Source organism: Thermobia domestica, chromosome 1, assembly GCF_964235325.1.
Source record: "Thermobia domestica chromosome 1, izTheDome1.hap1.1, whole genome shotgun sequence".
In the NCBI taxonomy this organism is placed as follows: Eukaryota; Metazoa; Arthropoda; class Insecta; order Zygentoma; family Lepismatidae; genus Thermobia; species Thermobia domestica.
In genome coordinates this window covers 301,683,595-301,790,553 of record NC_137454.1, presented here as the reverse complement: position 1 = coordinate 301,790,553, position 106,959 = coordinate 301,683,595, and the positions used below count along the sequence as shown (strand labels likewise).

The 106,959-nt window shown below is 35.0% G+C and overlaps 1 protein-coding gene across 1 annotated transcript; it reads right to left on the bottom strand.

Moving 5' to 3' along the window:
- Window positions 1-7,370: 7,370 nt before the first annotated feature.
- On the bottom strand, window positions 7,371-101,728 carry Sap-r (prosaposin). Its single transcript, XM_081727024.1, has 18 exons — window positions 101,547-101,728; window positions 81,121-81,220; window positions 72,034-72,181; window positions 68,514-68,714; window positions 64,657-64,788; window positions 59,392-59,541; window positions 57,478-57,666; window positions 55,254-55,370; window positions 47,424-47,679; window positions 45,261-45,418; window positions 41,834-41,968; window positions 38,694-38,828; window positions 34,842-35,028; window positions 29,674-29,858; window positions 23,372-23,549; window positions 20,051-20,187; window positions 15,916-16,110; window positions 7,371-8,204 (listed from the first exon to the last, which is right to left on the bottom strand). The coding sequence occupies exons 1-18, from the start codon at window positions 101,584-101,586 to the stop codon at window positions 8,136-8,138; spliced, it is 2,712 nt and encodes a 903-aa protein (XP_081583150.1). The 5' UTR covers window positions 101,587-101,728; the 3' UTR covers window positions 7,371-8,135.
- Between the last annotated feature and the right edge of the window lie 5,231 nt (window positions 101,729-106,959).

Here is a 106,959-nt window from a genome sequence, read left to right as displayed (position 1 = left end):
TTGCTTTTTTACATTATATATAGAGACTTTGAAATTTGTAAGTTATGACGTGGAAAGGTCAAGGGATTCGTGCTTTTTAAGTAGCCAGTCAGGTAGAAAACTAAACATAACGTGAACAGTCCAGAAACAGATGTTGATGCTGTCTAGCTCCACGAACGCATACAATGGTGGATCGTCCCCACGAAGTAGAAATCCACGTGTTAAGTGCTATGTGAAGTCAAGTTAGAATTCGTTCCCCCTGTAAGATCTTGAGCTGCTCCAGATATCAAGTTTAGATCTGAGTACATGTAATTTATTCTTTACAGCCTGGTTCCATTCGAGCAGCCAGCGCTGATTGAGTTGAGCAGTGAATAGCTTTCGCTGCTGGATATGGGGCCACAAAGTTCCCTTCTTTCATGGGCAGCAACTTTCGCTGCACTATTTACCTTTTCATTAGTAGCTATGCCAACATGGTTCGGAACGCAACAGAGATGTATCTCACATCCTGTGCTAATATGGCAGAAGAATTTTTTTGGACGAAGGGATGTTTACCTTGCGCATCAAGGTGGTTACTCAGAGGACTTTGAATCACAGCAGATTAAAGTCCAGTGTATATGACGTGCAGAGGCAGCGTAAAGTTTATAAAACTGCAACCAGCTCAGCTCAGCAGTGAAGGCTGAAGAAAATGCGTGTAATTTAAAATCGTAAGTGCCCGTAGAAGTAAAAGAGGCACAGCCAACATCGATTTAAAAAAAGACATCCAATAGCATCAGCATCCTTGGAGCTGTCACAGAAATAAAAAAATTAAATTAAATTAAATTAAAAAAAAAAAAAAAAAAAAAACTACTGTCTTGAAACTGGTGTACGAGTGAGCAGAACTTGCTGATATTCGTAAAGGTTGGTACTTTGTTTCTTATATCATGCCAGATGGAAAGAAATAATTGGACGAAGTATCTTCCATGGAGGTGTAGGTAGAAAACCCAACTGATATAAAAGAGGAACTTTGACGGCAAGGTCATCCAAAGTCCCAGAGCATGAATTCAGATAAATCTGGTAGCGCTGAGTCGTGCCTGAAACGTTGGTAGCACTCTCCAGCTTCTAGGGCAAAAGATGAAAAATGTTGAGGCATATATTTTGGATGTGCAAAATAGCAAATATCAGCCGATGACGACATTGAGTTAAAAGATAGATCGCTTCAACAAACAGACTGTGAATGGAATTAGTACGGAATGAATCGGTCGCCAAGAGTATGTAAAAACGATGGGTTGTGTTCAGTTGATTTAACGTGACAAGTGTGGCGGATCCATAGATTAGGTTACGATACAGTCGGAGATGGGCATTGCCACCAACAACCCCAGAGTACGGAACAATACTTTTAGAATATTGATTTAATTTTCAGTTTAGCATCCGTTTTCAGCAATGTGGCTATGAGACGTGGACTTACAGGTTAATGTAGGATCCGAACTACATGAGCTCCCATCGGGAATCGAATCAGGGTCTCCCATACCAAAGGAGCCTACGCTAACCGCTTCGCCACGAGTGAGCTCTTTCAGAAGATTGAGTGCTAGTAAACAACTATTTGAGCTCTCGTAAATGGATTGTTCAAGCCGGTGATCAAACTGTAGGCTCATAAATTGGATGTCAACAAGACAAGTATGTAATGGAATACATCAAGATCTGGATGATATGCGTAGTTACGTAAGCAACAAAAGTGGACACAGTCTTGTCGATGGAAAAAGTATATTCAGTCGACTAGAGTAGAATCTTGTTCAGAATGTATTGTAAACGGCAACACGAAAATCAGAGGAGCGGCAGTCAGGTCGTCCACAGATAACATTCTATGAACGGGAGCTATAGCAGGGCCAACAAAAGATGGTCTCTGAAGTTTCTTACTATATGCGGAGGGAAAATGCAGCCCCGACATATATATACACGGTGTTTCAAAACAACACCGACAACGTTTGGGAGGTGATTCCTGACACCAAGATACGACAAAAATTACAGACAAACCTGGGTGAACAAATGCTTCCTTTCGGAGTTAAAGGCTGCCGAAAACATGAATTTTAAACGCCCATAGCTCCGAAACTATGGGACCTACCGTAGTCCGGTCAAGACTTAACTTAGGAACTAGTATGTGCCCTGTCCAAATATCAAAGTTTCAGAATCATGCGATACTTCTGCAACAATTTTATAAAGGTAGTTGGTGAGTACTTCAAATTAATGCCCTAAGTACCTAAGGATTCGGAAACATGAATTTTTGGATAGCATACATATTAGTTCCTACGGAAGTCTTGACCCTGGGACTACGGTAGCTCCCATAGTTTTGGGGCTATGGACTTTTAAAGTTCATTTTTTCATATTTTCTGCAACCTTTAACTCCGAAAGGAAGCATTTGTGCTTCCAGGTAGATCTATAATTTTTGTCTTATCTCGGTGTCAGGAATCACCTCCCAAACGTTGTCGATGTTGTTTTGAAAGACCCTATATATATATATATATATATATATATATATATATATATATATATATATATAGTATATACGACTCAATTTATTTTCGGAAAAACAAGTATTCTTTACGTATTCAGTACTCTGGTGACATACTCAATTGATTTGAATATCCTATGGAAAAGTAGTGAAAACACATTAATAGCAAATTTTAAGTGTCACATAGATCGAACTATAGCTGACGCATTACACCATTACCTATTTTCTATATACCTCCGACCTTGTCGTGTCACGCAACAGCATGGCATGGTCCCAGGGAGATATATAGAGAGTACAGTCCTGGGTAATATATAAATTTTTAAGTGTACAGGGCTAAACTTCGATTAAAATGTGAAAACAATTCTTACAAAACTGTTTTTATACTAAAAACCTCGTCCTATATTCAAAACAAGTATTTCTTCGGAAACTTGAATCACATGCAGGTTTAAAACGTAGTTTGTTTCATTTAAAAATAGGCAATTGGTAAGTACAAGGATATTTCTATAGATTACAAGTTACTACTCTTACAAAATGCATTAACAACTAGCCGTGCCATGTGTACAACACGTGAAGGAGTTTGGTTTGTATGAAGTGACATTAACTCAATATTGAAACCGGAAGTGGCAGCAATTTCTACCATTTCCGGTTTTAGTAGATATATTACAATAAGAACGGAATATATTCTTGGGAGGCTTAATTGACTGCAGAAAATCGCTTTTCAGTGACTATTATCGTTTTTACTTACAGCAATTGATGTTAAAAACCTGACTTCTGAAAGTGGTTAAATTCAGCCACTTACGGTTTGAATAGTGTGTCACGGCGGAAGATGGTACCTATTCTTAAAACGCTAAATTGATTCCAATAAACCATTTCTCACTATCTCTGATCGTTTTTGCTCTATGTAGAACAGTATTGAAACCTGAAATGGTAGTAATTTCTACCATTTCCGGTTTTTAGTAGAGATATTACAATGGACTGGAATATATTCTTGGGACATTTAATCGATTGCAGTTTCTTGCTATCAGTTCGGTTTTTGCTCTATGGCGATCAATATAAAAGCCAAAAATGGTTGATTTCTACTCCTTTTGGTTTGAATATTACCTCCAGAACCGAACTAGATTCCTAACTTTTCACCTTCTACACCCTGGGCAAGATTGATGATGATCTATTAATTCTTGAGATATTATCTTGAAGCTTTGCTGGCGTCTACTATTAATCCAATGTTCTAGGGATTGCTGCCAGAGTGGGTATACGGACAAAATCTCGCGGCCGAAACATCGCCGCCCAAAACCTCGCGGGACAAAATCTCGCCGCCCCAAACCTCGCGTGGCCAAAACCTCGCCGCCCAAATCCTCGCGTGGCCAAAACCTCGCCGCCCAAAACCTCGCGGGACAAAATCTCGCCGGGCCAAAACCTCGCCGCCCAAAATCTCGCCGGGCCGAAACCTCGCCGCGAATGAAACTTTTCTTTAGAGTTTACCCAATGTGTTTCCTAATATGCAATTCCACATTACAAATAATAATAATAATAATAATAATAATAATAATAATAATAATAATAATAATAATAATAATAATAATAATAATAATAATAATAATAAGAAGAAGAAGAAGAAGAAGAAGAAGAAGAAGAAGATACAAAACATCGTGTGCGTGGGCTTTCTCGGGTTATTCCCGTTTCCTCCCACTTTCTTTATTCGATCATTTCCTTCATCCTGGTCATCTACGTCTTCTTTCACCTACAGGACATAATCAAGGGACGTCGTAAAAACTCATTATTTCATACTTTCATAAATATTATTAGATATTTGTTAAAATTTTAAGTTTTTTGATGTTCCAAAGTTCACGAAACTAACTTCGTTAGTTGTCATTACTTTCCTTATGCAGACTTTCTTTCCCTATAACCAGTTTAAAAACATCCTGTCGCCCTACCTTCACATTGAAATCCTCTAATACAGAAATAGAATTTTCATGTGGTATCGCGGGACTTGGTCAAACACCCGTGATACTTCTTCTGAAACAGCGTCTTTTATACCGTCATCCTTATCATCTGTTGGAACATTTACATTTTGGTCAGGCAAGATTTTGGGTATGGCGATATTTTGGGGCGCGAGGTTTTGGGTGGCGAGGTTTTGGCCAGGCGACGTTTTGGCCCCGCGAGATTTTGGCCCGCGACGTTTTGGGCGGCGAGGTTTTGGCCAGGCGGGGTTTTGGCCCGGCGAGATTTTGTCCCGCGAGGTTTTGGGCGGCGAGGTTTCGGCCTGGCGAGATTTTGGGCCGCGAGGTTTTGGCCAGGCGAGGTTTTGGTCCGCGAGGTTGTCGCCGCGAGGTTTTGTACCCAAACCGCCCGAGTGAGTGTTGCTGTGCTGAGCTTTCGTTACCATACAGCGGCAACACCTTCAGAGCTATGTGTTGGAGTGTGCTGATCGTACAATTTATATTGTAGTCTTTAGGAATTGCTGTGTTTCTATTGGTTGTTTTTGTTGGCCAATGGCGTGCTCTGATTTTGCTGGTGGAAACTGCTCTCTGATTGGCTGATGGTTCTTTTCGTACTGAGAAGCTGGATCCAGATGTCAGATAGATGATAACCTTCGTCTCTGTTGATGGATGGCTTGTATGTACAGATGAATAGAGATTCATGTATTTTCCTGTCCCAGAACTGTTTGCTTTTCTTTAGTACTTCAATTTGGTCCCACGTGGTCGTATGATTGTATTGTATGCAGTGTTCGGCTATTGCAGATTTTTCACGTTGTTTAAGTGGTGTGTCGCTGGTGTTCTTTCATTCTGTCTTCAATGTTCCTTCCCGTTTCACCTACAGTGATGGCAAAAAGTCCTGAACACACTCATTTTTTTGCCTAATTTTTGTGTTTGACTTCATTTTTCGTTATGAAATTATCGCACTTTCTTAAATATTGTTATTGATTTTAATGTATTTTTTCATGCTGATTTCAAATCTACGACTAGTTTTTTAATATCTAAAATATTTTTTGTAGTAAAGCTGCCTGAACACAATAATGTGAAATATGTGCAGAATAAAACAATATAGAGTAACATAATATGAATAGAAGAATAACACGAACATTGACAAATACGGTACATTTAATACGCATTTTGAAAATTACATTGTTGTCACATGTTAGAACATCAATATTTTATGGGCCAGCCGTTTGCTTTAATTACGGCTCTACATCTTTTTGGCATGGAATGCACTAATTTCAAAAGAAGTTCTTTCGTGACAATATGGTTGAAGGAAAATATTAAAGCTTCAATTAACTCACGTTTATTTGAAGGTTTTTTCTTTGAAATGTCATAACCAATTTTAAACCATAAGTTCTCTATCGGATTAAGGTCGGGAGACTGTCCTGGCCAGTTCAATCTATTCACAGTATGGTCCTTGAACCATTTCTGGACTACCTTTACACGGTGACAAGGGGCGTTATCGTCCTGAAAAATCCATGACTGATTCCCAAAAAGATCTCTTGCAGTTGGTAACAATTTATTTTGTAGTATTTCAATGTAATCCATGGCTTTCACTGTTCCGCTAACGATGTGAAGTCTTCCAACACCACGAGAAGACATGCAACCCCATACCATCACTTTTGTCGGGTACTTTACTGTGGGCTTCAGACACTGAGGGCTGAATTCCTCATGAGTGCGTCGTCTTACTTAAGCACTAATTTGATTACCAGAAATACAAAACTGACTCTCGTCACTAAATATGACTTTTCCCAGTCTTTAATAGTCCATAATGAATGTTCCCTTGCCCACGCCAATCACCTCTTGCGTTGAAATTCAGTCCGTAATGGTTTTGGGCGCGCTTTACAGACTCGTAACCCAATTTCCAGCAGTCTTCCTCTAACAGTTCTTGGGCACACACTCACATTTGATGTCAAAGTCCATTGTTTCAAAATTTGCGTTGAATTAAGCTTTCTGTTTAAAGTGAAATCCTGTGCAATAACCGGTCTTCACGTAAAGACGTTTTTCTTGGTCGTCCTGATCGCCCCCTGTCCGCAATAGAATTTGTTTCAGAAAATCTTTTCAAAGTTCTCACGACAGTAGAAAGGCCACATGGTACTTTAGCAGCAATTTGGCGCATAGAATAACCTTCTTCCTTCAAATGTATTATTTTGTACCTTTTATTCTGAGGCAGATATGAAAACTTAGCCATAATGCCAATATTTTTCACAAATGTACTTCAAATTGCTTTTAATACACTATTCAATACACTACTAAACCACGTTTCACCTTCTCCTTTCAACCCTTTATCGCTACTGCTCTCTGATTGGTTGAAATAACGGAGCATTTCATTAGTTGAGAACACACTCTTTCTTACGGTGACCTTGTGCTTTCTTGTCAAGGTTTTTTCACCGTATCAATGAAACTATTTATTTTAGATGAAATCTACAGATAGATTTGAAATCAGCATGAAAAAATACATTAAAATCAATAACAATATTTAAGATAGTGCAATAATTTTCATAACGAAAAATGAAGTCAAACACAAAAATTAGGCAAAAAAATGAGTGTGTTCAGGTCTTTTTGTCACCACTGTAAGTGGCGTTACATTCACAGGTGATCCTATAGATGCCTGGTGCCTTTAATCCCAATGAGTCTTTTGCAGTTGGTAGTAAACTCCTGATCTTCGGTGGAGGGCAGTGTACAGTCTTGGAACAAAGTAAGCATAGAAGTTTTGGTACACCAAACTCTTTTAAAAAAAGTATCTGCTGTAATAAAAGTTCACTCCATTCATACTACTGAAAGCCATTTGAACATCTATACAAACAACTGGAACTCAGGTTAAGCACCAAGTGTGTTTTTAACGAAAAAGAAATCAGTTACGTGTTCGATAGTTCTAGTCTTCTACTTGCTATAAAATAAAAGAAACTGCATGAAAGAAAACGAGTACATTATCATTAAATTTTTTTTATTCAAATGTCTCGAAAAGCACAACATGCGAAGGCAAACTACAAAACAAAATTGCTCGATAGAGAACTCACCGTCTCATCTTTCTTTACCTTCTGCTTAAACTACAATTTCAAGATCTTTGCCAAAAATGTTCCAGTACAAACGTGTGCTACTATCAACGCTACATAAATATATCTATTGAGAACATTACAAATGCAGAAAGAAATAAACATCTACACAATGTGCAACAGAATCAAGTATGATTCAAATACACAAGTTTACGAAATTTTGCTTTCTATAGCAGTTAAATCCAATACAACAAAGATTATGAGATTTAGAAAAGAAAATATTATTCTAATATACACGAAAATCAAAAACAGAAAGAAAAAAGCAGTCTTACGCCGACAATTTTACATCGTTACAGATTACTCAATTACAAATAAAAGTCATGGACAGAGTGTAATTAGGAGATTTGCAAATGTGAATCAGAAATATATAATTCTTATCACAGATTTCAGGTCTACACTATCACTACAGATCATTAACAAGATCAAAATACGATCACGTTTCATTTTTACTTTTATTATCTACAAATACTATACAAGTATTGGACACCATACACAGAACGGTGCTCATTAAATATTTTACAAAAGTAGTATAGTATAGTATACAAAAATTTAGCATGTAGACAATATAAACGCAAAACAATGTTTAAATTTATATACACAGTTTTAGTTTAGCCGTGTATCTAATCGGCATTCTTACCTCTATTCTATCTTTATTTTGGAATTTTCTGTCGATTTATTCCATACTTTGTCTTCGCAATGTTTTGTAGCCTGAAAGATAAAATATATCCATATTACTTACTTTGCTGATGATGTACTAGGCAATTAATTAATTCTGAAAAATTTTTCCTATAACTTATTTTCAATAATGGGCTACTTAACTGAGAAATAACTGTATCGTGAGGGACGTGCTAGAGGTGATAGGGAAGGAAGGGGGCGAAGGAGGGTATGGTTGATGGACGGTATCAAAATGGAAAAATCGTACGTGAAGACGAAGAGGTTAGCGGAAGACCGCGGAGCATTGAAGCGTTTCAGTTCTGGAATGAGACCTGCCAATAATGGTGGAATGCCTACGACATATCATTTCCAACCTTGAGATGACAATACGCGAAGTACGTTTAACCTTCTGAAACTGCGGTAGACTTACAAACTGCGTGAATTCTATACTGAAACCGTATCAGCAGATGTAGAACTTTCAGCTGCAATAGAAGGTAAAGTGAGATATGTCACCTGTTGTTCGCACAGGTATATAAAACGATAATCATGCCTGTTCTGTATGGCTGCGAAACATGGTTGCTTACTCCGAGGGAAGAACATAGACTGAAAGTATCTGAGAACAAGATCCTGAGACGAATATTCGGACCCAAAAGGAACGGGAATGGGGAATAGTGAAAATTTCATAACGAGAAACTACATAATTTATACGGTTTACCAAACATTAGTAGATCATCAAGTCTAGGAGACTTAAATGGGCAGGCCATGTAGCCAGGATGGAAGAAAATAGGAACACTTTTAAAGTATTACTTGGAAGTCCAATCGGAAAACGACCATTAGAAGACCTAGGCATAGATGGGAGGACAATATTAAGATAGATCCCGCAGAAATGTCTAGGGTTTCAAACTAGACTTTATTTGCTTATAGAACGTAAGGAACACATTATAGTCTATTTAATATTCCTTAGCAGACAATTATTAAAAATACCTACTATTTACCATTTAACGCAAACACACTGTTCTTATTCCGAGTTGCTATAGAGATTATTCAACGATATCCAGATTGTTTTCTATTCAAATATAAATAAATGATTACGAAGTTTACATATTTTCCATTTTACAAGCTTTGCTTTTATCCGACTTAAATCTGATTTAACTTACTCGCTGGTCCGAGGAACAGGCTCTATCTTTGATCTTATTACTTTATTGCAACTAGTGCTTATAGACGCGCTATTTCAAGTTTGAATATTGAATTCACATAGTTTGGAAATCTTAATTTCACACTGTAAAACGATGCGCAATTGAAAGATAAAATAAAAACCTGAAGATACTAGTTAAAAAACAGGATACGTATAAGGGATTAACGAATGTAAGAAAGGCTATAATTTCACGCTGATATATTAAAGAAAGCCGACGGAATAATTATCACTGATACAGACAGCATTTTGAAAGATGAAAAGATTTCTTTAGTAATTTGCTTGACACGAATCTAAAAACTAATGTTTGTGAAGAAAGACAAATGCGCATAGCAAAACCGTATATTCCACGGCCTACCGAACAGAAACACAAATTACTATAAAGAAATTAAAGAAACACAAATCTCCGGGTATCGAAATTCCGATTGAGCTAATTTTACCTGGAGAGGAAAAATTGTGGAACAAGATACACGAACTTATTTTCCTTATCTGAAACAAGAAGGAATTGCAAAAAGAGTGCAAAGAATCATTGTTTCAATTTACAAGAAAGACGACAAAACTGATTATACTAATTAATCAAGACATTCCCCTTCTGTCAACATTCTATAAAATCCTCTCAAACATTTTGTTAGCAAGATTGACCCCATACGCAGATAAAATTATTCCAAGTTATCACAATTAATTTAGGCGAAATCGATCAACTATCGACCAGATATTTACCATTCGACAAATACTTGAAAAGAAATGGGAATACAATGCCCCGGACCACTAATTATTTATTTTAGAAAGGTCTACGACTCGGTTAGGAAGGTAAATATGAGAAGGGAATCTTAGCGAATTTGGAACACGGAAAAGCTAGTTCGATATGTTGAAATAAGCCCCAAAGTAAAGTCCGAGTAGGGAAATACTTGTCCACGAGCTTTCACGTCGAGATTGGTCTGAAACAAGGAGATACGTTGCCACCATTATTAGTCAATTTTGTTCTGGAGTATAGTATAAGGAAAATCTAGAATCAATATTAACAGACCAAAACCATATCCAAGAAGAAATTAAACGTCGACTGAAAGCAGAGAATTCGCGTTCTTATTCGGTTCAAAATCATTTCTCTTCCTGAATTCTGTTGAGGAATTTGAAACTTAAAATATATAGAGATGCAAAAAAGCCGGCTTTTTTGAATCGATGGTTTTTTTCACATAAAAAGCCGGCTTTTTTGGGAAAAAAAACGAGAATTTTGGAAATTTTGGCTTTTTTCATTTTCATGATTTTTCTATCTAAATAGCTTTCTTATAGTATATTCTATACTTAGATAAGAATTCCATGACCTAAATGCCATATTTCGCTCTAAAATTCACCATCAAGATGGATGGAGCACATATTTTACGAATTAAAGCTAACATGAAGAATGTAGTATTTGAGGGCAAGTTTAGAGGCTATTTAACTTTATTTTAATTTTTGAGTTATCGACATTTTTTCTTCTCGATATCATTTCAGTTTGTCGTCTGTTTCATTTCTAAGAGCTTAGTACTCTAGCTTCTAACGCAGAAGTTAAACTTACGTTTTTCTATATATCCGTCAAAGCGTACGTTTTTCAATATATCCGTCTAACCGTACTTCCACATTTCTGTTATACTGTAGCTGTGCAACGATTTAGCAATAATTTTCCGGATACAACCTTGAATACTAATTTATACAAACAATCAGTAGCGGATTTAGAAACGTACTTTGGGACGGGTTTCTCTGATTGTTTCATTTTCTAAAATCTCCTAATTTTATTTGGGAGGAGCTTGAAGTTTATGAGTACAGGCATAACTAATACTGTATTTCGTTTCGTTTATATATTTAGAGATAATCTTCCGATACAACCTTGAAGATCATTTTATACTGAGAATCAGTGGCGGATTTAGAAAAGTGTTTTGGGAGGGTTTTTTTCTTACTAATGTTTAGTTTTTCTAAACATTCGTAATTTTTATTTGACGGCAGCTTAAAGTTTATGAGTAAAGGTATAACTAATAGATATTTCGTTTGTTTTAGACATTCCGTAATTTTGGGGAACAGGCTTCAGTCCGAAAGACCGCCCCCCTAACCCTCGCAAAACCGTCACTGCTGGTAATTAGTAGTAATAACGATTTAAAAACAATAAGAAATGAAGTCAGCCAACTCACAGTACACGCACTATTTCTACTTCATAGATGGAATGAAGAAAAGTTTTGTCAGAATGGTCGAATGCTGAGTTGAATTCCGGACTTCTCGATAGAAGCGCAAAAGCTCGTCAATCATGTTTGTTGTGCAGTTGTATTTATCTTAACTTAAATATATTCCGTAGTCCTTTTTTTGTGTGTGCGTTGGTGGGGTGGGGAGAGTTCCATAATGATATGAAGGGTGTGAGCCAAGAACATGGTAACTAACAAATTTTCAATTGCTGAGTTACGGAGCATCATATAGGCAGCAACGCATACCGCTTCGTTTAATCCCTCATGTATAGACTTATGTGAAAAATCAGCTTTCCGACTTTCAAAATGGATTGTGCAGCAGAAAATTTCTAATTTCTTAAAATAGTAAAATTATGGGTTACCATGTTCTTATCTCACACCCTTCATGTTCAATCCCTCTTGTTAAAAATACAGAAAACTTGAGGACTGAATAAACTGTGATGGTGCTTATATAAAACTGTAGAATTTCAAGAATATACAAAACCAAAAGCTCTAGGTGTGCAGCCTTTAAATGTATCATATAAATCTAAGTATTTTTCTTATGTTTTATTTTAATTTTAATTTGTTCCAAAAAGAGGATATGGAATATTTTGAAGTAAAAATACTACATAGAATTTTGCTACTTATTTGAGTATTTTTTTAAAAGAAGTATTTACTTTTAGGGTTGGCTGGTTTACACCAGCTGTTTTTCTTCTTTTTTTAAAAAATAAACAACTGGTTTAAACCGAAAAAAAATAAAAGGTACGAAAAATGCGAATCGTGTGAACTTCATGGTGACGTTTCCATACATCAAACCATCTGCATTAGTTTTATTTCCTTTTCACCTTTTAATCAAGGTGTCCCATGTTCAATTCTCGGTCGAACCACAACCCTTCTTTCATGCGTAAACAAAGTAGCGGTTCGGATGTCACTTTAAGCGAAAGTCTTCTCCTTGATAACCTCGGTATTACGTAAGGATGTTAAGCCTGAACATACGAAACGAAACTAAATTGTATATTTTGCATGCCTGAATGCCTGTTTTATAAAGAAGCCAAGGTTGCTTAAATATATTGATAGAAATTGACAAAGTTTATCGATTGCCTACGTAGCTTCTAACATTAGCTTGGATTGTACTTTCAATGATATGTACGCACTAAATTTGTATTTTAATACCTCAGTTTTAGCGTACTGATTATGATACGTTGACCTTTAAATTTTACATGCAAAGCAATAACAGGATTTTTTCCGTTATTGTTGTACATTTAGAGTAATGACGGGATTTTCCCGATGGCTAGGGCGGGAGTTTCTCAATTTAAGAAATTTACTGACCGGACTTCTTTAAGCTTATGTGACCTCTTCCAGCATAACCCCGTTGTTGCATAATAACACCAAGGCGAAACAAACTTATTTCTGTCAATATGTAATATAAATACATAAAGCAAAATATCTATATATATATAAAAAAAAAAAAAAGTTTAAACCAAAAAAGCCTAGTTTAAACTCCCACCAAAAAACGGGTTTTTGGCATTTTCAAAAACAACCATGGCTCTTGCCAACCCTGCTTACTTTTGTATGTAGGAGGTTAAAAAAAATCTTATTATATACATTAGTTAATCCTTTGGAATTCATAATGTAAATATGTTGAGAAGTAAAACTGAAATATCTTTTCGAAATTCATGGTTTATTTTCGAGGTTTTATATTATTATCGGCATCAACCACTAATTAAATGACTTTTTGTGTTGTAGAGAAGCGAAACAAAATTTGGTTTATCAATTTAAAGCAGAATTTTCAAAAAAGCCCAAAATTTCCCAAGCAAAAAAGCGAAGCAGAAAAAACCGAGTTTTTTTTTTCCAAAAAAGCCGGTTTTTTTCCGAGCCCTTGCATCTCTAAAAATATATAAAACGATAATCATGGATGTTGTGCTATATAGTCGCTTACTCTGAGGGAAGAACGCAGACAAGTATTTGAGAATAGAATCCTGAGGCGAATATTCGGACTCAGGAGGAACGAAAATGGGGAATGGCAGAAAATTCTTAATGAGGAACTGCATAATATGTACCGTTTATCAAACATTGTTAGGGTCATCAAGTCTAGAAGGCTCACGTGGGCAAGTCATGTAGCCAGAATGAAAAAGTAGGAATGCTTTCAAAATTTTAACTGGAAATCCAATCGGAAAATGACCATTAGGAAGATCTGTGCGCAGATAGGAGGACAATATTAAGATGTACCTAGCAGAAATAGGAATACAAAGTAGAAACTGGATCCAGTTGGCTAAGCTTTCCATTGAACTAAGGACAGAAGTCAAGGGAGAGCTTTAGTGGAATGCGGCATTGAACGCCCGAGCTCCATAGACCATAGAGTTAGTTAATCTTTCTATTCAGCTTAATGACCCTAATTGATCACAAGACTTACTTTTTCGGACTTTTTACCAAGATATGGGATTGAAATCCTCAAGAATACGAATCGGCACTACAAAATATTAACAGGTAAATTAAATTTAACTAGAGAAACGCCGATGAACTTCTTATATACAAGATGCGATTTAAACAAAAAATGTTAATTGTTATTAATCTGTTCATGATATCGTTTTTGAACTAATATCTTATGACTATAAATACTTCATTCTAATTACCTTTTCCTTCAATAAAGCATTTACAGCATATAAACCTATGACGTTTAGCACAGTCGCATCCGAAGTCTTGAATGAAAATACAGCATACGTGGACTTTTAAACAACTTTTATAGTCTTAAATCTGTCGATAGGCTTGAACTTTGGGAGCTCATGATATTTTACCATTTCTTCCATGTTCTGCAATTGTGCTGTATGTTATAAAAAAAGATGCTGCATCTAATATCGAAGAAGATATTTTTGTACAAGGATAAGTCGTAAGTAGTGCAATATTCTGGTACACAGCATACCTATACTTATTACAATACAATGAAAGCAGGTTACTATACAAAGTACAGCTCCTCGTGTTGAAGCGTCTGCAGCCACAGCTGTCAGTTCCTCGATTCCACGTCGATATCATGTCTTGCCTTTAAGGGCAAAGAAGTCAGTCATTGGTGTTTCCACCTCCTACTGGGTGCAGAAGTATCTTATTTCAGGAAGTGTGCCATGAACCGAAACAGGTAGTAATCCGAAGTGGCAAGATCAAGACTTATATGCCGGGTGTGGCATCAATTCCATGTCAAGTTCCTGAAGTTTTTGTTGAGGTTTTCGAGCCAAGCATGATTTTGCGTTATCCTGTTGCAGCAGGCGGGCTTTCGGCTCAACAATGCACGACATTCTTGGCGTAGTGCAGCATACATCCGTCCTAACTGTTCGGAATAAAGCTCAGCACTCATGGTACGACGTTAGGAACGAACTCGAAGTAAATTACCCCTCATAATTCCACCGCACACAGAGCATGACTCAAAACGGCCCGGTTTTACAACCGATTCTGGAAGTTGGCCCTTTCTCAACCACTGCTTTTTTCACACTTGGATTTAGGGAAACATCCACTTTTCGTCGCATGTGACAATCCGTTTCAGGAAACGCACATTTACCAGCAGCTGTCGGCACATTCACTCTCCTCTGGGCCTGAACTGGGATCAGCTTATGCTGCATAATGCAGCTGCTCATGGATTCCCCGATGAAAGTGATACACTACAGTCAATTTGAACATGCAAAGTTCGGTTGACAATCGCCGAGTGCTGATGGATAGATTTTCCTCAATAATCCCAGAATCTATTAGTCTGGGGTGGCCGGACCTTGGCTGATCTTCGACACTTTTAGAATCTGCACGAAATTTCTGGAACCAACGAGTTGCTGTGCTATGGTTCACTGCGCCTTCTCCCTTCGCATGACAAATGTTTTAGGTTGCTGCCGCAGCGTTATGCGTAGTTCGAAATCATATAGTAACAGTTCACGTATCAAACGTTGAGCACTCACTGTCACTGCCACTAAAAACTGATTGAAGATACTGATTGAAAATATTGATTGAGTAGTACAAGGCAGTACGCTAGCTGCTTAGCCACTAGGGAGCTCTAAACCTATACAGGTGTATTGAATAAAAATTTAATTTCACATCTTTGTCTCGTTCGCTTTTGAAAAATTCAAGTATTGCAATGAAATATTTTAGGTTTACAGTATTTAACCTTTTTGATGTTTGTTTTCCTTTGAATGTGAAGGGCGTACACTGGTGAAATTAAAAAAAAAAAAAAAAAAACTTTACATTTAATTTACGATCAACATTTCTCTAACATAAATCAATTTATATTGACTCTGAACTTCTCGTCTATAATAGATTTTACTGAATTATGTACGGCGACGCCATAGCTCGAAGAGACTACTAAAACAATCTTATATAAGTGTAATATATATATATATTTTTATCATGTTACCTTGCATGCTTTAGCATGGAATTTGGTCTGGCACCAGTATGATGGTCCCCAGGTACACTTCTTTCCGCCGAGTAGGTGAACCTTTCCTGTATGTTTGGGGCACAATGAAAATTCCGCACAAACTTCATTTGCATCGGCCACCTCAGCAACAATTGTCATCAACGCTGGACCATATTGCTCTACCATTTCATCACACTGGAATTCAAAATTTTATGTTTACGTCTTAAAATTAGGGAACTTGATAATGCAGAACTTCTAAACTAATTACTCAATGCGATATATACCTCTGTCTACTTATGCTTGATTTGGTTACTAAAGTACATTACTCCGGTTATCAAAAGAAAAAGTTTTAAGTGTTTCCATCTGCGTTGTATTTAATTTTATATCAATTCCTTGACTTTTTCAAAACTGCTCTAATTTTGCGGGACATCGCCCATTCCGGCGTTGTTCTGCGAAATTAGAACAGTTTAGGAAGTGTCAGGGAATGGGTGTAAAATAAAATGAAACAAATAGAAAAAATCCTGATACATATTTAACTCCACCAAAAATTTACAAAATACAGGATGTCTGTGAAGTCTTTATCCAATATCAAAGAGTTTTAGATTGAGAACGGCTAACCGTGTTTGAATGAAACTCCTACAGTTCGGGATAGGGAGTATTCCAATTTCATTCGGTTGGCTGATGTAATGTGCAGGAGTGTTGCACACATGGTATGTGACATCTGCCGCCAACCATAAGTCAATTCGATAACTCCCATCAGTGTTCAAGGTATGGGAACGATTACAGACTTTTTGTATGCCGCGTGCTCGGCGGAAACTACAATGAATATTTGTAATTAAAATCTTGATAAACCTACAACTACTTTGCATTTTGTAACAAATCTGAACTGCTTTTCCAAAGCGAGTACAGCACTTGAAATCGGATGGTAAGTGTATGACTCTGAACACTGTCTCCTTCGAAATGTAGACGTTTCTTTCAAATATAATTAGTCGTTTCCAAGATATAACACTTTAAGGGAACTTTTCGAGACACCAGCATATACCTTCTCGTTAATATACGTGGGGGTACCCAAAAGAAACCGGAATAGCATTGTGGTGGGCGGAGCTTCTGTAGTACGCATTTATGCTTCTAGGAGTGTATAGCGCAACTCATTGCTAATTCAGTGCCATCTGTGTTGTCGAACTGGCTTGTGTTCATCTGTAGTGAGTGTTTTTGCTAGCGCTGTTGTGTTCTTGTTTCGCTTCTTCTGATTCAGAGTTTGTTCCGCCAGGTCAGACAGTCAATCAAACCTTTTATTTGGAAGTGTTAAGAAGATTGCGCAATAGTGTTCGTCAAAAACGACTCGAGTTGTGGCAGACAGGAGACTGGTTCTTTCATCACGACAATGCACCCGCACACACACACACACAGTCATCTCTGGTTGCCAGTTTTTGGCTAAGAATAACATGGTTCCGCTGCCCCACGCACCTTACTCGCCTGATCTGGCTCCGTGCGACTTTTTATTTCCACGCATGAAAAGAGGCATGAAAAGACACCGATTTGACAACACTGAAGAGGTCAAGAAAGAAAAAAAAAAAAAACGAGGGAGGAGCTGTCAGCCATTTCAAGATGACTACAAACAATGTTTCAAACAGTGAAAGCACCGGTGGGAGAAATGTATTAGTTGTAATGGAGAGTATTTTGAAGGGGGATAAGGTTGTTCTGTAAAAAGTTTGAAAAATACAGCTTTAATACAAAATAATTGCGGTTTCTTTTGGGTACCCCCTCGTGTATATATATTAAAGACGTGACTAAAAAATGATTTGAAGCTGTTTCTTCAGTTACTGGTACAACTTGTAACAACTCAACGGCAACATTGCTATCTAGCTAATCGTTTGGCAGAAATGGCAGCCAGCAACCAGATATCTACCATTGATTCCTACTAAAAACTCCAATATGGTAGACCCTGTCTACTGTATGCTTGCGCATTTGATGCTGATCTCTGTAGCTATAGTATGTGTTTAAAACTGAGGCTGATCAGTTACCAGTCAAACAACTTGCGGATAGCGACATCTGTCAAACCGTGTTTTACACAGTAACAAAAGTAGACACACATTTTTTACATTTCATCTGTTATATAACAGAGTGAATGAAGATGATGTAGTAGGCAGAATTCCGCCTAAAAAGTTTGCTATAAAGAGTGCATCATTGCTCTTCCCATGCAAACTCTCGCATTTTCCGAACAGTAAAACAGAGTCGTAACAATGGCTTTGTGGTGGACGGACTATTATAGTGTTATAATTAAACGTTAAACACACAACTTCCTTCCACAAATGAAATCCAATCCAAAAAGGGCGTCAGTGAAACTCACAAGATCTGTGATAAGTAACATCCCGGACATGGCGGCCTGTGAAAATCTATTACCACAGGATGCAATGGCCGAATGATTACGTGTGGCCCAATCAATGGCGAATCATGCACTCCAAATCACCAATTAAGGCTGCAAACTGTCTCCAATGCCAGACTGCATGTATTAACATCACGGCATACCGAGGAGCGAAAGGCTGTACAAGTGCCACCTAGCTGGAAACCGCTTTAAACTTATTATGATAATGGAGAGAGCGTGAATCTACTTAAGTCACTTGCAAAGTACATGTCCTCACCAACAGCAGAGTACATGAAAAAGATCAATGTAACTGTGTGTGAATGCAAAGAAGTTACTCAGATGTTTTATGGTATTACTAGTTTTCTTACAGAGGAAAGCTTAAGTTTCGTAAGACCGAAAAAAAAAAAAAATATATATATATCAAAATCAATTATGTTTATAACCAAGAACGTGTCCAATGTCAGGTTATATAGACGAAATATCATTATATGCCGAAGACAACCATCGCTGGCCTTCTACAGATGCATAGAAGCTGCAACTGGTATCCATAATATTCCAAATGAGGATATTCCTGTGAAGTGCTGATGGTAGTCTCATGGATATGTGCTTTCTGACTTCTCAAGTGGCGTCTTTCATTACGTCGGGTTTTTACAGCAAATTGCCTGTGAAAAGTCTGCAAAGCAAGAGTAGGAGAAGGTAGACAATATACCCTTGTGAAACAAAGTCTGCTGCAATGGAAACTGCGATGTCGTGTAATGGTCCATACCGGTCACCATTATATCGAGCACAATCGATGGTGGTGAGGTGAAATATATTAAAGGTAAGCAATAAAAGGGCCTATCCGGTTGCAATGATATGAACAGACTTTGGGGGAGATGGTTGAAATTCAGCTCAAATGTAGAAGACTACGTAGATTATATATTCCAAAAGCAAATTGTCCTGAAATGATTGGAACATAATCAAAAAAGCACGCAACATTAATGTCAATGAAAAATCAATGAAAAACAAATAATTCCTCCACTTGTGTCAAAAACGAAAAGAGGGAGATGGCTGAAAATCAGCTTAAATATAGAACAGACTATGCAGATTTTCCATTCAAAAAAGAAATCCTAAAATGGATGTAACATAATAATTTTAAAAAAGCACGAAACATGAACGTTAAAGTCAATGGAAAATCAGTGAAAAAGAACGTCGTCCAAATGTCTCAAAAATTATAAGGAGATGGCTAATTGAAAGTTTATTGCAAAGACAATGAAGAACTTAAAAACGTTATATAGCACGTAGGATATATATGGATAGAACAGCGTCAAAAGTCAAGTTGTTTGAGTAAAATCAATAATAATGATAAAGTATATGCATCTTCGAATTACCCAGGGCGCCCCCATGCGGAGGTTATGTACTTGAAATATATCACATCTTGATTTGGAATCTCCAAACTCGATTTGGCACGCAACGTGAATTTGACCTGATCACATGACAGTCTGGTGCTTGTGGCAAACCGGATAGGCCCATAAATTTAATTTGTTCGAATGAAAACTGACCAGCCTCTGACTCACTACATGTTCACATTGTACCACATGGACATAACACAAACATTCAACTATGCCTGGTGGAGCTGTCGAAAAATTTTCGGAGGTCACCGATTCGAAGTCGAATACTCCTGATTATAAAGCAAGAACGCTAACCATTAACATACATAATCGATTCGGTTTTCACTTACAATTTAAATAAGAATATTACCTCTTATTAAACTATAAATAAGAATTTTACCTCTTTTCTAAGAGACGATGGTAAAAGTGAGCACACTTTCTCTAGAACTTTGTCAACATCGTCTTCATTTTTGGTATCTTTGAGCAGTTTATCGATGGCATTTACTACTGTCTCACAAATAGTACACTTTTCGGACCCTATTAACAAAGAAAGAACAGGTTACTTTGCTGCTTTATTCGTGCGCAAAAGTTTCTTTTTCTCTAATGCTATTGTTACAAACAAGAAAATACAAGGTAAACGTAACACATTCTAGATAAGAACTATTTCACACATTGTATTCTAATAAGCTATACAAACAGAACTATTTCACACACTGTATTCTAATAAGTTATACAAACATCTATCAGGTTGTGAATACGTAAAGTATTACGTAGTTCTGAGTATATAAGTAACTTTATGCCTAATATGTGATTATTTATTAATTTTTAAAGTCATGCCGCGATTAGACGGCCACGAAATACTAACAGCGCAATGAACATACGCAGTTTTATGTTTTTCAAATATTTTAAGAAAATTTAAATTTGCGAGGAAGCCAATACAGTCTATCACATACTGTAAATTTATATAAAGTATTCACAAACAAAAGCATACATGTACATAAAATTGTAGAGGAAGTATTTTCCTAACTAAATAAAGAAGATTTTTAAATGTTTGGATGAAAACTATGCATACAAATATTTCAGTGTAGTTTACTTGTAACTAAATACATTCTTTTTGATGAGCTATCGATGCTAGGTTGTCAAAATTCGGGAAAGTCTGGTAAGTGGTATTTCATTTTTTGAACATTAATTAGCCATTCTGAAGAGAATATCAAAAATACATATGTATTTTTCACCACTGAGAAATCAGGTGTGTAGTTTTAAAATTAATAAGTCCGAAGGATAATTTCCTTGCAATAAAAGTTGTACAGCCTTGGGACAGAAAAGAAAGCTGAACAGCGTATGTATAATGAAGGATGGACTACCTGTTTAGAGCCACTACTTCACAGTGACATTGCACGTTCATATATTTACGAATTTGACAATAGTTCTGTCAAAGTATTTAAAGATAATTAATTAAAAGCAGTAAATAGTATCAAAACCAGACATGAAAAGGTAACACTATCACTGCATATTAAGAGTTGAGAAAGTTGAAACCTAGTTTCTTTTCCTTTATGTACTATGATTTGAATCTTTACACATACTATTTGCATATTCTAGAGTTGTGTTATAACAAGGAATACCTTGCATAAAGAAATGTTGACCAATTAACCCCGTTTTTATTATTACATATACACGGTGTTTCAAAACAACACCGACAACGTTTGGGAGGTGATTCCTAAAACCAAGATAAAACAAAGTGCAGACCAACCTGGGTGCACAAATGCTTCCTTTCGGAGTTATAGGTTGCTGAAAACATGAAAAAATGAACTTTAAAGGTCCATAGCTCCAAAACTATGGGACCTACCGTAGACGGGTCAAGACTTCACTAAGAAACTAATACGTGGACTATCCAAAAATACATGTTTCAGAATCCTAAGGTACTCACGAAGCAGTTTTTATAGAGGGAGTATAGGTACGGGCATATAATTTGAAGTACTCTCCAACTACCCTCATAAAAATTGTTGCGGAAGTACCGCAGGATTCTGAAACTTGGATATTTGGATAGGGTACATACTAGTTCCCTAGTGAACTTTTGAACCGACCACGGTAGGTCCCATAGTTTTGGAGCTATGGACCTTTAAAGCTCATTTTTTTCAGGTTTTAGGCAGGTTTAGGCAGGTTTCAGGTTTAGAATTGTTTTAAATTCATGTTCGAGAAAGAACCGTCTTGCTAGTGCTAGGGAAATTCCCGTAATTGAACGCGCAAAGTATCGGAAGTGAACTTCAACAATAAAACCATTTATTTTACGCTGGAAAATATTTGCCATATAATATATTTTGAAACATTTATTTTATAATACATGAATCTGTTTTAAATTAATATATTTGGTATTCATACTGTATTTGGCGAACGTTACTGATGATCCTGGAATGATTTGATCTACATTTGTTCGTTTGTCTGCCTGTACGACTTTCGGTCTTTTAAGTTTAAATTTTCAGGGTACAAGCACGAGCCACACTAAATTTCCTGCATAAACTTTTGGCGGCATACCAATATAAAATTTCAAAATGGCGGATTTTTTTTTTTTTTTCAAAATATCAGGTATCCACGCTACATAGCGCAATTTTCGGTCTTTTTAAAACAAATTTTCAGGACAGAAGCACGAGACACTCTAAATTAGCTGCTTATGTATTTTGGCGGCGGTCCAACAATTTCAAAATGGCGGCCATCTTTCAAATTACAGGGTGCAAATTTCGAACCTTAAAGTTCAAATTTTGAGGGTAGAAGCAAGAGACGTTTTAAATCTGCTGTATAGATTTTCTCGGCGATTCAATATAAATTTTCAAAATGGCGGTCATTTTGTCAAAACAATAGTGAACAAAAATTGTTGCAAGTTGCCACAATGACAATCTTGAAATATAAATCACATTTTAACACTTTTACCCCAAAGTCCTTGAAATATTTAAATAAACTCAATTAAACCCGAAAAAACCAATAAAATCCGAAAATAACCCCAAAAAAACATATGGGCTCAGGTGGGTTGGTTTTTCAAAAACACCCGGGTTTTTTTCAAACCCTGTCTACCACTGAGTTACCGCGAACCCCTCATATGAATGTGGTGGTTTCCCCTGTTTTCTCCCACACTTTCCTTCTGACATTCCTTTTATATTCTAAAGGTAACCAAGGAAGTTCTGTCGCTTTCTGTGGACTTCCAGAATGTTGGCAGAAGGTCGTCGATGCTGATGGGGACTATTTTTGATCTTCCAGGTATGTCTTAGGTGACATATCGATGTTAGAAGGTGGTGGGTGAAAAAGCGACAGAACTTCCTTAGTTACCTTTATAAATCACTTTCATTGATAAATTGTTTCCTTTAAGCTACAGGGCATAAACGTAAGACGTAAAACTGAAATATTTCCTTTTTCATTTACAACTGAAGAAATATTTTAGTATTGTTTGTTTTACACCTTTTAAATGTTTAAAACAATTTTGGGTATGTTATTTAGTTTATAAAAGTACTTTTCTTGAGTTCGAAACTTGTCTATTGCCCTACCTTTGATGAAAAAAAAATCAATTTCAATCTATGAACAGACCTCAAACAACGTGGTTCTGCACAGTACGGGTGTTTTATGGATCCAATTGACCGTATTATGCAAGGTATTCCTGTGTCTAAAATTTGACACTATTCAAAAATTATATCGAAAACAAAGAAAAACACGGCGTAAAACTAACATTACATACCGTTGGATTTTCCACTAGCGCAAAGATGTAATGTGGCACATACTTCTTTTGGATCCATAGCTTCAATAAGCAATTGGATGACTGCTTCACCGTATTCAGTTACGAACTTATTACAATCCTTGGACACAGTGTGAGGCAACCAGTTGCATACAGAGTGTACTGCATTAATAATTTCCTCCTGCAGAAACAAATTTATTCGACATGAATCATAAATCACATAACAAACTTTGAAATTAAAGACTGCTATATTCCTCCTTTCTTTCAACTCTCACCGTATTCGCTCTATAATGTCCGCATTCGTACTTTCGAGGTTAAATAAATAAATAAATAAATAATAAACTTACCCGCATCCTAATCCCATAATCCGCATCCGCACCCTAAAATTAAGAGGTTCCATTTGCTTGAAAATATAAGTTACGGGTGTTTGTACTTTTTATTCTTATGTGACGTAACTTTTATTCCTTTCTAGTCAGGATCAAGGGTGATCTCCATTCAATTAATTACCTGTATTACATTGGACGTTCGAAGTATATAAGGGTACAATGAGAGTTTCATGAACGAACCTCGTATTTTGATGTTGCAATTTTAGTACAAAAAGTGCGAACATTACGTGTGCGTAAACGGTATGTTTTAATTAACAAATGTAACTCAAAATTTAAGGTGTCTGGATTACTCCATACTTCAGAAAAGGAAATAAATTCGAAAATTACAGTGTTATTGTCATCGTCTGTCTGATTACAGACAGGAAAGTACCGTGGCCAAGGACACCTTAAGTATAAATTAGCAAGAATATATACACTCATCACATACACTCAGTTTTGTACAATATTTCACTAACATTTTCTCTCTTAAATAATTACAACTTTAATTCAATGAAATATGACAATTTCGACAAACATTTCCTTCTGAATGATAGCTACTTACTCGATCCACTATTGCCAGAAGTTGATGGTTGGGTCTTTCCTCTTTCCGTAGTCCACCATTACAGGTATCAATAACCCTGACATGCTGTACGAGTGGTTGTCCCAGTTGGAATAGGAAGTACCCAACTTTATTACACAACAAGACGGTATCTTAACCATTGACAACACGTACATTATTACCTTAAACAATATCTTCCGTAACTCTAAATTGGGAGCGCTGGGCTGCACAATATACCACATAGGGACTCAGTCCCCAAGGTCACGTGATCTATCTCCGTGTGATATTTTTTTCTCTTTTGGGAGTATAAGAAGACTAAGGTGTTCGTAGCCAGCCCCTCTCGCACAAAACTAAAGATAGTTACACCAGCCGATACCAGAAGCAATTCAATCCATTGATAATACTATGCTATTTGGGTATGATACGAACTTTTTCATCGTTTAGACATCTGCCGTGTAGTCTAGGAGCCATACTACTGATGACTATTGCACGGAGGTGTATAGAGATTATCTCTGCAAAATTTGTTCCTTATATGTCTAAGGATAATTTTTAACTTGGGTATACGTTTCTAGTACGGGGAGGTTTCTCCCAAAATGGCCGCCAGCTAATGTTTAATTTTGGTGAAAAATAACCCATATCTACGAAACTATTGCTTTTAGCTCAAAATTCCAAAGGACTAACATTAATCAGTACTTATTTTTGGATACTGTGCAAACAGTTTTAAAAGGAAAAACTATTTTTGAAGATCATAAAAAAGCTTTATTAATGAAAACACTGCATTCTTTGCAACTTTACTAAGATAAAATGAAGGGTAAGGGGAAAAAAAACAAGGAATGTCCATGAATGTGTTTTATCGAGTGCTTTGTCCTATCTGTTTGTGACTCTTGGTACTATTTGACCGTATATGCCATGTATGCGTAAATGTAGAAATGTCCATTTAAAAGACTAGACTAACACAATTGTTTCTTACATGTTTTTCAATATTAAAACGCAGTTTTCTCGAAAATGCAGTTTTGTGACATTCCTTGTTTTTTTTCCCTTACCCTTCAAATATACATTTTGATAACTTAAACAATCTTAGACGTAGGAGTGATTATAATTATTAAAAAGTAAAAGCAGTAAATGGTTATTAGTTTGGTCTAATCTCTATATATAATATAGTAGAGGATAATTCCTATCATTGTGGCACTTCGAAACTTCACAAGTACAGAATCTGGAACAGGAAATGAAAACAATGAAATCTTCAAGTTTTACGTATGACGATTATGCCGGCTAGGCTAAAGATGATGATGATGATGAGAAATGAATGAAACAGTGGAATGAATAAAGTGGGAGAACCCCGAGAAAATCCATCCACACAGTGTGTCCACCACAAAGCTCACTTAGCGCGAGCTGAGATCGAGCCAAGGACCCCTTGCACCAGAAGTGCGTGCTCCACCACTGAGGCAGAATCTGGAACAGGCTATTACATGCTTCGTACATATACAAGTGTTTGGCTGTGCACAAGTCTTGACAAGTAAAAGTGTGAGGGAAGTCAGGAGGAAGTTGCTCTGCGGTAATTTGAGGATTCCACCTTCTTTCAAGTCCTACACATCCATATTCACTAAGATTACGTATAAATTACGTATATCTTGTAGATCTGTTAACAGACTACACCATCAGTTAGCTTGTAAATATGCCCTCTTGATATTTAGTGCCGTATTAAATGATGTTGGTGGAAGCTTTCTAAATTCTAAAGTTTCATTCGATGGTATTTCATGATTCTTAAGTTATCCATTTTCCGAAAGTCTTTAGACAACATCCTTGAGAAAAACTCTTCAAAAACTTTTCAGCATTTTTGGTTATTGAGCCTGACAGTTCATCTTTTCCGAAGTCTTTAATCAAGTATGAATAGTCTTCTGCCAGCTTTAAAGCTGCTGCTTTTGTACCAAATTTGCTGGTAGTATCACATCCATTTGGAGAATAAATCGCTGAAAGTACTTCAATAACTCGTATTGAACAATCTGACGTACATCGTTGGAGTATATCTTGTAGATTGTCCTTCCCAGAAAAGGTCCAAAATTCGTTTACATCATTCGGTTGAAACACTCTATGAAAATAATAAACAGGACAAACACATCTGTGTCTAATAATGCTATTAACGCACTCTCAACGGTACTTACAGAGAGATTTGTGTGAAGAAATATTTTCATCGGCTTCTTCAAGGGCACTCAACTGTTGAAATTGTATTTTGTTTTGAACTAAAGTCCAAAATGCTTCCATGTCTTTAGGCAAAGGTGTAACACTGCTTGAGATTGTGATGTTAATTGGGTTCTTTTCAGTTCGTCTCAATCTTTTTGCAGCTTTTATACTATCATCTTTGTAAATATTAAAGACAATATCAACCCTTTTGGCTGATGAGAGGTAAATTATCCTCTTTAGCATATTCTCAAGGAAACTGCCAAAGATTTTCAAAGAATTTACAGCAATAGCAGCTATGGTAGGAGCATGAAGCATAAAATCAAATACTACGCAGCGTATGTTTGAATGACATTAGGATGTCTTTTTATTTTTATTTCAAGCTCCTTTACTAATTCTGAGCTCAAATGCTAAAAGTTTATTGAGTAGCTACTGTATCTTGAAATTTCAAGTTCTCTCAGTATTAGATGTTTCCAATTTCACATCAATAATTTTTGGCTTTTCTTTACTCTGGTGGCCTCTTCTTAACGAAAGTGGATCTATGGTGATGTAGATCATATTCATAATTTTTTTACAATTCCACAGATTCGTCTATGAAGCATACTTATTGAGTACGTGTCATGCTTTATCATGTCTTGTAATGCTACAGCCTCTTTCCTGCGGATCATTCCTATAATACCACAACACTGCTCTTTAGCTGGTTGACTGTAGAACATCTCCAAGCCCTGATTCATACCTACACTGCTGAACCTTCGTTTCTCCATGCTGAACAACAAATTCGCCGCTTTTTGAAGACTTCTACTATATCAGGAAGTTTCGAATAGTCTTCATAGTAAACTGAGCCCCATCTTGCATAATTGACTTTACCAAAGGTAAAAAACAAGGGCAAGGCTCCGCCGAATGCACATAAATAGACATCCCAATTTCCTTCTCTATCAGCTCTAATGATGTCTCTCAATATAGGGAATAACGTGTTTAGAAAAGAACATTGCATCAACGAAAAGTTTGGACTTCTATTCGTTCTGTTTGATAATGGTAAGAAAGTCAGCATGGAAGCCTTGTAGAAGACCACTCACATCTTCAGTTTTCTTCTTCACATTATAATATGATCCTTGTCCTTGCACAAAGTTTTCAGAATTCTGAATTGATTAAAGAGTGCTGATACTTCTCAATTTCAGATTTCATGAAACTGTTGAAATGATTCCATGTACAGTTTCTGCTATTATGTTCATGCTACGAACTCCTCTACAGTGATGCACTTTCGACCTCTTTAGGGCCAAATATTTCAGTCTCTCCTAATGCTTCAGATTTCACCATCTTTGAGATATAGCCCAAGACAGTTTATTATGATTTTACTTGTATGAAATGAACCCAGTGCAAAAAGAGATATTTTCAAACTTATCAGGGAGCTGCAACTGTAGTTTCTTGGCTAAATAGTATACTCCTTCGTTATTCCACAGAGTTCCACACTCTTGATTTACCTTTATCAAAAAGTTCTTAAAATTTACCATGGTTGTGTATGTGTATAGATCTTTGATTGGTGGCTAGACAAGGAAGAATGGGAATAAATGCTGAAATAATTTTTGGAAGCTTCATTTTAGTAATAAAGAGTTAAAAGCGCTCTATGAAGGCAGAGTAATTATCTCAGAAACTGCTAGTAGATAAGTCATAATTTGTTACAAAATCGTGCCATAGATCGTAATCTATTTTTGATGTTGAAACTGATGTTTGCGTGACTGGGCTACTTATTAGACAAATTATGATTAATGTTCTCTCTTACTTTAGGGTTGTTAAATAGTACGAGCTTCTGACAGCTGAAAACATCATTCAATTTTTGTTGTGTTTACCAAATGTAAAGCTATTCAAATCCAACTCTAAATTATTGTATTATGATGATGCATATTCTGAAATAGTACTATGATTGTGACTATCAATGCTGATTTTGTACCCTCCTGATGGTCAGATATCCATAGCTGCTCGAAACGGAATACATCTGGCTAAGTGTGTGGGAAATAGGACACGGTGATCCACAGTTAGTTCCACAGCTCTTACTACAACAGAATGATTCGTTCTTTGAACAGTGTCATAGCTACTGCATAATCCAACGTGATTCAAAGATGTTATTAAAGTTTTAGATTTACGTGTTCCATGAATTGCCTGTGTAGTGGAGACATGAAAAGGGGTCTTATATATAACACATTTCAAAACTGTTGGTTTTCTTCTGTCACTTTGGTACTGGAGCAAGTTGTACTTTTTTTAATGATCTTTATTTGTCATTCTACAGATGCTGCTTTCTAAGATCCTCAAACATAAAACAAATCAAATAATTAATCTCACATACTTAAAGTTTTCTTACCAAGTTTAATTAATGGTTTCAAAAGATAAAGGTTTATATTGACAGTGAATATAATTTATGTAATTCATGTAAAAAAAAAAAAAAAAAATGGTGTATCTAATTTAAAATAATGTGTTGATCAATTTTGGTCCTTTGAAATTAAGTGCTAAAAGCAATAGTTTCGGAGGTATAGGCTATTCTCCACTAACGTTGCACTTTGGCTGGTCGGCCATATTGTAAGAAACCTCCCCAGATCAGAAATGTGTACCCAAGCTAAAAACTATTCTTAGACAGATAGGAAACAAGTTCTGAAGAGAAATTCTCTATACACCTCCGTGCAACAGTTATCAGTGGTATGGTTCCTGAACTACGTGTCACAAAAAGGGATCCACATCGAACATCTTGAGTATCATGATATTTATTATTACGTGGAGTGTCCGTAAAGAAAACTCTGCGAATTTACCTTCTAAGTTATATCGGCACTTTCACAGATTCATTATACTAGTCATAGATAACTTTTCTTTTAGTACCATTTATATTGCATTGTCTTGTATATTACTTTGGAATTTTGAGTTAAAACATTTTTATGTATCTTTTTTTAAAAACGTGGATGAGGTCAGGTTTCAATACCTGATTTAAGTATCAGCTAAGGTTTTGAAAACAATCCGAGAAACTTTACTTATTGAAAAGTTTCCTATTATTTATGTCAACCTATAGATCTTAATGTCTTAATATACTCTACTGTTTTACACTAGTTTCCATTAAGTCCCACTCAAAAGACGCCCAAGGCAACTCCTTCCACTACACAGATAAGATGCTTATATAAGATATGAAGAGGTTTACTACACAAATAAAATTCAATACTTACATCTGTTGCATTGTCCTTCAAAGAGTTATCAAGCTGGGACATCACAAACTCGCATATTACGCACTGAGGAGAATCAGACACACTATTTTTCTTCTTCATTTCGCTTTGAACAATAATTTGAGGCATTAATCTCGATTCTGGAAGCTGCATTGTTTCGGCTGAGAGGGGTGGGATTTCGTTGCTTACTGAAATAAAGATATGCATTGTATAAACTACGTAAATCATGGTGTACAACTAACAGATACTTCCATTGATCCCAAAAAAGCAACTATTAGCATCATCAAGGTCTTTTCAATTTTGTTTCTCACTTCTCATGTTCCAATTTAACGACATACGATTACGCCCTGTTCTGCGAATATTCATGTAAAGCTACAGGAAATTTAGGTTAAAGCACATAATGCGTATCGTCGCTGACTGAAAAACTCCAAGAAAACTCATAGATATGTAACCCACTGTACTCACATGACCTGGATAAAACCAGGAATCTTTCACAACACACATTAACACCCTACTATTGATCCACCATGCCCTCTAAGTTACACGACACTATGATGAATGTAAATAAATAAATAAATAAATTGTAAGCAAACTAGCTGAAAAACCTATTCTTTGCACGAGAAGAATAAGGTTTAGGAAAAATATCTAAAATGTAAACTTGAATCTTCCTCATCCCCCTTTTAGGATATTATTCCCACCTTACAATGATTTTTTTAAATCAAAGTAAATTTATGGAAATTCAACTCGAACCAGGTACTATGTGAAGAAAAACTATTTTAAATGGTTCAATTGTGTTCCTGTGATGATGTAACATCAAATTCAGAGCAACTTTATTTTTATTCAGAGAGATACAAAGAAACTGCCTCTACCCTACCTTCGAAGAATTTTCCAAAATGCTGGATCAAATGTCCTATTATTTTTTAAGGGAAGTTTATATACCGAGTTCCATCCTCCTAACTTAAGAAGTTCGAGTTCAGGGCCGGATTTAGGGTGTGTGTGCAAAGGTGTACGTGAACCCCCCCCCCCTCGTTGGAAATATACACTACCTAAAGTGAGAAGCTAGCAGTGACTTTTGCAAAATCAATAGTTTAAGTCAATTTTCTGAATGTTGAAGGAAAAGAATTCATCGAGAGCAGACACAGCATTTCCAAAGGAATTCCTCATTCACATCATAAATGGGCTAAAGGCATTTTAAAAAATTCAAATTTAATTCAAATGTACTGATAGTTATTGGTGCACTCCCTCTCAGAAAATCCTGGATCCGGCCCTGTTCGTGAGATACTCCATTTTTGGCATAACCTGTTATCCTCCTTTCGTTAGGATACGCATTTCATCAAAATGTCATGATAAAATCCAGTAGTATTATATTTAAAAAAAATCATTTCAAACGGTTCTGCCAATTTTCCGTAACACGGTTTCTACAGATATCTCAATTTTGACTTCAATATAGATCTTCCTTGATTTTTTGTTGATCTTCTCCCCCCTATACCCAACTATACCTCGCCTTTAGTCTTATCTTTTCAGGTCATATTTATATAATATTATAATTTAATGTTTAGTTACGAAGTAAGAATATATATACTTCCCACAAATGTTTATATAATATTTTAATATTCCTATTTCAATTTTTATTGTTTTAATCCCACATACTTCACGGACTATATAACAGTACGCGTAGTTCACGTATACTGATTGCACGAAACTGCAATTGAATGTTCAGTTACATATTACCAACTCGATTGATACAAAATACTTATGAAATTAATAACTTCTAAACTTTCTAATAGTATTTGTTTTTCTTTTTCTTTTCTTTGCTTCCTCTAAGATCTGTAAACACACTCCGACGAGCTGGAGAATCTAGATAAATAGCAGTGGTTTGTATGGTATATTTTTTTCAATTAATATCGAAACCAGAAATGGTGATATATATCTATCACTTCTGGTTTCAGTAAAACGATTATAGAGTGGAGAATATTTTGTTCTGAACTGGAATATATTCTTAGGAAGCTTAATTGACTGCAAAACCCACTTCTCCCAATTTATTAGCGTTTTTACTCTATAACGAACGAAGTTAAAACCGGAAGTAGTATTTGTGTCATTTCTAGTTTGAATAGAGAGTTAAGAGAAACGATGGTACTTATTCTTAAAATGAAAAATCAATTTAAAAAAGAAACGCTTTTTGCTATCACTTTTCGTTTTTGTTTGATGAAGATCAATATTGGAATTGGAAGTTGTTGTGAATTTCTATCATTTCCTGTTTTAGTAGAGTTATTTTAAGAGTACATTTATTTTTGGGATTGTTGAAAACGGCCTCCCGCTATCTAGTATCGTTTTTCCTCTATAGTGATCAACAGTATACCGGAAATGATTCTTTCTACACTTCCGGTTTAAAGATCACCTCTAGATTTCTAACTTTTGACCTTCTGTATCCTGCTCAAACCTGGTAATGATCCTTCAAGTAGATTGACAGGGTGTCTACTAAAATTCCAAAATAAAATTTCGTGACTTTTCCAAACCACAAAATTTAGTAACATTCTCAAGAGCGATTTGGGTGCGAATTGGGCCAAATTTTCATGCATGCGATAGAAGAGTGCTTCGCTTGTGATTTGGTACCGTCTAAAGCAGACCATAGACATTTTTGGTGGTAAATTTTGACGTTTTATAGAACAAAATTTCCCAGTCTATACTTATATATGTACAGATAAAAATCTTGACCCAAAAGCTAAATTTCGTGACTTTTTGATGACTTTCGTGACCGATAGACACCCTGTTTGAGATATTTTTGCATCCCGGACGGTTAAGCAGGGTACAAGGTGTGATCAAAAAATACGGTGAATAATTTTATTAGAAACAAAGTAATATTCTTACATGGAGTTTGATCAAGTCTCCTTCAGAGTACAGTCCTTGAGTAACAATACACTTATCCCAACGTTGAATCCTGACTGGAAGCATTTCTGGGAGGCTTTTTTTGGAAGGGCGCTTAGCTACTCTGTCGTGGCCCTCTCAATGTAAGGAATGGTGTCAAAACGTTTTCTTTTAAGCACGGTTTTAATTTTTGGGAAGAGCCAGAAGTGGCATGGTGCTATATCTGGAAAGCACAGTGAACGTGGACAGACATGAATAATTTTTCGGACAAAAACTCGCGGATCAAAAGCAAGAAATAGCGCATTTTCGTGGTGAAGAAGGAAGCCATTTGCCCATTTAATCGGCGGTTAAAATGCTTTCCACGGACTCATACGAGATGTTTAGTTCTTCAGAAAGCTCTCGAACAGTCATTCGCCTGTTTGAACAAATCATTTGTGCCACTTTTCGCACGTTTTCATCTGTTTCTGACGTCGAAGGACGTCTCTATCGTTGCTCGTTTTCAACAGACTCCTTTCCGCTTCTGCACCGCTCACACCACCTGTAAATAGTCTTCAATGCCACCGCTTCATCAACATAAACTGATTTTGACATTTCGTGAGCTTCTTTGGCACTTTTCTGCAGCTTAGAACAGATGTTGGCGCGCGACAGACAGTCTTAACACGTCCTCACTCTTCTGCCTCGAACATATCACAATTGGTTCAAACTCGACACTGTACCAAAGGCTTAGGCTTACTAGTTGAAATAGATACAACATCGATAAATGGCACTGTTCAACTACATTCACCGAACTTTTTGATCACACTTCGTAAATATATAAAGGGGTTTTAGTAAACCAAACTCAGCTTAGACTAATCAAGCATTTCTTGGCCGACTCATCTTCAGATTCCCTTACAAATTCTCCTAGTTCATTTAGAAACTAAGTATACATTTGGCCCATCCATGGACACTTGCGATAGTTTATCAGTAGACAATGATCCAACCCCTTAAAGAATGTTTTCGAGCAAAATATTTGCGGAAGCAACACAAAGAAACACACTGTTAAAATATTTAGATGATATCCCGTTATTTTTAGGATCCCAAAACCTTACAATGCGATATATTTGTCCTTGTTGAGCCATCTTGTTTAAAAACATATCACAAACTTTTTACACTTTTCTAGACGACTGAGTAATTGCTCTTGAAAATATGGAGCTACTACACCTTAACAAACGAAACAGGCAACTTAGTCTTGTTGTAAGTCCACTGGTTATTTGACTGTCCAAGAATAGGAGTTTAAAGATTTCACCAACGTTACTACAAGAATTATTGAACATTTTCTGTTTTACTACTTGTAATGACCAAAGAATCTCAGCTTTGGTTATTTGATCTTTACACAACAAACTAGTTTCAGTTGTTCATATGTTGTCATATGTTCATCTACAATTTTCATTTGAACTTCTTGATTAGTGGATTGGAAGTCTGACATTTGAGTGAGCTACAGGCCAGTACATCTAAATTTATCTAGTAATTAAAATATACAGTATTATTATCTTTATACAGTATTATTAAATAAAATATACAGTATTATTATAAGGATGCGAAGCATGCCGCGGACGTTATGAGGGCAAAGTGAGGCATCCTTTGGGGAATCCCTTGCGCTCGCCTTGTACACATCTAATCTTAGCATCTTTGGATAGTCCATGTTGAGAGTCTGTGTGGGCCACCTAACACCGCCCTTCTATCTCTTGTCGTTTTGCCAGAATTAGCCTTCAAAGTTCATTTTCTCACCCTTTTGGACGTCCGTAACTCGGTTAGGAGGCCTAGATGGACATTGTGTTACATAGACATTTTTACGTGTTTTTTCATCTGTAGAATCACCTCCCAAGCGTTGTAAACAATCTTTCTTTACACCCTACATATATATATATATATATATATATATATATATATATATATATATATACACCTACTAGCAACCTGCTGCAGCCTTCTTTATTTGTATATTTTCAGTTTCTTTATTCGTTTATTCGTCATTTCCCTGCTGATTTTCATGGTTTGTAGACACTCTGCATAATGATGTAACAGACACTTCCGTAACGATGTAACATGTAACAACTTAGATGAAAGCCATTCTTATTACGTTAATTATTACTCAAATAGGTATAAAGATTATTATTATTACGACAATGTGTTATGATAAACTATCTTTCATTTAATGTAATTTATTTAAATCAGGTAATCAAACTGAAATACATTTAGGATACTAGAATATGTAGTAAAATCTAGAAGCAAGTAAATAGTACAAATTACTAAATTAAGCAACTTACATATTTCATTTGATCTGGTTGCATTTTCACATAATCTGAGATAAATACAAACTTCCTCTGGGTTTACGTCTTTCAGTAACATATTTATCAGCTGCTGTGAATACTCTTCAACAAAGTCATCACATTCATCGACCAATGACTTGGGCAGTTTGGCACACAACGAGTCAAGAGCATTTCTAATACTTTCCTGTAAACAAAACCATAATTAAACATGAATTTCTAATATGCATATTAGAATTTTACTATTCGATATTAAATAATAACTTACCATCTTGAAACATGTACAGGGGGTGGACACTCTGCCATTTCCCATTGGAAATTAATGTCATTTTTGAGCACCAACGCCATAGACTTACAACAATAATAAAGGCACCAGTCATAATAAAGTACGAATGACTGGAAATTATAAAGTCTCTACTCTGATTTTCATAAATATGCTCACGATTTCAAATCTTCAGCTTAAGTCTACTTATGCTGCGTCTTGTCATAAATGCGACTTATGTCTTACGATCACCCGATTATTTACTTATCTATCTATTTTAGCTTCTAGGCTACATTATCTCAAACTAAATACGCCCGAACAATTAGGAAATTGATATATCACTACGTAACACTTTGATCCAAACTGAATTATGAATTATTTACGTGTAAAGTGCTTTTTATCTGGTAGCACACAATGGTATGCAGTACTGGTACATTTTTATTCAAGATTTTTTAAAATGTGCCAGATAAAATTTTTCTACCCATTTTAAAAATTTATTTTTGTATTTATAAAACTAAGTTCTCAATTTAAATGGATCTGAAAACGAACAAGACTATACTAAAATAGCAGATTAACAGATGACAGCACCTACTAATTTATTCCACTTGTTTGGAGATTCTGACTCTTGCTTTTGCAGCCAATCAGAATACGCAAATTCCTGTAATTGTTACTTTACAGTGCTAAGGAAAATCGTGAACTTTATATCCGCTCTACAACCAATATTTAATTTAGTTAAATATTAGATTTAAGTCTTCATTTAAATTAAATCTTTGCAATCACTAGTCATAATGAATAAAATAAACAGTTGGTTTATACCAATGATTTTTAAAATAAGGCTGAAGCAGCAAGAATTCTTGAACCCATTTCATACGATCCTATAAAACTGAAAACTAACATGGAAAATGCACGTCAAGAAGACCACGAAAAGATCCACGTGAAGGAGATTCTTATAATAACTGGCTCGAATGCTGGAAACTTCTACAAGAAAAACGAGCGGGTGTGTATCAAAAAATAAAATGGGCTGTGAAGTAGATCGTGATGTCGGATGTCTTGACGTTGATAAAAAGATGCGAAAGAGTTTTGGTACAGTGGGCAAATGTTACAGTCAATTATTTTGGAGAATCCAGAAAAAAAGTAATATCAATAGAAAAAAAATTACGACCGTAAAGAAAATGTCGCCTTCAAATGTGTCAGAAAATTTTATATATATATATAAGACGAAGATTTTCCAAATAGTAATCTCCTAATGAAGACATAACAGAAAAAAATGCTTCGAACAGCTTACAAAGTTGTACAGAAAAACCAATTTCGATAATTTTCACATTTCTGTCTCATGATTAGCATTAAAGTTGGTTTCGAAACATATGGACTTTTTTCCTTAATTTTTGATGAATTACCAAAGTAAAACACGCATTTCTTTAATTTCAGGCGCTCAATTAGTTTCAAAAGTTTACTGGCTTACAAAAACACTATGTTTCGCTTAATTTTCACTGTCACGCAATTATATATTTCTATTGCTTCGTTGATTTTCTATACCATGAATAACTCTGCATATAACCGACGTATTTTAAATATAATTTTGTGCTTTCCTTCTAATCGTCATAATTATTCAGACATTATATACTACAGCTTGAGACAGTTGCAACGGAGTGTATGCAGAAAATCTCCTCATATTAATTTATATCTAAGAGCTGATTCTTATCATCCATCACAGAAAAATGCAATATCACACACATTGTTACACAAGACGAAAATACTGTTGTATATGATAAAGATATTTTTTAAGAATACATACTTCATTTATATTAGGTTTTTCTACAAAATAGTTACAATAAATAAAATATCAATAAGGACAATAACAAAATGCTTAGTGTGTACCAAGAAGCAGAATTCAGACGCGACTTCCGAAAAAAGAAAATGGGTATTTGGTACCTTTCACTAAAACTACCTTTAAGAAATAAGTCGTTTATTGAATAAATATGGAACAACAACAATTCACGTGTTCCTTTTACATATGAGACAAATACTATACTTCATAAAAGATCGAAAAATGAAATTAAATTAAATCTTTCTGATTTACATCCCAAGCTTATGCCGGCTAGGCTAAAGGAGACTGTGATAAGAAATGAATGCAATGGTGACGTGAATAAAGTGGGAAGAAATGGGAGAACCCCGAGAAAACCCACGCACACGGCGTTTGTCCATCACAAAGCTCACTTTGTGTGAGCTGGGATCGAACCGGGGACCTCATGCACCAGAAGCGAACGTTCTATCACTGAGCCACCGTGTCCCACATAAAAGATCAAGAACCGTATTTATTCAACCCCATGTGAATGTGGTCTAACATACACTGGATAAACGGGATGTACACTTAAACACCAGATGTGAGGAGCATACAAGATATACGCAATTAGATCAACCACGAAGTCCGCATGAGCACAATATGCACTAGAAGAAACGCATTAAATTTTGTTTAAAAATACATCGGTCATATGCAGATGCACTCATGGATATAAAAAGTTATTAAGGAAAGTAATGGAAATAAAATTACGTGCTAGTGTATTAATACTTCAATTACAATACTGTAAAAAAAAAATTAAAACAACGAAAGCAATAATAATAAATTTATAACAATGGTTAATATTTAAAAAATTCTTCTTCACTTCACCAGGGACTTCACATGTTCAGACATCCCCCCCCCCCTCCAACCTACAATATGACTCAGTACAAGCTGGACTCGTAGCTGCTCGAAGAGCGAAAGAAAAAAGGAATAAATATAGCAATCTACTCGATAACTATTGCTTTGTCGCAATAGCAATTGAGTCTAGCGGTTCTTGGGAAGGAGGAGGCCTCAAATTTATAAAAGAAATCGGCCACCGTCTATCGATTAAATCAGGAGATAATCGAGCAAAAAGTTTCCTGATTCAACGCATAAGCATAGCCATTCAACGTGGGAACGTGTCGGCTATAATGGGAACGTTACCCACTAGTAAAGAGCTAGAAGAAGTCTTTCTTCTGTAATTGAGAAGAAAGGAGGTTAGGAGTAAAAACAGACATCATTGGTGCATCAATTTATGTAGCAACCGAGCAAGGAGTATGGAGAGACAGCTCACAATCCATACGTTTATATGAAAAATTACGGCATGAATGCTGTACCGTACGTCAAGACAGTGACATAACATGACAAGTTGGAGCCTTTGAAAGCAGAAGATTTAGTACTATCTGCCGAATATTATGGGAACAAAGTTCCGAAGAATAGATATTTACTGTTTCATTTTAAATTTTCATTGTAACAGTTTTTTAATAATCATTGTTATTTTAAAAATTTAAAAAAATTGAGTTAAACTGTACACTTAACAATATTTAATTATTACATATTGAAATGTAAAATATGGTAATGCAATAATTAAAATTATACAACAATAATTATATAATTTACCAAAATAGTACAATTCTGATAATAAGCGCATTCATTAAATTTGAAACGTTAGTTAAAATAAATAATACACAGATGAAACATCAAAAGTTCAATTTCTTTAATTATAAAACACTATTAAAAAAAGTGCAAACGTTACTTTCTATTAACTTACCTCTGTTTTATTATCCTTCAACATGTCATCCAACTCTTCGACAGCGTATAAGCACAAAGCACATCCTGGCTTATCACTTATAGCTGATTTCAATTGAATAGTTTTTCCTGGGCACAATCCAAGCTTCGGACAAACCTGGAAATACGATGGATACATAACACATTGAATATGATTTTTAATTTTATATACTATATTTTATATACTGAGGTTTTTATTAATGTTTTTAATCTGGATATGAACAACGTTCTAATTACAAAAACTGAATTTACATATGATTACCACATTGGAAAACAATATTGGCCTGGCTATAGTGTACATACATGGGTTGTTTCCGATCTATGGCGACGAAATTACACACCTTGTGCAGCACCAAGCTGGAAGAAAAGGGAACTGCTCGTCGTATGGGCACCTTGGACCACTGACTGTAAGTGACAGGTGTGGTAAGTGCATATAGGGACAAATGTTGCAGAAAATAAGTGCTTATTAGGAGGGCTACATAACTGCCCTTTCCGACGTGAACTACAGTTCTAGTGCCATTTATCAAACTGTGCAAGGAGTGTGGATTCACTGTGTTCAAAAATGGAATATCACGGATGTTGACAGGGGCAGGTAAGGAGAGGCGTGGGATAATTCATATGAGGCAGAAACAGGCCAACCCCCGGCTGCCACTAGCCGCACAGAATTCGGGAAGTCGGGGGAGAATCCATCCACACAGAAGAGTATCGCGAACCGGACACACACATAACTGAAGACAGTGTTCACCATCATTCACAGCGATTTGAGGTTGGTAAAGCAACGGAAGGGGCGTGTTCATAAGCTCTTGCCAAAACACCCAGGAATGTTGCACCAACTCTCGAAAGCTGTATGATAGCTACCTGGCCCGTGAAAAGTGGAAGTTTGTTGTAACAATGTTTATCTGGATGACTGTCATAAGCCATGTACAACTGTACAATTTTTTTACCGATCGACAGGTGCGAGGGACTTTCAAAGATGGTTCACTGAATGCAAGCAAAGTTTTGGCACTCTTTCATGATCACTGCTGGATACTCGTTCCAGGGCAAGCTGATCACACATCAGAAATACAACACTGAACTGCTGAACAAGACTAATATTCATAAAAATATACACTTTAGTATATATTTTTATGAATAGTACATTCTTGTTCAGCAGTTCAGTGTTTTATTTCTGTTCTTATTTGCAAGACGTGTAGCAATGTTGAGTTGTCTGATCACACATCATGAAACCAAAATTACGAAGGTAAATTCGGAATATCAGGCTGACGTCCTGACACCCGTTTATCGCCATGACATTCCCCATCTCTACGGGAGGGAGAAGAATCGTGTGTGGGTGCATCAAGACAATGCGTCAAGTCACACATCTCGCTCAACCCGCCTCTCCCTGCAACAAATGTCAGCAGAAACTAGAATTCTTGACATTCCATTCACAGACATTTCAGTGAAGTCCTCTGATGCATCACCAATGAACTTTTGCGTCTTTGGCCTTCTGAAACGAGTCTTGTCTTACAGGAGAACCCCGAACGTTGAAGGGCTATGAAAAGCTTGTCAGGAGGAGTGGTTGTACAACGATATTGTATATCTGTGCGATAAGTTACTTCCATTTTCTTGTAGTTATTTTGGACAACGGTGCTTAAAAGCGCACAATTGTTTTGATACGAAGAAGAAGAAATGTAGAATATGTTGTTTATATATTGATAATCATGTAGAGAGTTGTCAAAAAGAAGATAGCTATTTTGCTTGGTTACTATGACAACATAATTTTAATTTTCATCAAAGTTTTGAGAATAAAAAGTTAATGGTGTTCTGCATTTGATGTGTAATTCTCAATGCATCCAATCAGTAGTTTTTACAAGTACAGGTAAATAAAATTAAGGTGTTTAGCCGTGTTGACTTACATTGCAATTCGGACTGTGGGCAACGAAATATAAAATATAAACGTCAATTATCGCTATAGTTGCGGCTTGACATGACTACACTGCGTGCCAATCCCCTACAGTGGGAACTCCGCTGTCCCAGATGCAGGGCCACCACATAGAGCACACTCGATGGTGGCGACATGGTTTCTCTTAAGGTAAGTGCAGTTTGAAATCGTCACCATAGATCGGAAACAAGTACAGTAAATTGACGCAGTCGTCGGTTGATTAGAATTGGGAATTCGATTTCTGAGCTTTCAACAGATATGGCCATTTTAGTCCGTCACATATTAGGGATGACATCCCTCGGCGATCACACTGGGAATTGGAAAGGAAGAACGGAGTATGGAAGGAAGGAAGCAGCATGGAATCATTATGTTAGGTACCATTCTGGAATCTACCCGGTATGAACGAAGAGAACTCAGAAAAACTTCACTCAGGTTGGCTCACCTGAAAAAGCTTTTACACTTTTTCAACCGAGTGTTCCCACTGTCGTCAGTTGAGTGGATAGTATTGTCGCCTTTAAGTAACAAGGATTCTTAAAACTAAAATGCACAGGTTTTGGTAATAGTTAGTGGACCACTTTTAAAAAATGTATCAACATAAATGTTAATAATGTGTTTAAGTTATCATACCTATTAGGGCAGGTAGAAAAACTACAAATAGATAAATGTAGTACTGTGTAATATACCACCGTTGAAATATAAGAACAATGTGAAAACTATAAAAATAACGACTTAAGGCTTGTGATCTTGAGAAGAATGCTCGAACAGTGAATTTGAAATATCGGAGGAAAGAAAAAAACAATTGTAAGGAACATTATTCAGGTTAGTAGATAATATTACAATGTATTCCATATGCTTTATTGCCAATGAATTAACTCGCCTATATGCGTTACATTAATGAACAGAAACCTATCTATGGGCAAAACATTCAAATAACGTTTTTCTGTTCTTGAGAAGAAGTAGTAGATACAAGTTGAATGGTGAAGTGATTCTCCCCCCCCCCCCCCTCCCTTCGAATTTTGTAGTTTTACATATAATCCCTTATTACTTTCAAGCCATACGGTAAAACAAACAAGCCAGAAATAAAAGCGGTTGATGATGTTTAAATATTATGGTTCTTTAACTATTTCCTAACAATATGTGTGTTAATGAGGTTCTTTGCTTTAAAATATGACAACTTATTTTATAATAATACTTCTACTTACTTGTGATGGATCAATTTCCTGGGCCAATAGAGCTACAAATGCGCCTCCATATAAGCTTACAAATTGTTTACATTGTGCACTGATCGAATTGGGCAAGTGATCACACATTTCGTCCACTTTCTCCTCAATTTCTTTCTAGAAAACATTAAAAAAAATATCAAAAGTTAGACCAAAATGAATCGTGTACATTTCTTAAAAACATCATTTAACCACAATGAATTCTCAACTTCAGTAATTCTGAATCCTCAACCTCACACTCTACATTTGCCCTCCTACTTCATTATAAGCAGGAGGTTATAGAAGTTAAGAAAAGGGACTAAGCTTTCACTGCTGCCTATCAAGATATATAAACACACATGAATCACAAATTTCAGACAGATTTAAGAAGAGGTCTGGAAGTGAGAAAGAAAAAAATAGCTTTGTCTCTACTTTCGAATAATTATGGAGATACTTACTGTCTCATTACGATAATAATAATAATAATAATAATAATAATAATAATAATAATAATAATAATAATAATAATAATAATAATAATAATAATAATAGCATCGTTCCTAAGTTGTTACTGATTATATTTGAACAGGAAAAGTCGGACGAATACTATCAGCATGGGACGTTATATGACTGCAGTATATGAGTGAAATCTCTGCAATCAATATTACTGGACAAACTATGAAGAAACTTAAGTTTGGGACACATGTGGAATGTTGGATCACCTAAGTTCTTTAGTTACAGGTGAAGAAAAACATTATTGAACCGTGATTCGACCCTAATCTACGGCTTACCATGCCAATGTCCCAACCATTACGCTACCCAGTCTGCTTCCTGAACAGTCACACATTCTATCCTTCTGAAGTCTGTGCTTCACTAGTCCGACTACATGGACTGCACCATTGCACCACAATTTCCTGTTGTGATTGGACATTACATAATAGAAGACCTTTGAAGGTTGAATTGTATATTATGTATGATAAATGAATGAAATAGCCGATTTAATGTCACGCTAGACGAAGTTGCAAGGCATAAAATCGATTATTTTCTCCATTTGGGGCAAATAAAAGTGGCCCGGACAAGTGGATACGATTGGACGTGAATGTATGCATGGAACCATACCACGTTACACGCACACCACCGGTTGAGATCTTAGTGCGGGCTGTGTCAGTGTGAGCTGAGCTGTGCACAGGTGAAGATGGTACTCACAGTGCAGCAGAGGGTGTTCGTTGTGGAAAGTTACATAAAAACAAATTCGTGGAAAGACTGGTCAGTTGTTTGTTCATGAATTTCATGGTGTCAAAGTGTCAGCAAAGAGTGCAAAGCAACAATTAGTCAGAAAATGGCGTCAGACAGGATCTGATTTGAATTGAACTTGTCTGAACACCTGAAATTGTGGTCATTTTCAATATCTGCTATAAGCAGGTTAGCGAACTATTTCCTTTCCTTTGCTGTGTTTCTTTATACCCTGGAACTTTTCTGCGGGCCACTTTTATTTGCCCCACGCTGTATAATACAGTTCCTTAGTCATTTTGATTGTACAGGAAGACAATGTCGTGATATGTAAAATCTTACGAATCATGACGTACTACATTTCGACTTCGCTGATAGCAATCAGAGGACAAACTGGGATGCATTATTCCAGTCGGAATTCTACATTTTCATTTGTTTTCACTCCTGGTCTGTCAGTTTTCAAATACGCCTTCATACAGAAGTGTAGCTTAAATATATTTCAGAAATTATAAGAAATTGTACAGTATATCAGTTGTAGTTAAAAAGAGAATATTCAACTTACAACTAGGAAATATAAACGAACAAAAGAAACAAAAAGAAAGATGACTAACATCACGGAGAGAAAAACTGCAAGCTAATAGAAGCGCAACACACGGAAATGTTGTAAAGCTTGTAGACGTCTGTAATTTTAGGTGTTATCAGGGAATGCCCAATAGAGTCCACGAGTTGTAAAATTTAACTGAATTTTGTATATTGAGCAAAGACGCAGGTGAAAAACCTCCACCTGGGAATCAAGTAAGGAGGAAGAGTAAAATCACCAATAAGGGAGTACAATGAATTCAATGCACACATGATAACGGCCTCACAAAAAACTGATCCCAAGTTGTTGTCGGGGGTCAGTCCATGAATTAACAACATGGATAGCATAAAGGCTACTCCGATCTGAGACAAGTCTGATAATTGGTGGAAGTCTCAATTTTAAACCAGAGGCAATATGACTTCATAAGTGTACTACTCCTAGTGGTTCGATGTTATACAATTAGTTTCGTAGTCGGCACACTCACATCCTGTAGTAGGGGCATCTCTGCAGAATAACCTATTCGAAGCAACAGCAAAAAGAAGACAATATACGAGGTTAGTCTTAGCTCACAATGTGTTGTTCAGTGAGGCATTATGTGGAATCTTATGGTCATAATTGAAACATACACATACATCATTAAACATAATTAAACATTTTTCAACTACCTTAATTCTTGTATTCTCATTTCATGAACATCCAAACACAAAATAAGCTTAGTCTCAAGGATTTCGGTGTTTGCCGTTCACAACGGAATGTGACGGGAACAATCTTCTCTTATTGGTACAAGTCTTGGATTTCTATTGTTTTCTACGCCACCCAAGTCTGTACTAGTAGGGGAGGGTGAAAATACAATCCCTGTTTCTCTAGAAAACCGTCATGCTCTACACCTCTTTCATGATCCGTTCAATCTCCTCATCGTTAAGGTTATTGAATATGAATGAGATCAACTAGAATGGTAGGGTAAACCATCAATATAACACTAGCTTGAATACTTATGAAGTATTTGCAGAATATATTTGATGACTATGACTAAACAGGATCGTACTGCTGCGTGTCTGGGTTAATGCACTATCAGAACTTAACACAGCACTTACATTTACCCCAATCAACCAAAATTTATATAATATTGTGATCGCATAACATTTGCTAAGTGTGAATATTTTCAGTTATATATCGGTATAGTATCTGACAGAAGAGCAATTTCAACACTGTTTTCGCATTTTACTTTAACTACAGACAATATAAATCAGATAATATATATATATATATATATATATATATATATATATATATATATATATATATATATATACAGATAACTCGTAACTACAGACAATATATATATATTCTGCTTTCGTATTATAAACATGAATTCAGAAAGTAATAATTCTAGCAAGGAAAAATTAATAAGAGATCAATTTGTGATTCAATGTATTGTACGCAATTTTAGAATGACACTTCTTCCCATCTTGAAATTAGAAATGAAGATAGTATCTAGTGAAAAGACATTAAACATTTGTTGAACGTATCACCACAACATACGCACAGGGAAGTCGAACTAAAACTTCTGATTGTGTTTAGCTTGAAATTTCAAATCTCTAGTTTCTGATCTAAACTTACCTCCGTATATGGTGATGTTAATGTCTGCTGCAAGTAATGGAGGAAGTATTCACAGAATTCACACACTTCCTTATTTCCTGCATTAATGACAGTCTGTGGCATCAGACGTTCTATAGGCAATTGAACAGACTCCGGCTTTTGTGTAATAACGCGAACACCTGTAAGTACATAAAGTTAGAGATAAATTAATCAACATCCAACTGCTACCAGGAAGATTTTGTCATGTAGTTAACACTTTAAGCGCCACGTGCATGAGTGACCACTGCTGGCCCCGAAATAAAACACCTGATTTTGGGGCTTGGTGCTTTGTGTGTAAAATATAAATGTCAGTACGCAAAAATTAACTCTCCTGAACTGAATATTATTTGTCATGTCGCTCCGAATTTTGACCCCTGAAACTCGTTACAGCTGTTGGTTCTCCCATGGAGCCTTGTTAACGGAGGATAAACTAGTAATAAAACAAATAAAAACACCAAGGAAATATAAAGAAATGAACTCACCGGGAATAGACCAGTGAACATTCACTCTGTCATATCAATTGCTGCTGTCATCAACTAGCAGTATGACTCGTGAAATAGCTGAGTCAAGTAAAATGTACGTTCGTTTGTAAAGAGAAACTACTAACTCATGTTGGCTTCTTTATTATTATTGTACGAGTACTGAACGTAATTTTATAATTACTGACTCCCATTTCTTATTTAATCAACTCTTATCTATTAAATTTTTCGCATTTTAGAAGAAAAAATGAAATCTTTCAGTTTTACGTACCACGATTATGCCATGTAGGCTAAAGGAGACGATGAGAAATAAATTAAAATGGTGGAATGAAGGAATTGGGAGGAAACGGACCCCCCCCCAAAAAAAGAAACGATAAAACCCATGAACATGGTGTCTGTCCACCACAAAGTTTACCTGGCATAAGCGGGGATCGAACCAGGGACCCCACGCACCAGAGCTGAACGCTCTAACCCACCGCGGCCTCTCATTTTAAAAGATTAAACATTTTCAAAACACAGTATTTGTTTAACTCTGCAACTACCATACATTTTTACACACATATTCTACCATTCGGGTCCAATGGACCCTAATTAAGAATCGAGGATATGGAGTAATTTTACGAGATTTTCACATTGTTTTATTGTATGAAAAAATAAATACAGCGCAATAAATTAACTTTCATGAAGAGAATAAAAATATTGAAAAGTATAATCACGGGTCCAATGGACCCGCTTGGTAGTTCTCGGGTTAACTTTTGGCTTCAGATTTTTAAAAAAATCGCGTGTTCTGTTTCAGCATTTTTCTTTCGTAGTTCTAAATTTCTTCTCGTTATACGAAGCTGAATTTTATTTCATAGACTCCTAATTCTTCATTGAGATTCACATAGTAACTTAAATAGGGTACTGTTTTTGCCCGAAATTTTGGGTGGTCTTAATACTACGCATAAACCATACCTCAAAAAATCTTGCTCAATGCAATTGTCAATCTGGTGACTACAGGTAGTCGAACCCGTTTATGGCATTAATGGTATCGATTTCACGATTGTAGAACCTATATTCCTCTTAACCTGATTATATCAACTTACGAAAATAGATACAAAATATCCATTTACATTACCGATCAATAAATAATCAATCTCTTTCCTTAAATCTGCACTTCACGAGTAACTGCGACAATCGATAAGACAAGGTTATATTCATTGCTCTTCACTGTCATGTTCATTATCAGGCTATGGAACACTGACATGTCGAATTAATCAAAATGTCCGGTAAAATGTAATTGATTCGTACTTTACCACTAAACATCTTATACACTAGTCGTAAAAGTCTGTGTTAATAATTACGATTAACACTACTGTTCAAAAATCCTGGTTAAATGGGTTGTCTACTGAAAATTAAAATACTGTGTGCCTACCATCAGAAATACATTATCAGTTCTAATAACACATTTAAAGAATGATTTCTTAATATGGTTCTGTTTATACAATAACGAATAAATGAAAAACATCCTCAAGCCAAAAACTAATTCTTATTAAATAATAATAACTTCCGAACCACTGGTGCTCGTAAGCATAAACCTGAGAACGCCTGGAATTGATCAACCTTCATTATGCAAAGGCATTAAAAGATTTTAAACCCAGAATAGCGTGTTTAATTTACAACTAACCTAGGCCTTCCTTCTTGACTGATACTCTTCCTAAAGGTTTCTTCTTCAGACTATTGGCTTCGTCGTCTCCAGTTAAGCGTTCAGCGGGTCTCAGTTGAACAAGAGGCTCAGAGGGTAAGATCTTAGTCGCTGCTATCAATCTCTTACCGGCTGCATTTGCAATATCGTCCATTCCAACAGATGCAGCAGGTTTCAAGAGAGTAGCTTCAAGTTTCTTCGTTAATGTTACAGGAACGAGTGGCGCGATAGGTCCTACCTAAATTTAAAATAATAATGTTAATGAAAATAAAATGTACTGACACTTAGCAGACATATTTAAATACAAAGTACTTACAATTTTTTTTTTTTTTTTCATATTGTTACAACTAGTAGAAGAATTACAATTCTGATGTTAGTTAGCACTCAGAGGCTGGACACCCATTTTCTCTTAATTTCCCTGAAAAACACTGTCATAAAAAAGAAATGAAATCAAAGTTTTACGTCCCACGTGTATGCCAGCTACGGTAAAGGAGACTATGATGATGAGAAATGAATGAAATAGTGGAATGCAGAAAGTGGGAGAAAACGGGAGAACTCCGAGAAAACCCACGCACAAGGTGTTAGTCCACCACAAGGCTCACTTGGCACGCTGGGATCGAACCAAGGACCCCATGCATCAGAGGCGAACACTACCACTGAACTACCGCGGTCCACTGTTATAAAGAATGCTTTAACTTATGAATTTATATTAGAAGAAAGAAATATATTCACTATTAATTGAAGGGTAAGGGGAAAAAAGGAGGAATGTCACAAAACTGCATTTTCGAGAAAACGGCGTTTTTATATTTTAAACCGTGTAAAAAAGAATAGGGTACTCAAATCTTTTGCCCCTTTTTACATGGACATTTCGACATCTACGCATGCATGTCATATACTGTCAGATAGTACCAAGAGTCACCAACAGATAGGACAAAGCACCCGATAAAGGACACATATGGACATTCCTTGTTTTTTCCCCTCTACCCTTCAATTTTACTTTATCTTGCTTTCTGCTAAACAGACTAATGATTTGGCCAAGTTATTTTCTAAAAATCATCGCTCTCTATGGAGATAAATAGTGCAACGATCTTCAGTTACATTTATTTATAGACAACTTCTACATCATATAAATTGCTACATAATTTCAAAGAATACACCACTAAGACCTATAAAGCGGGCAGGATATGTGCTCGTTCAATTTAGTTTGAAGTATTACATTAACACTTAAAGGCCGGTGGGGAATTAAATTTCGAAACCGCCCTGTCCGGCAGAAATCAAGGGTTAGTTTAAAATATCATATCTTGTTTCTTTTTTGTAGTTAGTCAAAGAAATTTTGTGAAATGTATGCTAATATACTGATACATCAAGATAAAATTATTCAAGGGTCCCTTCTTTTTTCCTTGTCAATTTGTTGCTGCCTGTACCTATTTGCCTCAATTTTGCAATGTACCCCTTCATTTACCAAAAATTTTGCCCAGCAAGTATGAAAATATATCAAAATGAAGACTTTCCTGCATCATACAAAGGAGTAGGAAATTGACTATTTTTAAAAAGTCTGAAATTAAGTTTATATACCCTTTTTTTCATGTTTAAATGCCAGGACGCTCGTGAGCGTCCAGCGGATTCAACGTTAGTAAAGAGATGGACGCTCAGGATCGTCCATCGGCTTTTAAGTGTTAACAGAAAAACACAAATTTCTTAAAATCAAATCTCACAATCTTTGGAACATGCGGAGTATTTTGTTAATGGTGATTACTCTTTGATTATTAGGATTACACAGTGGGACTTACAACATTATACTGACAGTCCGTCCGTTATTCCACACGATAACTTGAACGAAAGGGAATTTTGGAATTCTGTAATCTTGCAACAGAAAGCTAGAGCAATTATCTCAAACGAATTCGTTAATGGAGATAATCAGTTAATGCTGACTTTACGGTGGTAATCCTTATCCTATACATGGATAATGTAAGTTTCGCGTGATCCTCTTTACTGTCTTCACTGGAGTTTATTATTTTTAAATGTACATTTATCTTGATATAACTTTTGAACTAATAGATATAAAAAACTGCTGAAAGTCTGTCCCATACAAATATCGACAGGAGGCATTCTTTGACATACATTGCAACACAAGCAGATTAACAGTGTTGCCAACCCACAAAGTTGTCTTTTATCAAATGGCCCTACGTCAGGTTATTTACATATCTCAAATCTACTTCTTAAATGAAAAATTTGGCAACGGCACACTTCTTATGCAGTGTTGCAAACTAAGGACGCTATAGTATCACAAACATCGAAAACGATACGATTTTGGAAATTTCTACAACAATAATAACGCAAGTGAGACAGACGGAGCAATATATCCGGAGCAATATATCCGAGCAATATATCACCATTAGCGTCAAATACTACGATCATTATATAACATACTTTAAACAAACAAAAAGAAAGTTACAAGAAATGACAATTTTACTTTCTTCAAAACTTTTTCAGAAAAGTGATGAGATAAGTATCACATTCAATTATGTAGATGGTTTTGAACAGACGAAGATCAGTGTCGTTTACACCAATTTGATATCTCATACCGTTCTTGAGATATGAAATAAATGGTAAAATTTGCTATAGTACTTAAAATGGCGTATTTGTGAGAACTTATTAAAACCATTGTTGCTTTCCTCAGCTTCTATAACATCCCAACAATATTTTCGGCAGCCGTAATTGCAACAAGTTGTCAGAATTACGTAATTTTGAACATGTTGTAAGCTTTGCCATTGTTTGTCGTATCTCCAGAACAATTTGAAATATCAAATTGTTATAAACGACCTTATGATCTTAACATCTATTGAAACACATCCCTGCGATTGGTTAAGGTACTTATCTAAACTGTTTTTTCGAAATAAAAGCTTTTGGAAAACGTTATACATTTTCAATTCCTTAAAATTTTGTTCCTATTCATTCGAAATCTATCATATCATCATAATGTTAGACACAACAGTACTTCAAAAGTGCAATGCCCCGCCCGTCTCACTTGCGTTATTACTGCTGTAGAAGTCACCAAAATATAAATGTGTGATACTGTAGCGGCCTCAGCTTGCAACACTAGGTAATACATGTAATATTTTAAGTTCCAGTTTAACATGTATATTTGAAATGTATAACCTGATGTAGTGCCTTTTGAAAAAATATAATTCTATTGAGTTGACAACACTGTTAACCTGATAGTATCGCAGATTATGTCAATGTCTCCCTGCCGATATCTACATGGTACAAAACTTTTTTTTAATCTATTAGTTTAAAAGTTACAAGGATGTATCACGATAAATGGTCCTACCTGTGTGTGTGTTGCAAATAAAAAAAAAATAAATAAATAAATAAAATAATAATAATAATAATAATAATAATAATAATAATAATAATAATAATAATAATAATAATAATAATAATAATAATAAAGTAAGACACCTTTCGTGCGTTATAACACTATGTATAAAACTGAGCATACTTTTCTGAACTGAAAACAGATAGTATTCAATGAAAATAAGCTAGAAATCTAACAAACATTCAAAACATGAACAGGTTACTGATTACTTCCAGATTCTTGAAACAACTTAACACTGGTTATATTACTGTTGTTATTGGCAAATTTCCTTAGTATCATCTGAATAACAGTGTAGGATACTTCTAGCATTCACAAGCCATAGTATATATCAATATTATATACTGATGGAAACACCTGGAGTTGGAAACACGTGAGAGGTCTGGAGTTTCCAACGTTATCGCCGAGATGTTTATGGCGGTGTGTTAGGGCGAACTCCGTCTATATGAAGAGCAGCAGAACGGCAGTGTGCAGTAAATTAAGCAGATGGTGATGATGAAAAATATGCGACCTCTCTGATTCCAAAAATAGCAAATTGTTGGAAGTTGGTTATGCGGTGTGAGCGTGACTAAAATGACAAATGTATTAGGTGTATAGCGAGCAGCACTGTGATACGACAAAGAAAGGAAGAAAAAAAGAAGCCAAACTGAAACCACATCGACGCAGAACAGTAGTGGGAAGAAAACTCAATGACAAGTCCTGCAGAGAACTAAAGATTGTCACTCAGAACCGTCGTGCGACTAGAGTGCAAGTGACAGAAGAAACTCAAGCAGCATCTTTCACACACTGTTGACAACAGGCCGCTGCCAAGTTACATAAGGACATACGAGGTCGGGTTGCATGAATAAAATCTCTTATAACCTTTAGCGTGACGGTAGCGCCGGTACACCGTGGACCATAACGCTTTAGCACGACGCCAATAATGTTGTTAACATATAACATGGACCGCTGATACGGTCAGATGAGTTGCCGTTCACTTAATTTTGAACTACGGGCCGTGTTCACATGTGGTAGTCGCCCAAAGAAGCGTATGCTTTGCAGTGTCTGTGCCCAGGGACACAATATCCTAGTTTTCAGTAGGTCTTATGCTGATTCTTGTCAGTCATGTCACTGCCGGTGATTATGTCGCTATTTTAGGGGATCATGTGCATTATATGGTCCAGATGTTTCCGGGCAACGAAGTCACATTTCATACGATAGTACGCTCATTTACACAGCTGGAGCTATTGCGGTGTGGTTAGAGAACCAACCGGATAAGTTTAACACCTCCCCTACTCCGCCCAATCCTCCGTAACTGAATATAATTGAACACCGTGGTCCGTTCTGGAGACATGAACCTCCATTCTCATGCAACTGAGTGATACAGTGCACGCGGAATGGTGTAATATTCCAGTTGCTATCATTTACAATCTCTGACTATTCCACATTGCATCAAAACTGTTTTGAGAGCGAAGGGTGGTACAATGCTTTATTAATCTGATGAGTTGCATTTTTATGTATTTCCATTATTCTGATAACCATTTATACCAAACTTTTCGCAATATTCGCTACAACCATTCAAACTTTGCATTTCATTTTGCAGAAATCAAATCTATAATACTTGTGCTCCTTAAACATGGGAGACATCACTTTCTGAAAAGAAAACAACTTAGACCACGCATATTGAAATACAGCCAATTTGGTAGCTGAAGCACCTTGCAATGCTTTTATCAGCACAAGAACAAACCACTACTGTAGTACTCGACAGATGGATACTGTCATAATTATATTAAGTAATGTATGATGAAAATACCAGATACATGCATAGCTGATATCCGTACGGGTCTAATCTAATCAAAATATTTGTCTAGCACGTACAATTTGTAATATAGTTCATATTGACATTTTGACAGCAGAAGTCTGAAGCTGTTCCACATATATCGTATGATGTCCTTGTGCTCAAATAAATAACACATTTACTTACTATGAGTTTAGTCCAGGACAAGATTCCCTGTATGTATAATAGGTTATAGGAGAAATCTATTTGATACTGGCAGATCACTTTTCGTTTGGTAAAGAAGGATGAAAGAGACTAGAGATGCAAGGGCTCAGGAAAAAAAAGAGGTTTATCACTTGGGAAACTTTAGGATTTTTAAATATTTCAAGTTCAGTGGAGGGAACAGGATGTTCCAAACTTTTTCCGATTATTACACGAAAAAACTTTTGATTACTGATTCTGAAAATCCTTTAAAAATTGGTAGATGCATTCCAGTTCAATAGAGCAATTAGTCTAATGTTCAATGACAAAAATGTTTTACTAAAAAATTTAATAGTGTTAGCAATAATGGTTCTGAAAATATACTATACAAAATTAACGTTTAAAATTTGTGAATAAACTAAAACCATATTATTTAGCATTTATTGGGGACACTTAAATTAGAGAGAGAGAACGTTTGAAACGCTCTTCACACATTTCTTACTTCAAAAATTTTGACGATATTAACAGTAAAGAAAAAAGGAATTCTAACGTCAAACAAAAATAGCGGTTTATAACTAATTTTCTAAACTAAACTCTGAAGTACAGAATAAAAGGTTTCCCGAACAGAGTGAGATGTAAACAAATCCAGATTTAATAAATAAATAAATAAATAAAATGTAACTAATTTTACGTTTAAGGTACAGTGAACTCCTATAACCGCTCATCGTCCAAGAAATAAGTCACTTTCGCTATCAGCTATGTTCGGTGCTCCACATTCATACAACAATAATTTAACATAGTACTGTACTTCATCCAGTGTTGTAGGCTCAATCATTTTGTTCAGTTTTGTGTTTTTCTTCAATCAACAACATGCACCGTAAATAAATGTTTGTGTAACAGTGTGTCTAGTGTGCTTCATTCAATGTAAATTATTTCGTTCAACTGAGTGTCACTGGAGCAGCTTGTGGTCGTTTTTTTTTTTTTTTTTTTTTTTTTTTTTAACCTTAGTAAGTTAATTTAATTCAATCATAATACTGTAAGCCTTTTTAAACCATTATAGAGATGCTATATAACTGAGTGGCTATGAAGCTGTGATTTTCGTTTTAGTGACTTCGTTATCCGACTGAGGCTCGTTTCGTGGTGACCGGTTAAGAGGGAGTCTACTGTACTTCTTCCTGTCTGCCAAATTGAATTTAATCAAGAACCAAAACACATATCTAAATGTATAGTTTTCAGGAACTTGATGAGATGCTTAGACAACCAAAACGACAATTGGAATGTGGTAGTTACATAACGTACAGTTGCTAGAAATAAATACAATGCCAGTTTGAAAGCCAATCAAGACAGACAGGCCCGGACTGAACAGGAGTCACAAGCACTGGATATTTTGAGCCCACTTTCTTAATTGTAGAATCTACTACAGGGAAACAAAAGTAGTAACAAAAGTCATAAGAAGTCAAAAGCGAAAACTTGTCCCCCCCCCAAAAAAAAGTGTTTTTTTTTAAAAAAAAAACAAGTATCAAAAAAACTGATTTTTTCGTCTCTAGAAGAGATTGGACATTTCTTGAATAATACCCCAACTAATTTCCCGTTTCATCACTAAATGCACTTTCTAAGTAGCTGATATGCTTTGTTATAGTTGTTCGGGATATATCAAAAGAATCCCGCAGTAAAAGGATCGGAGACAAATCGAAGTAGTTAAGTTATTTGGATCCCACGCCAATCAGTAGGTCTCAACAGCCTCGGTGCTAAAAGGGAACATTAAGATTCACTAACTCCAAAATCGGCACTTTTCAGCAGTTTTAATATCTCAATTATTTTCGCCATATTTTACCAAATTCCAAGGTTTCCGTTCCATGAACTCAGTTACTGAAACAAAAAAGTCGGTATGAACATATTCTTGATCTATTTTATCAGTTAAATTCAACAATATACTCTCTAATTTCTTTAATATCAATCTCACTGAAGTTGTACAGCTTAATGTTAAAATTAGTCAAATACATCCAATTAACAAATACTTTATTTTTTATTTTACCAGTATTTACTATTTTATTCTTCCCCTTTCCTTTTAACATATGATTATGCTGAAATTTTTCTCATCTCTCTTCCGAAAAATATAAATTATATATAGGTGCGGATCCAAGGGGTGGTTATAGGGGCTATAGACCCCCCTGACGCTCAGGAATACACTGGATAAAGCACCCCTCTTGATCATATCCTGGATCAGCCACTAATACATATATATATATATATATATATATATATATATCGGATGTTCTAAAAATTGTGCCCACGCCACGGACTACACCCTGATCAGTTAGGAGAATTCTAACAAATAAAGGCATATATTTATTTTCTTGAAAACTTTTTCGCAATTGTATCAAACATACAGATATTGTATTCTATTTATCTATTAATCAGTCAACTGACAATATTACTAAGGATAACAAATAAAAGATTAGAATGCAAGCGAATTTACCTTCTGTTCTGACTTTGGTTGGCATAATCCCATTGCTATGCATACGTCCTCTGGATTTAGTTCATTCACCAAGAATTCGTAAACCACTGGATAATATTGTTCGACCAAGCTCAAACACTGCAAAAAATGAATACAATGATACAGAATTAAGGAGGAAAACTTACTATTCGCAACAATATTTTCGAGTAATAGATGAAACAAACTAAACTGTTTTAAATACCTAATTTTCTCGATTTCAGGACTGAAGTTTTATGTTAGTCTACGTAGCATCGTGTTAATGTTTTTACACAGTAACCCGAAAAACCAGGATTAAATTCCTTCACTCGGGTTTGACTTCCGGTGGGAGGGCATTAAAAAAAAAAAATGTAAGTCGAGTTGCCGGCATGGGTGCTTACAGAGAACCAATTTTCCTCGTAAGATTTTTGGTATACTTAGCATCACTCACACTAGCGTATTGATCAATGTCATATTGTAAATTTGAGCATAAAATTAGAACATTCTATCTGGTGATGCTGCTGCTTAACATTCGAATACAGCTATTATAAGACTCATCAAATTTAAAGGATCAGTGGAATATACTTAAAATTAAATTTGTATCGAAATTTACTAAAAACTAAACTACCCAAGTAGCAATTTGCACATACAAAATGGTGTATTACTATACATGAGCGATTTAACGGTCAAATACATAAAATCAAGTGGATACTGATGATATTTGCAATTAATACCAGTAAGTATGGAACGATGTTGGAATAGCACAAAAGTCTGTTTACTGGAAGGACAAGGACGAACCTCAATCTTCTGCTTGCTCAAGCGGCTGCTCTACTGCTACAGTTGTAAGCAGTATGATTAACTTTGTGTCTCAATACTGTATTTCTAAAGCTTCAATAAATCAGCTACATTTGCAGAGGCAATCCATTACGGTACATATTTAGACGTCCAGAAATACACAAACTCTAAAATTTACTTTTGCAAGTAACTGCTACCAGAGGCTAGTTAGATGGGATTTGATGAAGAAAGCATCAAAATCGCACAAAGCTGGTTATATTACTAGTAGCTAAATTGGTACAGCAACCGCTTGAAAAAGAGTTTCGAGTTCTTCCCAATCCAACAATCACACTTTTTCCTATTCTATTATTCAAACTAGTACACTGTACTGTTAGTCATTTACCAATATGTGATAAGACTTATTACTAATATGATAATGTGTCCCAAAACATTCTGATATTCTTTTGTAATAACACTTCCTTGATACCATTAAAATGTGTATCTGCGGGGAAAAAAATATGAGGGGCATTTACGAAAAAAATACATAACACAACGATTTTTCATGTTTGCGAAAGTTTTTTTTAAGATTCCAGTGACAAAACAAGCAATCAAAGACGAAAAGTACTGTAAGTCATTTTCCCGTAAGTGACAAGATTCAAACACCATTCGAGAGGGAAAACGTGATCGAAGTGAGTGGTCCAAGACATATTTAGTCAAATTTATTTCCTAATAAGGTTTCATTGATCTCACAAAGATATGTTATCTAAATATGTTTGTATTTTACACCAGTGCCCCATTCAACACTGAATTTTATTTTCGGTAAACAGACTTATGGAAGGTGAAATTCTACAATTTAAAAATCAAGAAGCGTTTGAAATGAGTTAAAATCAATATTGAGACAAGACTGAACCACTCATAGCCTGCAAAGGTAGCAACAATGCTCACTACGCGTCACTGAGTTTATGGGAACTTATATTATATGTTTACAGTATTATAATTTATATTAATACAAATCTCAAACAAGTATGCCGCGGCGTAGCTAGCATTAAATAAAATGTATATAAGCAGTCAAAAAATGTTGAAACCACTAAATTAAAAAATACAAAGTTTTATATTCAATTTAAATGTTTAAAGCTATATAATTACAAGGAAATAAGTAACATCTGTTTATCGAAGCTGCAAAGGTAAAACAGTCAACACAAGCTTTATTTACTGAAAATTTTTAATCCATTGCTAGATGTATTTTATCCTCAAGTAGGATATTGCTATAAATGGTAATATTACTACTAATACTTCTGTAATACTACTAATATAATACTATAAGGTTAAAATGAACTTAAAAATGGATTAACAATTTTCAGCAAATGAAGTGGTATAATCTTACAATATTATGTAACCGAATAACCACATATAAGTTGAAATCAATATATATGATGGATATCAATGGCTACCATACCTCAGCCTGGAATGACTTCGTTTGCTTGCATATGCCCTCAAGTACTTGCTTAAATTCAAGTTCCGTTGTGTTAGCAATCAACATATCTCGCAGATGTAACACTAGCTGCTCACATAAATCACACGGCAGATCATCTTTACTTGGATATACGAAACCAACAGAAGATTCATGAACTATCTCTACTTTTGCCTAAAATGAAGGAAGTAAAACACATTATGTACATTCGTTATAATAAAAATAAGGAAAGATTCGTGAAAAATTGCCCTTATAAACAGTTTTATGAATGTGTATAAAGCTACTCAACACTCAAATCTGGCGTTACAGGTCATATAGCCTATGAACGGCCATGTTGTTACTTGAGTGATGTGTAATCAAGCATATTGGGTCCCACCTTGTCATTTCTTGTTTCCCAGTTTTTTTTTTTTTTTTTTTTTTTTTTTTTTTTTTTTTTTTTTTTTTTTTTTTTTAAATCTGGTGTATACGGTGTTTGACGTATTTAGCGTCAATATTAACAGACCTAAAACATATTTACGAAGAAATTAAATGTCGGCTAAAAGAAGAAATTCGAGTTATTATTCAGTTTAAAACTTTTGTCGTCGCGAATTCTGTCCAGGAATTTGAAGCTTAAAATATAAAACTACAATCATTCATGTTGTTCTGTATGGTTGCGAAACATGATCGCTTAATCTGAGAAAAGGTCGTGGTCTGAAAGTGACAAGGTTTTGAGACGAATATTCGGACCCAAAAGGAACGGTGGAAAGTTCGTAACGAGGAATTACATAATTTATACCGCTTACCAAACATTAGGGTAATCAAATCTAGGAGGCTTAGATGAGCATGTCGTGTAGCCAGAATGGAAGTACGAACGTTTCCAAAGTTTTAACTAGAAGTGCAATCGGAAAACGACCATTAGGAAGACCTAGGCACAGATGGGAAGACAACGTTAAGATGGATCTCACAGAAATAGGAATACACAGTAGAAACTGGATCCAGTTGCTAAGGATAAAAGTCAGTGCACTCTTTTGTGAACGCTGCATTGAACTTCCGCGTTTCATAAGCCATGGAGTTAGTTAGCTAGTTCGGTGTTTACGGGGAAAGACAAATTAATGAAGCTCTTTATGTTCTAATAAATAACATGTGCATGAAAAAACAAATACGTAATGCTCGTAGTAGCTTTGGTGAGTAGTTTTGAGTTTTTCATCATTTCATATGGATCCTATTACTCATTAAATGATTTTACTAAATTACGGAATTGTTTTTCGGGTTCACTATTATATAAAATCTATAAAGAGTTTCTCTAACAGGGTGTCTACTAAAATTCCAAAATTAAATTTTGTGACCGTTTCTTTCACAAACCATAAAATTTAGTAACATTGTCAGTAGCAAATTTGAGTGCGAATTGGGCCGGATTTCCATGCATGCGATAGAAGGGTGCTTTGCTTGCGATTTGGTAGCATCTAAAGCCGATCATAAACATTTTTGGTGGTAATTTTTGACATTTTATAGAACAAAATTTTTCCACTCTATACTTATATTTGTACAAATTAAAAAAAAAAAAGTAACCCAAAAGTTAAATTTCGTTACTTTTTCTTGACTTTCATGGCCGTTTTCTGATTTCGTGACTTCTTCATGACTTTCGTGACCGATAGACACCCTGTCTAAACATTAAAATTAATTGAAAATTTACTACATCGAGCAAAATAATGAAAATGACTACTCTTTCAAACAATTTTGACTAAACTTTTCGTACAATACTATAGAACTCCAATACCTATTCTTTTCTACATCTTCACTAGATAAGCAAACAGCTTTTGCAAAATTCCTTTGCAACAAGCAACCTTTCTATTATAATTACCTACATACATAAAAAGATGAAAACAAATATTTATTCATAAAACCAATTGAAATACTTACAGCATGGTCTACAGGAGATGTGCACACCGCTGTCAACTGACAAACTTCATCAGCCTTGAGATTTTTCTGAAGGTGATCATAAATATTGTCGAAATAACTTATAACGAGAGCTGCACAACCATCTGAAAAACTGTTGAATCGCCCACAAATCTTAAAGGGAAAAAAGAAAGTCATATTAGAAATCTATATTTGAAAATAGTTTGAGTTCTACAGTTCTGTTATAGTAACTACAAAGAAATCTCTATTATGATTACTTACGGGTAAAACAAGTAGCAGTATCACGTGTACAATGCGTGAAGTAGTTTGGTTTGTATGGTGTGATATTTTCTCAATTAATATTGAAACCGGAAGTGACACTAAATTTCTACCATTTTAGTGTTATTTGTGTATTAATTCAACACCAAGAACATCGCCTTCTGAACATATCAGAAATAACCAGTAACTCACTGAAAATTTGCAATGGTTTTTACTGCTTGCTATGAGCAAAGCTTTACGCTGTATATTTGGCATTTATATCAAGTTACGAATAACATTTTCTGTACTCGGTCATGAAAAGGGTTTTGTAAGACCATGAATAGTCTGACAACAGCTACATGAGTAGCAGTGCTGCCATCTGTTTTCTTGTCTGTTATGTTCTAGCATATAAGAACAACGGATGGCAGCACTGCTACTCATGTAACTGTTGTCAAACAATTCATAGGTTTACAAAACTGTTTTCGTTGCCGAGTACAGAAAACAAAACGTTATTCGTTACTTGATAATAAATACCAAATAAACTGCGAAAAGCTTTGGTCATAGCAAACAAAAACCAATGCAAATTCTCACAACCAGTTACTAGTTATTTCTGATATGCTGGGAAGACGACGTCCTTGGTGTTGAAATTACACACAAGTAACAAGCTAAAGTGGTAGTCATTTTGTATTGTTTTAACACCTCATTTTTGCTATATGGGCAGATTAGAGTGCAGTAGAATATATACGCTGCTGAAGTCGTCTGCTGTGAATTTCAATGGGCGCAGCCATATTGGTTACAAACAATCTGTTGCTAAGGCGGTTGTCAAGGCAGTTTCAATGGCGTTGTATGTGGCAGCTGTGAGTGTTGTGAAAGACAAACTTAAAATTATGAATATGAGGCTACATATTTCACGAATAGCAGTGAATATATTTACTTTATACTTATAGAAAAGCTATATTTATCATAATATGAAACAAAATTGCTCTACCTTTTAATTCCTTCAATCGCCAATAACTTGCTGGACAACAAGTGAGAGAATCCCACGCATGTACATGAGCGCCCCTTAATAATAATTTTAGATTGAGTTTAATTGAAAATTGTTGAAAATTGAAAATTGTTATGCTATATACTTCTGTCATATTGTTTGTTTAGCTTCAGTGAAAATGTTTAATATGGAAAAAACTTGATTTTTTTTTATAAAATTAGTGATCAGATATTCAGAACAAAGGAGTACAGCGCTAGAATAACCAATGCATTTTAAAACTACGAATACATAATCTCTGAAACTTAGCATCTTCGTGGAAATAATTTCCTAATTTATTCTTCATCCTTTTGTTAGCGGGTGTTCATTCTTTGCTTGGACTGTTAAAGTTGAAATGGGTCACCAGAAATAATTAAATAATTTAAAAGGCATAACTCTAACTATCCTATATAATGTTCTAATATTATCTGATTTTTTTTTTTTTTTTTTTTTTTTTTTGCGTCTACCACAAACGGCGTACAGACTTCTAACATGCCACCTTACGCTAGGTAGTCACTTCACGTAACACTACATTTATGATGATTAAGGGCAGCTTGAAGCTCAAGCGCATTTATAAGGATGCAACTGTAGGGAGCAGGCGGATCAATGAAGGTGGGTTGGGTGAAGTTGCGTGAAAGAAGGACAGGTACGAAAAGTATACACTAGCTAGGGCTAGTAATCACTACAAGTGGATTTGCATTTCAATTTCTTAGTAATCATGGCACACTTTTAACGCTGTTTCTATGTTCTCCCTCTACATATAATTTTCTTGCACAGAAGTATTTTCGTAGATTAGACAAATTTTACACATAAATATTTTTTTTAAAAAATATGATCCTATATTTTTCATGCGTACTTAGCGTAGATCGATAGGATCGAGCAATTAAATTTTATGTCAAACGGGATGAGACAAAGTAAGAAGTCCGCTTTAAACTTTACTATATTACCTGTACTATACTCTTACCAACATTCATATGCAGTAAGGTAGGGTTAGGTTAGTTTGTGATTGCTTAAATGCGGTTGTCTTACATATATGTGTAACGACGATTTACCAATTTAAAAATCATCCATTGCCTGTAAATCTCAATTGTATCAAGAGTTTGAAATTTTTATACATATATGTAACCACAAAGGTAAAATTGTTATCGAACTTACGCTGGTGAGAATCACACTCCATGCTGGGGCAGACATTGTTCGAAGATTATAGTATGCCTTTAAAGGTGTGATTCAATTATCAGTTTACTAAGAAAGGATTTTACAGTGTTCTGAGTATTAATATATAGTATATTAAACAGCGAAAATAGCCTAAAAATGTCACAAACAAACAAACAAAAAAAGATGGAGCACGGGAGCTTTGGTAAAAATATGTGTATTTTAATTTCTTTCTGGCAGAATGCAAGCAGAGAAAGTGTTCTTCGAAAAGATTGAGATATATCTGTTTGCCCAATAAGTAATTAGTCATTATATCGCTTGTTGTACAGTGTGGCTTTGTTTCTCTTTAATATATTATATACTACAATATTTCTAATTTCATTCTTGGGAAAACAAAAAACATTGCATGTACCTCTTAAACTGTTATGGTTTTATCCGAAAACGAAACAAATCATTTTCATATGCGAGTACCATGTAAACTTCTTCATATAGCCCGCTCGAAACTGGTTTGTTTGTAACCAGCTAGCTGAACAGGAAGCGGAAATGACGTTTACTTCACCAGCGTATTCTTAGGAAGCTTGATTGATTAAAAAAAAAAAAAAAAAACTCGTTATTTCATACCGGTTTTACTCTATATAGGGTAGGGTTGGCTGATTTAAACCAAGGTGGCTTAAACCAAAAAACGAGAAATGTTCGTAAAAGTGTAAGTGCTCGTAAAATCTTGATGGTGGGTTATCACGTTTCACTCCTGTATATTATTCGTATTATATTCAGACCTAAATTCCCCATTCATTACTCAAAGAGATTACACTACAAAAGCAACTTCGGTTTCTTTCGTAAGTTTATGAATATTTCTTTTCTGATTTGTAATAGTTTATTATTGTTATGCAATTGCAATCAAAGATAAATTCCAAGTATTATTTCGTTTTAATGTTTACTATTGATAAAATACATAGAAATGTAATTTTTTTTTGGGGGGGAAGGGGTCATACAACCTCCGCGAGAGACATTTATTGAAATCAGAAGTATCTTTGGTATCTATTTATGTATAAATGGGTCAGAGCCAAAGTGGACTCAAATAATTCGTATCTTGATTTACTTTTCTTACTGATATGCAAATTAAGTCTTTGTATTTCTTTAACTTGGACTAATAAAAGTCGCAGTATACTAACTTGGACTAAATTAGTTCTTCTGTACTCTGTAGTGTTTTGAAATTGTCCATATGTAATTCTGTATAATGGTTTCACTTGTGCATCTTTTTGTTCTGCTATACGTCTGCCGACTTACTCAGGAAGGACCCTGATAAAAATATGTTGTATTGATCTTTACATACTTGTTAATATAATTGTCAAAGAGTAATTTCAGAAGAGCAAAAAGATAAACAGTTTCACAAATGAAACCATTATACAGAATTACATATGGACAATTTCAAAATACTGCACAGTACAAAAGAACTAATTTAGTCCAAGTTAGTTCACTACGACTTTTATTAGTCCAAGTTAAAAAAAAAAAAAAAAAAAAAAAAAGACTTAATTTGCGTATCAGTAAGAAAAGGAATAAAGATATAAATTATTTGAGTCCACTTTGGCTCTGACCTATTTATACATGAATAGATACCAAAGATACTTTTGATTTCCATAAATGCCTCTCATGGGGTTTGTATGACCCTTCCCCCAAAACAGTACGGCATTTCAATGTATTTTGTCAATAGTAAACATAATTAAAACGAAACAATATTTAGATTTCTTTTCTTTGATTGCAGTTGCACCACAATAATAAACTTTATAAAAAAGATCACAAAAGAAATATTCATAAACTCATAAAAAAAATTTTTGCTTGAGTAATGAATGGGGAATTTAGGTCTGCATATAATACGAACAATACACGAGAGTGAAACGTGATAACCACAAATGTGTGTTCATAAAGATTTTACGAACACTTACACTTTTACGAACATTTTTCGTGTTTTGGTTTAAACCAGCCAACCCTGTTGCAGAATATTTTTTTTTTTTTTTCTTTGGCAAAAACTCACGAAACTGGGCTGAAAGGTAATACTTTGTAATAGCCTTATTCTACATTCTCAATTATAATTAGGCTCGTTATATGATTTGTAAATGCCTACGAGTGTTTAAATGCTGAATAATTATGTCGCTATTTAAGCATATTAATCGAAAGCTAATTATACTTCCTTAAGAATAAAGTTAAGCATTCGAAAAAGGCTAAGGTACCTAAAACCCATTATTGGGTACATAATAATTACTCACTAAATTTTAAAGCTCTCCATAACATCTATTAAGATGCATTACCAAGAAAATTAGTTGGTATATTGGTATATATACTTATTAACTAATGATGATGATAATTCAATCTACTTTGTTTTAAATTTAGTAGTCCATATAAAATCTTTTGTATCAACGAAATGCAGGCGGCCGATGATCATATATTTTTTTATATTTGATATCGGAAATGAAGACTTCTTTTTCGATTGATCATAACTAAGAAATGGAATACTTATTTTACAATATATCATTTAATCTCATTATATTTTTTATTATTATTATTATTACTCAAAGAGACGACAGGATGCATATTAACTAGTTAAAAAAAACACTTACTTTCAACCATGAAAGTAAACTTTTTATCCGCACACAGTATCATGCGTGCTTACAGCTTCGTCGGTATATGGTGATCAGTGTAGTTTTTCACACTTGCACTGACGAAGATATAAGCACATATCAAAATAGTATGGATAAATAAAATAAAAAAAACAAATAAATAAATAAAAATACTTGTCAACAAGATAACTGTTCTGTAAACTAATTATTATGACATACATTTTAATATGTTAATATACTAACCTCAAGCATTCTTTCCAAAACTTGTTTCCTAGATTTGGAACGGAAATCGTGCTCCAATACATCAATTACTTTATGGCAACCTTCACAGTCTGGTTGACCAATTGAAGCTGTCTTCGATACAACTGGAGTTTTCTAAAATTATAAAGGAAAGGTTATCCGATTAACTGCCAGAACTCGTAACAATATCAGTTAAGATACTAATCTGTTCTTCTGCATCCTTCACATTGCCACAAAACAATTATCTACGCATAGATCTCTCGAAAATAAGATGAGTTATTCGGCACTGGTAGATAACGTTTGGTCCCAATGTGAAGAAATCTAGACTAGCTTCCAAAACCGAACTGTTAATACCACAAAACTTATATTTTGTCTGTATATAGGACATTTCAGAAAAGGTGCATGTGAATAAAAATGATATAATACAGAGACAAAAAACTGTAATCATGTCGTGATTTGAAAGGAATGTAAGAATTTCACAGTTCTACAAGGTGTGATTCCGCTCTAAATCAGATCAGTATACGCCATGTTCGAGTAACTCATTAAATAACTCAAAAATAAATTTTCTACTATATTAAAAGGCAGGAAACTACGCAATAAAAGTACGAATCTTACTTTTATGTGGTCCAAAAAGATAAGGAATATACAGGGCGTGTCTAAAGTGTTACAGTAGAAAAAAAAAAAATGAATGAAAAGCATATTCGAAAGAGGAACGGTTTACGCTCCGTTTGGTTGGTGGGAGATACATATACTGTGCAAAAGACACGCACATTACTTCTACCGCCAACCATCAGTCAACTCGCCTACTCCCGTCAGTGTTCAAGATATAAGAAGAGTTTGACTACTGATCTGATGTGTGCATGTGGCCGGAGGAGGTCATATTGAACATATATGAACTACAATATTTATGTACCTACAACTAATTTGCATTTTGTAACACAAATTTGTAGTATTGCTTTATGAAAGTTAATACAGCACTCTGAAATCGTATGATATGTGTATGAACTTGAACATTCCCTCTTTCGGACCGTAGACGTTCCATTCAAATAAGATTAGCCGTTTTCAATCTAAAACACCAATTAGATGTAGACTTTAGAAATATCTTAAATATATTGCCATGCTCTCAGCAATTTTTCCATTAACATTTCTTGATTTTATTATTCTATCAGGAAATGGTTTCATATATACCGATATTTCGTCCATTCTTAAGACTTCCTTGAAATATATATGGTTTCTCTTAATCCTCAAAGCTGATGGTCTAACAATCAGTATAAACGAAACTATTTCCTTACAGGATAGCAAAATAACATTTTAATTGATTATCATGGTGCTTCTAAACTAGAAAAGCACTTCCATACCCACCATAAGAATAAAGAACACATGAAGTAGTATATTTTAGTTATGAGTTCCCTCTTTTCTTATCTTTTGTTTTTCTTCATTTATTGCAACTTCAGGCTCGTAATTAATCCATTAAAAAGTAACAATTAAAGTTTGCAGAAGTTAATATTTAGTTGATAATCGATTTAAAAAAAATAGTAAATTAAACTTATGCTACCTTCTCACGAAAGTCACGTGTACATATTCTTACTAGGCATGATTCAGTTAAAGATCTTGGTGTTACGTTTGATTCTAAGTTAACGTTTGACAATCATATTGTAAATATAACAAGTGAAGCACTCAAGCTATTAGGATTCATAATTAGAACGGGAAAAGAACTTAAGACAACATTACAGAAGTTGTACAATGCATATGTTCGCTCAAAGTTAGAGTATGCCTCTACTATTTGGAATCCGACTCACATAAAACATCGCAAGCAATTAGAAAGAATACAAACCATTTTTTTTAAATTTCTAACATATAAAGAAACTCACATTTATCCTACATTTGACAGCTGTAAAAGCATACTTGCTAACTTTAATCTTCCTACACTAGAACAAAGGCGACATATGATTGATTTATTATTCATTCAAAAAGTAACGCAAAATAATTTGGATTGTCCTGATTTAGTTTCTTTATTGAATTTTCATGTCCCCACATTAAAAGTACGTAGAAACACTGGTCTTTATTACTGCAAAAAATCAAGAACTAATATAATGATGAAATCACCAATCTGGAGGACAACAGCTTTGTATAATAGAATGTGTATAAATAACAATGAATTTGATATATGTGATATGTCGCCTAAGAAATATCGGAATACCATTATCATGAGTTATCAAGAGTTGTGAACTCAAGTTATGTTATCAAGAGTTACGAACATGTAATTGCGTAATTTACAACACTGTAATTGGGCTATAGCCTGTTGTGTTGACAATAAATAAATAAATATTCTAAAAAAATGTGTTCCTCACAGAACTAAAAAATACGCGCAAAAAATTGTATGAGAAATACATAATTTTCATTATTTTTTCTCGATTTTATTACTTTTATTTTTATTAATTATTAGTCTCGTTTGGAAATCGTAACTTTCATAATAACCGACTAATTTTCCCATGCCCTTAATTTTATCCACTAAATTTGGTATTAATTTCAATTAAAATCAATTATCATTGCATAACAGTGAAAATTCATTTAATTTTAATAGATTTCTCTTCAAGTGAACTTTAATAGTTACTTTTTTGACACCGGTTTAAAATTAAATCAATTGTTCTCTTTACTCCCTTAAAATTTACTTTTAATCCGCTAAGTTTTTAATTAGCTTTTTCAACTATGATTTCAAGTCGGTGCAAAAAAAGCGAACTTTCAAACTATGGGGAAGTGTTTTTGTAAAGCAATAGAAACAAAGTCATACTTTTCAAAATGTATGTCTTTGAAACAATAAATACTCTTCTCTTTGCCAGTTACCACGTAAAGGAATTGAAAACTATATACGCTGCTATTGTTTTCGACTCTTTACTTATTGTTCTTCGATTCTTCCACATGGCTGAAGTTATTTCAATGAAACGTGATTCCAGACTCAACTGCAGAAGAAGGCACAAAATTTTCGAATGGCACTGACAGTCGATGGGTTGACCATAGTCCTTTGACGAAGTTCAGTTTTATTCTTCTTGGAAGTCCTGTCCAATCCTGAGAGAATGTCGCAGAAAATGAACTTCCATCAAATCTGTCCTACTATTTACGTAACTTTTCAAATATATAACAGGTTAATACTTTGTGCCTCCGTATTTGTTCCTTTAATTATATATTTATTGCCTCGTTGGGATCGCCGTCAGCTTCATCGGATCCTTATTTTTACATCTTCTATTGTAGTTTTAGCTTTCTTATAAAGAACAATTTACACAGAATATTTCGTCGACTTAATTTCGGTTTACAATCACCTCTGTTGCCACTGTATTGAACAATTCGCTCGTTGTTTTTATAAAAATACAATTTTTCAAATTAACAATTCATGTGGAGTTCCACAAAACGTCAATTTTGTTGCTCTAATGTGGTCGCTATTAAACTCACTCTTTGAGCCAGTTGTAAACACTGTTTACCAATTGCAGATTTAACACTCCGCTAGCATTGTTGTGAATTTCAGGATTTTTGTGGCTGAACACTGATTTTGAGTATGTACAGTTATGTCATTAACATTTCTTCTAATCAAGCTGAAGTTCTTCACTTCTTGCCAGTTTCAGGTGTGATGTTATGAATTTTATAAGAAAACTAAAACTACAATAGATGTAAAGGAAGGATTTGGTGACGCAGTAAAAATACTTGCTGACGACGTTCCCGGCAAGGAAGGAAATATACGATTAAAGAAACAATACGGAAGCATAAAGCAAGTCACTTATCTTCTATCAGTCGATATTTTAACAAAGCATTCTTTCTGTAAACCACACAAGCAATCTACTCGAAATACAACAAAGAAAAACACTTACCCCTTGTTTGGCAAGAAGTTTGTCGATCCGCTCGTTATTACAAAGACCTGCGACTGAGCATACGACATCTGGATTCATCTGAGAAGCAAGAGTCTCCACTAACTCTGGGATGAATTCATCAACCAACTTAATACATTCCTTGGCCACTTCTTTAATTGGTATTAATCGGCAGGAACCTTCGAAAACTTGACGGAGTTCCTCCTATATATGCAACAAATTAACAACACAGCGTTGAATATTCATTATGATAATAAAATTAAGTAATAGGTTTCAATAGTACAGATAATAATGGAAAGGAAAGAAAAAAAGATATGCGACATAAACCGAGAGAGCAGAAACAGACCTTCCTTCAAACTCCTAAACACAGCCCACACGAAGAGATGGGAGAACACCTGTCCTTTATCTGAATAAGAGCATCTTATTACATATGATCAGATTTTTTTTTTTTTTTTTTTTTTTTGGGTCTTTTTCCTATACTTGAGATGATGGCCTTGAAAGCTTAAAAATGACTACGTCTTATTTATAATAATTATCGAGAAGTACAGCTTTTTGTTTCCTAATACAGTTAGTTGTCAAATTATGACCATTTACACTTATCATGGTTGGATTACGTGCTTATTATTATTATTATTATTATTATTATTATTATTATCATCGAAGACCTATAATAAGATAATCTTATATCACTAATATAGAAAAGCTACTGTTAGACGCTTATTCACATAATTAGGATGGAAGTAATGTAACGCGTCTATAAATATCAATTACGACCAAACTTTGTACGAATTCTGATCCAGTGTAACTACAGCACAAATCTTTCGGCCGACGATTGATCCACATGACAGTTAAAACTGTACTGTATAGTAGGCTACCATCTAGCCGACTTTCAAACGGGGAATCGTAACTGAAGTAACTGTATAAGGGAACCTTTTTTTTTTTTTTCGTTTGTTTGTTTAACCGCTCTTATAACAATATGAACGTTTTACTTGCCCTCTCAAACTGCAGTCAGCTGAGCAGGACAATTGGGTGCAGCCGTTTGGGCGCAAAGCCGTATATTTAAATTGTTAATGTTCTTAAATCGGTTATAATGCATTTTAACTAAAAAATTTTAAAAAATCAGAAAGATGAAACTTGACCTCGATTTTCTTTAAAAAGCCATCTTCAAAAACTTTTTAAGTTTTCGTTACGTTATAGTATGTCCTGTGGTAAACAGTCACTAAAAGTCTCAGTTGCATCAAATGCTTGGTTTAATTCTTGTAAATTTTTGTATAATGCAGAAAAAAAAATGCGGGTCTAATTTTGTTTCTAGAATAATATAACCTATTTTCAGGAAAATTGGAGGCCATAACCTGCAGAAATTTTTTCACCATGAATCTGTATTGGGCTAAAATAAAATTTACTGTAGGCATCCTATGACACCCAAAAATAAACTTCTGTGAAGTTACCTTTATATCCCCTTGAACGTAAAGGAATAGGCATTTTGGATATTCGTAACTTCACAGCTATTCATAAAATTGCATTACTCTTATGTCTTTATAACAGAAATAATTGAAAAAGAAACAACAGTGAAACAAGTAAACAGTGAAATCTAATACAGATATTGAATCATTTATTTAGTCTTACGTTACATTTACCATGACATTATCATTCCATGACGGAATTATGAGCCAAACCCCGCAAGTATTCTACAATGTCAACAGTTTCAAAATGTGAACAATACGGAGAATTCTTTCATCAGTCTGAAAATACTTTCTTTTCTTGGGTGGTTCTTCTCTCGAAACATTGCATCGTACACAAAGTCCTGTTTTTTTCCCTCGGAAGTGCATCAATAAAGCGCCAAATCAACGGGTGATCCATTTGAAGCTCCAATTGCAGCCCACGATTAGCTGCTTCGGTGTGGTTGTTCGTTCTTGACTGGTCATTGACAATTCTGTCATACAGACTCCATATCCTTATTGGAAATAATGCTATACTTCTCGTACCACTCAATCGTATCGTTCCTTTGCGTTACGTATCTTATAAGGGACAGAAGTTTATTTTGAAGTGTCACAGACTGCCTACAATAAATTTTATTTGGCCCATTCTTCCTATTTCAATGTATTGTTAGTGTCTATAAGTATGTATTTTCATGAAATCTGAAATAGCTCTCTATTAATACAATAGTGTCTCAACTACCCGGCCTAATGGGCAGATCACATAACAAAAGCATTCAATAAATACTCACTTCCTGAACCACCCACAGCATTAAAAACACTATTTTTATTCCGAAACTAGCTCTTATTCGTTTCTTCTGACCACTTGGTACAGACTAGCACTTAATAAACATTTCTTGTGTTTTGCACCATACGTTTTCATAACTTATTATGGAAAAGAAACTGCAAAAATGAAAATATGTACAGTATCGTACACATTTAAGATAAATTTTATGTCTGACTCAGCAAGTCAAGACACAATGAAGTATGAATATATAGTCACATGTTTAAAATAACTAAACATTAACGAAAAACGTACGTATATATATATATATATATATATATATATATATATATATTTACACAAATTACATGACTTTATTACATTCTCATATTTTATGAAAAGGAAATATGCTTTTAACACTAAGCCGCATAGTACGGAGACAGGATAGTAGAAAGTCTGCTACAGTTCCTTCCCATTTCTTTTCAACTGGTAGTCACAAGTTGTGCATGATATGTAGAAATTTTGCTGTGTTCAAGATTTTAATTTTTAGTTTTTGCAAAATTATTTGTGGACATTCTTTGAAATTTCCAGTGCCTATTTTCATATTTTAGGGTCTAAACATCCGGGTTCCAGTTATGAAATACACTACAACATATGTAGGTAGGTAAACTTATTTGGATAAAAGGTTTTGCGCCCAAACAGGAATCATTGCAGCGGCAATACTAGGAATATTATTTTCTGGATCTTCCTCGTATATAATTAATGTGAGTTTAAAGGATTAGGTTAAGGCAGGTGCAGGTCTATGATAATCATAGAATAGTTCCTGTGGAATTCCTAAAATGTGACGAGTTCTTCACCCAGCTAACTCCTTTTAAGATAACGCAACGAACCAATATCGAGGTAAAATAATAATAAAAATCTTTTAGGCATGTTAGAGCTATAAAATGCGTGAAACCGTTGAAATAATCTTAAAAAATATATAACAAGATTTTCTTCTACCATAGTTTAAAGTAAATGCACCTTTGTCAGGTAATAGATTCATACTCCAACCTTATGGGTGAAAAATAGTTTTCTCAATTTGATGCTTACGCCCCTTGGACACGTAAAATGCAGTCCATTAGAAAGGCACAAGGAACTGAGAAAGGATGGAACATATCATTACACAAATTTAATGAAAAATCATATTTAAGACTAATAACACTCGTAAACATTTCGAAATTCTCAAACCACTAACATCTCGTACATACTGAAATTCAATATTAATCTCAAAGTTACTGTACTCACAGATTCGATTCTTTCTCCAAACAAGAAAATATCAACTCACCTGAGTCTCATTACTCTCCAACTGAGCTCTTGCTTGAGCAACCATTTCCTTACAGATCTGACACACATTATCATTGTCAGCAGGAACTGTCATATGCTCCCACACTGTCTTTATACAATGTTTCACAGCTCTGCATTCTTTAGCGGTTCTGAAAAAGAAAACGTTCAGTTAAACTAAAAATTCATATGAATAAATTAATAGTAGGATTATCAATGTTCAAACTAACTTCACAGTTTCAACCGTAGTCCTGAAGGTTTTAAGTTCTAGCTTCTAAGTGTGCGTATTAAGGAGTCTTCAAGAATTTGAATATTAAGAACAGAATGAAATTATAAAGTAAAATATTTAACATTTATTTCAATTGAATTCTCCTCAATACTCAGCAAATAAAAATCTCACCCTTCCAGTTCCTCACCTATTAAAAGCTTATATTTGGACTGATCTACTGTAAGCAGGATGGATAGAAAATACTCCGCACAGGGCCGTGCTGGGATACTAATGAGGGCGGTGGACAAGTCAACTAAAAGGGCGCCCATACAAACGGGAATATATATATATATATATATATATATATATATATATATATATATATATATATATATATATATACTTTAAAAGAAAGTATGGATGCCTTTCTATATCAAAATCACCACCAAATTTGTTTTAGTACTAACATAATTAGATAATTTGTGCCTCCTAGACTTGATGACCCTAACAATGTTTTTGTAAACGGTATAAAATTATGCAGTTCATCGTTATGGAGTTTCCGCCATTCCCGTTCCTCTTGGAGTTCGAATATTGGTTTAAGAAACTTTTTTCAAATACTATCACTTTGCGATTTTCTCTCAGAGTCAGTGACAATGTTTCGCAACCATAGAGCACAACAGTCATGATTATCGTTTTATATTTTAAGCTACAAATTCCTCAACAGAATTCGCGACAACAAAAGATTTTTAACTGAATAATAACAGGAAATCCCTACTTTAAGTGGCCATAAATTTTTTTGTGATTATGGTTTTGGTCTGTTAATAATGATTCTAGATATTTGAAAGTATCCACTTTGTCGAAAGAAAATATTATTTGGTATTTTAACGCATCCATAAAATGCAGTATTACGATCCCGACAAACTTCCATTTATTTAGTTTTCTCTGCATTTACTTTTAAGCCCATATCTCTGCAAGCGTTAAGTGAGATTTCTGCATTCCTTTCTATTGTTCTATCATATCCTATTAAATTTACATCATAAGCATACGCCATAACCTGGTAAATACAATTTAGCTATAGCACCGGATTCCTGTCTTTGATTTTTCTTATAGTATTCTCCAGAACAAAGTTAAATAATAATGGCGACAACGCATCTCCTTCTTTCCGGCTATTCTCAACGTGAAAGCTCGTGAACAAAACTTTCTCTACTCGAACCTTACTTTGGAATTATTTAAACATATTTTAATTAATCTACCTTTTTCGGTATTGCAAATTCTGTAAGCATCTTGTACAATGTTTCCCTCCTATCCTAGTCTAAAGTCAATAATTGATATGCCAGAATATTGTATTCCCATTTCTTTTCAAGTATTAGTTGAATAGTAAATATCCGGTCTATAGTTGATCGAATTTACCCACATCCGCTCTAATAATCTCCAATAATTTCATCCGTGTATGGAGTAAATCTTGCTAATAGAATGTGTAAGAAAATTTATTGGATGATGATAGAAGAGAAATGCCTCAATAATTATTAAATCAGTTTCGTTGCTTTTCTTCTGAATTGGGACAATGATTCTTTTCACTCTTGTGGTAATTCCTCCTTGTTCCAGATAAGGAGAATGAGTTTGTGTATCTTGCTCTATAGTTCCCCTCCCCCAGCTACAATTAAGTCAACCAGAATTTGGTCTTCACCCGGAGATTTCTATTTATATCTGTTTAGGTTCTGGAATATACGGTTATGCTGTATGCATTTCACTTTCTGCACGCACATTAATTTTTGGCTATGTGCTAAGCAAATCGTCAAAGAAATCTTTCCATCTATTTAAGATGTTATTTTGATCAGTGAGAACTGTTCCTTTAGCTTTCTTTAATATATAAGCACGAAATTGATAGCCTTTCTTAAGTCCGTTGATCCATTTATACATGTCCGGAATGTTTTTAGTTTTTACTATTATCTTCAAGTTAATTAATATTAGCTTTCAAAAATCTCGTTTCTTTGTTCTAACGCCGTTGTCACAAACTTCCTTATGCAGACATTTATTTCCTATAATCGGTTTGAAAATACCCTCTCGTCCTACCTTCGCATTGAAACCACCTAACAGAATTTTTATATGGTATTGCAGGAGATGATCAAATATCCGTTCTATTCTTTCGTAAAAACTTTTTTTGTATTGTCATCCTTATTTTCTGTTGGGCTTGTACGGTACATTTAAAACAATATTACACCACCGACTCTTAAGAGAAGTAAGAGAAAATCTATCATTAACAAATTCAACCCATGTAATTGCTGATATTACATATTCGTTTGTGAATGAAAGCCCTGATCCTAGTTGGTAATTCGTTCCCCGTAAAAGAACTTAAAATTTCCCGACTTGACTCCTCCATTTGCTTCTCATCTAACTTCCTGATATCCCACTAGGTCCATCTTCTATTTCTAAACTCATTCGTTACATATTTTAACGCGCCTGCCCTATAGAGACTTCTTATCTTCCATGTTCCAATTCTCATGTCGATTTTACTTTGCTGAATTCGTGCCAAGTTATCAGTTCTGATCCGAGGATTCTGCGAATATATCTGAACATTTTTATTTATTTATTTTTTTTTTTTACAGGATAAGTTATTACCCCACACCAAATCCCCAAGCTTGAGGATCATCTCCCTTGTCTGTCCGCGACTGCTTATTCAGTACAGTGAAACCTGTCAACTTGGCCACCTCTCTAAGTTGGCCACCTGCTTATCTTGGCCTAGTTCGTCTTGAACCTGCATTTTCCCATAAGACATTTGTTACTTACTACTCTATAAGTTGCCCACCTGTCTATCTTGGAAGTTGGCCACACTGAAACAATGTTTACCCTATGATGATAATGATAAATTTACCTGCGTATCCTGGCCACGAAAAATACAATTTTGTTATTTTTCTTAACTCTTTTGAATTTCCATATGAGAGGCAGATGTTCTGTATTTGTGACTGGACACAAAGAAGCATAGATTCGCACGATTTGTTCTTGGAGGTCAATGGCCAGAACACTACCCTCATAAAAGGGTGGTGAAGGAAGATGTGAATAAGAAAAAGCACGTACACGAATTCAGGAAATGGTTGTACGTATTTGTTTACCCTGTCTTATTTTGGTAAAACCATTAGCTATATCGGCACCTTTCATCAGTGGGAATCTTTAGTAATTCCGGAAAATTCTCAAGGTTAAAGCTCAAGTGTCATTTATTGGCACTTGACTGCACGTCAAAAGGTAGCGGTGACTGCATGTCAAAAGGTAGCGGAGGTTTTGAGATATGAATTTCCTCAAGATTTTCTCAAAACATCTTTTGCTCCGAGGGAAACTTCTAGTTCATTAACAAGAGGTAGTTAACTACAATATTAAAATGTGCATATCTGCCAAAAAGAACAAAGCAAATATGTCTAGAATGAACCACCATTCAGTAACAACTGAAAAGAAGTCATAAATTGCATATGAATTTCTCAATTCATAACTTAGTTTTTCTTGTTTTCAATCTGAATAACTCAGTGTGCTATATCAATTTTAATAAACTGTGTACATACACTTCTATTTCATGAATGTTTGTGTTATTGTGTTTTCAATCCGAATAATCCAATGTACCAGACTAGTTTTCAGGAAGAGAAAGGTATGCATATATATTAAACATACTATCAAGAGCGCTGATCCTTGGGGCCGAGGCGGCCCGGGACCCCAAAGCTCATGTGGCCCCTATTTTATTTATGAGTATACAATATTTAGTATAATTTGATTGTAATTTGTCTTAAAATCTTCTTATATATACCCTCTGCATCTGAATGCCCCCCCCCCAATTTACAGAGAAATCGGCGCTCTTGCATACTATAGTAATATTTTCTAGTACTGTATATATTTATGATTACTCTATATACGTTATTTATTTTGCAATCAAGTAATACTAGAAATCCTATTCTAAAAATACACAAATCACACATTTTCTGTAAGTTGGCCACCTGTCTAAGTTGGCCACTTTTCGATGGAACCGATGGTGGCCAAGATAGACAGGTTTCACTGTATATTCTCAGCTAACCTCTATATCCCAAAGGCTTTTTCCTCGATCACCTGAGGACGCGTCGTGCCGTGCCGTGGTAACAGGAAGACCACATTTTACGGAAATTAATATATAAGTAGCTATATTTCAGAATTACAATAGATACTGATTATCCGAACACTGATTTAAAACACATAGGAACAATCAATATGCTCAGATATGTGGATGCATATTAAGACTGTGAAACCTTCGATGCCGTAAAAATTGTAAATTAGAGACTAGTGTCAGTGTAGTATTTCATGAACGCATCGTACGTTTGACTATCCAAACTATTCTTGATGAATCACGTTGTTTCGTTATATAGCTACATAACTTTATAATATTTTTGTACTCTTTACCTGTTCTCTGCCAATAGCAACTGTATGAATTTATAATACAAAACTGAAATACAGAAGAATAAAATTTATATATAATGTAATATTTCGCAGGGCATCTTATGTAAAGGGCGCCTTGTATCCGTCACAGGTTCTTTATTAACAGTCACTATTTGATTTTATTATACAAATCTAGTATACAAGATAACTAAAACCACGTAACTATAATGTGATGTTTCGTAGGGCGCCTTATGTAAAAGGCGCACTGTACCTCTCACGAGTTCTTTAAAAATAGTAACAGTATGTATTTATTGTACAGAACTGTGGTATACATAAATAAAATCGTTCATCTTGGATGTGGACTCGCATGGGCGCCTAATGTAAAGGGCGCACTGCACCTTTCACGGGTTCTTTACCAATAAAACTGTAAGAAGTTATTACTAAAAACTTGTACCTTTATTTATACTGTGATGTTTCGGAGGGCGCACCGGGACACGTCCCGGTGTCCCGGTGGGCCAGCACGGGCCTGACTCCGCACGATTACTTTAGTTCGAGACATGAACCCGGATCCAGTTCCGAGAAAGGAAAAACATTTTAGGGAATGGAATACGCATGGTACCGTTACTTACACTAAGAAGTAATAGAATGCGACGCTATTATACATATAATGTGTGTTTGTTTACTTAAAAACCATCAAGGAAGAGTATCGCATTTTAAGAGACTGTATTATCCGTTTACTACAGCTTGGCGCTGTGCTTTGACAAAACTTGGCTAGCGAATCTTAGCAGTCCTTTCCCTTCTTTCCCCTTACCACAATGGTAACAGTGGCACCAACTCATCAACTTTAGCACTAGCAGGGTTTGGTATTTGCAAGTTGCGTAAATTTCGAAACTAACAGTTTACTTCTCTAGTCAGTGTGTCCATGGCTTTGGATTGATTATTTTAACAAAAGAAACATTGGCCAAAGCTTAAAACACACTTTATTTTAAATTATAATTTGTAACGCTTACTTCTCTAATGTGAATTTATTGGTACAGTTCTGTTGATAGTTAATTATATCAGGTTGGTCTCTTTAATCCTTGCGCCGTGAAGAGAAACAGTTTTACAGGAGGATAGTATTCAGATTTTAAGAAGGTGGGGAAAAGAGCGAGGATGAAAAGAAAGAAAGAAATAGAATGAAAGAAACCCTTCTACATTTACTTCATAAGGAATTTAAGGAGTCATAAAACGTAAAAGGATCGTTTCCCATCGAAACCCATCACCAGAATATCTGCGAAAGAAATGTTGACAACATAATATTCTGGCGAAATATATCTCCTGCCAATTCTGGGGTCTCAGTGTTCGACCCAATTCTGGCCTTAGAGAAGCTACCATTTAGGCATTCACCTCGTGGGACAGGAAAACCTCAATCAGGAAGACAGGCCCGAGTAGGCTTCATGCCCACGCTCATTTTTTTTTTTTTTTTTTTTTTTTTTTTTGTTTGTTTGTTTGTTGGACAGTGTCTGGTAAGAGCACCCAGACAGTGAGAGAAAATCTGTACTGCCTAAAAATGATTAAATGTTAAAATTCGCTTTATACTGTACTTTTAACACGTAATTCAATGCGCATTATATTCTTACAGCAGCATGCTTTATTTCCTAGTACTTTAAGTCTATGGTTGTTAGTCATTATAGTTATTATATCATAATCCTCCGTCTCAAAGCTCGTTCAATTAGTATGAAATTCTAGACGTGGCAGTTTGCAACGTTGCAAACTTTCACCAACAGGCAATATGTGGCGAGAATATTTCCACCTATACTCGCATCGAAATTCCCAGCCCCTGTTTACAATCAGTACAATACGTCTCTGTCGCCTTATCATGAAAACAACGTTGTCCAGCGAACCTAACGGTCTTTGCTGTCTCTGTTTATTGTTTACAACACAAACTGCAACTTCCCAATATTGCCAGGTGTACAAGGTTTTCGCACACTTTCGAACAAGAGCACTCGTATAAAATTGAGTGGGCATTATATGTAAGATTGTATTACATAATAACTAACTCGAATTGTCATAACATTAATGTTTCAGTCATCTCAAAAGTAGCAGTTTAAGTAGTAATAGTAATTGGTTCTTGACAGTGCAGAAGTAGGTACAATAGGTTCGACGATTCATGTGCTTGGCAACCATGTAGGTTTGAGAAGCTAGGTTTTGACGCTCGCACTACAATTGTTTGTAAACAATTTTCCATTCTAGAGTGAACGGACAATATGTCGTGAGATATTTATTTAAGGTAACTAGATATCCCCCGTCCTCAAGTTTACGGCTCGTCTGCACATTGCCTGCTTGCTAGCGACATCTCTGAGTGAGGGAGAGCGCAGAGCAGCTAGCGCCAAATATTCTGACTGTGAAGTACTAGAAGCGTGACTGGCAGACTGAGCTATTTTACTGTTGCAATAATAGTTATATATTTCGATCTGGCAGTAATTTTCGCACCAAATAATGGTATACCAGATTGTACTCGCACTCCATTTAAAACATACCCCTGCACTCAGGCTCTCCCCAAGGTACTCTTGGCCAGCGCTCGTGCTTCGGCATACTGGGTCCCGAATTCAATTCCCAGTGGGAGAGCATTGAAATTTCAACACATTACAACAGATTGATTTCCACCTTAAGATTCAGATATACGTCGAGCTTCCTCGTTGTAATATGATTAGCGTACACGCCTTCTACACAGAAGACCCGGATTCCATTACCTGTGTAAGCTCGTACGGCCCGGATCCCACGAAAAGCGGTAGGCCCATGTTTCACATACTTTCGGTGCTAAAAACGCCGTTAAATTTTGAATCTATCAACTGTAGCTCTACCGCCCGTATTGTCGCTGTTTAAAAGAGACTATAAACTTTCAACATGCCACAGTTTAAAAAAATCACCACTACAGGTATTCTGCCATTATTGGCAGGTCACTTACTGCAGCTGAGAAGTTTCCATGCTCCACGGTCTTCCGCTAAACTCTTTTATCCTCACACACAATATCTCTGTTTTGATATTGTCCATTAACTGTAGTCTCCTTCGCTCCCTCCCTCTCCTTCCTGCCACTATACCCTTTAGTACGTCTCTCATGATACAGTTCCTTCTTAGCCAATGTCCCAACCAGTTTTTCTTCCTCTTCTTACAATATTATTTAAAATTGTTCTTTTTTCTTCACCATTTCTAACATCCTCTTATTCGTTTTCCGCTCGACCAAACTTAATTCTTTTCATTCTTCTCTACACCCACATTTCGGAAACTAGTCGCTTTTCAACATTTTTTGTGTAGTATCCATGTTTTCTGACCTATACAGCACAATACTCCACCGGACATTTTATAAGTCTTCTTCTAAACTCTTCATTCAAGGTCCCACAAAATTGACCTTTCTTTCTCCTAAAGGCTTCTTTCACCATTCCTATCCTTGCTTTTATTTCACGTCACACTTCATATCATCACTAATAATACTACCAAGGTATCGAAAACTGGTTCACTTCTTCTTCTATGACACCGTCCCCATCGTTTCCATCAACATTACTTCTGTCTTTCTAATATTAATTTTCATCCCATATTTTTCATAGCCCTTCCTCAAATTTTCTAACATATTGATTTCGTCTTCAGATTCTGCAACAAGCGCCGTATCACCTACAAACCGTGTGCAGTTAGTCATTCTACCTCTTAAAGGAAGGTCAAATCTAAAGCTCCCTTTATTCTTAATTATTTATCAAGAAAAAGTGATACAATACTACTCTGACACTGGCGGGGGGGACGCGTCCCTCCCAATGTTTTGAAGTACAAAATATTCAATATTTTATTCTAATTTAATTTATTTACTAAGTTAAGAACAGAATAACATATAAATAATAATGATTATATTTATTTGGAATATAATATTCAGGCTATGAAACTATTATTACAGAATTCTTGATATGTCTCAGTGAGTCCGTGAAGGTAAGCAGAAAGATAACAAATGAAATCGAAGGTAAACAGGTTGGGCTAGGTAGTACCATTTAAATAACTTCTTTTGATGTCCCCCCAATTTTATATGCCAAAGACACCAGTGCTCTTACATATGCTTTTCTGCAAAATTAACGTATGAACCAAATAGCAAGAGTTGTTGGCTGTTTTACGGACGTTCTTATTTTCTTTACGGCAATACTGTGACTTAAATTATACAATTTGTCAATCATCAATGAAAAATCCAGTGTGCAATAACTAGTAAATAAATAAATAAATAAATAAATAAATAAAAAGTAAAACTATCTGCCATTCTAAGCTCTGTTACCAAAATATGGTTAACAATTATGTTAAGAGCTAAATGTTCGATTCTAAGTGACAAATCTCTCAAAATCAGCAATGATGATATGACCAATTTTCCAGTTTTGAAACCCAGTTAGACATGAATTCGAAGTGAATGAACGAAAGCATAAGCAATATTCCGGAAGAAAAGAAGAATCCTTTACATTACTCACAACTACTACGCTAGTTTACCTTAAGCTTTTGCACCAATACGATGGTCCAGTGGTGCACATACGTTCCGCAGCCACTTCATTCTCTTCCTGGATGATGGTAACTGGGTTAGCCAATGATACTGTAACAGAAAATGTAAGTCAATCAGATGAAGAATGCTATAGATATGTCATGCTAAGCTCCAATAAAACACAACCCACATCAAAAAATCTATTCAAGTCTTTGGGTAAAAACTATAGGTACTTCGCATTTATCAACCACTTATGTAAAAAGGTTCAATTTAACTTCCTGTATGCTTACGTAGCATACGCTGTAAGCTGTAACTATATACTTCTCGAACCAAATTCTCGTGACATTGCTGACGGACGTTTATTGCTAAGTAGATTTACGGACGAACAAAATTCAAATAAGCGTTTACGGAAAACTTTATGTCGAAAAGACAAATCACCTGGTACCTGGTATCTTCAGAAAGAAATGGATTGTGTCATATTCAAGGATTAATAATAGAAAATTTATTCACAAAATACCAAGAACCCGTTGATGGACATAATTAAGATTAGTACAAGAGATAGCATCGACTGATTCCTACAAAAACTGGTTTAGTTTGTTCATATATCAATAGGTTAAGAGCTCTTAACTAAAAGTTAAATAATCACACGTGGATACTTCATAGAAGGACGTATACTAATAATAAAACATTTTTTTTACTTCTTACCACGTTAGTTGTAAATATCTATGTGAAGGTCTGCATAGGAAAATAAGCCTTCTGCCCTGAAGAAAACAGACCGTGTGAGCCCCGGGTTCGATTCCCGACGAGAGCTTATGTGGTTTGGATTCCACATTAATCAGTAGGTCCACGTTTCATATAGCCTCGCTGCTGAAAAGGACGCTAAACTCAAATTCAACTCAATTCAAAATTGAAAGCTAGAGCAAATGAAATATTGGCTTTAAAAAATTAAAAAAGCATTAAAGGAACATTACAGGTGAGCAATTATATGTATATTACAGTAAAGGAGGCTGCTATGGCGTTTCATCTTAGCCTATACTATGTGAAAATGAAAAGTACTATTACGCATTAAGAAACAATCAGATATAACCTTCCTATTATATAAATCTCTTCGGGAGAGATCCATCTTAATTCAGGCAGAACACCACCACCTCCAATGCTGTTTAATTTTGTTTTATGGAAACTATACTGTAGCGTTCAAAAATATAAGACTACTCATATTATATATATATATATATATATATATATATATATATATATATATATATATATATATATATATATATATATATACATATATATATAAATTGTTCTTGTTAGTCACATTTGTTGTTTTATTGAAAAAATAAAATAATTACATATTCTGAAAGAACAGGTTATTTTTCGTAAAACGCTGTTTTGAATTGGTTTTGATGGCTTCCCTGATTTTTAACGAGTTTTCATTTTTGGATGATCTGCTGAAAATGAACAAAACTTGTCATTTTAGATGCAAAGACACATTCATTTTAAACAAAAATATACAATCTCTCTTTAAGAAAGTATGATCAGTGTTTGAAGTAGAGAAAAAGCAGAAGCGGTGTTTTTATTAGGATTTTGATTCGACATACCGGTTATCTAAATGTTGAAATACACTCAGGATATATTGCTTAAAATATAGCATTTCTATTTACATAATGACTAAAAACCACTGGAGAGCTTAATTTTAGTTACAGGGGTGAGGAACATGGAGAGACTTCGATCCCTCGCCAACAACCTTCTGAAAAAAATATCCTCTTATCTTGTATTATAGAGAATTACACACGAAAATGACCAAAAACCGAGTTATTGTACTAACAATTTCCTGCAGGAAAACTTCCGGTTCCCCCACTCGATTAAGGGATATTCCAAACCCCCGGAAGATTCGCCCCACAGCAGACAACCCCTAAATCCGCCCATACTCAAAACACGACATTTATACGAATTAAGGCAAGAAGATACACACACATACATACGAAAGAAACAACTCAATATGGCACATTAAAATAAAAAGTAAATGAACTCATTTGAAGACATCTTATTTTAAAAACAAAAGGTAGGAAAAAGATAACAGAAATGTTGGTGTTGTAAACTTAAAAATCAATTCTACATAAGAAAAATATATCACCGCATACAGTCTCACTTCGACCACTGAGTATGATAAAAATAAAAATAAACTTGACTTCCATGAAAATGTCTTCTGTTCAAGTAATGTGAAAATAGATTTTACACCTCAGCAAAATCTGTAAAACTGCACATTTCCAATACATTTCTTGCATTTCATTTGTTTAGCTGTCGAAACTATTAATTTTTGTTTACGTACCTTATTATTACTTTGTTGGCCCACCTTTTGCGTTGTACAGCGCTCTTACATGTTCTGATATTTGCCTTACTCAATTCCTCAAAAGGTCCTTAAGTGTTCCCAAATTTAAGCAATCGCTCTCCGGAGCTCCAGCACAAAGCCACTCTTCCTTCTGCTAATTCTCGGTTCATCAAATTCCAGGCGTACAAATGAGAGGTAACACAGGGAAACGCTGTCCCCCACCTCGAAAAAATATGTACCGCGTCACCCCAGTTCCTACAAACATTACAATGGGCACAGACAGGCAGGAGGAACAGCGTGGCGTCATGCCGCTACCTACCGTCCCCCCACCTTTTCAGATCTACTGGTATCCCTGTCACATCCCATACATCTTTAGTTAGGTTCATACCTTGCAATCGTGCTGGCCACTTGAGCAGAGGTATTATCTCGTTGGTATAACCAAGTCTTCTCTCTTCCCAGCGATTTCGTCTTTGACAGAATCATACATTTCTCCACGAAATTCAACATCCACCATGGCTATCTCGCTGTGCCCTTTGGCTATCATACAACCCCAAATGATTTGAGAGCAGCCTCCTTTTGCACTTTCGGTACCGTGCATTCAGGTTTAAATTTTTCTTTTGGAGTTCTGCGCAACATTACTGGCCGATTAGAGAGTACTTGCAAGGTTGTCTCATCTGAAAAACAGGACGATATCCCACATTTTTTACCTCCAATGCAAATGTTGTTTCGCCCATTATTATCGTTGCTTTCCGTTGGTAGAAGTCGGAAGTGGCTTTTGGGCAGCAACGCACGATCTTCTGCCCACTTCGATAAGTCTTCGTTTGTTGCTATAGACATATCCAGTGTTCGAAGTGGAAAAAGAGCAGAGGAGGTATGTTATATTCTGATTTTGACTCGGCATACAGGCTATCTAAATGCTGAAATACAGTGGGGTATGTTACCTAAACGATTGCATTTCTGTTTACATGACTAAAAATCACTGGAGAGTTTCTCTGTAGCTACGAAGGGAGGGACTTAAAAGACTTTGATCCTCCGCCAACAATTCTCTGGAAAAATTAAAAAAAAAAAAAAATCCCTTAATGTTGCATTATAGAGAATTATTCACGAAAATGTTCAAAAACTTAGTATTTATTATTAACAGTTTCCTGCGGAAAAAGTGCCAACCCCCCTCCCCACTGGACTGAGGGACATCCTAAGCCCGGAAGATCTGCCCACGATCAAAACACTACATTCATATGCATTTAGGCAAGAAGAGAGAGAGATACATAAGAAACAATTCAATATGGCACATCAAACTATAAACTAGATGAACTTCTTTGAAGACTATTCGTCAATTACTGTGTAAAAATGGATTATTAAAGGTACTTAGCATCTACTCTCCAGTGACGGTGTGTCTTGATCACTGAAAAACCAGAGGCGGTATGCCTTCATCACCACCGCATACCGTCTCACTTCGACCACTGGACACACTTTACCAAAAAGATCTCGTACTTCTCTTCTCTTCACTTTTGAAAAGTTCACTAACCGGCAAACAGCACAATTATGAAGAACATGTTTCACCCCAGACACGATCGAACACTTGTTTTGTTTCTGCACTATGTTCAAGATGTCAGCAATCTCTCTCTCATTTTTGCCACCTTTTCTTAAACCAATAATCTGTCACTTAACATTAATTGATATTCGCCATTTCGAAAAACACTGCCCCTGTTCCGATCGAATACAGTTGTCGCATGTAAACAAGTGTAAATCGACTACCCGTACTTTGGCCTGCCGTTTTGCATTACCGATAACAAGAAGGTAGTGTCATCAAGTTTATGAAATTTTACGACAGATAGCAGTTTTATTGACTACTAGTAAAAAACCGTGAAAACCAGACTTTTGTGGCAGATTTTGAAGCTTTAAAAAATTGATTTATGTTGGAACCACTTGCACACGGATAGATTCTTACCAGAAAATGCATGATTTTCCATTATCTCACACCTTCTTACTTAAGTACTGCGTATTTTTGTTTGATACTAATCCTTAGTGTTGTAAAAAAACGGTTTTTTTTCTGTGAAGTTTTTTTTCAATAAAAAACATCGTTCTTTTTCATGTTTTTTTTTCAAATGTCTGTTTTTTTTCTGGCAGCTATTATTTATTGATTTATGTTGAAGATTATTGAAATAATCAATAGAACTTGAGTCGAAGCCTTCGTAACTTACAAATCGTTTGTTTCGTTGTACCTATACGAGCAAAATCGTGTGATAATTCCTTTCGGACCCAGATCATTTTTGGCGTTTTCTTACTTTGTCAGTTAGTGACTTATTGCTCAAAAACCATTTACCCTATTGATATGGTTAAGACCTTGTTTCTTAGAAAAGGAATGTGGCTATTTTTTGGTGTATGTTACATTGCAGTGTTGCGAGCGGGTGGGAAATTACTGAGGGAAATGTAGGGGTAAAAATTTATAAAAAATCCTTAACCGAATTTCAAGATTTTTTGTATCTAGCACCACTGTTGCCATATGGGTCTAAGTCACCTAAAAAAATTCTTTGGTGCGTTGACAAGGTACAGTGAAAACCTAAAGTCGCTGGCTTCCATTCAAAGAGAGAAAGAAAAAATTATCTGTTTCCATATACATGAAATTTTGACACTTTTTACGCCTCGGAAGCAAAAGCCAACAGATATGCCGGGGCTACAGCTTCTCTAATTATCCTATTGAAACTTTTATAGTGCGTTCTGTAGGCTAAAGAGAAGGCTTTCAGATAGTGGTACATTTGTTGCAACGTAGCGAGCAAGAGGGAAATGATAGAGGGGAAAGGGAAATTTAACGAATTTTTTTACTTAAAATCGGGAATTAATTGTTTCGGCTGGAAACACTGCCATAAAACAGACGTAAACTATTTGAAAGTAAACCTTCGTACCCCAAGAATACTTCCTACAAGTATCATGGCGATATCTAACAAAGTACGCATGATTTTTTTAAAAAAAATTCATTCTACCTCAGAAATTCACAATTTTCTCAACATTTACAGAACATAGTTTATTATAAGCCTTAACTGTACTTCCTCTAATTATTCTACCGAAACTTTTTATGGTGTGTTGTGTAGGCTAAGGACGAGACTTTCAGACAGTGGTACGTTTGTTCGAATGTAGCCAACAAGAGGGAAATAATAGACACAAAAAGGGATTTTTTTAAAATTTCCCCCTAAAATCGGAAATTAAAATTTTCTGTAGCTAGCAACAGTGCTAGCAGACACACACAAACTATCTTAAAAGAAGCTTTGGTATCCCTATAATATACCCTACAAGTATTGTGACGATATCTAGTAAAGTAAGCAGGTCATTAAAAAATATTTCAATCTACCTAAAAAATCACAGTTAACTTTTCACTTAGAGAACAAGGTCTACTGTAAACCTTAACTGTACTTCCCCTAACTATCCTATTGAAACTTTCTATAGTGCGTTGTGAAGGTTAAAGACAAGACTTTCAGATACTGATACTTTCGTTCCTTTTCGTTCCTATGTACCCAACAAGAGGGATATAATAGACAAAACAGGTAATTTTCCCCTAACATCTCGAATTAAAATTTTCCGTAGCTGGCAACACTGCTACCAGACAGACGAAAACTGTCTTAAAATAAACACTGGTACATTACTAATATATCCTACAAGTATCATGGCGATATTTAAGAAACAATGCTTTTAATTACCAAAAATATATTTCGATAATGAGAAAAGTAGGAGAAAATCAAGAGTTAGAACCTAAATCCGAATTTTTCGTGCGTCTCCTAATTACCCCACTGTAACGATATGTACCCGAGTTTGTTCAGTAAGAACAAATGTTCGACTGGCGTAAGTTTAGGTACGGTTTATAACAAAAATTTCGAATTTTTTGCCCAAATTATGGAATTTTAATTTCCGTAGTTGGCAACACTGCGCGCAAGCCCGTCCAATTGATGTCAACAATTAGGTATCCATCCGACATATCTACCTGACAAGTCTTAAGGAGGTCTCTCTACAACGAATGAAGCTACAGGGGCAAAGTAATAAAGAAAATTCGAAAAGTCTCGAATTTTTGACTGTGGTGAAATTTGAGAGGGAAATTCGACACACAGAAGAAAAAGAAACTAAAATGATAAACTATGGACCAACCATATTTGGCAAAAAATATATATACCGATATATTAATTAGTGACCATACAGGAGCAGATTAAAAAATGGACACACCCGTATGTGCCACTTCGGCCAACTGGGTCCGAAAGGGTTACAAGTGTACATTTAATTACATTTTTTGACTACTAACTTGTGTTGTTGTAGTAATTATAGTCTTGACTAATAATAATATCGTTGTTGCAAACAATAATCTCTCCTTTTTACATCTTAGTTCCAATACTGATGCTGAGAAATGCAGGGTGTTTCAAAGTGAATATCGGGGAATTAAGTCTTCGTAGTACTTATTACATTTTACGCACAATTATAAACAATACATCAAATAAAAGAACACCTCAAACAGTTTTTGCTTCAAGTGTTCGATGTGAGCTTCATTCGTCACATGGCACACATTGAGTCAATAGGCGAGAAAGGCCCATAAACTTTCCGCCATATGGCACAAAACATTCAATTCATACAGACGGTTGCACTGTAACTACAGATTCAGTCTTTGCAAAATTAAAACGCATAAAGCTTTCTGGTCTCTAGTCTCCATCTTTGCTACTTGCTCTTTCTAACGGCAGACAGAGGAAACAATGCATGGCATGCGTGTGTAAAAAACTGTTTGAGTTGCTCTTTTATTTGATAATACTTATAATTGTAAGTTAATTGTAACAGATACTACAAAGTTTCAAAGCTCTAATATTCATTTTGAAACACCCTGCATTACTTCAAATTATGTCATCCTATATTCATGTCTTGTATGTACACTTATGTCCAAGATTATTGTCGCATGTCTATAAATATGTTGTTGTAGGAATATAATTTGATAACGAATCCGCCTGGTATTTCTTATAATGTTAGTATGTGTATAATCGGCAAAGACATGTATGTGGCAAATTTAATGTCAAAACAGCAGTAAATAAGAACAATAAAACGAAAATAAAACTTTCTTGTCCATTTAGCAACAGTTTCATTTACTCTCTTTCATTTTCGTATTTATAATTCTTTTCCTTTGAAACTTACCACAAATATACATTTTCCGATTATACACATCATCAGTATTAAAAGTACCCTGGAAAATCATTATCAAATTATATTCTTACAAGAAGACCGTTATAGATATGCGACAATCATTGTGGACATGAGTGTACATACCATCGGGCCGGCCCTAGGCAATTTGTCGCCCGCGTAATGACGTAATTTGTCGCCTAAATCTTTCTCCAGAAAGAACAAATCTTAAAAGTCACGATTTTAAGTATGCTACTCCAGCATGAACAACGAAAGGGAGGGAAACTACACTCGCACTCAGAAAGGCTTAAATACTTACTACAAATACAATATTGTGTGTTTTTTTTCTTTCTTTAAACATTAATCTATTATGTTAGTGAAAGATAAAGCAAATACATCTGAAAGATGGTAATCTTTTTTATAGAATTCAATATCGAGTTTCAATCCCAACATATCAGTTTGCAATTATAGTGCAACTAGCTCTTTTACCTTTATTTCTTGATTTTCTATCTACATCTGTTATTATTATTATTATTATTATTTAAATAGTGTTTCCACCTTCAATGATAACGATCTTATTTGCGACAAAAGACAAGAGAAGCTTTCATATCAGAACTCTGATAAGTAACTAAATTTAACAGGCATTCGAGAATTGAGTTCTTGCATTTGGCAACAATCAAGCAATTTATTCTGGGATTTATTTTACCATTTGCTTTAGCACTGATCATGTGACAAACTAATGCGACCTAAACATAATTTATGAATGTAGTATTCAAATAGAAGGTCAGCTTAGTAAATTTAGCTACCATGATCATGAAGTCTGTCTCCAACAAGAAATATTTATTTTAAATAAAATACTTATGACAGATATTGCAGCCCAGTGCAAATGCACGTGTTGCACATATGGTAGAGCCAGCAATGCATATCATATATCTAGTCGACAAATTATTTATATATGATATTCAGAAAAATATTAGTAGGCAAATTAGTATTAGTTTTTACCTTTAGACAAGTTATTTGCACTGTTCATGATATTATTTTCGTACTTATTAAAGGCCTACTTTCACGAAAAAACAAATGTTCATTTATACTTTTATTTCTTCGTTGATATTGGTGAAACAGTACAGAAACCCGGACTATTAGTAAGTACGCTACTCATATAAATTGTAAAATATTTGTACCGTATCAGTATCTAGTGTTTAATTTATCTTGCATTTTATGGTAATTATATCTACATAAAAATACTTCAGACTTAAATGGCGTAAGATACATTACAAATGACTATTTGAAAAAAAACGAAATTTAGAAAAAAAACGAACGTTTTTTTTTTCTATTTACAACACTACTAATCCTTGACTTGGGATCATGAGGCATGACTTCAAACATTATCGGCAAATTGTACAAAAGTAAAAAGTCTCGCCTTAAGTTGGGGAAATCACCCAAATCATTTCAAAATAGAGTTTCCTTATGAAGAACGTTTCCTTCGTTCTTTCAAAATATTTATTCTTTTCCAATAAAACAACTGTGACCGTAGCAATCGAAAACTATGTTTTTATAAGGGTGGTCTTATATTTTTGAGAGTTACAATACATGTTTTAAAGAGAAACATATTTTGTTTGTCAAATAAATAAATAAAATAAAATAAATAAATCCGCCAAATAGCTAGCCATGAAAGAAGGCAACTACAATTTATGATTGAAACCAACATGAAAAATGGTCAACTTCGGAGCCCGATCATTAAGCTATGGAGATTGGCAAAGTATTTTTCGTGGTAAAACTACATTTTATTATATTTTGGTTTCCACATACGTATCTCTTTAAAATTAATTAACAAATGAAACCCAGTTTATCCAAAATCTCGATGTTTGCGAATATTTTTCGCGCATTTCCGTTTCGAATTTTAAAATCTTGTTTTCACAGTTTGAGATGTAATTACCAGCTTTGTGAAATAAATTTTGTATCGCTTCCGTGTGCAACTGCCTTCTTGAGAAAAAAAAAAAAATCAAATTTTCAGAAACTGTCATTTTGAGCGCCACTTTCTTGAAAACGCAGTTTCCACAAAATAATAATAATAATAATAAAAAATCAGTTGTTCATTTTCACATGAATAATGAACACACTAAAGTTCATTATTGACCTCTGCTTCACGAATTACAGCCCTTTTAAATACGCGAATTTTCATTAAGTGTGACGATCCAGTCGGCAGCACTGGAAACAATATGATAATTGGATCATGGTTGCAGCTTAAATTCGTGAAACGACGACTAACAATGCTTCTCTAAGTGTCTTCTATTTATCTTTTCATCAAAGAGACACTAAATCTGTGAAATAACTCATCCTCCTCTATTCTTTACGAACAGTTTTCTTTTTACTTTTGAGCAACGACAGGAGAAAAGAAAGTATTGTGTTCATAAAAATTCGATATTGCAACAATACGCATTTCATGGCCCCTACAAGCCAAAAAAAGGATTTCTGACGTTCGTTCGTCCGTCTGTTCGTCGGGATGTAAATATGTTCCCTGGACCAGAAGCCGTACCGTTCAATGTATCCACACCAAATTTCAAACTTAATTTTTAAATGATTAACTAAGTCTTTGTGTTTTTATTTCTTTAAAATTTTCTTTCTACTCACAAAATTAAGGGCAGATTACGGAGGGATGAAAATTAAAAAGAAAATTCTATTTCCTTGCGAATGGTTTTAATAATCTTGTATATGTGTATGCATGGTTCATACAATAGTATTTAATTAACATAATCCTATACTGTGATATAAGTGTGAAAAACTTAGAAGGGGTGGTTTATTCTTGGGAATAAATTTTCACGGACAACTTTCTCATAAAAGATTCAGGCGTTCTTGTTCATATTTCAGAAATAAATATTTCATTAATAATCTGATAATGACATAATTAATTTCTCTTGAAAAAAATATATGAGAAGTAGTTTATACTTGACGGTGAGCTTTTTTTTTTTCGGACGAATTTCTCAAAAGCGACTCAGGCACTTTTTTTTTCATATTTCATAAATACACACTTCACTACCTCCGTAATGTTACATAAACCACTATTTCCTGAAACATCCACAAGGGGTAATTTACTGTTGGGGTGAGTTTTCATTGGGCGATGTTTTCGGGTACCTTCTGGCAGGCAACAGATACCCTGGATACGTAACTGCATAATAATTGTTCATATTGAAATTTCCCGAACTAAAGTAGGCATACTTGTGTTTTATGAACAGCGTGTATCAACTTCCTTCCTGCCGAGTTAATATTTCTGCAATTATTTGTTTAAACTAGTGTTAAGCGTATTTAAATAAAGTTGGACAATACAGTAAACAAGAAAGTCTCATACGAACCAAAAGTCGGAAGTTTAAACGAGGCTGATGTTAGTGAAATACCTCTGTACAGGCAAAATACTATTCATGGTGTCTACTAAACTTTCAATGAAATTTCGTGACTTTTTCATAACATTTTCAAGTGTGAATTCGGTGCGAATTAGGCCGAATTCTCATACATGCGATAGAAGCATGCTCTGGTTGCGAATTGGTAGCGTCCAAAGCCGACCATAGACATTTTTGGTGGTAAATTTTGACGTTTTATAGAACATTTTCCGATCTGCACTTATATTTGTACAGATACAAAAAAAAAAAAAAAAAAAAAAAAAATCTTGACCCAAAGGTAAATTTCGTGACTTTTATATGATTTTCATGACCGTTTTCTGATTTCGTGACCGACAGACACCCTGCTATTCCAAGAATAGGCAATTCTCTGTATGTTCGGTGCGTATATATTTTAGACCAAAAAATAAAGATATATTATATCTTTGGGAACTGGAGGAAGGAACCGGTAATTGTGGTGAAAGTTTGAAGACCCAATCCAGAGTCGGAAGAGCCCAACGCAACATCTGAGAAAATGGAGTTCAGTGCAACACCGTAGAAGTCTTTTGCACCTCCTAAAGAACATCAAGTGGCGACCTATGCTCGGAGAAACACGACAATCAGCTGAAGAATTTTCAAAGCATACTTTAAAAAAAATAAAATCCAGGACATACAGTACCAATATTCCCGTGAAAGAAACTTCAAGCTATCAAAAAAAAAAAAAAAAAAAAAAGCTTGTGCTTCATAAGGTGTGGTTTAAACTGCTCTTCATTCGAATCTGCCACACAATGATAAAGTTCGTCTTGACACCGAAAATGGGCAAAAATTAGAAAATCGAAACTTTTCTTACGCGTTCCATCAAAGAAATTTACGGACTGTTGAAACAGAATAATCCCAATATAAAAACAGATCACTCGAAATTTTATTATATTCGACTCAAATTAGTTGATCTGCAACCTGCAAGGGAGGCGTATGTGTACTGTGCGAATTTTAAGCTGGCTGCTACAAATAAAAGACGCAGTCTGTATTTAGTCTGCCATGAATGACCTAGTTTCGTTAGTTCTATATTCAGAAGAAAATGACACCTGTCATCTCTAGGAGTGAGATAAATGTTCTAGAGAGAAAAGAATGTGCTTAATCATTAAATATTGATCCTGATGGAAATGAAAATGTTACGCACGCGGAACCCGGAGGTTCAGTGTCATTTCACAAAAGCTCTCCACTAACTTTTGTCCTTAGCCAACCTGATCCAGTTTCTACTTTGTATTCCTAATTCTGAGAGATCCATTTTAATATTGGCCTCCCATCTGTACCTAGGTCTTCCTAATGGTAGTTTTCCTATTGGATTTCCAGTTAAAAATCTGAATGTATCCCTACTCTCTTCCATCCTGGCTACATGACCAGCCCACCTGAACTTTGTGAACCTAACTATATTTGGTGAACGGTATAAATTATCAGTTCCTCGTTTAAATAATTTATAACTACATAAAAAAATTCAAATTTAATTGCTACCGGCAAGCGGCGAGTAAAATCTCAAGATAAACTATTTTTGTCATGTAGACTTCGCTAAAAACTGTACTGTTATTCTGCAACGTGGAATTTAGAGTTACAGTAGAAAAATACGCAAATCTGCATCTTCACAACAGTAGTGTACTATTATGAAACAACAGACAGTTTTGCTGTAAAAAAGATTCAGATCATGCGCTCATAGCCGTAAACAAAATTCCCAAAGACCTCCAAGAAAACGGTAAGTGCACCATTTGACAAACAGCATCAGTGATTTCTGATGGTGCTCCATTCCTCTTTCATTTCATTTCATTTCATTTATTTGCCTGTTTCATTAGCTTACAAAGCATGAGAAATTCTCATGTAAGCATTACAGTTGTCAGAAAGAAAAAAAAAAACATATACAATATTGTCAAGTACCAGAAGTATACATCATGCAATCTTTCTAAAAATACAAAACCACATAATTAGGTAACTGTTTGTACCACACCAGGCATGTACTCACGGGTAAGTATCTGTTTCCAACTCTTCAGTTAATGAGTCATTTAAATATTCTTTAATTGTGTAATAGCACTTTTCAGTGAATAGATTATATAAAGTCTTACCAAGAATGGAAACATCGGTCATATTTTTCAAGTACAGAGGAAGTTTATTATACAATCTGACAATTCATGTACACGGTTTTGCTTATATTAGCATATTTTTGATGCATCACAAATATGTCACTACCTTGTCTTGTATTATGGCTATGAACATTTTTATTAAAGATAAAAAGATGCTTGTTTTTCACAGTAAAAAGAATAGATTTATAGATGTATAAGCTGGGGAGTGTTAAAATTTTTGCTTCTATGAAAACCTTTTTACATGACGATTTTGTGGGTAACCCAAAAATTATTCTAATCGCTTTCTTTTGCAATCGGAAAGTGCTTAAACTATTTTCAGCAGATCCCCAGTGTATTATGCCGAAGTTAATTAATGAATTAAACTTGGCGTAGTAAAAGCTAAGAAGTGCTTCTCTCGATACAGTACCTTGAAGTTTGTATAAGGCAAAACACACGCTACTTAGTTTCTTGTTTAAAGTGGAGATATGAGCAGACCATGAAAGATCATCACTTATGATTACACCTAAAAGCTTAGTTATGCAAGAATATTGGAGTAAGTTAGAAGATATTTTTATTCTAGGTGATATACGCGGTTTTCCTGGAAAATGAAAATGTAAGAGGATCGATTTATCATGATTTATAATTAACCTATTCGCTGTTATCCATTTTACTAATTTGTCCGTAAAAATGTCAGATTTCCTCTCAACTTCTTCTATTGATTTTCCTGATATTATCATACTGATGTCATCAGCATATAGAATACATTTCGCTGGATGCATAAATTCTAACAAGTCATTTATATATATATCAGGAAGAGAATAGGACCCAAAATGGAACCTTGAGGAACACCTCTGATTACAGTTGATAAAGACGAACAAGTTGTTTGATACCCATCTGCAGCTAATTTTGATATTTGTACCGCTTGTTGCCTACTGGATAAATAAGAGAGAAACCAGTTGTGAGCTACTCCTCTAATACCATAAGCATACACCTTGCTTAAAAGAATAGCATGATCAATTGTATCAAAAGCTTTGGATAAGTCGATGAATAGGCCAACAACATATTTACTGTTTTTTAATTCAAGAGCTATATTGGACATGTAATCAAACAAGGCTGTTTCAACACTTTAAAAATCGCTTTCAGATGTCCGATAAAACAGCAGATATTTAGCGAAACCGGTCATGGCAAGGGCCCCTACGACGATATTAGAGAGGTCGTGAAGAATGTGGCAATGCAGCATAACCTTTCGCAAAAGCAGACACACAATATTAAACGTCCCCCAGCATGATACAAAATGTCAGCAATTTTTCTGTTCATTAGTTTAAAAGTTACAAGTGCGTATGAAGATAAATGGTTCACCCTGTGTGTGTGTGTGTTTCGGAATCATGCATTACGACCTTTGTTCGCGCTCAAATTTGCTGCAATGATGTTCAATTGTAATCTGAAACTGAGAGCAACGGAACTACATTCCCTTTGTTTCTGTGGTACGTACTCGCGTATTAATACAAACAAATAACAAAATCCTTTCTCCACATCTCAGTTAATTACGAATAAAAATTCTTCACTTAAAAAGTGAGATTACTGAAAATATACGGTACCTCTATTTTCTCAACACCATATTGGGATAATTACATACCAAACGAAAAAAACACTCGCGTTAAAAAGGAAACTTAAAATGCACAACTCAGACTTTTATTACACCATAACTTGTATCAAACACACTGCAAACGATTCACTTAAATCAAAGTTACGGGTCAACTCACTAAACTTTCTCGTTCTAACTTCTTAAACGAAATCTTGTTACACTGCAGTTACTATCTAAATATCTATTTATGAAATTCACACTATATTATGCTTTCGGAAAATTTTGTTCGAAGACGATTCAGTCTAAAGAGCAAATTTCCGCTAGTAGACTATCACGGAAAATGACTCACACTTGTATTACGGCTTTTGAGAAGATCGCGCAAAAAAACTACCTTTGTCTATGTTTCCGTGACAAGTGACTTGCGGAACAATAGGTTGGAGGAACCGGTTATGGACACTTTTATGGACTTTTTCATTTTCGTTACCTTTTTCTGTAAAACAGATTGCCACTATTTGTGATTTTAAAGTGTATACTTCTAATTTGAACTCTTGTGAACACACTTTTCGTATTAAAACGTTATCTACTGCCTTTTAAAGTTGATAAAAAGGCATTCTTTAAAAGTAACACACATTTCGACACTTATGGCTACTCAAAATAAATATAAGAAATAAACTTCCAAATTAAGGTTTACTAAGTAAAAAATGCATCAAAGATCATTTACTTATACATGAAATATGCCTGGGGTCCTTTCCTAGTTACAAAATGCATTTCCTTGTCTGTTACAAAATGCATTTATCTTTAGCATTCAGATATGTACATTTTACATATATTTTGCAACTTTATATCAAGACATTGCCTAATAGAATAACTTAAATAGGTCAAAACTAGTTGAGCATCAGTGTTTTTCAACTGCACTTACAGCTCCAAGAAATACATTTACCACCATTCGGCCCCGTTCTTTAAGACTCGGTCCTGGCAATTTGTTAATAATGTTCAAAATATTTACTTGTAATGTCATTCTCATTGATTGCAAATTGTGTTTTCTTTGATTAAGCGTGATTAAGCGGTTAGCGTGCGCGCCTTTGGCGTGGAAGACCTGGGTCAGGTTCCCACCAGGTCTTCATGTAATTCGGATTCCACGTTAATCAGTTGGTCTATGTCTCATATAGCTCCGCTGCTGAAAGGGACGCTAACCTTAAAATCAACTGAATCAACTCAGTCTACACATTTGACACAATGAATATCATACTCAAAATTTGATACCTTATTTATCTCAATATTGCACCAACATACTCGTACTCCGCCACACGGAGCAAGAGATTTCATTGTTTACAAATAGGGTAACACAGCATTTTATATCGAGTGTAGTAGGCTAGAACTGTTAGTGTTTTGTTCTATGATATGATTAGGTAGAGTTAAGAAATGATTTTTCTTTTTGTTACGTCAAAATATTTTTTTTTTATTTCTAATTTAAAGTTAACTTAATATTTAGGCCTATTAATAGATTTGCCTATTTAAACCTACAGTAGAAATGTGCTGTAATGACAATGAAATACTGTTTTTGTTATTTTTATTAATAAGCATTCAAATTTACTATCACAATTGCAAAAGGTGCTTATAAACAGAAACAAGTATGAAACCACTTATGACCACCTACTGGCCATAACTAGTTACTCACGGAATATTCAGACAAATTAATGGCCATTGCATTTACTGTTATGTTTTCAGGTTCTGGCAGTTACGATAGCATTACAAAGGAAATACAGTTTTTTTTCTTACCAGGGAACTAAGTTTCTACTTTCCAGGCCACTAGATGAATTTTCGACAATATTTGGAAAACTCTTAAGGAATTTCACAACAAACTGAAGAATTCTGTGCTTCACGAAAATGTAACACCATATTCACTAGATTCACAGTGCATACTGATTGAATCTGCTGCTTAAATTCCACACTCCTTAAGTCTCTGCTTTTGTTTCGATTGGTTGAGAACAGGCTTCGAGACATACGAGGTGACGACGTCATAACTTTTTTTTTTTTTTTTTTTTTATGTTTGTTATTTTCTGACGGGCTTACTTTTGCATCTAGAAGACTGAAATTTTCGGAAACATTCAGTCCACCGAGTAGTATTTATCAATTTTTTTCAGATCTCTGCGTTAACACAGGAAGGATTCAGAGGGACAAAAAGATAATGAAAATCCCTTTTCCACGATTTTCCCGCCTTAGATACATGATGGAGACATGTGAATCGTTTCATTTGAAACGCTGTCTTATTCTGAACAGAATGAGATACAAAACATGACCCTAGAAAAAATAGGGCTATCTCAGGTTTTTTCCTTTTTTATCTGAGATCAGAGTCTTTTGCGGTAATCTGGGGCATTGTGGGGATCATTTATAAATAGTTATTCCGCCTCTAGTATTCAAGATAGAAGCTTAAAATCTTGTACACACATTTAGTACATCCTTAGTACTATTTGGTTGAATTTCAGATCTCTGCGTTAACACAGGGGGTCCAGAAGGACTCAAAATTTCCCGCCTCAGGAACATGATAGGGAAATGTGAATGGTAGTGCTTGAAAGATTGCTCTATTGTGAACAAAACAAGATATGAACCATGATCCTACGATAAAGGGATGATGCTGTAGCCGCTTGACAAAGACTATAATTAACCTTTAAAAAAGCCGGAATTTAAAACGGTCAAACCACCCCTTGTGGGTTCATTCACAAGAAATGTCTTAACTCATATTGTACGGTTATTAATGGAACATGTAGTTACGAAATTGAAGATAACAGCCTGAGTTTAAGAAAGTCGTTTGATAAAAAACCATCTCCAAAACATCCTAGTGATCCCAGCACAAATGAGTTACGCCGTTTTATCAGGTTGCCAATGAAATATTCATTTACGGAATATACACAAAATTGCCTGAGTCGTTTGAGAAAAAAAAATCACCAGGAGTAAGCTGCCTCTTGCAGAACTTTATATTTAACATCATTGTTAATGAAACATTGATTTATGAAATACGAACAAAATCCTTGGAGAAGGTTTCGAGAAACTGGTAAACTTTGATATTCACCCTTCAGTAAGTTACTCTTATATTGGGGGTAAAAAAAATTCGAAGAACCCCCACAAAATCTCATGAAAAAGTTAAGTTCAAAATTTAGTCTCGATACGCTGAACGGTAGGCCTCTAGGCAAGTGAAAACCTTGGGCTAACTTTACAATGCCTGCTACAGCTGATATACTCACCCAGAAACGAGAAATTACACTATTAATTTAATGAAAATGGATCAAAACTTTCCTAACCTTAAGCTAATCCGTCCCTACGCCACTTATCCCTACCTTACTCTATCTCACCTTACTCTACTATACCCTTTTAAAGCGGTCCTTCTTATCGATGTGCAGCTAGAGCGTGTATTGTACAGTTTACCCTAAATCTTTACTTTAAGATGGAAGTTTTCCAGCACGTAAAGGCCATGAAATGTGTAAATTCGTTGAAATCCCGATTTTTCTCACTATTATCACACTGTCATCTAAACGAAACAGAATTGAATTAAAAGAGAGACCAGGAAATTCCCGAATTCTTCTTGCGTATCTGATGAAGTATGTGAGAGTACGATCATCTGTTACACAGACTTTTACAATCTATTGTTAAGAAAGCAAACTGACAACTAGAAATGATATTTTTTAAAAAAAAACCTTATCAATATTTCAGTTCTCCTTAAAAAAAAACTTTCATTTTTAAAAAGTTTACTTAATAAGTTCCTCTTTTTAAAAAAATCTGGCGTGTCCTCTTAGAAATTAAAAGAATCTTTAGTTCCAGGGATTTGAGTTCTGTATGTAACTGGGGTGCCAGGCCCGTAGCTAGGGAGGGATAAGCGACATTGTAAGAATCAATAGCCCCCCTGGAACTTCCAGTCCTTTGATATTATGACTTCAAGATCTTGTACAGATATATATTTGTGTGTGTGTAACCTGAAGCTAACAACTGAATATCAAAGTTATATTGATTATTTGAGTATACTTTTGCAGCCGAAAACTAATATTCCTCTAATCGGCAACTGAAATTCATTGCACGAAACCAGAGTTGATATTGATTATCTTAGTTCTATAAGCACTTGCCGGAAATGAACGTAGCTATACAATTTACAAACGCTAAGTAATATTAAAAAGGAAAACATATGGTTTTTCATGTTATTAGATGCGTCATTTGTCAGCTTTATCGTTACGGATGTCAGGGTAGGTTAAGTTAGGTCTGGTTACTGTTCGTATGTTGCAATTGTAAGTACCTTACTGTGGGTTTTCGCAATAATACGAGCACTTCCATTACGCACTGTTTAAATCAGTCGCCTAAAGAAATTTGTTTCGGCCCATGTTTAGTTGACAAGTGTCCGTTTTAATTTTTTCTTTCTTTTTTCGAAAAAAGTTAGGAGTATGTTTAGTACAAGGGGTCCAGATGCACGTAAAAAACACAAAATTTACAGGAGAAATGAATGTTGCAAGTACTTAGACGTAACATAACGTAACCAAATCTAACCTAACCTAACAAACTAACGTAAGCTAACCTGAAGTAACCTAAACTAACGTAATATTAGTGGAAATAAGCGAAATTCTATCATTTTGGAAAATTATGCGGGACTCCTACACTAATATAACATAAACTAAACTAACCTAACGTAACCTAAACTAGCCTAACCTAACTTAAACTAACCAACCCTACCCTAAACTAACCGAATGTGAACATAAATCACCAAAATTGTAACATTTTTTAGAGAAAAGAGCTGGACCCCTTCTGCTAAACATAGGCCAAAAGTTACAATTGCACCCGTTTCTGTTGATATTGGGTTACGTTATAGTTTAGTTTAAGGACACTTACTTGCATCATTGTATTCACATTCCCTTATGTGGACTTCCGGTGAGTAATTACATATCGTCTCTACCATATCTAATTTTTACATGTATTCCTATTTCTACCTTAAATATAACAAATCAATTACGCATCCCTTCGCTCAACTCATTTCTCTTGTAAATCTTATAAATTTTACCCACTTCTGGCTCCCTTCATCTAAATATTCCCCTTTGTTCTTTTACAAACATGTCTTCAATTATGAAGGACGATTGTCAATGATACTAATTCCCATTGTCGGAGCAGGAAGTAGTAGTATTTATGTCTACAAGTAATTTTACAATGTTAAACCGTTACAAGTGTTATAATTGGGTTAAAATGAATGAGTGTATATCAAAGACGATAGTGGGGTGGTTTTAGAACACAAGCTCCCCCATATAGGTTAGTTTCTTTCTTGCCAAAGTTTAATTAGTAGTATTGCCGAGCGAGCGTTAGTGAGTGAAGGCTGGTTATAGCCCCGTAGGGCACGTTGTTTTTAGTTACAGCTAAATGGGAAGGGGGACCTGTGCTCTAGAACTTGTCGCGATTGTATAACATACGGATTTCCACTGGTAGAATATTTCTGCACGATATAAGCTGTATTTTATGTTTAGAAGTAGAATTGCTAGCGTTAAATTATTACAAATGCTCATTTGACTATTTTGCACTTGCATCCTGTTTTTTTTTTTTTTTTTTTTTTTTTTTTTTTTTTTTTTTTTTTTAAAGCAATCATTTCTACTCTGGTCCTTAAAACATCCATAATCAACAATGCACATTGTCATCCTTCACCCAATTCACCTTGTACCAATAACATTCCACGTGCAAATTAGAAATCGAATCCCCATCACACATATTCTTTACAAATATTAACTTGCTTTTGCTTGTCTAGAATTGTTTTTATTATGTACAAAAAATAAATATTCGTTTTATCATACCAACTCATTACACTTCGTAATAATCACAACACAATGAGTCATTATTTACAAGCATTAAGTGATAATGATATACGATTGCTTACCAGTTATTAAACTGAAGAGAATAAAATATAGCACTAACATATTCACTATTATTTCCAACACACTCAACAGAATATACACAAATCAAAGTTACATTAGCGTCTGTTGTTATGCCACAATCCGTTTACTGTCAAAAGAGAAGTACGCAATGGATGACTAACGATTTAAGTTTACGCATCAGCTGACTGATTGTAGAGCCACCTACAGGGAAATGGCCACAGAAATCAGTGGTACCAACTATGCTCATTGCTATCGAGTCAGATAATTTTTAAAATATTGCGCCCCTACTCCCCAAATAAAATGAAAAGTACTGTTCGAGATTGTAAACAAGTTCCGAAAATCTTCTTTTAATTAATGCTGTCTCAAATGTTCTACGAATTTTTGCAATAATATTAATTACTTAAGAGCATGTGGGTTTTGACCATAAGTCCCGATTAAATGGGATTGTCCCATTTTGAGAACACAAAATATTGTTCGCATTTTATAAAGGAATTTATATATAGTAGGATATTTTGGCATAGATTTTACTTATCACTAATACTGCTTGTAGACGATCCGAGAAAGCTTGAACAAGACTCTTGTTCAAGACCATTCAAGACTATTTGATGAAAAAGACGTCAGCACTGACGTCATTTTTCTCTTGAATTCAATAGTTTCGTTCAAGAAATTTCGTTTCGGTCCTGTTCTAAACAATCCAATTCAAGAGCATTCAATAGCCAATCAGCGCTCGAGTTTGAGTCCAGGAAAATACAAAACAAGTATGATAGCGTCGTGAGACAGCTGCAGTTGAATAAATATCTTTTCGTTACTCTTTTCCATAATTATCTGATATTCCAAGTGTGAATTATACTAAACAAAGCTAATATTTGCGCCGGAAGATATTGTTAGTATTTTTTGTTGATAATATTCACGATTTATATAGTTGTAATGCTTGTATGCCCATAACTTTTGTTAAATTTTGAGGCAATGTGAAGGATAAGTAATACAAGAATACCGGGTGTAGATTAAGAAAGAAGAGTCCATTAAACAATATATATATATATATATAACTGACTTATCTTGATTTAATAAGACGTTTTGTACTGTTATTAATCTCTGATAATATCAAATAATTCCGTACAGATTGATAATATGCTCGCAAACTGAAGTATCCTGGAAATGATTACATGTTATCCTACTGTAATCTAATTATTTTATCACGAAATTCACACGTAGTATTTGAGAAGTTATTTCTTAAGGTAGAGGTTGCTTTCACGCGTGCATATTAATTTTACAAGTGCTTTCCAGTAAGGTACAAAGGTGCATCCTAACATATGCTACATGCAAGACTGTGCAATAATAATAATAAATAAATAAAATCGAGATGCTATTTAACAGTGTCGGAGCAGGAGCATTGAAGGGGGTCCACGGGAGAGTAGTCCATACGGAGCAGACGCGTCATTGACGGAGGTTATAGTACAAGAATAAGAATCATGTATAAATTAGAATAGTGCAACAAACCCTTGACATCGTATTGACTCATTTGAACTGAACTATAGCTCTTATAATGATTTGATACTGGTAAAATTAAACTTCTAAACATAAAATACTGGTTTCCTACATTATACAGGCATGTTTTGACAGTGGGAATTATTACGGTATCTCGGATAATTCTCCTTCATACACACTCACACATTTTGAGCTCCTCCGTGGCTGAGCGGTTAGCGTACGCGCCTTTGGCGTGGGAGACCCGGGTTCGATTCCCGGCGGGAGCTCATGTGGTTCGGATTCCACGTTATCAGTAGGTCCACGTCTCATATAGCCTCGCTGCTGAAAGGGACGCTAAACTAAAATCAACAACAACAACAACACTCACACATTTTAACAGTAAAATTACTATTCGTTTGACGGTTTATTCTTAACCAGTACCAAAACAGCGATAGATTTGTGAAGAAAGTCTGATACAGATATGGGCGGTAAGTCCTCTAGCTGAAAAATATTATCATTGCTTCGTTTGGTTTTCTGTGATTTCAGCCTTTCCTTTAAACAGTCTTCGATGTCAAAGCATAAATAACATCAAAAGGCAGTCATTGCCTCGTGATATACACAATTTTAGGAAACAGTTCGATTTTTTCTTTTTGAGTGTGGTTCTGTCATCAGCACGCCATTTGAAGAATCAGATTTTTTTTTTTTTTTTAAAGCTCAGTATAGGGGACGATTTTATACCTAAGCAGCAGTTTACTTTTTTAACGTCACCTAACCTAACTCGCATTTAATGTAAAAGAGACAAACTATTTAGTGAAAATTCGATGGGAATCCTGCAAAATCAATTGACCTGTTTTCTAAATTATTTAATATAATCTATTAAATTACAAATGCCTGCAAAAAGTTACGAAAACTATGTTAATATTATAGCTATTCATGCGCAGGTCTGAACTATATCAGTACGCAGTTTCGCTTTCATTTATTTTCATAGTTACAGTTTCTTGTTTTGAACTGCAATCTATTAACAAGAATATAAAACAGATTCAATACATCTATGATGGTGTAAAAGTTGTTTCAAGTCTGTTCGAGACTCTTGTTCAAGTGTCTCGAACAATACTCCTTTGAACGTGTAAATTTGAGGTATTGAATGGTCTTGTACGGACTGATCTTGAACGGAGCGTATTGTAAGGATCGTCTACAAGCAGCATAAGAAATTATGTAATTACATTTCAACGTAATATAATTATATATTCATTATGTAATGCTCCTTTATTGTTTCCAATCACACATTAAACATTGTTTTGTTTCATATTTTCATTTTGTAGTCCAAGCAGAGGTAAGTGTGAGCTGGAACACGGGGGACGGAGAAATATCCTTGGCGTCCCCCTACTTTCTAAAAAAAAAAAAAATAAAAAAAAATACAATGTTCAAAGATAGGCACGAGGACGGCGTGACGTCATGCGTCCCCCTACCTTTTCAGATCCACTTTTACTCCTGAGTGCAAGTACTGTTTTATTCTGCAATTATTCCAAAATAAGCTTTTGCAAAATTTATTTACTTATTTATCATGTCTCTCATTTTTAATGTTGAAATTATTGTCACATTATATGTGGCTATTTATTTGTAGTAAATGTTAATGAATCAAATAAATCAATATTTCTCTTATGTCCATTTGTATTTTGATTCTTAAAATTAATAAATCTTTGTTGTTCATTGACATGTTTACAGATATAGAAGCCACCTTTGTTCATTAACGCATTCGTTAATGCTGCTTGTGATCACTAATTAACTAAGCTCTTCTGATTATGGCTAACCACTGAGTATTTCCATGTTTTACGTTGAACATTTTACAATCTCTTCGTACTTCCGTCTGTTGATAACTATTGATAAACTGTATCAACATGTGTATTATAAGGTTAAATAACAAACACAACACCTTTTACATTTCTGCAAATAACAGAATTTCATAATTATTTTTATAAATAGCAAAAATAATCGTGAGAATATTCGTTATATTAAAATAGTTACAGCGGAATTAACTTAACATTAAAAGCGTAAGGGAAGATTTTATTTTCATCTTTTGCCTTCATTAAATCCAGGCAAGTAGCCAAGGGGGGGGGGATCCCGACGCCCCTTCGAAACCAGAAATGTAAATTTAAGGAAGGATGAAACAAAAAGAAACGAGAAGAAGAAGAATCAGCGTTAAAAATAAAAAGCTACAGTAAGCTTTTGGTTACTCTTTCTTATGAGGAGACTTGTATGACTTGGGAGTACAGTATATGGTGGTGAACGAGCGGGATATCCTGGAAAAGTCAGGGAATTTGAAATTTCTAGAAAAGTTACGGAGTTTTCAGAATTTCTGCTACTAGTCAGGGAAATTTCAAGCTTTCGAAAGCATAGTGCCGTTCTGTAACAGAGTGGACATTTTTAATCATAATTTTCTTCATTACATCTCTGCAGTATCAAACTTGTTATTTCAAAAACAGTTTTCTACTGCTCCTTTAACCTGTCATTTGGAACAGGCAATAGTTGACGGAATAATGAAAACAGAAGTTGTGTGCAAAGAAAGTTCTGTTAACATTTGATTCAACAGAGAAAGGAACGCAGATATTGTAAAATATTTTACAAGACATTATTGAATATGTACTTTTGAAATTAGTGGATATGTACTTTTTACAATAGTTGAGGTCATATTGAAAAGAAAATTGTTATATTTAAATGAACAAAGGAAGGAACGTAAATATTGTAAAACCTTTTTCAGTACTTTATTTTATTCTTCTATTCGAGCTTGTTTCATAGTTTGTTATTAAAATACTTACTAACATATCCATATTTTATTGTCCTAACAAACCAATATATGTTGCCAGCAAAATCGTTTAGATTGATCGAGCTCCTGGTGTGATAACCACAGTATTTCATGGCATGCCCTCCCCCTCTCCCCCGCTATTACGAAATCCTGGTTAAACGAACGAATATACGTATGTTGTAGTGAAATAGCTTAGAATGATCGAGCCCCTGATGTGATGACCATACTACTTCATGTCACAGACCCCCACTTTACGAAATCCTGGCTACGTGCCTGATTTCGTCGCATGAGAATCAGAGGAACGTAACTTCATTTTCGTAGGTTTACAGGCGGGAGGAGAAAAATATTATTTTCTTAGAAAGTTGAGTTTTTAATAACATAGTAATTGAGCTACATTACAACAGATGATCGACAAGGAAACCAGATGGCGTTACGTTTCATTTATACCAAGTGGGGCTTTCAAAATTATGTCCCTCTGGTCCTCATGCGACGATTTGTCCTGCGACGTTCTTGACACCCTGAGGATCCTATCAGATTACCTGCAAAACTCAGACTGTGATCTAGCAACAACAATCACGCTTGTTTAAACTCAATTTTCCCATTTCAGTGATCTTAGAAAAAATGAGTGTGGAATATTTGACAAAACTAAACAAAAATCAAAGAGCATTTGCGTAATACAATGACATTTGTGTTTCGGCTACAGAGCGTCCTGATGATCGCCCTCGAAAACTCCCCAAGAAGTTTGCAACATTTATTACGGAGCTGAGTAGCAGTGAAAAAAGAAAAGAGAGTACTGACAACGATCTGAAAACATTGATTTATTTCCCTATATTAGAATCAGTGGTCGAAGTGAGACGGTATGCGGTGGTATGCCATACCGTCTCCTTTTTTTCAGTGATGATGGCATACCGCCTTTGGTTTTTCAATGATCAAGACATACCATCACTGGAGAGTAGATGATAAATCCATTTTATAATAAATCCATTTTTATACACACTAATTGACGAATAGCTTTGCACATGAAGACTTTATTTCTTAGTTGACAACACCAATATTTGTTATCTTTTTCCTACTTTTTGCTTTCAACAATGTCTTCAAATAAGTTCATCTACTTTATATTTTGATGTGCCATACTGAATTGTTTC

What these genes read in the sequence shown, in the direction of transcription:
- Sap-r (XM_081727024.1), bottom strand. Translation starts at nt 101,586, where the DNA reads ATGTTAGTGCTATATTTTATTCTCTTCAGTTTAATAACTG. An exon ending in AGGAAATTGATCCATCACAA is followed by an intron (nt 38,829 to 41,833) that starts GTAAGTAGAAGT and finishes TCGTATTTCCAG; the next exon opens with GTTTGTCCGAAGCTTGGATT. An exon ending in AACCAGATCAAATGAAATAT is followed by an intron (nt 29,859 to 34,841) that starts GTAAGTTGCTTA and finishes TCTTTATTTCAG; the next exon opens with TAAGCAACGAAATCCCACCC.